This window comes from Saccostrea echinata, unplaced genomic scaffold, assembly GCF_033153115.1.
Source record: "Saccostrea echinata isolate AGI-Se365-2 ecotype Australia unplaced genomic scaffold, CSIRO_AGI_Sech_v1 ptg000007l, whole genome shotgun sequence".
NCBI classification, from domain to species: Eukaryota; Metazoa; Mollusca; class Bivalvia; order Ostreida; family Ostreidae; genus Saccostrea; species Saccostrea echinata.
Window position 1 is genome coordinate 4,033,979 of NW_026889756.1, and position 144,179 is coordinate 4,178,157.

General features: G+C 34.0%; 6 protein-coding genes and 1 pseudogene across 7 annotated transcripts; 4 read left to right on the forward strand and 3 right to left on the reverse strand.

Annotated features, from left to right (window-relative positions):
* Window positions 1-1,757: 1,757 nt before the first annotated feature.
* LOC133180651 (death-associated inhibitor of apoptosis 1-like) lies at window positions 1,758-2,300 on the forward strand. The gene has a single exon (XM_061315123.1). The coding sequence runs from the start codon at window positions 1,758-1,760 to the stop codon at window positions 2,298-2,300; it is 543 nt and encodes a 180-aa protein (XP_061171107.1).
* Window positions 2,301-10,720: 8,420 nt separating this feature from the next.
* On the forward strand, window positions 10,721-12,142 carry LOC133180652 (uncharacterized protein F54H12.2-like). The gene has a single exon (XM_061315124.1). The coding sequence runs from the start codon at window positions 10,721-10,723 to the stop codon at window positions 12,140-12,142; it is 1,422 nt and encodes a 473-aa protein (XP_061171108.1).
* Window positions 12,143-24,942: 12,800 nt separating this feature from the next.
* Window positions 24,943-51,566, reverse strand: LOC133180740 (transient receptor potential cation channel subfamily A member 1 homolog). 2 transcript variants are annotated; one of them, XM_061315208.1, is made up of 25 exons: window positions 51,468-51,566; window positions 50,714-50,951; window positions 48,082-48,250; window positions 47,686-47,792; window positions 45,193-45,387; window positions 44,685-44,903; window positions 44,138-44,304; window positions 43,854-43,976; window positions 43,387-43,570; window positions 39,545-39,652; window positions 36,702-36,790; window positions 36,319-36,465; window positions 35,465-35,576; window positions 35,179-35,315; window positions 33,103-33,224; window positions 32,535-32,684; window positions 29,938-30,035; window positions 29,314-29,483; window positions 28,374-28,551; window positions 27,835-27,966; window positions 27,441-27,641; window positions 26,730-26,903; window positions 26,317-26,385; window positions 26,012-26,191; window positions 24,943-25,661 (listed from the first exon to the last, which is right to left on the reverse strand). In XM_061315208.1, exons 2-25 carry the CDS (start codon window positions 50,897-50,899, stop codon window positions 25,482-25,484), a joined length of 3,597 nt encoding a protein of 1,198 aa, XP_061171192.1. In that variant the 5' UTR covers window positions 50,900-50,951; window positions 51,468-51,566; the 3' UTR covers window positions 24,943-25,481. The 2 variants fall into 2 exon arrangements, with proteins under 2 accessions (XP_061171192.1, XP_061171193.1); XM_061315209.1 differs by lacking the exons at window positions 50,714-50,951; window positions 51,468-51,566 and adding an exon at window positions 50,529-50,570.
* A 2,515-nt stretch (window positions 51,567-54,081) lies between these two features.
* On the reverse strand, window positions 54,082-63,564 carry LOC133180869 (spindle and kinetochore-associated protein 3-like). The gene is made up of 10 exons (XM_061315317.1): window positions 63,383-63,564; window positions 62,472-62,622; window positions 61,921-62,020; window positions 61,074-61,205; window positions 60,608-60,778; window positions 59,848-59,948; window positions 58,770-58,825; window positions 57,188-57,262; window positions 56,543-56,815; window positions 54,082-54,331 (listed from the first exon to the last, which is right to left on the reverse strand). The coding sequence occupies exons 1-10, from the start codon at window positions 63,545-63,547 to the stop codon at window positions 54,182-54,184; spliced, it is 1,374 nt and encodes a 457-aa protein (XP_061171301.1). The 5' UTR covers window positions 63,548-63,564; the 3' UTR covers window positions 54,082-54,181.
* A 407-nt stretch (window positions 63,565-63,971) lies between these two features.
* On the forward strand, window positions 63,972-75,079 carry LOC133180870 (stress-induced-phosphoprotein 1-like). The gene is made up of 8 exons (XM_061315318.1): window positions 63,972-64,031; window positions 66,029-66,238; window positions 66,402-66,470; window positions 66,796-66,880; window positions 67,518-67,618; window positions 71,832-71,902; window positions 73,514-73,572; window positions 73,772-75,079. Exons 1-8 carry the CDS (start codon window positions 64,017-64,019, stop codon window positions 73,897-73,899), a joined length of 738 nt encoding a protein of 245 aa, XP_061171302.1. The 5' UTR covers window positions 63,972-64,016; the 3' UTR covers window positions 73,900-75,079.
* A 2,610-nt stretch (window positions 75,080-77,689) lies between these two features.
* On the forward strand, window positions 77,690-88,227 carry LOC133180741 (tumor susceptibility gene 101 protein-like). The gene is made up of 11 exons (XM_061315210.1): window positions 77,690-77,869; window positions 79,156-79,240; window positions 79,456-79,521; window positions 81,312-81,475; window positions 81,818-81,974; window positions 82,295-82,561; window positions 83,133-83,254; window positions 83,522-83,614; window positions 85,263-85,396; window positions 87,018-87,120; window positions 87,286-88,227. Exons 1-11 carry the CDS (start codon window positions 77,828-77,830, stop codon window positions 87,373-87,375), a joined length of 1,323 nt encoding a protein of 440 aa, XP_061171194.1. The 5' UTR covers window positions 77,690-77,827; the 3' UTR covers window positions 87,376-88,227.
* A 10,153-nt stretch (window positions 88,228-98,380) lies between these two features.
* LOC133180653 (uncharacterized) lies at window positions 98,381-101,837 on the reverse strand (annotated as a pseudogene).
* Between the last annotated feature and the right edge of the window lie 42,342 nt (window positions 101,838-144,179).

The following is a 144,179-nucleotide window of genomic DNA, read 5'->3' on the forward strand; positions in this document are numbered from 1 at the left end:
AACAGTCTATACTTCGTGGTATAGGGGATATAATTTTATTTTAACCAAACAAGGGTCCGGTATGTATAAAAAAAAAAATGCAGTGTCAAACTTCATATTTCAGCGGTTCTAATCCTTTTAATTTTCTCGAGGTTGGGTACATGTTATTATGCATTCTACATTTAAGGCAGAAAAAAAGGGGGGGGGGATAAAATAAGCAGATTCTTAACATGAATATTATTACAGGGTGACATTTTTTCGGTTTTAAAATACTTATCAAATGATATAATTTAACATTACATCTGAGAAATGTTCTATTATTTAGATATATTTACTTAAAATCAAGGTATAGACTCAATGAAGAAGTAGTTTAAGAATAATGCCGGGACCAGCACACATCTGTTGCATGTTAATGGACTACATGTAATTGCAAGGAAATTTTAGAATTCTATTTTGAAAACAATTTACATCAGGCACCGATGTGATTAGTGAAAATAAATACTGATCATTTGTATATATTAATTTTCTAAGTCTTGCAAGTAGTCTTGAATATTTTCAAAATGAAAAAAAAAATAGATCGGGATATTGTCTTTTCTCTAAATTTATTTCTGTAATCATAGTTCTTTCAATAGTAAGCTTTAGATATAAATAACATCATCTGTTCTTTGTTGTTTGAATTTAAATTAAAAAATTGTTTAACACGCCCTTGGAAAGCGAGAAAGAGGGAGTGGCGTCCAAATAATTTTACTGCAATACTTCCGTCAGGTTCATTTATACAGTAATGTGTGTGTCTCAAAAATGTCCTGTTATTTTTTTTTTCTTTGTATTTATTGTTTTGCTTTTTTTTTAAATTAAGTAATCCTTTATTTATTTCATTTGTGTGTGTGTGTGTGGGGGGGGGGGTGTTCTCAAGAAGTTCTGACACCGCTTTCAACAGAACTTTTTTATGTACAACTACTGTCAGTATTGAAAAAAAAATGAGTAAAAGCTTTAAAGGATTATTTTTTAATTAGATGTATAGCCATTATTGAAACAGCTTGAGTTTAAAAAGTCTTTATAAAGTTTCATATACCAGGTTTTTTTTCCTCTAAAATCATGTTTTAAAATAAGAACGATTCCTAACGGATTTTCTTTCCCTATTCTTCCTTTCAACCAATTCCCCTCCCTTTCCAGTCAGTGTTAGGCTTGTTTTTAAATCTTCTGGGTTCAGAAAAAATATTCTCAGTAATTATCAGCAATTCTCAGTACCAACAGTAACTCTCAGCAAATATCAGTAATTATCAGAACCCACAGTAAAAACGACAGTAAATATCAGTAATTATCAGAACCAACAGCAATTATCAGTACCAACAGTAAAAATATCAGCAAATATCAGAAATTCTCAGTACCAACAGTATAATATCAGTAAATATCAGAAATTATCAGTAAAAGTGGCACTATCAGTAATTATTTGGGCCAGTAGTGTTAATTATCGGGCTTCCAATATCGTGTCACCAGAGACATTAGAAAAAATGCTCAAGAAAGAAATGGATGAAATCCAAGTCTCGTATCCCTACAAAATACAGAGGACTCGTCAACATGAAGTCAAGACAGTACCTTTAGAAAAACAATATAGAATTGTCTATGATAAGAGACAATTAATGAATGATTATAATACTTTACCTTATGGTTATTAAAAACATACTGTATTTCAAAATGTGTTATTATTTTATGGGGAAAACCCCTAAAATATGAAGGGGGTTATAAAAAGGGGGCAAACATATTTGAACACTTCAGTCATGGCTAATCATTCTAGGGAGCCAGAGGGGGTTCCTGTTTACCCTAACTATGCTCTGCTCTTAAAGAGAGAAGCTACCTTTAAAGAGGGATGGCCCGAGTCTTTAAAAGGATTATTACCCAACCTAGCCAAAGCCGGATTTTATTACAGGGGAGTGAGTGATAAGACCATCTGTTTTCATTGTGGTATGACTTTAAACTGCTGGAAACCTACAGACGATCCTTATGTAGAACATGCTTATTGGAACCCTAATTGTCCTTACATCAATACCTATAAAGGACGTGAGTGGGTGATGATCGTATTCATTAACCATTTACTCCGGGTGGGATACAAAGTTTCACCTGAAATTAAACCTCTACTAGAGCAAACCTCTACAGAGATTCAGGCCACAGGAAAATGTCACATTTGTTTAGAGGGAGAATTACAAATGGCTTTACTCCCTTGTGGACACGTATGTTGCTGTTCATTATGTGCTCCCACCTTCCGGTATTGCCCCATCTGTCAATCCGATGTGAAGAGAACTCAACGTATATTTCTGTGTTGAATAAAAAGGATTGAAACCCTATTTTTCTCTTCATTTATCATCATGCAACCTGACGAGACACTCCGTCTTTTCAATTAAAACACGAACTTACCATGGTGGTAGCAGGACCTTCTAAATCGGGGAAAACGGAATTTGTTAAGAAATTAGTGGAGAATTTACATTGGATTACCCCCATGCCACAAAAAATTGTCTGGTGTTATCGGGAATGGCAACCTGCTTACACTTCTTTAACAGATCAGGTCTCCTTCATTCGAAATATTCCCGAAGACGATGAGAAATTAGTGGCCAATTTAAGTATTCCTCACTTACTCATTTTTGACGACATGATGGGAGGAAAAGCCATCGAATCGATCGTGGATTGGTTTACCCGTAAAGCGCATCATCGGAATACCAGTGTGATTTACATCACTCAGAATTTATTTGATCGGGCACCACAGCATCGCACTATTAGTTTGAATGCTCATTATTTAGTGTTGTTTAAAAATCCCAGAGACAAATCTCAAATCAGTGTCTTGAGTCGACAGTTAGCCTTACCTCATTTGATGTCAGCTTATCAAGAAGCCACCAGTGTTCCTCACGGGTATCTCCTGGTGGACTTGAATCCACAGACCCCAGACGAATACAGATTGAGAAGTCGATTGTTTGAATTGTTAACTATACACATGCCACAAGAGTATAAATAAAAATGTACCAACATTAAACTTGTCATTTATCATTATACAGTCGTCATGGGTCGACCTCTCTCAGCCAAGAGTAAATTAGTGAAAACGTTACGACGTTTACAGCGGGAGCGAGATCCTGCCAAGCGAGCCCATTTAATCGAATTAGGGCGTAAAGCCTTATTGAATTGGTTTGCTATGGGAGCTCGAAATTTGATACGTGGGGTCTTACCTATCAATAAACAGACTCAAAAGTTTATTAATAATCATCGTCAAGATTTAAGTATCATAGCCGATAAGTCGGGGAGTGATCAAGACAGAAAAAATGCCATTTTAAAACGCGGAGGAGCCGGATTTCTAGGCGGAGTCATCATTCGTCATTTATTTAAATGGAATGCACCTAAGAAACGACGTATTCGTCGTTTAAAAAGTGTGGTAGTGCGAGTCAATAATAAGAAACAAAGAGTATTTCCAGATTGGATGGTCCGAGTAGGAGGAGCAGCTCAAAAGACCAGAAAGAAGAGAAAACCTCCTAAGAGAAAACCTCCTAAGAGAAAACCTCAAAAGAGAAAACCTGCTGCTCAAAGAAAAGGTGGTAGAAAGAAAAAAACGACTCCCAAAACTCCAGCTCAACGAAAAGCCATGCCTGAAAGTTTAAAAAAACGAAATCAATCAGTATTATAAAGAACAAAGACAAAAAACTTTTGGGGAATTATTAAAAAAACAAGCTGAAATGAGAATGGATCGTCCTATGGGACCCATAGGCAGTCAAAGAGCTCCCGATTTAGAAATGTTTCCTCAAGTCAATGTGGGAATTCCCTCTCCTAGAATTAAAGTATCCATTCACACTCCTAGAATTAAAGTACCCATTCACACTCCTAAAATAGCACGCTTTCAACCTCTGACCGCTTCTACACCTCAACTTCCTAAAGGAATGAGATATAAATGCCGATATTGTTCTAAAATTTACGTCACCCAGAAAAATAGAGACAAACACGAGAAGGCCAAACACGACATGTATGCTCCTCCTCCTTGAGAGTATAAAAAGGGGAGAAACCTGGGCCATGTCCTCATTTTAACCCCAGGATGGCTAAGAAGAAGAAGAAGAGAAGAGGCTGTTCTACTCGATTAAAACCTCATTGGCCTCTTTTAAGAGTGTTATCGGACCCTCACTATTCCTCTCCATTAAAGACGGGTATTTTAAAACATTGTTCTGGAGATTGTATTCTCAAAATCTGCGAGATCGTGTATAACCTATTAAAAGGAGTGTTACCTCTCAGTTCGGCTCATAAACGAAAACTAGCTCCTAAGAAACACATCTTCAGGAGACTGGTCAAACCTCAATCTGTCCAGAAACGACGAGCTTTATTACTTCAACAAAAAGGAGGAAACATTTTACCCCTATTAATCTCAGCAGCACCTTTATTGTTGGATGCCGGTCAATCCGTCTATAAAGTCCTCAAGAAGAAGAAGAAGAAAAAAATATGAGTCGTAAAATGGTGTTAGTTCCCGAAGTCTTATTAAATGATCTCGAGGCCAAATTACCCAAACCTCCGGAATTTCAATCCACCATCAGTTTAGGTCAGGAATTGGACGAGATTACAAGACGTGAAGATTTAACCCCAGAAGAAAAAGTCGCTTTATATGGCCAGGAACTTCATCGATATAGGAATTATTTACAACAAGCTAGACAGGAACCTATTTCTAAACTGAAAATTCCAGCAGCAGCAGCTCCAGCAGCAGCAGGAGCAGCAGCTCCAGCCCCAGCAGCAGCAGCATTACCAGCAGCTGAAATTGACGATGAAATCCTTGAAACAGTGAATAAAAACATGAAAAGAAAAGCTGGATTATTATTAAATCATTTAAAGAAAAACACTAAAGTGTTAACTTGGAATAAAGAAGGTGAAATTAGTTATCGAGGTCAAAAAATTCCCGATTCTAACATTGTGGATTTAATGGCTGATAGTATGAGATCTCAGTCTCGTAAAACTCATCCGGTTCCTACAGGATTAGAACAATTTGCTCAAGCTTTAAAAGAAACGCGTACTCCTCTAGAATACGTGAGCAATGGAAACCTTATAAAAGCCATGCAGAGACCTAGAAAAATCAGTACTCCTAAAAGTCACGAAATAGACGATAGTGGATTTTCTTCCTTTTTTGACACTCCAGTGAGTAGACCTGTAGGGGATAGAGGAACCGTCATTAAAAAACCCATTTCAACCCCTGTAGGGACAAGAGTAGGATCCAAATATAGCCCCTTTAGAGCTAAAAAGGAATTAAAAGCCAAACTCGAAGAAGAAAAGAAATTAGGACAAATTGATGAAAATTGGCTTTCATTGCCTAAAATATGAAAAAGAAACAAGTGGAAGATATTTTAAAAGAGATTTATTATGATCCTAAAAGAGGGTACGGAGGAATACAAGCTTTGTATCGTCAGGTCAAACCTTTAGGAATTTCCCTGAAAAAGATTCGAGAATGGTTAAAAGAGCAAGATACTTATACTTTACATAAACCCATTCAAAGAAAATTCCGGAGACAACAGACTAGAGTGACCGATATAGACGAACAATGGCAATTAGATTTAGCAGATGTGTCCAGTTTAAAGAAACATAATGATGGATATACGTTTTTATTATGTGCCATTGACGTCTTATCTAAATATGCCTGGGTAGTGCCTTTAAAACAGAAAACAGGAAAAGAAATGATTCGAGGATTACAAGAGATTTTTCAACAAGACGGTTGACGTCCCGTCCGCATTCAATCAGATCAAGGAAAAGAATTTACCAATCGAGAATTCTTACAAGCTTTTAAATCCATTCATTTTTTTACTACTCGTAATACGGACACTAAAGCCAGTATCGTGGAACGATTTCAGCGTACACTCAAAGCACGCATGTGGCGTTATTTCACTCGTCATAAAACCAGACGGTATGTAGAAGTTTTACCGGATTTAGTGTATGCTTACAATCATACCTATCATAGGAGTATCAAAAGAGCCCCAGTTCAAGTGAATGCTTCTAATGTGTTAAAAGTCTGGAAAACTTTATATGGGACATCGAATCGAAAACAGTTTCTTAAACCTCAGTTTAAAGAAGGAGATCAGGTCCGCATCAGTAAAGCCAAACGCACATTTGAAAAAGGATATTTACCTAACTGGACCACAGAACTGTTTACCATCTCTAAAAGAGTTCCTGGAAGGTATCCTTACGTGTATAGAGTGCAAGATTATAACGGAGAGGAATTAGAAGGGACTTTTTACGAAAAAGAATTACAAAAGATCATTAAAAAAGACGACGTGTACGAAGTGGAGGAAATCTTGGGGTATAAAAAGCGACGCGTCGGGAAAAAAATCATTCAAGAAGTCAAAGTTCGGTGGAAAGGATATCCCCCTAGTTTTGATTCATGGATTCCCCAAACGGATCTCATCAAATAACGCCTCATTGGAAATTTTGTGGAGAGAATATTCCTCGCGAAGAAATCGTTTATTTCGCCCAATTATATATCTGTGTCTCTCTTATCATTACCAGTGTGGTCATGTTAGCTTTACATGATCCTAATCGAGAATATTGGATGGTATGTGTCAGTTCTTCAGTGGGTTATATCATGCCTAGTCCTACGATGATGCATCATACCCCTAAGAAGACCACGAATGCACAGGGGTAATGTCTTAAAAAAATAGATACATCACAGAGTATATATAAAATGGGGAAACAAAAAAAAAGATTCATTTCTGATCTGACTGAGGATAGAGCAACATGGATTTTTTAAGCTCAGAGTATCGTTGGAAAATGCAAGAACATACAGGTTCCACTAAAAAAGTAGAATGGATGAAAAATAAAGATGAATGTATCCAAGATTTCATGGATAAGAATCCGGGAGAAACAGGAGTCAATGATGTGTACCTGTATAAGAGAATCAAATTACCGGACCATGAATGTGGACAACTTATAATAGTATTATTAGGACCATGGCGACCCCAGTATCAGGAATTCAAATGGAAAGTAAAATATGTTTTCGCTCACAAACCAGAGGGACCAGCAAGGACTTGGATTCAAGGGAAATGGATGGAAGAAATCCGAGATTGTATCAAAGATTATGTAAATAAAGTGCTCAAAGAAGGATACGACATCATGGACTGTGCTTGTGAAACAGAATATTTGTACATGAGGAGAACTTTTCCTATTCAAAAAGAACTATGTCAAAGTATTCCATGTTTGTTACTTTAATGTTATTGTGAATTAAAAACCTAGAAAAAAAAATGTCTTATTTTTCTCTCTCTCTCTTCAACTATAACATTTTTTGTGACACATGACGTCACAATGCATAGCGAGCTGTGACTTGAATCTCTGCCAAGATTTTGTGTGTATTGCTTATGCCTGACTCAGCATAACGTCAATAAAACGTCCACAGTAGTATCTCAGTAAAAAAACGTAAGTCCAACACATTTTTTTTTGCACACCACCCCCTATAAATAAAAGGTATATAAAGCTTAGCTTTGAGTACACTGCGCTCAATCATGATTTTTTCGTGGAGACTGATTTATTTGATTGACGTAGAAAAGTATTACTGCCATTACTGTGATAGGAAAATAAACCAATGGCGTACATTTACGGTGTATGATTATCTCGGATGGCATCACAGAACTTATCGAATTTGTGAGCATTGTGAAATGCCTTTTCCTCACTGGTTTGTGGATGATCCCCCTTCTATGGAGACCTGTGGATGTAACTGGTGTGTGAAATATTTCACATGGAAGTACGGGGCAGAGAATATGGTACCCTTATGGGTCAAAGTAACGAGAAAGAGAGCTTTAAAGAAATGCCTGACCTGCAGGGAGGAAAATACGGAGGGGAGATGGAAGTGTCAACAATGTCGACAGTATCCTTGCTGTGGGAAATGTGTTGAGAACTTTGTCAAGACTTGCTACAGACTTTGTCCCTTATGTAGATATGAAGGAAATAAATCATAAATAAATGTTGTTGGGGTTTTTTTTGAGATACTAAAAATAGATTGGATAAGGTTATATAAAGAGGTATGACCCAAAAATTATTCATTCTGAAAAAGTCAAGTTTAAAAGTCAGACGCCAAAAAAAATCATGCAGTATCGTTGGTATTGTGAGAGTTTATTTGGATGTATTTACATGCAGGGACCCTGGATGAAAACTAAAATAGGAGCCATCCTAGATTATTTTGAAAATCATCCAGGAACATCGACTCAAGATGTGTGGTTGGAAAAAAGACAGAAATTCTTGCATCCTAAAGGATCTAAGGTGAGGGTAAAAATATACCATCATTATCAACAGTACAAATGGTTGATCCTAGGTCGTTGTAAATTCCAGACTCGTGTGGTTCTGGCTGAAGGTGAATGGTGTTGGAATAAAGAACATTGTCTTCGTGATTTGTTCTGGAACCAGCAAAAAGATGGACTGAGAATTCCTAGCTATTACTGTCCTACAGAGTACCTGTATTGTCGTATTCCTTTTTCCCAGATTAAAGATAGCTTGGAAAACGAAGAGGGCCAATGTTTTGAGACCGTGATTCCTTACAGATCCGAAGAAGAAGAAGAAGAAGTAGTGTAATAATATGTCCAATTAAATTTTAAAAAACAAAAAAAATTTGTTGTTATAAATAGAAGGGTCCTAAGTTATTTTGTCTCAGTATCTCACTGAACATGGCCGAGAGCAGTAGTTTTTACATGACTTTACCCAGTGATGGGTCCATGCAATCTTTTCCGAGTAATACGACGGCTCAATTTAAAACCTTATTACCACAAACAGTAGATTTAACAGATGGACAATGGGAAGTGGCTTTAACAGAATTGATGTATCCCATTGCATTGAAAAACATCACAGAAGAGGAAGCTTATTTTGACATCCTGCTTCCTCAGTTTTATAATCGAAAAGTCGAAGAACCTAATGTGTTTAAATGGGGCAGATTTAAAATGAAAACCAAAAAGGCGATGCCATTAAGTCAATGTCCTGTACTGTTAGATTGGGACCATACTGAATTTGGTGATCTCATAAGCAAAGATTGGAAAGACCAAAAGATGGAAATTAGGCGAATTCACTTTAGACCGGGGCCTTACATTCATCCCATGGCTTAAACAAATGAAATCAGTCTTGGACTGGAAAGAACTTTGAAAAAATTATGGAAGTTTTTAGGTGATTCTAAAAAAGAGAATGCCATGAAATTATCCTATCATGACAAATATGATAAAGTGATGTATCAGTTTATCGGGAAAGAACTTAGAAAATATCCCTTAGGCATTCGTTTCCCCATAGCTTTAGCTTATAAGTTAGGAATAGAAAGTAAGAAGGTGATGCCTCAGAACGATACAAAAATCATGACCAAATGGATCAACGTGAGTTACATGGGGAACAATACCGTAGATTTATATGAAAATCTGAAATCCATGTACGTGTATTGTGACTTGGTTGAACCCCAGACGGTAGGATCCAATGCCTTGAAATTATTAAGAGTGGTTCCTTGTACACTCAATCTGGAAGATAAAAAACAAGCTAGATGGGAACCCATTAGAGCGGAATATTTGAAACTGAGTAAAAAACATTTCGATAGCATTGAGATTCATATCATGACTCCTTTAGGGACTCCCATGCCTTTTTTAAATGGAAAATCAGTCGTGAAACTTCATTTCAGAAAAGTGTACTGAGATGAGTGTACATCTTTTTTGTTACATCTTATTGGGAGTGATCACTTGTCTGGTATGCTGTCTGTATTGTATTCAACCTTAAGACAGGGAGGTATAAAAGGAGTCCCTGGAGTGCATTTAAGTCAGTCTGACACGAGTCATGAAACATGCAGTATCATCCCGGATTATTAAGACAAAGAGGACACGGACAATTTGTCTATCATAGAGGTTTATTACGTCAAAAAGGACACGGTGTTGTAGGTGGAATTCTCCCTGGATTGGCTGGAGCCCTTACCCCTAATCCTACTGGATTACCATTCCTAAATCTTATTCCACGCAGTTTGCTTCCACCGCTATTTGTATCTCAAAGAGGAGGAAATTATATAGAATTCCTGTCGGGAATGATACCGAACTTACCTATAATATCCCCGAGTTATAAAAAATCTCAAAGAGGAGGAAATTTTATAAACTTTCTTTCGGGAATGGTACCGAACTTACCTATAGGGATGACTTTAAAAGAAGCTGTCCAATTAGGCTCAGGCCGGCGGCGACAAAGAGGTCGAGGATTTCTTAAAGATCTAGTCAAAATGGGTCGTAATCAAGCCTTGATTGCCGGAGCTAAAGTAGGAGCAGATGTGATTAAAAAAAGGAAAAATATCAAAAATGCTCTTTTAACTCATGGACTCAATGCTGTTAAAAATACAGGCTTATTTGCTCTCAATAGAGGAGGAAGTTTAGCTTTTAAAAAGATGAATAAGAAAGGTCAAAAAGGTAAAGGGAGAAGAAAAAGAAGAAGACGGCAGAGAGGGAGAGGAGTTTTGAGAAATTTATTGAAAACGGGAGCTAAACATGCCTTGACTGCTGCTGCTAGAACGGGGTTAGATGTGTTAGAAAATAAGAGATCTTTAAAAGATGCTGTTAAAACACACGGAGTACAAGCCCTGAGATTGAATCTAGGTAAGAAAAGAAGAAAAAAGACACCTGTGTTAGCCCGAGGAGGTCCTAAGAAGAGAAAAAGGGGTTTAGATATCTTTGATTGACACACTATAAATAGAGGAGTCGAGTGAGATTGACCTTCATTTGTGAAAAATCCATCCTAGTAGACAGACATCATGTTGCAACCAGATTTCTGTGCGTGTGGGATGAACAATTTAGAATTGTTCCAAGTCCCCCCGACTAATATTGCTTTAGAAGACTCCAAATGGGAAGAATATTACCCCATTTCCAGTACTTTAGATTCGGATACGGCTCCTATTGAATTTGAAATTAATGGACAAGGAGATCAATATCTGGATTTATCTCAAACGTATGTTCAAATAGTATGTAAATTTACCAAAGAGGATGGGACTAATCTGACTGGAGCTGGTAGTACTTGCGCCCCGGTGAATAATATCTTCCATTCTTTGTTTACGGAAATCGATCTCAGTGTCAATGGAAAAATAGTGACTCCTGGCACCGATACTTATCCTTACAAAGCTTATCTGGAGAAATTACTTTCTTACAAACCCAGAACTTTAATGACCCAGATGAGAGCTTGTAGTCTGTGGGAAAAAGATACAGCAGGACACATGGGCGAAGTAGGGGTAGCAGACCTTGGAGTGGCTCAAAATAAGACATTTGATGTAACCCCAAGTGGAAATGGTGGTGCCGATACTGTGACCATTAACCAACCTATCGTCCCAGAGTTACCGGCCAATTCTAAAAACGAAGGATTTAGAAAACGTCACCAGGCTATTAAAGATAGTAAGAAAATAACCTTGTATGATCGTTTACATCTGGATTTATTTCAACAAGACCGATTTCTACCGAATGGAGTAGATATCCGTTTGAGATTTAATCGAGCTAAACCTCAGTTCTATATGATGATCAAAGATGGAAGTACGGGAAAAGTCAAAATATTGAGCATGATCTTGTGGGTAAGAAAAGTCAAACCCACAGCCGTCATGATGAATGGTATTAATCAAAGTTTGAACACTCACAGAGCTAAATATCCATTGAGAAGAGTCGAAGTGAAAACCTTTACCATACTCACAGGAACACAATCTAAAATCACGGATCATCTGTTTCAAGGCCAGATGCCTAAACGCATCATTTTAGGTTTTGTGGACAATGCGGCATTCAACGGAGATAAAACTAAAAATCCGTTTCATTTTCAAAACGTGGGAATTAAGAAATTAGATGTCAGTATTAACGGAGAGACCATGAGTACTCGTTGTTTCGAACCTAATTTCAATGAAGATTTATATCTGAGATCTTATCTGAGTTTATATCAAGCACTGGGAAAATTAGGAGAAGATTGGGCCCCGGACATCACCCTAGAAGAGTATAAAAACGGATACACTTTATGGGGCTGGGATTTCACGAAAGATCAAGAAGCGCAATCGGATAAATTCCACATCATAGAAACCGGAAATCTGAGAGTAGAAGTCCAATTTACGAACAATACGGTGAACACCTTAAATTGTGTGGTGTATGCAGAATTCGATAATCTGTTAGAAATCAACAAACAGAGAGAAGTCAGTATTGATTATTAATGGATACAGGACAGTTAAAAGAAGTCTTATCCAGAGAATTAAAGAGTTCTTTTGGTGGTGTGTACCCTTTAGATTTATTACCGGATCAATTAAGACCTCAAGAAAAAGCCATTGTGGTGAATACGGATCCTCAAGATAAACCTGGAGAACATTGGGTATGTTTGTATTTGTCCAGTCCAGTCATCGAATATTTTGACTCTTATGGATTTCCTCCCTTACAAAAAGAAATTCAAGATTTTATCCATCGTCATGCTAACCAATGGATTTATAATCCGTACCGATATCAAGCTTGGAATACAGATGTATGTGGACAATATTGCGTGTATTATTTACATCAAAGACACAAGAAGACAAAAACCGCAGATGAGTGGTTATTCCCCTTGGACCATAGTACAGCATTACAAAGAGATCATTATGTAGCTGAATGGTTTAAAGACACTTATCATAAAAGACCTACGGGTCATGGACAAACTTGTCAATGTTTCTATCAAAATGTATTGTAATTGTTGTTGTTCTTGTTATCAATAAAGAAAAAAAAATCTGTTCTTGTTTTTTTTTTTATAAAAAGGGGTTTCCCCATGATACTAAATAGAAAAAAAAAGGTATAAATACAAGGTGTAAAATGAAAAATATATCAGTTATTGATGTATCTTAATCAAGGGTAACACGTCTAGTCAAGAAAAGAGTAAAATTCAATTTGGAAAGAGAATTCTGAGAGAGGAAGATGTGGATAGAGGTATACCAATTCAAATACAGGAGGATGGAACTATTGAGATCCTTTCTCGTGAAAAATATAATCAATTATGTCCAGAAAAGGATAATGATGGGAGAGATTACATTGAAAGACCCTTGACTGCAGAAGAAGAAGAAGAATATACCCATTTATTACCAAAAACAGATTATCCTGAAAGACCTAAAAGAAGCTGTGTCCAAAAAAAAAAGTATTTTGAGAAAAAAAGATTGACACAGGATTGTAAGAGAAAGAATCATGGTAGAATCTGAATAAATCATTTAAAATTATCTTTGAATTGTTATCTATATAAAAAAGAAGTGTCAACAAAAAAATTTCATTGTTTCAAACATGAGTCTGACAGAAGGATGTATCATGGAAATCAGAACTCAATTGTTGAAAGACATTAAAACTCATTATGAGAACCAACATAAAGAAGATCCAGGCAATCATTATATTGCTAAATTTAAAAAGGAGAGATTTAGAAGAGCTGCTAATTGGATATTTAATTTAACTGGAGGTCACCAGGAAGATATAGATCAAATCATTAGAAGTGATTATCAATACTTGATCTTACAAAAAGAAATGCATCCAGAAACAGGAAAACTTCATCATGTGAGAGGATTCCTTCAAATGAAACACTGGACCCATGAGAGAAACATGTACAAAATCATTCATGGGTTAACCTGTTTTGATATGTCTCACAGCACACCAGAATTAGAAAGAACATTTTATAAGCAAGGTGACAACTATGAAGAATATGGGACTTTAAAACCTGAAATGAGAAACAAAGAATTAATTCCAAGAGATTGTAGATTTACTTGAATAAATAACATAGAGCTTTTGTGTGTGTAAGGTTTTTTTTGCCTAGACTGTGAATCAGTATGACGTCATAATATAAGGTTTTGTGTAGTGTCTGACTCAGCATAACGTAAACAAAACGTACACAGTAGTATCTCAGTAAAAAAACGTAGGTCCAACATTTATTTTTTGCACACCACCACCTCTGAGGGTATAAATACAAGGTGTGTAGATGATCATGATCAGTTGACCCTTACCATGAGTCAAAGTCAGTTTGGAAAAAAACAGAGACTATGGATATAGATGAGGAGAAACAACAGTTATTAGAAAAAATAGAGAGTATGAATATAGATGAGGAGAAACAACAGTTATTAGAAAAAATATTGATCATGCATATGGAAGAAGAACATTACAGTCCTCAAAGAAGAATGGAAGTGAAAACTCTGGAGGATGAAGTGAAAACTCTGGAGGAGGATGAAGAACCTTGTAATGTTTACAAGAAGTATGATGAGATCCATGACCCAAAGGACTCATACAGAAGTTACAGAGTAGCCACTAATTGGACATTTGTCATCCAAGATGTGAGGGAAGAAGAAGACATAGATATGTTCATGAGCTGTGAAGATCAATTTCAATACCTGATCCTAGAAAAGGAAATTCATCCCTGGACAGGAAAAGTGCATCAAACCAGGGGATTCATTCAAATGAAAAAAACCTGTAGGAGGACTGAATGTGGCTAGAATTCACTGGTTTGCAGATTTTTGTATGTCTCACAGTACACCAGAATTAGAAAGATTGTTTTACAGGCAAGGTGACAACTATGAAGAATATGGAATTCTGAAACCTGAGAAGAGAAACAAAGAATTAGAGTCCAGAGATGAATTCGGGAAATGGGAAATTGGTGCCTGGAGAGGTTTCCTGGAAAGAAAGAGAGAGAAATGATTGAGTATCTGGAAAATTCAGATTAAAAATTTGTTAACAGTTTTATTATTGTTGTTATTTATTTTGTTCAGGTTATATATAAAAAGGTGTGACAATGAAAAAAAAAATTATTCCCAAACATGAGTTTACAGGAGATACCAGGAGATTTATTAAACTTTCCTGTAGAAGCTATTGTACATCAATGTAATTGTTTGACTGTAAAAGCTCATGGATTGAGTCAAAGTATAGCTATGAAATACCCCAGAGCTAATCTCTATGCGACCCGCAGACCTTTAAGGTCTAGAAATTTAGCCCTAGAAGAAGATAGAGGAATTCCAGGCACCCTTCAAGTGTTTTCTTTACAAAAACCTGTAGTCATTTGTCTGTTAGCTCAATGGGATTATGGCACAGGACATTATAATCGCCTACCTTATTATCAAGATACACCAGAAAATAGAGAAAAATGGTTTCAAGCTTGTTTACAAGAATTGGGCACTTTACCTTACCAGACTTATGCCTTTCCTTATAAAATAGGATGTGGTTTAGCAGGAGGAAATTGGACACATTATAGACAATATATTGAACAATTTGTACACACTTATCAAAAACAAGTGTACATTCTTCATAAACATTGATTGTGTGTGTGATATAAAGATTGTGTTATATAAAAAATAAAAAAAAAAATAAAATAAAAATGTGTTTATGTTATTTCATTTTAAAAAAAAAAAAGATTCATGTTTTACAAAAAAAAAAAAAAAAAGAAAAAAAAAAAAAAAAGAAAAAAAATAGTGACCTGGTGTTGATAAGTTTTCTATAACCTTGAATGTTCTTAAAAAGGTATCTATTCAAATCATTAAAGTCCCCCTTAAAAGGGCCGTTGATACGTTTCTATAACCTTGAATGTTTTTAGGTATCTTTTCGTATAGGTATCTATTCAAATAAGTGGCCCTTAAAAGGGCCGTTTCTATAATCTTGAATGTTTTTTTTAGGTATCTTTTCGTATAGGTATCTATTCAAAATAAGTGGCCCTTAAAAGGGCCGTTGATACGTTTCTATAACCTTGAATGTATTAGAGGTATCTTTTCGAATCATTAAAGTGGCCCTTAAAAGGGCCGTTGGTTGATTTTTTTTTTATCAAGGGTTTACTCCCTGAGAGGCCTGCCTCTACCTCTGCCTCTGCCTCTGGCTCTGCCGCCGAACTCTGTTCGGTCTGAGAGGGGAGGTCGTTGGTTACCGGTCAACGGCTCCATAAAGTCTGGTCTTCCGGGTCGGGGTGGAGATGGCTGTCTTGGAGGAGGGGGTCTCAATCCTCGCCCGCGAGCTGCATATCTCGAAAGCCTGCGTCTACACAGGGGGCAACATTGGTTCATCTGTACCAGCACAGCTGAACACTCGAGACAAGCCGGTCGACGGCGACACTGACAGCAGATGTAATTGGACATGCGATCCTCCTCCAAGCAAACTGCACAGGAATCCAGCCTGGCTGCTGCGACTTGAATCCCCCATCTAGGAATAGGCCCCGTAGTACTCACACCTGGTGACATCTCCAGGGTCGGGGGTGGTGGTGGTCTAGCCAGCTCCGGGGAAGGTGGTGGTGGTGGTCTAGCCAGTTCCGGGGAAGGTGCCCAGTCATCGTTGACGGGAGGGGACCAATCCGAATCAACGGATGACGAAGCCCCCTGTCCAGCCCAATCGTTGTTAACGGGAGGGGTCCAATCCGAATCTACGGAGGAATCCCACTGTCCAGCAGATGCTCCCGGGGGATGACTGGGTGACCAGCTAGGAGTTGGTGGTCTTCTTGGAGGGGACGGGCTTCTCGGGACGTCCTCGAGTAGTTCCGGACTACTCAGAGGGGCCGAATAGGAAGCAGCAGGTGGTGCTGAATCTGTCCTCCTCCTTCTCCTTGGCTGGTCATCTTCACTGGTAGACGGCGATCTTCGTCTTCTTCTTCTGTGTCTTTGTCGTCGCCGTCTACTTCTTCCCATCCCGTTCAACAGGTCACTGGCTAGGCCCAGAGTAGCTATCGGCCAGCGAGCTAACTCCGTCCCGGTGTTGATGTCCCGCACAATCCAGACATTTACGACCTCAACGCCATCAACTAAAAAGTAGTTAGGAACGTCTTCCTCAGCCATACTGATACGGTGACTGGAAACCAGCTACTAACAGAATGACACCGAGCTCTGGCAAGCTGCCGTATTTATGCACACATCACGAGCGTAAAAGAGAGCACCCCTAAACCGAGAGCCAAAAAAATCATGGCGACGTCAAATTGTGTTATTTTGTGCTTCATAATCTATACATTGGAGTAAATAACTTATTATGGGCATAGAAATACATTAAAACATCTTACCCATCAGATGAAGGTAAGTTTCAGGCATGATTTCATAGTATTTTTGATGCATGACATTTATCTGTCGTCTAGAAAAGAAGCATTGATGTTGAACCGAAGGGCTAAAATCGGGCCACCTGAATACATCAAATAAGTATTTTAACCTTTTTTAAAGTGTGATACAAGGAAAACTTAATCTATACAATGAGATTAAACCTAGAGAAAAGTGTTGATGCTGTTTTTAAATCAAAGGAATGGTTTCAAGTGTAAAAATATACCCAGAGTCGGTTTAGGTATAGACACAAGAAGGCGAAGGTCGGCCATTTTTTGTAGAAAATCACTGTAATGACTTGTATAGAGAATATAGGATTTTTTTAAATCGTGACCTTTTCTGACTGGAATTTTTAAATAAATCAAATCAGTTTAGTTAAAAAACAATTTGAATCCACTTTATTTCCAGTGGGAAGGTCTAGATGTTTTATAAATAACAATATTGAAAACACACAGCGTCTTAATACAAGGCACGGCATTCTATACACATAAGCATGATTTTTTAGGAATCCTGAAAGATTTTGAGATAAAACAGAGTAGTTTTAAAATCAATTTGTATCTACTTTAATGGAAATGGGAATAGTTTTTTTTTTCTGACTAAACAAAAAAATCTCAGCGTCTAAAAAATCTCAGCGTCTAAACCAGGGCACAAGATGGCGTCATATTTGTATAGAAATCATAACAAAAGACTTATTGTGGTTGACATCCTTTTATTTTTTATTTAATAATTGTTCAAATTGTCGAATTCTCCTCTGAAATCGTAATCGATCTGCTACTATAGCCATCCATGGACTTTTTCGATCTTCGGGTGGTAAATGATAAATTTCATTCAGGCTGGTATCAAAAGTTACACATTTCTTAACATGTCTGAAATTTCTACATATTTCATCCCGTATTGGATGCATATTTTCTCTACCGCTTCTATTTCCTTCCAGAGTAGACATACTTTGCTCCCTTCGGGATGACATAGGAAACTGTAAGGTTTTCCTAAATAGTCGCTCATTTTCATCCCGTACATTTTTTCCGGTAGAGTCTTTTTGATCCGTTGACAAAGGAAATGTATAATGGCTAGTCTCCCCAGTGTCGGATGATGTAATAAAGCCAGGCATTGTAACCACAAGTCCTGAGTATTTTCTATGATGGTCGTCGCTCTCTGGAACACTGGTTCCGCCTCCGGGGGTAAAGCTGCTGGATTTTTCTCGATACATCGCATTAAAAAATCATACCCTTCCAACACTAAAGAGTGAGTGTGTTTATGTGTTGACATGATAATCAATTGTGAAGAAATGACCAGAAATGTTTTCTTATTTATACCCCTGTTATCTATACAAGACGTACACAGAACGTACAATGTACTGACTCAGCAATGTACTGAGTCAGCAAAACGTAGGTAAAACGAGAGGGGTAGTAAGCGCGAGGGTCTAAAACGTAAGTCAAACCTATTTTTGCACACGAAATTCAAAAGGGTATATAAACCAGAACTGGAAATTTAGGATCATTCTTACTGGGCACTTGGTACTTGACAGACGTAGAAATATGGCACAAGCAATGATGAATTCCGTGGAAATCGTAATTATATTCCAGCTACCAATGAAGGGTTAGGATATGCTCTACCGACAATGCCTGACACGCAGGATCCCATCGGATTTGATCTGGGACTTTATAATATGCCTGAACCCATGACAAAGGAAGACATGGGCATCTTAACCACCACTTTGGATGGCATTGTCAACATGCTGACTCAACTGAAAGAGTACAACACCAGTGAATTTTGTTTGATTCGTGGGAAATTGTCCCGATTAGAAGTTAAAGTCGCTAGAATGGAAGAAAAAATGAGAGGATACGAGAAAAATGAAAACACAGGAGCTGCCAAGAAAAATGAAGATACAGGAGCTGCCAAGAAAAGTAAACAGACAGACCCATGTTTCATATGTAAAGAATTAGGACATTGGGCTCCGGACTGTCCCAGAAAAAAACAGAACTTATGCTACAAGTGTGGAAATTTTGGACATTGGGCCCATCAGTGTACAGATGACAGTATGGAATTACTCAAAGAAGTGGAAAAACTGGAGAAAAAGGCACAAGAAAACAAGACCACCCAACATAAGACCAGTCAACAGGATCAAAAGCAGGCTAACAACAAGAGGAAACTTCCTACTACCCAGACGGAGAAGACCCTGAAACTCCAGAAGAAAAAGTAAATATTATGTACACATTACTTTGAATAAATCATCTTACACACTTTTGACTGTGTTATTGTTTTTTCCGTTTTCAGAAAATAGAGCTCTGTGTGAATGACATGACGTCACAATGGTATACTTGAATCGATGCCAAGATTGTGTGTGTATTGCCTAGGCCTGACTCAGCACAAACGTAGATTAAACGTAGACCCCTTTTTTTTTACTTGGGTTTTTCCAGGGTGTATACTAGATTGAACCGGTCATCTGGGGCCCAAAAAAAGTGCACTCAGTTGACCCGCCTATCCAGGATCTGGGGGGACAAAAAGTGCACTCAGTTGACCCGCCTATCCAGGATCTGGGGGGACAAAAAGAGCACTCAGTTGACCCGCCCATCCAGGATCTGGGGGGACAAAAAGTGCACTCAGTTGACCCGCCTATCCAGGATCTGGGGGGACAAAAAGTGCACTCAGTTGACCCGCCCATCCAGACCCCTTATACTACTTATTATAACTTTGTTATGAAGAAACTGGAAGGTCATACTTGGTACAAAGATTACTAATGATCCGAAGGTGTGTCATGGTTTTGATCCAACATCATTCCAGCAAGTTCAAGGTCATTGGAAAAATAGCAAGTATCATACTTGATACAGAAATTGCTTATGACAAAATTAAAGGGTTTGACACGACTTTCATCCAAGGTTATTCCTGTTAGTTCAAGGTCACTGACAGAAAACTGTAAGATTACTGTATGTGTTATAACTTTTGAAGCTCATACTTGGAACAAAGATATCTTATGATCCACCGGTTTGAGATAACATAGTACTAGACTGGCAGAAGAAGTGGCAAAATTCGTGCCTGGATTATAAATTTATAAGGGGTGGGAGGAACACAGGAAACTTTTTCTCAGATTGCTTGAGATGGGTTTTCCTGACCTTGAACAAAGGTTTTTTTCGGCAAGTTCAAGGTCACTGGCAGATTTTTTTTTTTCCACATGCTATAACTTTGTTATATAAAATCACTGGAAGCTTTTACTTGATACAGAGATTGCTTATGATCCAAGAATGTGTTTTGACCTTGATCCAAGGTCTTTCTGGCAAGTTCAAGGTCACTGACAGAAAAGTGCAATATTCTTTTTCAGGTATATCTTTGTCATTGGGTATCACTGGAAGCTCATAATTTGTTCAAAGGTTGTTTTTGACCTTAACATAGGTCATTAAGGCAAGTTCAAGGTCACTGATATAATAAGTGTAAAATTCAAAAAGGACTAGTCGCCCAAGTGGCGCAGTGGTAAGAGTGTCTGCTCTAGAGTCGTGGATTATGGAGTTGATCCTTACGTCGCAGGTTCGAATCCCACTGTGGGACGCAGAGACTGATCCTTCGGATGAGACCATACAAACTGAGGTCCCGTCTGGCAGTAGGTGCTGGCACGAAAAAGATCCCTCACTGCTAAATGGCCATGTGTGCCGAGTATAGGTCAAAATTTGCAGATCTCCATCGGCAAATGGTGGCGTCTCCATATGATTGAAAAATTCTCGAAAGGAACGTTAAACAACATACAAACAAATAAACAAAAAGGTCTATACTTTTGTAATAGAAAAAATTGCATGCATTTGCATTTCACTGAAAAGATGATAAATATATCATCCAGAGTGTGTAATGGCCTTGACTTAAATTCGAGGTCACTTAGAATATGATGTTTTGGATGAATAGTCTGAAAGAATACGTGACTGTGATTTTTTTTTATGTCGGTGACATAAAGATGGTGTTTGCTCTTAACAAGCTGCAGAATGTGTCATGGCTTGACGCAAAGTTATTTGGACAAGTTCAAGTTCACTGACAGGGGAATTTTACATTCCTTTACTGTCTTTCTACTGTTGAAACATTTAAAGTTGATGCCCCTTACAGGATTGTTTATAACCTTAAAATGTTGCATGAACTTGACTCAAGGTCGCTCTGTCCTGTCCGGAGCTCCGACGGAAGACCTATCCGTTGCATTGCAACGAGCTCGGCTCTAGTTTAACCTCATATTGTTTCGGTATATAAACAATTATTGCATGAATATTTTGGAGATATGAAGAATTCTATTCGCTCAAGAGGGCAAAATAGGGGATCAATATGATTTTTATTAGATGAATAGATCTTCTCTGTTTATCATGCAATGAATATATACCATTCAATGACGTTTAGCACAAAACTCTACAATAACATTTTACATTTAATTTGATTATTTTGAAAGGGGAGGGATGTTTCTCTTGGACACATGCATAACACATTCGAGGTTAATTTTCGCTTCACCGAGATAGTCCGGACAAGGAATAATTAATGTAAGCAGCTAGTAACAACCGTTATAGCTATTCACTTTCGTCCCCTGAAGTCGCCGAAAAATGGTAAAATATTGCCGACTCAGCGAAATTAAATGATCAACAGTTATTTTCTCTCACAAGCTATGTTGCTGAGAACATCATTGTCTTTGCTAAAACGTTGGAGGCATGTTGAATCCAAAGGAAATTTTAATAATTTTTTTTTTTTTAAAATAAGAAAGAATATGTCGCCTTTTATAACTTCTGGGAATTAGCTTTAATTGTCATTCTCTGTTTATAAAACATATGTACAGGTACAAGATATATGTAAGGAATGCTATTCAACGACAAAAAAATCAACTGATGAAAATAGATTCATAACCCCCCCCCCCCCCCCCCCTCCGAAAAAATATACGCGTTATATTAGTTTTTGCCGTAATTTGAAACATTTTAACCATTAAATAGTTAATACATTTTGTAATGAATTATTTTTATGCACAAGATGAATGTTAAAGCAATTAATGACGCATAAATAAATACGATAGAAAACCCTCTGTTTAAATGTCAAATTATTTTGTGTGTGAAATGTGTTTCCGTATAAATTGAATTATTTACAAAATGTTCATGTTTGTCGTATTGATGTGGAAATATTATAAATTCCAGACTTCTGATATTTAATAGTTCTGTTGTGTTGGGTATGAACATGAAGAAGATGCAAATACATTATATAAAATATAAAAGCAGAACGAACGTTTGTTTGGGTGCAGATCATGAAATGTACTAAGCTCCACGGGTATTTGTTGTCCTATGCGCATTAATTCAGACTTCCAAATTGTTATATTTGGCTAGTGATACCTTTAGATAGCATTTGTCTCTAGGTGAAAGTTGACTCGGCAAAATGCGCCATCCCATTGTTTAAGTTTTATAAGGTGATTACATCACCTATACCCGATTTCGCGGATACAACGATACCCCGATTTCGGGGACTATACGCGATTTCACGGATAATACCCGATTTCGAGTATTCTCTCCAACCTGTTTAATTCGGTTTGCAATTATCGAAAATCAACTCCGGTTGGAGAAGGCGAAAGAGCTAGGTTCACCTACTCCATAAAATGGACCTGTCGATATACTAATTAACTGACCAAGTCCCAATGTCCCGTTTCGAGCATCAATATAAAGTGGAGACCCAGTGCTTTCATTTCGTATAAAAAAAAGTTTCCTCTCGGAATCCAGGTATTGAAAAAGTGGCTTTGTGAAACTGTAATGTTCTTGAATTTTGACGAAAATGGGTGTATTTGAGCACCTTCAGCAAAGGATTAAAATACGAGCCCACCCTCCGACCCAAAAAATTAATTATGGATTATAATCTTCTGAAACAGTACTTTCATAATATAATTCAACATTTTAGATCAGAGATTGGGGTCTATGCAAAACATTGAAAAACAACTTAAATTTTTGGCCATATTTGAAGATTTTTTCAGGATTTGGGGATAATGACGCAATTCATGACGTCATTAAGCATGAACTAGCGAGAAAATTACGTCAGTTTTAATAGTTATGCAGTTAGCAAGGATCAAAGTAAAATTTAATGTATTTTCAACTAAAACTGAGCATTTTTTTCAGAAATTCACAGTGCCAAAAAAGGTCCTAAGTGAACCTTGTTCTTTCCAGTTTTCTTAATGGTGCCGGTTCTGACGTCTTCCTGGCACGTAAAATATCAAAATTGTGAAAAAAAAAAAGCCTAGAAAAATTCAGATATTCGGACTATATACCGGTACGTTTTGAATGGAGAGAGAGAAGTTTGAATAAAACAGAGATAAGGAAACTGCCAGAAACGCCTGAAATTAGGAATATACTGACATAATCTCACTAGCTTGACGACAATGCCCATCCTCATGTCTTACTGTGTATCGTATTGTATTACTCTGAATTTCCTTTTTTAACAACAACAGATTTGTATGTTTTAATACAGTTTATTAACTACCTCATTTTACAATGTATACAAAGAATTATGAAAATATTTCATAACATTAGTATAAATATATAAATAAAAGATAGATCCTGACGATAAAGGCTAAGGTATAATCAAACAGAACAATTATTTTAAGTAAACAGGCACCAATTACTCACAGAGTAGGAAATTCAGTAAAAATGGCTCGATTCTCCACATGGAGAGACAAGAATTAAGTTATTCACTTGGTCTTACAATAGAGAAAATATGCACATGAATGAAAATCTTTTCTAGTATGTAAAAACTGTTCACATAAAGGACTTCCTTGTTACTTGAAACATGAAATTACGTATACAGGTCAGGTGTGGAGATTTTATGAAGAAAATTTTCATGACATCAACAATCAGGATATGCTATACGTCTAAGAAAAATACCCTATAAATTAGAGGGGAAAATGTTCTGAAATGAAGCATAATGCATAAAATCAATGCCAAATAGAAATAAACAATAAAAAATAGATGTATATTACTGGTCCTGTTCTTGTGTAACACACTATTTGAGTAAACCAAAAAGCCAGACAAAACATCACAATTGTAACATGCACGTGTAAAGTTTTAATTGGTAGAAGTTTTCTAAAACTAAATAAAATAATCAAAGCAAATAAAGTATATTAGAGCAAAGTCTGAATAAATACATGTATTTTAACAAAATGCAAAAAAGTAAAAAAAAAAAAAAATAATTTACTAACAATAAATCACTCTGTACATTTTCAAACAATAATTTCTGATTTTTTTTTCAAATTTAGAACTGCATATTTCAGTGAATCAAGTTTCACACTCAATAGTAACAATCATTGTTGAGCAAAATTTATACAAAATGTATTAACATTTCATACATGTATTAACTAATGCACTGCTGAAATATATGTCTGTCACAACAATTTACAGAGAGTAAAGTACTTGATGATTATTCATAATGCAGATTGTCTTTATACTCAAGGCTTTGAAGGCAGTTTGTAGAAAATAAATTCTTGAGGTTTGCATATTCAAGGGTCACTTGACATCGTCAATTTGTAAAATACAGAGAGAGAGAGAGAAAGACCTTAATATCTGAGGTATTTATAACCAGCTGATTGCCACAGGGGCTGTATATTTCAGAAATACATGTGGATGAAATGATAGAGAAGTTACAACAAATTAAAAAAAAAAATCTTTAAAAAAAAAATATATATTATTGTGTCATGATAAGGGAGATATTCTTGCCCTTGGGATTCGATGTTTTGCCATAAAAATACGGCAATATAAATAATTCTCTTGTAAATCAACAACCATCTTATTCACAGTTTGTTTTTGTGGGGGTACGAGAAATAAACCTTTAGTTACATCACTAATGTAGAACAGAATATTATTAATCCTGTGTTACACAAATAAACACCTACTCACAATAATGCTTAGAGCATTAAAATCTACATTGCTTTGTATAACACTAACAACTCTCCAGATACAAATGAAAAATATTACGTTTATTTAGAATACATAGTGAAATAAGAAAACCTATTTCAAATATGCTGTTATCACAATAAATACAAAACAATGATTACACTTTAATAACAACTGCATGTACATAGGACAATTATATTCTACTTACCTTAATATAGAATGTATGAGCAAAAAAAAAGATAATTAATTAAAGTCAAAAAATAGCATCTGGTTACATTAATACTTTTACCCTTTAATATTCTATTTACACGAATAACTGTTTCAGAATATCAAATATTGCATTGATTTCACTCCTCCCTAAAAACATGAATCTGATTCTCACAGCAAGAGTTCCACTGTGTAATTATAATCACTTGCCTGGCTTTACTGAGAGAAGGGATGCAACTCTGGGTTTAGTCTTGACAGAGTTATATTTCCTTTAGATAGGATACTAATGAGTGGTAAATATCAAACTTAGCTATAGAGCCATAATAATAACACATTAATGTACAACAATAACAAAACAATAAAGAGATTTGGAGATGCCCCCTTTTGAGCTCCTTTGTAAGTTTTTTCCCTTTGAGATGGTCCCCCTCTCAGTCTCTGTCCTGGAAGTCCTCCTCGTTGAAGTCTGTGACCCCCGAGTGCTCCAGGAGAACTCTGAGCATGCCCTCCAGTCGGGCGCTCTGTTCACGGATATTTTTAACTCCACCCTTCAGCTTACTCATGTCTTTCTGTAACTTTTCTTGGGTCTCCATGACCTTCTCTATCTCATCCTAAACAAAGGTCAAGGTCACAGGATTAGACAAAAACTCTAATAATGGCAAAGGTTTTAAGACACCAGAAATGCATATAATTCAAATTTAACATATGGTTGTAAATAGAATCTCAGAAAATCTTTACAGCAAAGAAATGCAACTGTAGCTTTCTCATCTGTTTAATCAGAGTTTTAACTGCTACGGAGTTTTGATATATGTACAAGGCCAACACTTGTGTTGTTAGCTTTGGAACCTCCAATTGTCAGAAGTATAATCTCCAAGCCTAAACTCTTCTTTCTACTTTACTCCAATTTGTACATTAAGAAATTTTGCCTAGATAAAAGAGATTAACAGAATACTATACTGACCAGATCTGGGTCCAGGGCTTTAGAGATCGCCTGTGAGGACAGATCCCCTGCCTCGGCTCGAGCCAGAAGCTTCAGGGGGTTCAAAGTCTTCCTGTTTGGTCGGTAAGTGTCACACTTTGCCACGAACCGTCGCCTTATAAATTCTGGTACCACCCTCTCTACATCCAAGGCTAAATCAACCTGGAAAACAAACCTGAAGTCTTAACAAACATGGAAATTATTTAACATTACTTATTAATTACATTTTCCAAAACTTTTATTTCTGAACTTTATTTCTCTTTTTTTTCATGTTTTGGTTGACTTACCTGCATAGCCATCCTCTTAAGGGCCGCCTGTTCCTGTACGGCTTTAATGTCGTCTACAGCCAAACCAACCTGGGATGAAAGAAAAGTTATATATAGCAAATACCTTTAATCCCTGTCCAGTTAGAAAGCTAATATAGAGACAAACCTGAATTCTACAATACTTTCATGTACAATTTTTTTTTAAAAAAATTTCAAGAACCTTATTTTTAACTTTGAAAGTGAACAACATGCAGAATGGAACCAAAACAGACATGACACAGAAATACTTTAATGAAATGACAAATAACATAAGAATATAACCAATGAAATGAAACATGATGCAAGAATTGAACCAATGAAAAGATGGCATCATAGAAAAATGAACCAATGAAAAGACGCATGACTTAAGAATGAACCAATGAAAAGACACGTACCAGTAAGTTCATGATTATGATGGACATGAGGATCATGAACACGACAAACATGATGTATGTAATCTCTGGGTAGTAGTCCAGCTGTGTCCCGTAGAAGATATTCTCATACTCATACTCTCCTATCATCATCACAGTAGTCTTAATCAGAGACTCCCAGACCGTCGCAAAAGCATCCTAAAAATAGAAAAGTTACAGCTATTTTGTCGATTCAAATTTTATTTAATTTATTCCACTGTAAGAGAAAATTCAAAATCAGTGAATAGAGTGATCTGAGCCTATTTGATGTGCCTGCAGTCAAAAAATTGTCTTTTTTTTTACAGAATCAGAATTTACTTATCTGGCAGTGCTAAGAATATATAATTATGTAACAGAATCTGAGTTATATAACCTGGCTTTGTACGATAATTAGAGTTCTAAATACACCTGGCTCTATAAGAGAAATAATCTGGCATTTGCAACAAAACTGCAATTATCTAACCTGGCTTTTTATAACAATGGCAGTTATCTAACTGGCTTTTTAAGAGAAACATACTTATTTAAGCTGGCTTCGTAAAAGGATTACAGTTATGAAATATGTGGAGATAACGAACAGTATTCAAGCTCAAAAGTCCATTAAACAATACAAAATAGGAGCAGAGCAAACACAGACCTCTAAAACATCAGAGGTGGGATCATCTACCTGACTTTGTAAGACAATCAGAGTTATCTAACCTGGCTTTGCAGTAGACAGTAGAATCCCAAACCAAAGGCCACGATAAACAGAAAGAAGACAATGGCGAACTGCATGAAGGTGTTAAGGATGTCCTTAAACATGACAACGTAGATTCCAAATCGGGGGAACTTCTGGAGGAAAAGAACCAGATTAATCCAACAGAGGAAGATCGCCACGGCCCCCACCGACCACTGCCAGGTCTGTAAATAATGAAGATGTGTACTGTGTATATATACATACATTTACATACATGGTGACCCACATATAATAGACCACTGCCAAAATATATATAAATTTTTTTTAATGGTTTCTATTTCATAGATACTGTCTGACATATATTTCAGCATATGACTACCGGTATTTCCTTGCAATACCTACAAAATATACACTTACAAATCTGAATCCTGTGGACTTCTGACAACTCTCAAAGTCAATAACGAGGAGTAAGGCACACACATAGGTCACCCACTCTATCAGGTTCTCAAAGCCCAGGTACTGGAGCTTGGCCTGGTAGATTTGTAACAGCTGAAATCAACATAAAATATTTAAAGTCATACTGTATGCTAGGTAGCAATTTCTATTCTAATGTCTTGGTTCGTTAGGATTCTGCATGGACTGTCACTTTTTTTCCATCAGTTTTTATGTCTTGAGAGAATTTGTAACCTTCTGTAATAATCAACTGTCTCTTTATAATTTTTGTTTTTAACTGTATTTCCTTGAGAAAAAAAATTTTCCCTAAAATCTTCAATTATTCTCATCATAAATTTCAGGGTACCTGTTGCAATCTCTTTATTTGCTGTTTTGTTTTCCAATCCAGGTACCATTTAAAATCATTCAAATCTATGTATATTTTATTTATAAATACTCAAACCAAATAAAACTACATGTATTTTTCCTAATTAAATATTGGACTCTGATGTCAAATCACCCACCTCTCTGAGCAAATTCCAGGCAGCCAAACCCATGATGACATATTTTCCAATTGTAGCAAAAAGTGGTTGGTCAAACATATCTTTGCTGGGGTCATGGAGAGTTAGAGCTTTTTCACATGCAGTCTTTTCTGGAGTACTTGATGTTATGCTTGAGTCATTTTTCTTTAATTCTTCATATCTGGAAAATAGATACAAAAGATAAGGTGACTAAAAATAAAGACATATGGGGTACATAATTGGTCTCCGATCAATTCTAGTGGCAACTTTTTTTACAGTGTCTACAGTAAAAGCCACCTTTATGGCACACACAAACCATTACAGACAATCTAAGGCCTATACAAAAGTTTCATATTTTTTCAAACACACTCTGATCAAATCCAAATTTCCAGACAGATTGTAATCTCTCTGTTAAATATGAACTTATCAGGTTTCTCTGTTACTATCTTAAGGCCCAAAAAGGTTTTTTCTCTATTAGTGATCTTTCTTTTCCAAATGACCAAAGAGAGTTCAATGAAGTGGAATAATTGAGGAAATATGCAATTGAACGAATACCTTTGAAGAATTAAAAGGTAAAAGAATGTAAATAAAATCTTAATACCGTGTAAGTGGAAATTTTAGAAAGACGCCAATTTAGCAATTTATCTTTAGATAATGGTAAATATTTTAAAAGAATCAATTTTAGCAATTTTAAAGTGCCTACTAAAGAAGCTGTTACAAATGAAACGCAATTTATTTTTAGCGATATTTAATTTTAGCAATCTCAACACCCTCGCTAATAATGCCAAAATTAAATCCTCGCTAAAAAATTCTGCTTATACAGTAATTTTTTTTAATTTTTAATTCATTTGGCTGTAACTGCTACAGAGTGAACAATTAGATTTTTGTGAAAAAGTTAACAAAATTATTAAGTATATATTTTTGCCCATAATTTTAAACCTACACTTCAAATGGAGGGTCAGTCTGCACGACATAGCCCGTGAGAAAGACCAGAAAGATGGCGTAGATAAGAAAGTTGATGTAGTAGAATGTCCGCCCAAAGCTGTTCCACTTGTGACGAAGTAAAGCATTCACCAATGGATGAGCCAAGAGGTCTTCTCGCTTTGAGTTCACCTACAGCAACACAAAGATATTTAAATGTAACAGTACTCAATAAACTTTAGTCAAAATCTTGAGGTTTTTTTTAATTTGCCGATCAGATGAACTTATATTATTTGCAGTTTTCAGAAAGTGGAATAGAAATATGAACTTAATAAGTGGCAATAGCAAAGGCTAGAAATACAGTTGAACGCGGTTATCTTGACACCGATATCTGGAATATCATGGTTATCTGATTTTGAAGATTTTTTCTCGGTCCCATTGAGTTCAAGATAACGAGGTTTGACTCTTAGTATTTGATTTTTCACTGGTAAGTAAAGCCACTGTAACTCAAATTTCTTTGACCAAATCAATGAAGCCATGTATTTATGAATCAATTCTTCAATAATTTCATAATTTACATTCCAGTAAATTTCACATTATTCTATTGACCTACAATTATTCTGAATTACTAGTCATGTTGACCTACCATTATTATGAGTGGATGGTTGTTCTTTAATTCACTGGAGTCGGATGTGTAGGGTCGGGCAGACACGTTCAGAGTGAAGTCCTCGTTATACACACTCCCTGTACAAAATATTACAGATTCAGTTAAAAGCATCTCTAACTCCTTGTACACTAAGGAAAGCATTAATGTCTAAAAGCTGTTCAAAAAGTCTTTCTGAACATAATAAACACAGATGAAGTATCATCATATCACCCCTTGGACAGTGTCGAGATTTTATACATTTACTACAAGAAAGGATGACATCAAATATACATCAAACATACAACAGGAAGACTGTCACAACATATAAAATTGAGCATTCTTTAGAATAAGTCACTCTTAAAAGTTATCAACTTAAAACAAGAGGCCCATGGGCCACATCGCTCACCTGAGTAACTTTGGCCATGCTGTTCATTACAGACTTCCCCCTTGTAATACCTATTGTGGCCCCGCCCTACCCCCGGGGGCCATGATTTGAACAATTTAGAATCTACACTCCCCCAGGATGCTTCCACATAAGTTTCAGTTTTTCTGGTCCAGTGGTTCTTGAGAAGATTTTTCCTATATATTTCAAAGTTTCCCTATTGTGGCCCGCCCTACCCCCGGGGTCATGATTTGAACAATTTAGAATCTACACTACCCCAGGATGCTTCCACATAAGTTTCAGCTTTTCTGGCTCAGTGGTTCTTGAGAAGAAGATTTTTAAAGATTTTTCCTATATATTTCAATGTAAAACTTGGATTCCCTATTGTGGCCCCGCCCTACCCCCGGGGGTCATGATTTTAACAATTTAGAATCTACACTATCCCAGGATGCTTCCACATAAGTTTCAGCTTTTCTGGCTCAGTGGTTCTTGAGAAGAAGATTTTTAAAGATTTTTCCTATATATTTCAATGTAAAACTTGGATTCCCTATTGTGGCCCCGCCCTACCCCCGGGGGTCATGATTTTAACAATTTAGAATCTACACTATCCCAGGATGCTTCCATATAAGTTTCAGCTTTTCTGGCCCAGTGGTTCTTGAGAAGAAGATTTTTTAATGACCCCACCCTATTTTTGTCTTTTCTTGATTATCTCCCCTTGTAAGGGGACTTGGCCCTTTATTTTAACAATTTTAACTCCCCTTCACCCAAGGATACTTTGTACCAAGTTTGGTTAAAATTGGCCCAGTGGTTCTTGAGAAGAAGTTGAAAATGTGAAAAGTTTACAGACGGACGGACGGACAGACGGACGACGGACAATGGGTGATCAGAAAAGCTCACTTGAGCTTTTAGCTCAGGTGAGCTAAAAAGTTTTTTAAACCAGAGAAATGTTTATGCCCATAGTAGAAAGGAATAAATCTAAAAAGAAATGTTTTTGGTAGTTACATTCTTTTTTTAATATTTCTTTGAATTTGCTATTTTTGACCAAAACCCTAGTTTTCTTTAACATAACTAAACTCTACAAAACTTCATCTTTTTTATATTAACAAATTGCCTTCTCTCAATGTTTAAAGAAACAAGCTCATAAATATGGTCTAAGTCTTAATAACAATAAAAAGTTCCTAAACTTTCTTTTCTTCCTCACATTCCTTGAAGTATTTATCCTACAGTACTACTAAAATCAACAGTGGATAATAAGTGCAGGAACAGGACTAGTAGCACTAATGCAAGTGTACACTTAAACTCAAAATCTGAAACAAAGACTACCAAATAGAACATTAAATAAATATAGAATCTCCCATGGATTGTAGTTGGATATGAATTTTTATCCAACAAATTGTGTGTTTTGATCCCCTCGCCAAGGGCGAGGGAATAAAAACACACAAGTTGGATAAAAAATCATATCTAACAACAAACCATGGGAGATTCTTTTTATCACACGCTTTACACATAGTCCTCAATGTTTTACACTGTTTTATGTATATAAATCCACAATATTTGACTTGATCAAATTCACGCGAAACCCATTGTGACGTCACAACCGTGGATATGATATTCTATGAGCTGTATCCACTGTATAAAGGAATAAACATGTGATAAATTCCTATACAAATCTCACCTGTCACTCTTCCCCGTTCTGTAGGCATGCAAAATCCGCAAAACATGCATAGCAAAATCAGGCAAGAAATTAAATAGCTACTATCACTTAGCATGCTAATAAACATGTCTCACTGAGCAAAGTTATTTTTCTACTAACTCCATATTAAAATTTTGCCCAACAAATCAAATTCTAAAATGAGAACCAATGGTTTATTCAAATGAATAGTGATGACTTTCAACAACCCCCAGTCATTGTTCTACATAAAACCAGATCAATATTTAGTATAAGCAATTTTATAAATATTTCTAAAATACTTTATCCTCTGAATATTTCTAAAATATTTTGCCCTCACAAACACACCCCAATGCTGACCCCTCATTTGTTTCTCTCCCCCACTAACCCATCCCCTTATCTTTGGTACATTTACCTAATCCTGACCCCTCGATTGTCCCTCTCTCCCATTACCGTCACCCCCTTCTCTCTCTTACACACACCTAATTCAAATCCTTCGATTGTCCCTCTTTCCCACTACCCCTAACCCCTCTTTCATACACTCACCTGATCCTGACCCCTCACTTGTCCCTCCCTCGGTCCAGTTAGAGTAGGTATCATCCAGGAACTCGTAATTAAATGTACATTTGTAGTCCGGGTGTTCTGGGTTTTTATTGTTTGTTGTCATACAACGTAGAAACGCTTCCTCTGCCACATCTGTAATAACAAAGATCTAGTCCCTGATTTGGGTCAAACAAGTTTTTATTTCCTTCTTAATAAAATAAAATTATCTAACCTCAAACATGTACCTAAAATTTTTTGTGAACCTAGAGAAAACTGTTCACAAATAATTATGTTTTCGTTACTATAAATACTGACCTGGCATTTTCTGTTTATGTTTTCGTTACTAAAGATACTGATCTTGCATTTTCTGTTTATGTTTTCATTACTATAGATACTGACCTGGCATTTTCTGTTTATGTTTTCGTTACTATAGATACTGATCTTGCATTTTCTGTTTATGTTTACATTCGTTACTATAGATACTGACCTGGCATTTTCTGTTTATGTTTTCGTTACTATAGATACTGACCTGGCATTTTCTGTTTATGTTTTCGCTTCTATAGATACTGACCTGGCATTTTCTTGATGAGTTTCCTCATGGGTGTGGTACGTAACCCCGTCGCTATGTCAGGGGTCTCGTTCCTCATTGCCTCCTCCCATTTATCACTGTTTATGATAACCGACGCAACATCACTAGAAAAACAAAGATATATGTGTGAGAATACAGCCATTCAACAATACAACAAAATGTTGTCAATGGACTGGTGTTTTTTTATGGATTGATGTCTAATTCTTCATGACCTATAGTTTATTGTGAGTGATGACCTATGGTTTTTTGGATGACTAACGGTTTATTATTGTGACTTTCAGTTAATTGTTTTTACTTGTGGTTTATTGTTGTGAGTTATTGTTCCAGACTTACTGTTCATTGTCATGACTTGTTGTGTTTTGACTTATGGTTTATTGTTTTGACTTGTGGTTTACAGTGCAGGAAACTAATTTTGTTACAGCATCGATGCTGATTTGAATGCTTCCTTTGCTTGCTGATTTAATGCTAGTTATCCTTATCCTGATGCTGTTTTATAATTAGGTCAATGCTACCGGAAGTAGCATCATGCTACCGGAAGTAGATAACTGGATTTCAGCATTGCCGTTTAAAGCAATAAAAGTGCCTTTTACAATTATTTGATCATAATATCTCACTATGTATCAATAATGTGAATACTCTAACCAATATTCTTTCTTTCTTTATTAATTTTTTACTGAATTAAAACTCATTGATTTTCTGATGCTAGTAGGATAATGCTGATTTTATGTAGGTCAATGCTGGTTTTATCCTTTGCTTGCTGATGCTGATCCTGGTAATGCTGTTTTTTTAATGCTGATGCTATCTCGATCCTGATGCTACTAATGCTTATGCTGATGCTGGTTTATGTAACAAAATTAGTTCCCTGCACTGTATTGTTGTGACTTATGGTTTATTGTTTTGACTTATGGTTTATTATTGTGACTTATGGTTTATTGTTGTGACTTATGGTTTATTGTTGTGACTTACGGTTTATTGTTTTGACTTATGGTTTATTGTTGAAACTTATGGTTTATTGTTTTGACTTGTGGTTTATTGTTTTGACTTGTGGTTTATTGTTGTGACTTACAGTTTATTGTTGTGACTTATGGTTAATTGTCATGACTTATGTTTTGTCAATGTGACTTACAGTTCTTTGTAATTTACGGTTTGTTGTGACTTATGGTTAATTGTCATGACTTATGTTTTGTCAATGTGACTTACAGTTCTTTGTAATTTACGGTTTGTTGTGACTTATGGTTAATTGTCATGACTTATGTTTTGTCAATGTGACTTACAGTTCTTTGTAATTTACGATTTGTTGTGACTTATGGTTAATTGTCATGACTTATGTTTTGTCAATGTGACTTACAGTTCTTTGTAATTTACGGTTTGTTTTGACTTATGGTTAATTGTCATGACTTATGTTTTGTCAATGTGACTTACAGTTCTTTGTAATTTACGGTTTGTTGTGACTTATGGTTAATTGTCATGACTTATGTTTTGTCAATGTGACTTACAGTTCTTTGTAATTTACGGTTTGTTGTGACTTATGGTTAATTGTCATGACTTATGTTTTGTCAATGTGACTTACAGTTCTTTGTAATTTACGGTTTGTTTTGACTTATGGTTAATTGTCATGACTTATGTTTTGTCAATGTGACTTACAGTTCTTTGTAATTTACGGTTTGCTGTGACTTATGGTTAATTGTCATGACTTATGTTTTGTCAATGTGACTTACAGTTCTTTGTAATTTACGGTTTGTTGTGACTTATGGTTAATTGTCATGACTTATGTTTTGTCAATGTGACTTACAGTTCTTTGTAATTTACGGTTTGTTTTGACTTATGGTTAATTGTCATGATTTATGTTTTGTCAATGTGACTTAAGTTCTTTGTAATTTACGGTTTGTTGTGACTTATGGTTAATTGTCATGACTTACGTTTTATTGTTGTGACTTACGTTTATTGTTGTGACTTATGGTTTATTGTCGTGACTTACATTTTATTGTCGTGAGGTACGGTTTATTGTCATGACTTATGGTTTATTATTGTGACTTACGTCTTATTGTCATGACTTACGTCTTATTGTTGTCGATAGCCAGGTCCAGACAGTTGTTCCCGTCCGTGTCTCTTTGTGATACGTTAGCGTTGTGTTCTAGCAAACACTTCACTACATCAGCATGTCCGTATCGAGACGCCAAATGAAGGGGGGTGGTCTGTATGATAATATCTGTGTATCAAACTCATGAAAAACTTAAAATTATTCAACTTACATGTATATTACTACATCATTTTGAAAATTAACACTTTGTCTACAAATTGGAATGTGAAAATTCAGACAGCTGATCAATGTGAAGAGACTTACCTTCGTTTTATCCATAGGGTCCACCTGGGCATCAGCGTCCAACAAACATTTGACTGTTTTTAACCAACCCTTAGCAGCTGCACAATCAAGGGGAGTCCATAACACAGAGTTTCTAAAGTTATAACCAAGGTCAAATGTAACAATATCAAACTACTTAATTGAGATTTATTGGAAAAATTGTCATGCGGCCAAAATAAAATTATTGTTTGTTTGAAATTGCTTCCCTCGTCATTGAAATGACCTCCTGAAAAAAATTTGACTAAAAATAAGAAAATCTGTTTTTATTTAATCAATTCTTGGCCTATTGTCACATGCACCACCAAAACATTTTATCAGTGTCGGTTCTAGGCAAAGACAGGGTTCTTAGTTGATGGAAGGTACTTTTTACATAAAGTCAGAAAATAATGTGTTCACTTTTAGTGATATTTTTATCAACAATTTTAAATTTAACTTCAATTCTGAAAAGAAAATAAGTTGCCCCCTCCTCCCTCCCTCCTGGGTCTGAAACCCCAAGGTCACAATTCTAAACAAACAATTTTATAAAGAAGGTCTTACTAAATATTATGCTGTCCTTTAAAAGAAAATTTTATCTGCTCCAAGAATATAAAGTAGGCCACAGTACAAGTTTGTGGCATGAATCTAGTAGATATCACTTAGATACTCTATTGTTTATAGGATATTCAATGTTGGAATTTATTTCAAAAGTGAGACAGGATTTATTTTTTGCGAGGATGAAGCAATACTTCACTGTTGAAAATTTAGTAAATGTGTCAACTACCTTGACCAACTTTTCTTTGAACAAGTGATGAATAAAATGAAGCCACACAACATAAATTAACGAGATCTGAGCTCACCTGGCAGCGACGTCCGCCCCGTTTTTGATGAGGATCATCGCGACTTTAGTGTGACCATGAAGCGTGGCGAGATGTAGAGCTGTGTTAGAGTCCTCGTCTTCATCATTCACAGATGAGTGATCACGAATCACCATCTCTCGCACAACACTGCGAAACAACAGAATTAAAAACATGGTCCTAAAGCATAAAGAATGGCATGGGCCTTCATTTGAATAAACATGGAACTCCTTTCTTCTTTAAAAACAAACTTTAAAAGAAAATCTTTGTAAAGTGAGATGGACCAAAAATTCACCTCACACACCAAGCAAATAGGGGGTTAGGAAAGTGAAGTACTCACTAAGCTATTGTTAAGATGTTGTACACTTGAACTTGGAGCCACTTACTTGGTTCTACCATTTTTAGCTGCCAGATGTAATGGAGTTTGTTCTTCTTCATTTTTACAATCTAAGTCAGCGCCGTTTTCAATCAGACACTGTAAACATGGTAATGGTAAATTACCAATCAAATGCATACTACAGTCCCTGAAACGTTCTACTTTCCCATTTTTCCGTTCGCTCACCGTTCGTTCACCGTTCGTTCAGCGTGCGTTTACCGTTCGCTCACCGTGCGTTCACCGTTCGCTCTCCGTTCACAGTTTTGCGTTCAGCGTTCACCGTGCGCTCGCGTTCACCGTTCATAAAGCGTTCACCGTTCGCTCTTCGTTCGTTCACTTAGCGTTCACCTTGCGTTCAGCGTTCACTTATCGTTCAGTCTTCAGTGTCATTCGGAACTCCGAAGTGAAAGGACTTATCTTTTTTTAAGTAAGGATTTACAGGTTTTGAATTTAATAAATAACATACCGTGTTTAAAGAAACATTATTTCATGGGGGAAAAAATTATCTACAATATTTATTTTTATTATTCTAACTTAGCTGTTAGGTTATTTATTAAATTTAAATACGGGCAAAATACTGATACTTCAAGCACTGCAACATTTTGTTGTTATGTTAAAGACGACAAATCGTTAATGGATAGATAATAATCGAAGTCAATTAATTTACCAACTGCAGCAAAAATACGAAAATATTTATTTCTATCACATTTTTTTCCTTCAAATAATACAGAAATACATGTTAGAACTTGTTCTGAGAATGATAAACAGTACTGCGGATATCCAGTTAATTAAATATCTTTAGAGCGAATTAAATTAATAGTGTGGTTTAAAAAAAATATATGTTTAAAATGTACTACATTAAAGAATTTTTTTCTACTTTACATATATAAAGTCTTTAATTAGAGAGAGAGAGAAATGCCTTTATAACATGATTATCATTTATGTAACCAAGGTGATTCTCCAGTAATGATATTTTTCACCGTAACTTTATATGTTTTGTCATTCGATATTATTAAGAGCCCCCCCCCCCCCTTCCCCTAAATCGGTTACTTAGTTAATTTTTCCAGTATATTTTAATTAACATTTTAAAAGAAGTTAATATGTTTGTAGCACAAAAATTTCAGTCTCAAAACAAACATGCATCTAAACAAAGTCATTATACAATATTAGTTCAAAATATACATGTGCAGGCGGTGATATTTTAAATTGGCAGGGAGCATGTTTCAAATTCAAGCGGCTTAATTATTCCAAGTATTTATTCCCAATGTATTTTATTCATTTATTTATTTATTATTTTTTTTTTTTTTTAGAAATGTTGGAATCAGATCTAGAAATGATAAGAAAACATGTTAAAACTTCTTGGAAATACTAACACTTTGCCTTCGGTGTGACGAGACTTTCACACCTGCACAGTGTCGAATGATTTTGATTGACAGGTCAAGCACGTGGACTTCGTGTGAACTTGAAGCAGGAAAATAAAAACCGATTATGACTGTAAAACAAATTGATTTGTTGATTTAAAAAAATGGTTACTTTCACTGCCTGATATAGTTAGAAAAAAATTAGAATTTTTGTTTGATATAGGTACAAACATTTGAGGAAGGGAGGGGGGGGGCAAAACCGAATCTCTCTCTCTCTCTCTCTCTCTCTCTCTCTCATTTGTCTGTTTAATAAAAACTATGACAGCATATTACTTAAATATCAAGTTGTGAAAATTAAATATATAACAAATAATATGATTGCCTCTTTGTATCATCTTGTCCGAGTATAATCACGGCCGGGAAATGTCTACAGATACATGTAGAAGTCTGCTCAATAAATCATCATAAAAAATAAAACTGACACATAAATATATTATTGCATTAAAATGTTAAAATACGAGTGTATTTATGCAATACGTCCACATACCTTTGTAAAAAAAATTTTCTCTTTTTTTTTTTTACACGGAATCGCCTTGTATGGTTGTTACAACCGTTGTAATTCATTCTATAAGTCCGTAGTTTTCTCTTCTAAAATCCGTGTTATCATAAAGTTGAATTTAAACATCGTACATATTTGCAGAAAATATTGTAAGAAACTTAAATTAATAATTTTACTTAATGTGCATGTATCGTCTCTCTTAGGACAATTTTCATTGATTTGTTTATTTATTTATTTATTATTATTTTTTTAGCACCAGGCATTAGAATACAATAGAATAGTTTCAATGCAAGGAAAAGATCAGAGGCATTCCGAATAAATCGTTCATCTTGCGTTCACCGTTCACTTTGCGCTCGCGTTTGCGCTCCGTTCGCGTTCTGCGTTCGCTCACCGTTCACCGTTCACACATCGTTCACCAAGTTGCGTTCAGCGTTCACACATCGTTCACTCACCGTTCGCTCTGCGTTCGTTCACCGTTCGTTCACCGTTCGTTCAGCGTTCGCTCACCGTTCAAGTGGGAAAGTAGAACGTTTCAGGGACTGTATCATTCAACTATGATAACCATTAATTATTCTCAACAAATTGTAACAAAAGAAGATAAGGATTGCCTACAATTCAGATTTCAGTAAATTTGTTATGTACTAGGTACTTCATGTACATTGTGTCCTGTTTCTTACATACAGAGTCATCAAAACTTTCTGAATGCAGTACGACATCTGACAAAGTTCAAAGGTTAGCCAGTCTATACAAAATTCTGTCAGTCCGACTATTTCATTTTGATTGTTTAACATGTTTAATGTTTAAGTTAATCAGTCACCTGGACTGACATGTCAAATAACTGCTTGACTTCAGGCAATTTTTTTTATCAATTTTGCTGAAAGAACCAATATGGTAAATGTATCTTGTGTAGTGGAGTGTATATATAAAACATACCCTAACAATACCCAGATAGCCTTCCTGAGCTGCAATGTGTAGAGGGTGGTTGTCATAGCGATCTCCAACGTCCACAAGTCGCCTGACGTCAGGGTAGGCCAGCATCGTCTGGAAGTAAAACATAGGAAATCAGAGATTACAGAGCTCACCTCAACGAATGTTGTCTTTAACTAAGGCAAAGTCCCACACTAAACTGATAATCTAGTAGACTTAGTGTGCATCCCTAGATGCAACATTTATGCAATTTTGGTCTGATATGGCTTGCTGCTTGGGAATGGACTTATCTAAAAACTTAAAACTAGTCACTCATCCAGAAAATGCAAGTCAAATCCAGCATCTGAAGCAAGTTTGAGAGTGTTCGTCCCTTGATGCATCATCCATGCAAGTTTGGTTCTGATAGGCCTTATAGTTACTTGGAAATGAGATCTGCTCCAAAAACTTTAACCTGCACCAAAAACCTTAACCTGCTCCAAAAACATTAACCTGGTCATTCTTTAGCTGAAATTGCATCTGAAACCTTGACTGGTACAATGAAACACACTAGAAGCATCCTCCATGCATCTCTGAATGATATAGGGCATAGAAGTACTTGAAAAGAAACTGCTCCAAAAACTTTAACCTGGGATGCCGACGCCGAGGGTATTACATAAGCTCCTCTAACTTCGTTGAGGTGAGCTAAAAACTATGGAGGGTAATCGTGTTCAAAAATCCAGACTTGTAAGTTTGTAAATCCAAACTTGTACGTTCGTAAATCCAAACATGTAATCGTATCAGTTTCACAGTCTACATATGTAAGTAGGTAATTCCGACATCCTAGCATGTAGTTCCGAACATACAACTGTGTTGACTTTGAGTTTATACTATTAATGTGTGTATTTTTGATGTTGTAAACTTTGTTTTCCGGAATTTATATTTCCGCTCTCTGAATAAAACACAAAGACAATTGACAAGTCTACAAATGTAAAGTCTATATGATTGTCGAATTTTGATTATGAGAACCTATGGAGGGTCGTCAGTGCCACAATTATTTTTAATGGTCTTATTTTCTTTTTATTCTAACTTTCTGTTTTCCAAATTAAATTCTTTATTTTTTATTTCTTATTTTAATTCTTACTTCTTGAAGGCGCGGATCTAGAAGGGGGTCCGGACCCCCCACTCCCACCCCTCCCCCTGAAATTTGTAGACTTAGTAAATGTTTATACTAAACGAATTAAAAGTGACCTTGGATCCCCCTCGAAAATGCTGATCTGTGTTAAGTTGACGACTACCCCCCCCCCCCCCCCCCCCATACACACGAGCGAAATAGGGTTTTCATGCTTGGGAAAGGAGTTTATTTTTTTTTTTTTGCTTGTCAAGAAATTTCTGGGTTGGATTTTTTTGGACAGGGATGTACTCCCCCCCCCCCCCCTTGGATCAGTGCCTGTTCTTGTTTATATTTTCCAGTTTTATTCTATTTTATTTATTTTATTATGGCAATTTTGATTCCTTTCGTATTCTGATTCTTTCTTAAAATTTCAATTATGTTTCACTTCACCTAAGTTAACACTTCATTTTTTTTTTTTGGTAACAACTATAAGCAAAATCGAAAGTTTGTTTAAGAAACTAGAACTTACGGAGTTAAACTAAGAAATCCGAGTAAAATTTAAACGAAAAGGGAAGCTACGGCCTTTTATGTACAGGTACACGGAGATTTTGGCAAACAGTCTACCTACAAAACGTACAACGTAGAAACATTTCCATGGAACATATTTTTTTTTCATTTTAAAAACCATTTGATGTCGTTCTTGCGTGTTTTCTCTCGTTTTCAGGTCCGTAGGAAGCATTTTCATTGGGTGGGGGTGGGGTGGAGCAGTGGGCACAAAACAAAAATTTCTTGTTAAGCTCCCCCCTCCCCCCCCCCAAAATGAAACATTCCTGTTGAGGGGGTACAATGATGAATTAGCCTTATTTCTTTTCTTATGTATTTACCGACAAAATTATTGAGGGGGCACAATCAAAAATTGCTTTTTTTTATTGGTATAGTATATACTGGCACCCTCACCCCACTTGCTACCTACGGACCTGATTCGGGGCCATAAAACTTAGATGTGCTCACTTTTGATCCCAGTCTCTCTTTTCTACATACTATTAATTCCTTTGTTAAATGTGAGACTGTGATCAAAAATGAGCCAGTCTAAGTTCTATGGCCCTGGTGCAAGATGTTTCAAATATGATAAATATGAACACCATTTTTGATTGCCCGCTTATGGTACACAAATATCAGGTATCTTTAAATTGATATTGTCATCACGTTATTTTTTTAAAGTAGGACAGAGAAAATTTTTTACTAACAAATCTCAGGTCCGAAGTAGGAGGGATCGAAAGGTTGGGCTCCCAACTTTTTTGTGTGGAGAATAATCTTTTGCAGCTGTTTTAATATGAAAATTCATTTATAGGCTGTGTGCCCAACCATCCCCACCCCCCATCCCCCTTATTTTGCAGTATCATTAAACTCGGGATAATTCTTGCTTTGAAAAAAAAAGTTACTGAAAAGTTAAAGATATCCTAAACCGCGCCTCCCACAAAGGAAGAGTTTAATTGTGCATTATATTTATTTTATTTTTCATCGTCAATTTTTGGAGCCCCCCCTCCATTGATACGGATCTTCATCTACTGAGTGGTTGTTTTTTTTTTAAATATAATATCATTGCAGTTACATTGGTTCTTAATAAACTGACGCACTGATCACAGTAGCCTAGTGGTTGGGAGCTAGCTTCGTAGGCCATTGGAGGGTAAGAGTTCACTTGTCCTAAGTTCCTAGTGCCGGCCTGCAAAATGTAAGACGTTTAACATACGTGTTGGTAATGACTATTCCTTTGGCATTGAAAGTCAAATTGAATAATTTTTCGATTGAGACCTTAAAAACCGAAGCCCCTCTAGATCCGCGCAAGCCGTGAATAAGCGGGTAATGATTCATGTCACATCGTCAAATTAAAAAAAATTAAGAAGATAAAATAAAATTGGAATATATAAAAAAAAAAGTTAGAATTAAAATTAAATAACAAATTCAAGTGAAAATATTAACATAGAATTGGAAGTAAGAATTAAAAAAAGAAATAAAATCTAAATAAATTATTTCAGTTGGAAAAAGAAGAAATTAAAATAAAAAAAGAGAAAAAATGTGGCACTGATGCCCCTCCATAGTTTCTCATAATCAAAATTCGACAATCATGTAGACTTTACATATGTAGACTTGTCAATTGTCTTTGTGTTTTATTCAGAGCGCGGAAATATAAATTCCGGAAAACAAAGTTTACAACATCAAAAATACACACATTAATAGTATAAACTCAAAGTCAACACAGTTGTATGTTCGGAACTACATGCTAGGATGTCGGAATTACCTACTTACATATGTAGACTATGAAACTGATACGATCACAAGTTTGGATTTACAAACTTACAAGTCTGGATTTTTGAACACGATTACCCTCCATAAAAAACCACTGATGAGACACAGCCACAGATGACAAAGGAAATCTGTTTCTGATTAACTGATGACTGTTTGTATAATCATAATAACTTGGCCAGAAGGAGGCGGATATGGTATTCAAACCCACTTCGTTAAGGGTCCTGAAGGAAATGTCTGATTAACTGTGATTCTCTCTATCATCATTTCTAACTAAGGAATGGTAAAAGCATCTCTAACGTTCAAAATTAATTCCTCATTTCTTTTTATCATGAAAAAACCTTATTCTAAATTCTACCATATGTATATAAAGGGCATTTGTTTTCTTTTAATTTTCCTTTTAATATTTTGAAACAGCACATCCACTTTCTGGATATAGAAAGTAATTGTTCACCTTGAGTGCCTCGAGTTTGTCTTCCTCTGCTGCAAGGTACACAGCCGTCTTGTCGTTTTTATCCACCGCTTCATAATCTGCGCCTTTCTTCAGAAGAGCGTCCAGCGACTCGGCGTGACCTGAATATGCTGCCATCAGAAGTGGGGTGTAGTTGTCTCTGTCTCGCTTCTCCATAGGAGCTTTCCTGATTAAGACAATGTACCATTTTTATCCTTCTTTGTAAAACAATTGTTAACATCTGAGCAAAATAATGTAAATACTCTTCAATCTACATATAAATTAATACTCCTTTGAAAGATACTCATGTATTTTAAGATGAATTTTTTAAAACTTCCATCTGCTTAAAAATCTTTTAATTTGCTTAAATTCTCAAATAAAACTGGTATTTAAGTATAATTTTGCTTCTTATACTACAGTTTACAGGGAGATCACTGTATATGTATAAACCTATACGTTGGTTGACCTACATTTCAATGAGGAACTCGACTACATCCTTGTGGTTGAAGCCTGCAGCAATGTGAAGGGGCGTGGCCATCTCGTCGTTCAGGGCGTCTATTCTGGCGTGGTTACGTACCAGCAACTTCACACACCTGTTCAATAACAAAATTTGTAGATGTATTTTTTTCATCCTTTTTGATCCAAGTGTCATCAAAAAATTCTTACCAGGTTAAAAAAACACCTCTGCAGGTGTTCCTAACATTACCAGATGGAGGGGTATATTTAGTTATCATGGGGGTGTAATAAATATTACCTGATATCCCCTGCTTTGGCTGCCAGGTGGAGGGGGTACATATAGTTACTACTGGGGGTGTTGACATCTGACCGCTTCTCCAGACAGAGTTTAACCACATCGTAATGTCCGTTCTCTACCGCCAGGTGTAAACAGGTGTTCTGATCGCAGTCCCTGTCCGTCACCATCTGGTGTCAGAAATCAGAGTAGAATTTCATTATATAGGGTATAAATAAGAAATAAATAAAGTTAATCAAGTTTAATAATAAAGTTATACAATTCCTGCTCATACATTTCACTCATTTCAGAAATGTCCAGGTAAATGCACCAAAGTTTCAAAATCCCAGAATTTTATTTCATTATCTTTGTTTTAAATCTTTCAAATAGAATAAACCAGAAAATATTTCCATGCACCATATCCAACATTTTTTTCCACACAACAAACATGTACTTTCACAAGTTTTGCATGGACAATAAAATTGTGAATATTTGTAGACAGGAAAGACACATTACTGTAGTGTTTTTAACAGTAATTATTTATGAAAACAGAGAGTTGTTGAATCCTTACATTTGAGATGGTGACCCAGCCATCTTGTTTAGCCCCGGCCTGGAACAAGAGCTGTACGATCTCAATGTTTCCCTCCGACGCCGCACAATGGAGGGGGGTAAGGTCCTCATTATCTTTACATCTAAGCTGGGCTCCAGCATTAATCAACATCCTGGCTATCTCTACATGGTTATGGGTGGCAGCCATGTGTAACGCCGTCATGCCCTGCTTGTCTTCAGCCTATTTAATTAATTATAACCTGTTCAGTGATTTTACTGCCTACAGAATGGCAGTTATAAATGTCTACACCAGTATCTGCTTATTTCTTGTTTTGAATGAATCGTAACATCCTTCTTTATGATCCTCTTAAACATTTTTACAGCTTTGTTCAAACTTACACATTTCATACATGTAATGATCATTGTTAGAAAATACTTAATAAGATTTCCTGAATTGAAAATACTATTAAATTTTCAAATATTGCAGATGTTTATACATGGATTATAATCCCCTATACAGTGTCCCTTACCTCAATGTTGATGCCTTCAAACTGCAGTAGTTCCTTTGTGGCGAGCTCGTTCCCTCTCATCGCTGCGTAATGTAGGGGAGTTAATCCATACTTATCTCCCCTGTTCATGTCCGCTCCGTTCTTTATGAGGTATATGACCACAACATCCTGTTTGGCCAGCTCACCCTCCGATTGGCTGCTAGGTATTGCATTCATCTAAATAAACCAATCAAATTATCTCAGTCAGTGTTTGTAATCAAAGCCCAAGGTGATTACATTTACCTAAAATTAAACGACATGTTGTGCAAGATTCTACACTTCTAAACTTGTTCTTGAATTTTAATTGAACTTATTTCTTTAATGTTTATCTTTGGAAGAATATTAAGCTTATTTTTGCATGATAAACCCATGCTACATGCACAAATTATAGTGACTGCTTCAAGAGAAAACAAGATGTGTTTGTGAAACACTGATGCCCCCGTATGGCAGCTTATGGCTAAGGTTAAAGTTTCTCAAATGGAAGTCAAAATCCAGGCCAAAAGATAACAAAAAATGTTGATACCCAAAGAAAAGTCTTGTCTTGAGGAATATACCTGTGAAATTTGAAAGACCTAGCTGCAACTGTTCAAAAGTTATGGCGAAGGTTAAAGTTTTTTAAATAAAAGTCAAACGTCAAGGTCAAAGTGGTTGGTATCCAAAGGAAGATCTTGTCACAAGGATTACATATGTGAAGTATGAAAGCCCTATCACCAACCACTCAAAAGTTATGACCAAGGTTAAAGTTTTTCGAAAGTAGGTCAAACTCCTATGTCAAGGTCAAAGGGTCAGAGTGGTTGGTATCCAAAGGAAGGTCGTGTCACAAGGATTACATATGTGAAGAATGAAAGCCCTAGCACCAACCATTCAAAAGTTATGGCCAAGGTTAAAGTTTTTCAAAAGTAGGTCAAACTCCTAGGTCAAGGTCAAAGGGTCAAAGGGGTTGATATCCAGAGGAAGGTCTTGTCAGAAGGAATACACATGTGAAGTTTGAAACCCCAAGCCCCAACTGTTCAAAAGTTATGGCCAAGGTTAAAGTTTTTCAAAAGTGGGTCAAACTCCAAGGTCAAGGTCAAAAGGTCAAAGTTTTTGGTATCCAAAGGAAGGTCTTGTCACAAAGAATACACATGTGAAGTTTGAAACCCCAAGGACCAACTGTTCAGAAGTTATGGCCAAGGTTAAAGTCTCATAAAATTTTGCAAAAGTGGGTCAAACTCCAAGGTCAAAAGGTCAAATATGATGGTAACCAAAGAAAGGTCTTGTCACAAGGAATACACAAGTGAAATATGAAAGCCATAGCTCCAACCAATCAAAAGTTATGGGCAAGGTTAAAGTTGACAACAGACAGACAGACAAACAGACAAACGGACAGACAAACAGATAAACAGACAAACAGACAGACAGGACAAAAACAATATACCCCTGGGATCTTTCGATCCGGGGGCATAAAAATGTTTATGTTTGAAGTGTGTGCAGTATAATCTTTCAAATTGACAAAAACCTCACTATCTTGTTAATTAAAATGTTGTGGTGTAAAGTTATCCCAGTGCTGCACATTTGACTTGTAATGGAGTTCACGCTTGTCAGGATGTATATTTATATTAAACAGTGAAGTTGTATTGAGGAAGAGATAGGGACCACACTGGAAAACGGTGAATTCCATGTGATAACTAATGATTCAACTCAATAAAACTGGTGAATTCCACATAACTAACAGTGAACTCCACAGGATAACTAACGATTAAACTCGATAACGTTGATTTCGGTCGTCGCTTTACTGACTTGGGTCTCGCTCCCTAGAAAATGTTTCACAAACGTACAATCAAACAGGCATTAGAAATAAGAAAGTAAGAGAATCATGCTAAAAATTCTGTATAAAAAAGAAAGTATATAAGCCCTCTCTCCTCAGTGCATGGTCATCTCACTTCACAAGAGCAGGAATTTAGCCATATGTCCAATAGAGAAATTTTATGATAAAATAGGTCACATGCTGTCCTGACAAATTGAGACATATCCAAAAAACAATAAACTGGTATGCATGCCGCGCCTGATAATGGAGCATAGAACGTACTGTCAAAATAGAAATAACGCAGTCAAAATAAATATAGCGCATACTGTTGAGGTCATACCTCCCAAGGAGTTATCTCCCCCTCCTCCTCCTGAAACACAAAAGCCTTTATTTCATGTGCTACATAACTAATTACAAATTCATCTGCCACATGGTTTATAAAGACTTTTTTTCTTTATATTTCAAGAGTTTTCAAAGACTTTTTTAAAGACCTTTTTATTGATATTCCAAACACCATATAGGTATAAATTGTTATCGTTCCAGCACAGAGGTGCATGTGTGAACCATGTTCCAGAGATATACTATGAGAGTCATCTATATCAACAGGTAAGTACAGGTTTATTCAAATATTTTCCATACAAATTATGTTTTTAAATATGTAGTAAAGTAAGAAATTGTTAGATCCCCACCTCTCGATCCTCCAGCACGAGCTCGGATCCTCTCCTCTGTTTCTCTCTCTTGTAACGAGCTGCATAGTGCAATGGAGTTAAAGCCTCCTCATCGAGGGAATTTATATCTGTAAATGAAACAATTTTCCTCTTTGTATAATGGCATTCCATTCCTAATCTCTATGTGCCTACTAAATTAATCTACAGACAAAATGCATCTGATAGCTTTTGATGAAATTTATATGTCAGCTGTGTTACCAAGTACTATTAAAAAACTTTTAAACCCATATACTCTGACTGTAAACTTTGTCAGAATCTACATACATTTTCATCACTGCCTCTTTAATATTACCTGCAGTGTATTAGGATTTAGATGAATACTGTTACTATTTGTAAGAGAATGCCAGAATTATTTACCTGCCCCGAAGTTGTGTAGGAGTTTGACGATTTCGTACTGATTGTAGCGAGCGGCGTAATGCATAGCCGTCACGCCCTCCTCATCCCGCATGTTTATTTTCTTCCTGACGTTTCCTGTAATGGACTTCAGCAGAATCTCCATGCTGCGGGTGTCTCCATTACGGGCACACTGGTGAAATAACACATATAAAGAGTTAGCTGTAGCACATTATTACCTCCAACATTGGAGAATTATACAAGGGATGTAACTCTAGCAATAGTCTTGCGTCTTTTTGAGATATCATTTTTACTGTGTAATTCAATAAATCTGATTGATTTTCTTGATATTATGTGCAAAATTATATTTTACAACAATAATGACTTTAGTTACTAAAAATAACTTAAGGAAAACCCAAAGGTATCTTTATAATAGTGAAAATTCTTTAAAGTTAGAAAATCTAATAATGAATTTGTTTGTTTCTTTTTTGTTACAAAAGAAAATAAATAATATAACAAATATTGCCCTTTGATTCGGTCAATCCATATAATTATACCAACTTCATATTCACACTTCGTGCTCAGTCGACATGCTTTTCTGTGAAGTCAATATATCTATGGATCCACCTCATAAAAGGGCTATATTTATTTATTTATTTATTTTTTCACCTCATAAAAGGGTTATATTTATTTATTTATTTATTTATTTTTTTTTATTTCTTAAATTTGTTTTATCTGCCATGCGTGTGTATATATGTACATGTGTTTTTTGCATGTTAATTTATGTTGTAAATGTTTAAACATCTTCTTGTCATCAGATATCTAAATACTTCCTACCATTATCATTGCTAGAGTTACATACATGTACTAATAAATTATATATAAGTCCTTAAAAAAAATTATGTTTGTTTCCTGTAACCTGATGGATCCATTCAAATTACAGCCGGGTGGAAATGTCTTTTTTCCTTCCAAATCTATGTTTGCTCAAGTATAGCTGATGGGTTTTTTTTTTTTTTTTGTTTTTTTTTTAATAAAATAATTGTAGCTTTACTTGAGAAATAAAATTATGTCAACTAAGTCAACATTCACATTTAATTTATAATGACTAATGATCATTTATATATCATATAGCATTTTCCCCAGGACTTTTGAATTTGTTTTATGCTGCAAATCACAACTTCTCGGGCCTTTCTGGCAAGAGGAAAAACAACCTCAAATGTGTTAACTATACGTGTTCTGAACAATCCCTCTTCACAAACATTAAAATAAATGGAGACCTATTATCTTTGGAGTATGGAGCTTAACTTCATTGAATGTAAAGATACTACCTAAAATATACCACAGAAGTGTCTATTGTCTCTGTCTATCCAATACTATAAAAAACGATAAATAGGAAGTGACTCAATTTTGTTTAATATATAAAGTTAAACATCCAGTGATTCAGATATAAATGCATTGAATTTTGTGTTTTTCCAGCTTGCAGGAATTAAGACCCAAATGCACATCTGGCTATTTCAGCCCAGGGATTTTTAGGTGTGTTCCCGTTTTGCACACATTTGATAATTAGGTATAGAACAATAGGTGTGAAATATGTTTTGATAGCAATTATAGTCTGATCTCCGTCTAGGATTTACCTGGAACTACCTGTATTTTACCAGTGCATTATAATATAAATTTAAAAGAATAAATTTTGACTGAAGATGAAGTTAATAATTTAGACAAATATCCTTACTGCAGTTCACCCTGTTTACATTTTTTTTTACTTCATAAAAATAAAAATGAAGGAGTAAATAAATCCATTCTTAATTAATTAAAAAGAAAGAGAGTGAGAGACAGAGATTAACCATATGAAAATAATTATAGTTTTGATTAATATTTATGATATTTTTTTGTTTTAAAAAAGTTTTTTCGTAATTATGATATCACAGAAATAAATCAATTAAAATAAATACAAAATTAATCTTTTTTCTTCCTATTCTTTCCATAGATTCTCTTTCTCCAAATTCACAACTATGATATAGATCATAGCAATTAAGTAATTATCTTATCTGGACGAATTCCCGTTTTGCACACATTTTTTCAATACCTGAAATTCAAATGTGCAAAATGGGAACAAACCGATTTTTAACCCTATTAATTGCTTTAAATTTTTCATGGCATGTAGGCATTTAGGGAAAGCAAAAATGAATCTTTTAAACAGGAAACTTCATTATGTGTCTCCATACATCATACATATACATACTGTGACAATCCTACATTAATTTAGCAAAATAAAAAAATCCCTCTACTTTTTGGGAATGTTACAGGAAACAAACATAAATTTTTTGCCTAATTCTTCAGGAAGTTGGCTGTATCACTGTGTTTTATCTCACTGACTAGAGGAGGTTGGCTCTCTCGTTATGCCTTATCTCAATGAGACTTTTCTGGTGTAACATTAGATTCAGGAAGTTGGCTATCTCAGTGAGACTTACCTAATGTGTTATGAGATTAAGGAGGTCTGCCCTATCTCTGCTTTATCTCAGAGAGACTTTCCTGGTGTAATGTAAGATTAAGGAGGTTGACCCATCTCTGTGCTTTATCTCAGAGAGACTTACCTGGTGTAATGTAAGATTAAGGAGGTTGACCCATCTCTGTGCTTTATCTCAGAGAGACTTACCTGGTGTAAAGTGAGATTGAGGAGGTCGGCCGTATCGCTGCGTTTCATTCCACTGGGAACGACCTGCGGCTCCTCCTCATCATCCAGGAGGTTCTTCATCTCGACGCCATTAGCTTTCTTCTCGTCTTCATCATCCGGCCCGGTCACACTGACCGTCGTCCGGTACGATCCCTGGACATCGTCCATGTCTGAGCTGGGGCTAACTCTTGTCAGGGCGATGTGTGGCTGTCAATCAAATCTACAACAAACATTACTGTTAACAGAAACTCACTTTGTTACTCGCAGTTATGGATGCATAATGGTAATTTAAGCAATAAAGACAACTGCCCGTCGTGTTAAAGTTAGTCATCCAAAGAGATCATTATTGTCATACCTTCACAGTTAAAATTTCTTCTCAGGAGGGTTTATTAATCCAACCTTCATATGAATGAATGTTTTCTTAAAAAAAAAATTTAATGTCCGAAACAAATTTCACACAATGCTGGCCTAGTTAGAAAATATTGGTGGGTTAATAATGAGCTAATGACTTCTCTCGTCCCTAATGTTTCACAATAAACAGTCTGATATATTATAGGTAAAAATCACTTTGTAACTGATTACGTATTTTTAACTCAGTTTGTTGTTCATTTCCAAAATGATCGCGGTCTATTTAACTTGGAGAAAATTCGGTGTGTCTACATTGCGCAATGCATGCTAAAAAACTGATGCTTGCAAAATCGGATAAACATGCAATATGAGAATATTGAACTCTTACCTTGCACTTATATTTATCTTATTGTGAATTTCCCACAGTCTTAATCAGAATCCAGAAAACACCGCCGTTTTATCATTATTTCAAAGGCTCATTCATCCGTCAACATATTTTCGTAGTCATCGCTGCAATGCTTTTTTTGTTTATAGTCACGTGACACAATACTTGCCGGACTAGCTATTTTTAGATACTTTTGCTGAAAAAAATGTCAATTCTTCGTTATAGACCTAGCTGGTCTGCACCTGAGAGTATATGGCTTAAAGGGTTTTTAGATTCACTTCTGTGTCAATGTGACCATAAACCATGATCCTATAGAATATGAGGTTAACTTGATCCTCAAAAGCCAAGATCACTTGTCAATACGGTGCATATATGTCAGTGGCGGATTTAAAGGGGCGCACCTGCCTTAAAGTCTTTCTTTCTATATTCTTACTTGCAATATCGGATTCAAAATTTATATTAAAATAATTTATTTTATTCAAACCAATGACAAAATTTTTACGCTTTGTGATGGACATGAATTGTGTGTCTGCATACCATGAAAAAGGAAAATTAAATCGGGAATGTCATTACTCATGGAAAAGCTAGGCCAGAAAAGGGGATTCTTTTGAAATGAAGGGCCGTGCCCCCTTCCAAGGGGAGACAATCAAGAAAAGGCAAACGTTAGGTGTGTTATTTTACTCTCAAGAACAACTGGAGCAGAAAAGATGAAACTGATAATTTGAAAGCTTAATTACTTCCTGGTAAAGTGTAGGTTCAAGTTTTTTTTTTTTCAAATCATGACCCCCAGAGGTAGGGTCTGGGTCACAAGAGGATCACCTGGAAATAAATTACTACAAATTGCACTCTTTATACAAGTGCCAAAAGTTTGAATCTACACAATCTGACTATATCACTAATCATGCATGACACATTAATTGTTCTGAGAAAAGCTTTTTAAGACTTTCCTTTATTTAATCCCATATTATAACTTGAAACCTTGACTCCTATTATGGTGCCACCTAACTATGGGGGTCATGATTTGAACAATATAAATTATCGCAACTTGAGAATCCTTCTGGAGAAATATGACTAATCAAGACTCTGTTGTTCTTCACAAGAATTTATTTTAAGATTTTTTTATATATTTCAATGTAAAACTTTGATACCCTATTGTGGCCCCACCCCTTTCTCTAAGGGCCATGTTTTGTCTGTCACACTTGAGGTCATGCTTGCATATTGATTAAAACTATATCATACATGCATCCTCAGATTGTAACGTTCGAAAATCATGGAGAGATATAACCCAGAGATAGCAATTTTTTTTTTTTTTTTTTTTTTAGAAAAAGTGTTAAAAAATGTGACATTGTGTACCAAATGAGTCACGTAGCCTATTTTCAAGTTATTTTTACCAAATCAAAACACAATATCAGGAAAATATTTCCCTTTCCTATTTCACAGGAACCCGATACATCAAAAGAATGCTAAAACTTAACATGCTTAATGTGACAAAACAATGACATTTTCACTTTTCAAATGTGCCAGATTCCTGCCTAATGCCAATCAAAAGCACCCTGGTTCTTTATAAATACAAGAGGCCAAGGGGCCACATCGCTCACCTGAGCACTATGGCTAGGAAAAAGCAGAAATCAGTTCAGTCTTGAAAGGTTGAAAAGTTTAAATATAAAAGTGGTTCGGGGGGGGGGGGGGGGGGGGGGGGGGGTCATGAATTGAACAAATTTGAATCTACATTATCTGAGGATGCTTCATCTTAAATATGACCAATCATGGCTTTGCTGTTCTTGAGTAGAAGATTTTTAAATATTTAACCTAGTATGTATTCCTATGTAAAACTTTGATCACTCATTGTGGCCCCACGCAACCCCCAGGGGTCATGTTTGAACAAACTTGAATGTACACTATCTAAGAATGCTTCCATATAAATATGACCAATCATGGCTTTGCTGTTCTTAAGAAATAGTTTTTTTTAAAAAGATTTTTCCTACATATTCCTATGTAAAACTTTGATCGCCCATTGTGGCCCCACCCTACCCCCGGGGGTCATGATTTGAACAAATTTGAATGTACACTATCTGAGGATGCTTCCACGTAAATATGACCAATCATGGCTTTGCTGTTTTTGAGAAGAAGATTTTTAAAGATTTTTCCTATATATTCCTATGTAAAACTTTGATCGCCCATTGTGGCCCCACCCTACCCCTGGGGTCATGATTTGAACAAATTTGAATCTACACTACCTGAGGATGCTTCCACATAAGTTTCATATTTTCAAGCACAGTGGTTCTTGAGAAGAAGATTTTTTAATGATGCCATTAATTTTTCATGAATTCATAATTATCTCCCCTTGGAAGAAGACATGGCCCTTTATTTGAACAAACTTGAATCCCCTTTACCCAAAGATACTTTGTGGCAAGTTTGGTTGAAATTGGCCCAGTGGTTCTGGAGAAGAGGTCGAAAATGTGAAAAGTTTACAGACGGACTACAGACAAAATGTGATCAGAAAAGACCACTTGAGCCTTCGGCTCAGGTGAGCTAAAAACCGCATTCTTTTCAATGCTTTTATTGAGCATTCATACACTCTCCATTGAAAGAAAATAAAAATAACTTCATTCAGTCATATATACTTAAATAAAATCCTACAAATCAATTAATGACAAAAAAGAAAATATCAATAACTTCCTAATCAGTCGTAAATACACAAAATAACATCGTATTCATCAATTAACATTGGAGAGATAGCTGTATAGTCCCTTTAGTTTTGGCATCTGTGGCATTTCCTTCAAAGCTTCTGTGTGACTCTGATTTTGCGGTTCCTGAGGCATTATGGGAGGTTTCCATGCACCACTAGTATGACTATCCTCTGTTGCCTTCAGTATAAAAAACAAGAGGCCCATGGGCCACATCGCTCACCTGAGTAACTTTGGCCATGCTGTTCTTTACCAGATTTCCCCCTTTTATAATATACCTATTGTGGCCCCGCCCTACCACCGGGGGTCAAAATTTGAACAATTTAGAATCTACACTACCTCAGGATGCATCCAAATATGTCTCAGCTTTATTGGTCCAGTGGTTCTTGAAAAGAAGATTTTTAAAGATTTTTCTTTAAGTTATATATTTCAATGTAAAACTTGGATTCCCTATTGTGTCCCGCCCTACCTTCTGGGGTCAAGATTTGAACAATTTAGAATCTACACTACCCCAGGATGCTTCCATATAAGTTTCAGCTTTTCTGGCCCAGTGGTTCTTGAGAAGAAGATTTTTTAAAGATTTTTCCTATATATTTCAATGTAAAACTTGGATTCCCTATTGTGGCCCCGCCCTACCCCCAGGGGTCATGATTTGTACAATTTAGAATCTACACTACCCAAGGATGCTTCCATATAAGTTTCAGCTTTTCTGGCCCAGTGGTTCTTGAGAAGAAGATTTGTAAAGATTTTTCCTATATATTTCAATGTAAAACTTGGATTCCCTACTGTGGCCCTGCCCTATCCCCGGGGGTCATGATTTGAGCAGTTTAGAATCTACACTACCCCAGGATGCTTCCATATAAGTTTCAGTATTTCTGGCCCAGTGGTTCTTGAGAAGAAGATTTTTAAAGATTTTTCCTATATATTTCAATGTAAAACTTGGATTCCCTATTGTGGCCCTGCCCTACCCCCGGGGGTCATGATTTGAACAGTTTAGAATCTACACTACCCCAGGATGCTTCCATATAAGTTTCAGTTTTTCTGGCCCAGTGGTTCTTGAAGAAGAAGATTTTTTAAGATTTTTCCTATATATTTCAATGTAAAACTTGGATTCCCTATTGTGGCCCCGCCCTACCCCCAGGGGTCATGATTTGAACAATTTAGAATCTACACTATCCCAGGATGCTTCCATATAAGTTTCAGTATTTCTGGTCCAGTGGTTCTTGAGAAGAAGATTTGTAAAGATTTTTCCTATATATTTCAATGTAAAACTTGGATTCCCTATTGTGGCCCCGCCCTACCCCCGGGGATCATGATTTGAACAATTTAGATTCTACACTACCCCAGGATGCTTTATATAAGTTTTAGTGTTTCTGGCCCAGTGGATCTTGAGAAGAAGATTTGTAAAGATTTTTCCTATATATTTCAATGTAAAACTTGGATTCCCTATTGTGGCCCTGCCCTACCCCCGGGGGTCATGATTTGAAGAATTTAGAATCTACACTACCCCAGGATGCTTCCATATAAGTTTCAGCTTTTCTGGCCCAGTGGTTCTTGAGAAGAAGATTTTTAAAGATTTTTCTTATGTATTTCAATGTAAAACTTGGATTCCCTATTGTGGCCCCGCCCTACCCCCGGGGGTCATGATTTGAACAATTTAGAATCTACACTACCCCAGGATGCTTTCATATAAGTTTCAGTGTTTCTGGCCCAGTGGTTCTTGAGAAGAAGATTTTTAAAGATTTTTCTTATGTATTTCAATGTAAAACTTGGATTCCCTATTGTGGCCCCGCCCTATCCCCGGGGGTCATGATTTTAACAATTTAGAATCTACACTACCCCAGGATGCTTCCATATAAGTTTCAGTATTTCTGGCCCAGTGGTTCTTGAGAAGAAGATTTTTTAATGATCCCACCCTATTTTTGTCTTTTCTTGATTATCTCCCCTTGTAAGGGGACTTGGCCCTTTATTTTAACAATTTACACTCCCCTTCACCCAAGGATACTTTGTACCAAGTTTGGTTAAAATTGGTCCAGTGGTTCTTGAGAAGAAGATGAAAATGTGAAAAGTTTACAGACGGACGGACAGACGGACGGACGGACGGACAGACGGACGGACGACGGACAATGGGTGATCAGAAAAGCTCACTTGAGCTTTCAGCTCAGGTGAGCTAAAAAGTAAAAAAAATATTTTCAAAATCTGTTAAGTTAACATATAATACGCATATGTACCTTCATCGACTTTCATCTTAAAGTATTGCATGTAAGAAGTTCTTTTTAACATATAATACACATATGTACCTTCATCGACTTTCATCTTAAAGTATTGCATGTAAGAAGTTCTTTAAACCTGAAATGATTTTCAAATCAACCGTTTTAAAATGCAACCCACCTTGTACTTTTTGAGGAAGACTGGTGTCTCAGGGGTGTGATTAGATGCATTGGTTGAGGCCAGTTCGGGGGTATCTGGTAGAGGGCGACTGCGAAAGTGTGTATTGGTTGATGCCAGTTCAGGGGTGTCTGGTAGAGGACGACTGTTCAGTTGTGTCTTGGTTGAGGCCAATTCAGGGGTGTCTGGTGGGGGACGAAAAGCTGAGTAATTCCTTGGTAAAGTCAGCTCTGGAGTGTTGGGGAGTCTATGTATTCCCGTTATATCACTCAATTCCTAAAGGTAAGAAAAGCTTGCTTGATTAACCTTGACCTTAGATATAAAATTGATCTTGTTCTTCAATTCAACCAAAGAAAAAGATTTTGATCGAGGTATCCAACTATGGTCAAATATAGGATATTTCATAATTTTTTTTTAAATATATTTACATGTCTGTACTTATATTTCTTTAAAATTTAGAATGCTAAATTATTACTAGGTCTTTTTTTTTTTTTACCTAACTCTGAAATTTTATAGATTTAATGTTACAGGCAAATGAACAGATAAAGTCAGAACGTCTTTAATTGGGTAATAATTCAATCAAATCAAGATGGTACATCAATAAGGAGAGGAGTTTTTTTTCTGAGATGTCTTTTTGTGATTTCCTACCTTTCCAATTCTTACATTCATTGTACCAAATCGAGGGGCAGGGCTGTTACTCTGGTCAAAATTCTCTTTTCCCCTCTACAAAAGATTATTGAATGTCATAATTGAATGCTTGGATTTTGGACATGGGCCCTTGGAATTGAGAATGTAATGACATTTTACATGTATGACTACTGTAACCATGGAAATAATACATGTTATAGATGTTTTAAATTTTTTTGGTTTCTATTTTCCAAACCAGCATGGAGATTTTTTCCCAAATATATGGAAAACAAATTGTTTATATAAAATTTTGTGCAGCATATTTAAAAAAAAAAATTGCTTGGGGGTTTATTGTGCCAAAGTTTTAACCCTGCTGCAGTGACAGTTCCAATTTCCAGTAAAATGATGTATTGAAATGTAATTGGATTTATACTAAGTTATGGTTATGTTCAATAATTAAAGGATGACTGCACTTAACGCCGGTTTTTGGGTCTTTTTCGGTTGCTTCTGTTGCTTTTATATTTAAACCTTATTTCACTTTTGTATGTTTATGAAAGAATCCTGTCAATTTGGAACTAAATTTAAATCTTAAAATGATTTTAGACTGTGATACAATAAAATGATTCAATGTTTTTTTGTCCTTACTGCTTTCCAAATATAGTGAATTTACACTTACCTGCCCTTGATTGAACATACGATATGCATGAGAGGTGGAGCTAACATTGTAAGAATGGGTCTAAATTTAGACTTGATAAATAACAATGACTTGTTTGAAAAAAAGAACGCGATCACTCTTTCCAATCTCCCTCTCCATTCTGTATGGCACAAATACACTACCGACAAATGTTTCAAAACGAAATTAACAATAGCAGCACGTCAAGGTAATTAAAGCAGATTTTATATCAATGCCAGATGACTTAACTATTCGAACACAATGTCTTATAGTTAGCACAACACATGCTACCTTACAAGTCACGTGACGGAATTAAGTACCCCCGGTATTCACAAAGTTACCTGAGGTACGAAATCACGTGGTGAATTATAATATTCAACATGTCACAACCCTTGGTTACAACACAGAGAGCGAATGTACGAAGAAGCAGTTTTTTCTCTTTTTAACCATGAGCGCATGTTTGTCTATTAATCTCCTCTTGACACATTATTATTTATGTAAATATACAACTACTGTTAAACGTAGAACAATAGAGAAAACATGCGCTGACTATGAATGATGTCAGTAAAAAAGTGGGCGTCCTCATTATAGAACGGAAATTCAAGAAATAGTGATGACCCCTGCCTTTGAAAACAGATTCGAACTTCGTAAATACACACTTTTATTAAACGTAATTACATAAAGTTGTTAGGTTGGATGTTGACCATTCTTGCAATGAAAAGAAAAATGCTTGTTTTGAAAGTTTATTTTGACGCAAATTTCGCATGTCCTTAAGTGCAGTCATCCTTTGATATTAACAAACAATTAGTATATTTATAGTAAGTCTAGGACAGACTATGTATATACAAATTACCATCCTGTTAAATTTGATATTAACAAACCATCAGTATATTTATAGTAAGTCTAGGACAGACTATGTATACAAATTACCATCCTGAGTGCCCCATCCTTGACTTTTGGGACCAGAAACTTTTTATCTGCAAAATCTGGAAGTAAAGATAACATTGTGGAGAACAGGAAACATAAACATCTTTTTTTTTTTGTTAACTAGAAATATGTTCATTGACATGAATGCCTCGCTCAGGGTTCATTAGTAATGTAACATGAAAATTTGTATTAGTGTTTGAAGTTCGATGAAAATATCTTGTAAGTTGAATAGTTTCTCTAAAACTGAGTTTTATACACAATAAATTCATAGGTCATTGAGAGGATCAGGGCAAACAAAAAAAAAAAAAGAACATGTTAACTTTTTAATTTTTCACCAAATTAAGTATCTAACCTTACACAAAACTATCTTGAATAGTTTCATTTAAACTGAGTTAAATGCAAATTTAAGGCAAGTGAGGTCAAGGTAAAGAAAATCTAATGCAGTTGAATAGCACTCACCAAATTGTATCAGCAAATGAAGTTTGATTAAAAAAATATATATATACATATCAATTTGTTTCTTAAAACTGACCTAAACACAAAATTGAGAAAAGTGAAGTCAAGGGAATAAGAAAGGTCAGGTTAAAAAATGTTGATGCAATTGATTAGCTTTCATCAATATGTATTTAAAGCATATGTAATTTGATAAAAATATCTTGAATAATTTCTTTGAAACTTAGCTAAACACAAATTTGAGGAAAGTGAGGCCAAGGTCAAAGGAAAGGTCACAAAGTCCAAAAATGTTGATGAAGTTGAATATCTCTCACCAGTATGTACATGTATAAGCATAAAAGGTTTGATAAAAATATCTTGGTTTCTTTGAAACAGAGCTAAACATAAAGTGTGATGGAAGGACAGACGGAAGGAAGACAGACATGATAAACACTATATGCCCCAGCCACACTCATTGCGGGGCATAAAAATTAAAATGTACTAAAAAATGAAGTCCATGGTTACTGTACATGATAAATACATATTACAGTCAATAATAACTGGTCATTCACTTGATTTCCTATTAAAACCTGGTGAACTAGTAACAAAGATGTCAATAATTCCTGATATCGACCTGATGACCACTCACCTTGTTTCCATCCTGGGCTGGCATGCTTCCCTCCAAGAAAACTTGGTGTTACTTGGATACCATCATGTTGAAAGATGTCTGGAACAGAGTCCAACTTACTCCTAAAAAAAGATTACGTACACCTTAAAAGATGTCTGGAACAGAGTCCAACTTACTCCTAAAAAAAGATTACACCTTATAATGAATAGATCAATGAAAGATGTCTGGAACAGAGTCCAACTTACTCCTAAAAAAAATAATTACACTTTAAACTGAAGAGATCAATGAATCAAAATATTAATCACAATCTGGTTTATTTCTGTAAACAGAACCAAGCTTTACTCATATAAACCGAATCAAGTTTTCTCAATACAAATGGAATCAAGCTTACTCACACATTTCAATCAGAATCCAGTAAAGGCATATGTCAGAGTGTTATCCAGAGAATTAAGACAAACTTCTTTTTGTCATACATTACTTTGGCCCAAGAAGGAGCCCTGTTCAGGATAAGCACTAGTCCTGTTTATTTACACAATTTTTTGGGTAGATTTTACATGTAGTCCTGCTTACCTGTGACAGGTAACTGATGGTTAGATTTAACCTGTTTACTTGTGACAGGTTTTTTTTTTTTTTGATAGATGTAAGTTCTATTGTTACCTGATGTTATATTAGTTTTGTTTACCTCTGATAGGTAATTTTAGTTCTGTTAAGTACACCTGTGAGGTGTTACTGTAGAGGTAGATAATTGTTTTGTTTACCTGTGAGATATTTCTTTTTTTACCTTTGAGAGGTAGTATCTGGATAACTAAACACCTGTCCTTTGTCTTGACGTTTACAAGCACTCAGCACAAGGCTACTCAGTCCAAAGTCCTCTGGTTTGGGTGTGCGGGGTCCAGGGAGGGGTTCCTCCTGGGGGGCTCCAGCAGGAACATTTTCTTTCTTTGGTGTTTTTCTGCAAGACCAAATGTACAGATAAACTAACATGTTATTCCTCTGTACATTTATTTGATTACTGTAAACCAACTTTTATTCGTGTACAAGAAATATTCGCAAGTTTTGCAAAGTACTCTAACTCGTGAATATTTATGGCTGCGAGAACCATTTATTTTGCTTTGTATTTGGTGAGAATGTTTCCTCAGTCGCGAAAAATTAATCGTCGCGGACTGATTTCAATTGGATGAATCGCAAATAAAAGATGACGCGAATATTAGTTGGTTTACAGTGTCTTGTGTTGAAGCTCTCCTTACCTGTGAGAGGTTAGCACCTGTGTTTTCTCGGGACGTTTACAAGCACTCAGTGTTAGACTACTTAGTCCAAAATCCTCCGGTTTGGGGGTCCGGGGTCCTTCTGAAGGGGACTTCTCTTTCTTTGGTGTTTTCCTGCAATCATTTACACATTAGATATATCCATAGCATTGCATCCTACCTGCAATTTTAATATGCCTCATTTTTCTCTTAAAAAAAAAAAAATGCTTTGAGTTGAAGACAAAAAAAAAGCTAATTTATAAAAGCTAATTTAGGTACTGTTGCATCAGGTCAAGCACTTCTGCATTAATCAATTTTATTGACGTATTAAAAAAGAAATAATTTCTCATTTTTCCAAGTTGAAAAGAAAATTGAGTTATGTCCCTTTTCATACATGGCTAATAGAAAGAACTTTAGTAGATACACAATATATATCCTGTAAAAATGGTATAATTTATGAATTACCTTTTATAAAAATATTTGAAATAATTATTTTAAGTTGAGTACATATTGTAATTAATATAAGTGCACAAAAATGTAAGAATCAATTGACATCATCATTTTGTTGAGTGGCAAAAAACCCCACCTGCTTCAACCCCTCCCCCCCCCCCCCCCCCCAAAAAAAAAAAAAAAAAACGAAAAGAAAAAACGCTGGCCAAATTTGGCCTGAGAAACTAAAGATTAATTTTTTATGGCCTGTCTGATAACATTTTTTTTTTTTTACAGTAAACAAGATTACAAAAACAGTCATATGATTGATATGGATATACTAATTTCATTCATGTTAACGCACATAATTAAAACAACAGCACAAACACTGATTTATAAATTACAAAGTATAAAGATTCACCTTTTTTCAGCTGCTGTTATCTGGTCCTCGTTTGACTGGTTCTCTTCCTCTTCAACTGGTGTCTCCACTTTCTCTTCTTCCGTGGGTTTTACTTCTAAAACTAAAAAATACAACATAAAACATAATATGCTTCTTAAAAACACAGAAATTTATCACTAAACTGGATAAAAATTTATCTGAATAGTAAAGCAAATGTATGACTGAATAATTTTTTTTCTTCAAATTTTCTTTTCTTTTTTCTTTTACACCCCTGACTTGTGACAGTGAAACATCTTCTTAGTACTTACTATGCTACCAAGCATACATAAATCTTACTAAGGAAATTACTGAATTGTAATCTTTATTTTATGATGGGGCTTTGAGTCAGCAGAGAATACAACATTTTTTTTTCACATCTGGAGAACCAAAATTTTGTTTAAAGTTGTCCTACTCCCTCTTAAAGTTAGGAAAGAATCGTTGATGTGAATTCTGATGCGGACTCTCTCTACTAAAGTAAGGACAGGGACTTTGATGTAAATTCTGATAGATCTGTACATATTCTGTTAAGTTACCTTTCTTTTGGTATCCATATTTAGCAAAATACTCCTCTGTTTTCTTAATTTTCTGCCTGTGGATCTCAAGATACTGAGTGGAAATTTTCAAAATCTTGTCAAACTCTTTTCCTTCACTCTCCAATGTGTACAAGAGTTCTTCCCCTTTACACTTAAAACACAGAGATTTAGAACATGTAAAACAAAACTTTGGTATTAAGCTCATCTCAATGAATGTAAAGTATCACAGACTATTAACATGATTATTGAAGCAAAATCTCTTACCAAATGTGCAATATATTCAATTGTATTGAAATTAAATTTCATTACAACTTTACTTTACATCACACATCTGATATGAAAACAACTGATAGCAAGACAGCAATAGTGAGCATTATCTCAGTCTATCCCAAAAGCACCGCTCCATTCACTATGATAAATCCGATGAAAATCGATTTGATCCAAGGGATTTATCAACCTATTTTGGGAAACATCATTTTTAGGGAATTGGGAAAAAATTATCGGCTATTTAAAGAAATTGGGAAAATTAAAAAAATCTTGCTATCGTCATGCATTCAGTTGTGATTCATTTAACGTTTCAGCATGAACTCTAAGTTGGACAACCTCCAAGATCAATTATGAATAATAGTCTACTCTAGACTAATAAAACTAAATTTTAATAAAACCAACTTAGGGTAGTACATGTATGTATCATCCGATAATAAAGTTACAGTATTTGTTCCAAATGTCTTAATTCCTCTCAATTGCCGGGCACATGTAGATATGATCGATAACTAATTGTAACTTAGACATAATGAAGCAACTTTTTACGTCCCAGGGGCTTTGTTTTAGAGGTCCTTTACTTATCATTGATCAAACACATGTAAAGCATGGAGAAGTTTGAAGAAAGTTTATAAAGTGTATATATGTACCTTCATTTCTTTTACATCTGACTTAAGATCAACAACTTTTTTCACTGCTGCAGCAGGACCCCGCTTGGAGTAGTTATTTTCTACTTCATCTGTGACGTCATGTAAACCACGGTCCACCATCCGTGCTAGCTGTTTCAGCTGCTTGAAGAAGGAATCACCATTCATATTTGTATCTGGACTCTCCAGTGCTTCCTTGTGCTTGAGAGACAGACCTACAATTTACAATTTCTTTTTGATTGCTTTTTCTGCTCGTTTTCAATCATAAATTGATTAGCAGGAATTAATGATCTTTTATGAATTCCTTAATGTTACCTAAATATCCGTCTGAATATGGCTATAATTTCAATGAACTTATTTTACTTTTTGCTTTGTTTACTTACTGTTTAGCAAATGAAAATTTAAAATCGGCGCGCTTACTTTCATTAACTCGTACGAGTTTTATTCTTATGATCATGATATTTATTTCAATTCAATTTCATCAACATAAAATTTAGGATTATAAAAAATCGAATGCATAACAATTTATATCATTGATCTATGACAAATTAACTACATTGATATCTATATTAAAAAAAAATGTATATAGTTCGGGCTCGGGGTCCTCCTGTTCTAAAAATGAAAGTAGAGTTTCACAATGACAGCAGAAGAGGTATGTTACAAAAAGTGATGCATTTTTCATCACATTCAATGTTTTAACTACAATTTGTCATGGAATAGACAACAGTTAGCTACTTTCTTCAAATAACGAATACTTTACAACATTAAGGAACTAATTTTGTGCGTCTGACCAAGTTTCATGATACCTTAAATATATTTGTTACAAGCTGACAATGCATTGTTGTCTATGCATCAACCAGAAACCATACTGTGATCGTGTATTGATTGCAGCACCTGTATGTTCGAACACACTAACAATTATGCTTGTTAAACAATAAATCATCAAATCTGGTACAATCACTAATTTAGCTACGTAGCTTGAATTACCGACATAACTTTATAGATACCTGAAATAGCTTTATTTAGCTACTTAATCATACTTATTTCTTAAATAAGCATTTTTCAGGATGTGTAGAAAATCACACTTTGATGCAGTGATTGTTTTCAACTTTGATCTGATCTGAAAACAATTCGTAAAAAAAATAACTCTTAAACATGTTGAAGATGTGTTTCTTTCAGCACAATTGCAATCAAAGTTCTAAAAGTTTTGAGGCTATATACAACAATTCATTTGTGACCAACAGTTACTTCTTGAATGAAATAACACAGACCAGTTCTGGTTAAGATGATAATTGACAGGTAATAATTCAGAAAATGTGATGTACGTAATCATGAAAATAAACAGCACAACATTAAATATGTTTATTTCAGATATAAAGTATCACTTTTAAAAGTCGGGTAAAAAACACCTAAGACAGGTGTTGGTCACATACCAACCCAAATCTATATCCCACTAGCAATAGATTGGTGTTCAAAATTGATGCCTTAATATTATGACTTATATTTACATATACATTTTTTTTTGCTGTATTACAATATATATTTGCAAGGTTACAATCTTTATCCCATGAAATGTATATTTTTTTTCAAAATTCAGTCATTGTAGTATATACACTGAATCTGTTTAACGCACTTTGGTCCTTTATGATGTCGGGGACAAATTACATCAACCGCGTTTACAACTTTTCAATGAAAATGTGGTCTTCTGACGAACCTGTATTAATTTATAAAGATATAGATATGTAACTTGAGAGGAGAAAAATGTGACGGACCAGACCAGGATTTGAACCCAGGCCCCCTGAATCTCAATCCATGTGCTCTACCAACTGAGCTAGCTGGCCACCAGCGATCAAATCCGTTTGACCACCAGATATATATGCATTGCTCAATAGTGTTATATAAAGGAAAAATATTTTTAATAAATTATATTTTATAATCATTATGGTGTTCATAAATGTGTTTGATTTACAATAATGGACTTTTTAGAAGGGAGACATCACAAGTTTTGAGGTCAGAGTAGGGTTGTCACCAGAGAGTGCTTGTGCCTGAGGGTGACAACCCTACTCAGACCTGATAATTTATGATGTCTCCCTTCTAAACAGTCCATAATCATGATAATGTTTTATTATCCTGAAGAATTTGATAATGTTTTATTATCCTAAAGAATTTAAATTTAATAAAACAAGAGTATAAAATGTCAGTCAAACCTCTTGTTTCTCCTACCTACTGCTAGGATTCCATATTTTCAAGACAACTGACGTCACTGTTAGAATTTATTGATCCAGCATATTATGTATCAATTATGTAAAATATTATAAATATGAGTTATCTCGATTACGACTCTTATTTTCATCTAAAGGGAGACAACACATGCAGTGTTGTCCCCCTGCATGCTTGCTTGCTTATTTCATTGTCATCTGAAGGAGGACAACACAGTTGTCACCCTGCACATGAGGGAGACATCAGGAATTGTCTCCCCGCATGCTTTAAACCAATCAGATTGACTGTTTTATTCTGAAGGATAATAATGTTATTTAATTTTCATGTTTTATGCATAGTGTTTTAATCTTTTAACTTAAGTTAAAGTTCAAATTATAAACCTTTTGGATTCAATTGCGATACTGCAAACATTTTGTTGACCTCCTGCAGGTTGAATCACTGAAGAACCAGGGCAATGAGTGTGTCCGGAAAGGTAATTTTGCGGAAGCCATCATCCATTACACCCACGCTGTCCAGAAAGATGCAAAGAACCACGTATTGTACAGTAACAGGTCACTAGCATTCTTAAAGATGCAGCAGTTTTACTATGCACTGGAGGATGCTAAAGAAACAATCAAACTTCAGCCATACTGGGCCAAGGTAATCAAAAGAGGGGTTGTAAGAAATTTTTTGTATTATTGCAACAAAACTACAAGAGAAAAAGAAACCCTAAGGTCCCTTTCAATGCTTGAATGGTAAAAACTTAAATTTCAGAGTTTCAGTTGGAATGTATAATTGGCTTTACCTGATTTTTTTTTTTCAGGGGTACTTTAGGAAGGGAGAAGTGTTGTTTGCTGTTGGGAATCATGAGGCAGCCTTGTTGTCTTATGAGGTAAATTTATCTCCTAAAGCATACCGTATATACTCGCCTATAAGCCGGTTTTTTGGGAGTTAAACTTTGGTCCAAAAATCCCTGTCCGACTTATAGGCGAGTTATAAAAATATTGGTATTATAGCGGGTCAATCCCTTTAATGTAAGCTTAAAAAATAAAACTGACTTATAGGCGGACCGACTTATAGGCGAGTATATACGGTAATTCAGATTTCTACCCAGGGATGATGTGGATTAGTTAAATGTGTATGTATATATATAATTATATATATATGTACATTTAATTGTTCCCAACATACAACTTTTTTTTCAATTGATTTTGTAGCAAGCATTTAAAATTGAACCTAATGACAAAGGGATTACGGAGGCAATCAGTAAAACAAGGAGAGAGATGACAAAGGCAAGGAAAGGTATAGATTCTTTGTGTCTGATCTTAACACATTTTCTTTATTCTAAATTTTTTAATTCAGATGAGATTATTTCTTATACTGTAAAGCTGGAAACTTTTGTGTTGAAAGAAATTTTTGGACTTTTGTGATCAGATATACTTCAGTAGCCAAATTTTTTTTAATTTGCGAATATTCTTTATTAATAAATCTCAATAATGTGTTTGGCAGATATATTATTAATCTGTTTTCCTTATTTTTGCAAAATTAATCACAACACAGAAGGTTTTATAAACAGAACTTGCAAACTCCAAGATTAAATTTCCATATTTACAGCAAATTGAATTTATACTTTTTATCACAAATATTTTAATTGTCGTAGATATTTAATTTGTTTGATTATTTCTTTTATGTCCCTTTAAAATTCACTTGCGATTCCACTAATTGCTGGAGGAAGGCTGCAAATTTTAGACCTGTACTTGACAATTATGTGCCATTGAGCAGTGAAGGATCTTTTGAGTACCAGCATCTACTGAGACTCGATACGTTCGCTCTAACCATTATGTGTATAGGCCTACTTTTTATGAAAAAAAAAAGTGTACAGAGAAATGATGTGCAGTACATGTCAAATAATACAGACTTATCTTTTTTCTGGTTGCAGAGAATGCGAGACGTCCGTGGATCTGGGGAGGAGGGGGAGTCTTACTGGGGGTGATAGTTGTATTCTGTGACCAGTGGCTGGCAGAGAAACCTGTTCTACAGGTATAAAACATGATTATAAATATTAAAAATACACTTAGACATACAAAACGTGCTTATAAATATTAAAAATACACTTAGACATACAAAACATGCTAGGACATAGTCTGGTATGAATGTTTAAAAAATATGTTGACTTCATTGATGAACATTCTACTAGAAGAAAACAAGGAATTTAATATGTGATGAGAATAAAATCATGCTCTTTAATATGGTTATCTTTTTAATTATGACTGACACAATTTTTGACCAAAAGATGAAAATTTTAAAAAATTCAAACAAAGAGCTAGGTTCAGTTTATGCATAAAATGGCCCTGTCCTTATATCAATTAACTGACTATCACCCTCTGTCCCATTTCATATATCATAATAAAGTAGAGACCTAGTACTTTCATTTCCTATAACAAAATTTCTTTTTGAGAATCCAGGTATTGGAAAACAATCTTTGAGTAAATACAATGTTCTTGAATTTTGCAGAAAACATGCGTATTTGACTACGTTCAGCAAAGAATTAAAATATGAGCACAGCCCACGATCCAAAAATTAAAACATGTTTTGTGATCTTCTGAAAAAAAATCTCTCATTATGTAATTGCATATTTTGGATCAGAGGTTGTGCTCTATATGAAATATTGAAAAAAAAATACCTCAACTTTTGGCCATTTCTAAGGGAATTTACAGGATTTGGGGAAAATGAAGTCATAATGCATTGACTAGAGAGAAAATTATGTCAACTCATTTTCAATAGATACACAGTCACCAAGGGTCCAAGTTATAAATACTGCATTTTCAACCAAAACTGAGCAGTTTTGATTTTTCAGAAATTCACAGGGCCAAAAAAGGCCTTAAGTGGCTCTTGCTCTTTAGTACATTAATAGCACACAGGGGGCTTACTTACAACATGCAAATATTATACTATTCTATTATGTATATTTTCAAGTATTTTCTTTTTACATGTATCACTTAATGCTGTGCTCTTTCTCTTTTCTACCAAATGTATTTAAATTTTGTGTTTAAAGTGGCATATAGATCCAATGGGTCAAGGTTTTGTTTTTAACTGCTTAAAGTTTAATGCACACTTAATTATCACTCTAAATAGATAAATTACCTTCTTACATACTGACCTCCTATAGTGTAGATCAAAATTTATGACAATTCATTAATTGAAGGAAATTTTGATATGAAAATGCAGTAATTTGTCAATTTTGAGTTGGGTGTATCTACCTTACCTTTTTATCTTCTTTTATCTATTTTTTTTTACTGTACCTGATACTACAGATTTTATTAGTAGCTGTGTTATTTTATTTGACAGTACCTGATACTACAGATTTTATTAGTAGCTGTGTTATTATTTTTTGACAGTACCTGATACTACAGATTTTATTAGTAGCTGTTTTATTATTTTTTGACAGTACCTGATACTACAGTTTAATTAGTAGCTGTGTTATTATTTTTGACAGTACCTGATACTACAGATTTTATTAGTAACTGTGTTATTATTTTTTGACAGTACCTGATACTACAGATTTTATTAGTAGCCGTGTTATTATTTTTTGACAGTACCTGATACTACAGATTTTATTAGTAGCTGTGTTTTTATTTTTGACAGTACCTGATACTACAGATTTTGTTAGTAGCTGTGTTATTATTTTTTGACAGTACCTGATACTACAGATTTTGATAATAGCTGTATTATTATTTTTGACAGTACCTGATACTACAGATTTTGTTAGTTGCTATGTTATTATTTTTTGACAGTACCTGATACTACAGATTTTATTAGTAGCTGTTTTATTATTTTTGACAGTACCTGATAATACAGTTTAATTAGTAGCTGTATTATTATTTTTGACAGTACCTGATACTACAGATTTTGATAATAGCTGTATTATTATTTTTGACAGTACCTGATACTACAGATTTTATTAGTAGCTGTGTTATTATTTTTGACAGTACCTGATACTACAGTTTAATTAGTAGCTGTTTTATTATTTTTGACAGTACCTGATACTACAGATTTTATTAGTAGTTGTGTTATTATTTTTGACAGTATCTGATACTACAGATTTTTTTAGTCACTGTTTTATTATTTTTTGACAGTACCTGATACTACAGTTTAATTAGTAGCTGTATTATTATTTTTGACAGTACCTGATACTACAGGTTTTGTTAGTATCTGTGTTATTATTTTTTGACAGTACCTGATACTACAGGTTTTATTAGTAGCTGTGTGTTATTATTTTTGACAGTGCCTGATACTACAGGTTTTATTAGTAGCTGTGTGTTATTATTTTTGACAGTACCTGATACTACAGGTTTTATTAGTAGCTGTGTGTTATTATTTTTGACAGTACCTGATACTACAGGTTTTATTAGTAGCTGTGTTATTATTTTTGACAGTACCTGATACTATAGATTTTATTAGTAACTGTTTTATTATTTTTGACAGTACCTGATACTACAGATTTTGTTAGTAGTTGTGTTATTATATTTGACAGTACCTGATACTACAGATTTTGTTAGTAGCTGTTTTATTATTTTTCACAGTACCTGATACTACAGATTTTGTTAGTAGCTGTGTTATTATTTTTGACAGTACCTGATACTACAGATTTTATTAGTAGCTGTGTTTTTATTTTTTGACAGTACCTGATACTACAGATTTTATTAGTAGCTGTGTTATTATTTTTGACAGTACCTGATATAACAGTTTAATTAGTAGCTGTGTGTTATTATTTTTGACAGTACCTGATACTACAGATTTTATTAGTAGCTGTGTTATTTTATTTGACAGTACCTGATACTACAGATTTTATTAGTAGTTGTGTTATTATTTTTGACAGTACCAGATACTACAGATTTTATTAGTAGCTGTGTTATTTTATTTGACAGTACCTGATACTACAGATTTTATTAGTAGTTGTGTTATTATTTTATGACAGTACCTGATACTACAGATTTTATTAGTAGCTGTGTTATTTTATTTGACAGTACCTGATACTACAGATTTTATTAGTAGTTGTGTTATTATTTTTTGACAGTACCTGATACTACAGATTTTATTAGTAGCTGTGTTATTTTATTTGACAGTACCTGATACTACAGATTTTGTTAGTAGCTGTGTTATTATTTTATGACAAGCTGTGTTATTTTATTTGACAGTACCTGATACTACAGATTTTATTAGTAGTTGTGTTATTATTTTTGACAGTACCAGATACTACAGATTTTATTAGTAGCTGTGTTATTTTATTTGACAGTACCTGATACTACAGATTTTATTAGTAGTTGTGTTATTATTTTTTGACAGTACCTGATACTACAGATTTTATTAGTAGCTGTGATATTTTATTTGACAGTACCTGATACTACAGATTTTATTAGTAGTTGTGTTATTATTTTTTGACAGTACCTGATACTACAGATTTTATTAGTGGCTGTGTTATTATTTTTGACAGTACCTGATACTACAGATTTTATTAGTAGTTGTGTTATTTTATTTGACAGTACCTGATACTACAGTTTAATTAGTAGCTGTATTATTATTTTTGACAGTACCTGATACTACAGATTTTGTTAGTAGCTGTGTTATTATTTTATGACAAGCTGTGTTATTTTATTTGACAGTACCTGATACTACAGATTTTGTTAGTAGCTGTGTTATTATTTTTGACAGTACCTGATACTACAGATTTTGTTAGTAGCTGTGTTATTATTTTTGACAGTACCTGATACTACAGATTTTATTAGTAGTTGTGTTATTATTTTTTGACAGTACCTGATACTACAGATTTTATTAGTAGCTGTGTTATTTTATTTGACAGTACCTGATACTACAGATTTTATTAGTAGTTGTGTTATTATTTTTTGACAGTACCTGATACTACAGTTTAATTAGTAGCTGTGTTATTATTTTTGACAGTACCTGATACTACAGATTTTATTAGTAGTTGTGTTATTTTATTTGACAGTACCTAATACTACAGTTTAATTAGTAGCTGTATTATTATTTTTGACAGTACCTGATACTACAGATTTTGTTAGTAGCTGTGTTATTATTTTATGACAGTACCTGATACTACAGATTTTATTAGTAGCTGTGTTTTTATTTTTTGACAGTACCTGATACTACAGATTTTATTAGTAGCTGTGTTATTATTTTTTGACAGTACCTGATACTACAGTTTAATTAGTAACTGTTTTATTATTTTTGACAGTACCTGATACTACAGGTTTTGTTAGTAGCTGTGTTTGGTGGCCTGTCCCTCCTTGGATCCTATGCTTTCAAGTGAGTCAATGAAAGGAACTTAAATGCTATCTAATGATTTAAATCATATTTTTTTTAATTTCATAATTGAATCCTATAAACCATTCAGAACAAAGGTCTGAAGTTTTAGATATTATTTTTTGAATGCAGGTTATAAGACATTAACAGAACAAAATTTAACTTGTCTATGGGAATTAATCAGTGTTACATTGATACTCAACTATTATGTTTATTGACCATAAAGATTAGTAGTTATCCAAGTTCAATCAAGGGTGTACGGAGATTTACCCCGGGTTGTATTCCATACACCCTAAGGCCGAAGGGTGTATGGAATACAACCCAGGGTAATATTAGTTACATGGTTTTGTAGTGACAGGGTACGGGATGATACCTGGTTAGTAAATTTCATACCTGGCGAGGCGAAGCCGAGCCAGGTATGAAATTTACTAACCAGGTATCATCCCGTACCCTGTCACTACAAAACTATGTAACGAATTTACCCCACCGATGAAATATTTATGTATTGTCTGTGACTTGTAAAATTGTTTTTCTCCGCTATATGTTTCATCACTCATACAATGCCTATTATGACGTCACGTTGTTTTACGTAATGTTGTTTTGCGAGTGTTTCATAACGTACTGACAGTACTGTTTCGAAGACTTTCAGTAAAGTGAGAAAAAGGTTATATCTCGTTACTTACGTTGATTAACTTTTTACTTATCAACAGATACCCGCGAACCTCGTGCATTTGAGTTGCTCGAAGTGTTACAAAAGAACGATAACTCCGCATCAACCATGTATTGATTTTCAAGCGACTAGGTATAAGTAATACACCCGCTTCACGTGACAGACTTCAACCAATCGTAAGCCAGGATTTCATCGAAAAATCATCAGAGGTGGGGTAAATCCACGTACACCCTTTATTGGACCTGGATAACGAATTTATTTCCTATGTACCCAAATAAATTCTTTGTTAACAAGTCAATCAACTATCGATAAGATCCTACAATGCATTGTGTCGTCATGTTATTTGCTTTTTATCATAGAGAAACTATGCTTGTGACGTCATGTTTTTTACCCCCGGCTCAAGTCTGGTGTACGGAAATTTACACCCGACTTTGTAACCAATCAAAGCTTGGGTTACAATAGATTGGGAAATAAGAGTACACCTTCTCCCCCATACTGCTGTAGGGACTTTATAACTATCTATTATACACAGATTAACACATAATACTGTGAAATCACTAATTTTCATGGGGGGGGGGTAATTTTCGTTGTTTTCAAGGTATGAAGAGACCCACAAATTCATGTCCTCCACAAACTGTTAAAATTATTACCAAGACAATGCTACACGTCTTCAACCATGAAATCAAATCCCCATGAACCAATATTTTTTCCTCAAACCACAAAAAGTTGACTTCCATGAAAATTAGTGATTTTATAGTACTGGAAATCACATTTCATTTATCTTAGCATAATTTAAGTTTGCCACTTTCTCTCCTTTTTTAAAGAAAGTTTTCATTAATGGTTAAGTATCAGTTTATCATCAGGAAGTGAACTCATTCAAAATATCTACAAATTTAAGAAACAATCTGTTCTCTTCTGATGGCAGTATTTTCCATGATTTTCAGATTCATACACAACAATGACAGATCTAGTCTATTGGAGCCTCCTCTTGATTTGTTTGGTGGTAAGTAAAACATGATATATCTAGTCTATTAGAGCCTCCTCTTGATTTGTTAGGTGGTAAGTACTTTGCCTTGAAATTCCAGTGACCTTTGCTAACCATTTTTTCTGAAAGAAAAAATATTTATCATCAAAAGGTCACAGAAGGGCATTCATTTTCCATTGACTGATTTATAGGTGATCAATGTTTTTTTTTTTCTCAGATTCAGGTAAAACACAAAGTGAAGGAGGGAGTAAAAATGCAGACCCAGGTCAAACATCAGAGAAACACGCACATCGGCGGGGAGGGGCAGGGACAGGGAGACAGAGATACAGAATGGGGAAGTCATGACAATTTCATCATTATAGAGATAGGGGTGCAGAACGGGGAAGTCATCGGTACTTGGTAACCATGGAGACAGTTTTCTCTGTGTTAGCTTAGGTTTAAGAAATACTTTCCCTTCTAAGATGTAATATGATGTAAATGAATGTTCTGTATGACAATGAATGTAAAATATGTGAGTGACAATATTTATTGAATTACTCCATGTGTACGGGAGACTAGGGAAAACACTCTCTGTATGATTCATTTTATTGTTCTGAGTAGGAGAAAAATGGTACATTTGATGTACAATGATTTATATGGCCATGCTTCCCTGCAATATAACAGTCATATGTGGTAGACATAAGCAAAGGCAATATACACATCACACACATTCAGTTTTATAATCTCAAAAAAAATCTTTGTTTAAAAATCTGCTTTTTATATCTTCATTACGAATGAGAATCTGCATCTTTTTTTTTTTACCTAAATAGATTATTATACATGCTTAATTTTTCTGATGACAACCATTTGCCATTTTCTGTCAACAAAATAAATTTTCTTATGCATTCTCACAATGTGCTGGTGATCTGTCTTAGTTTATAACTTTTGATCCAGACCCTATTGAATACTGCAAGGTATCACTCGTTAGAATCATATGTGTTGGTCTCCAGATTTGACTTTGTTAAGAGATTGTTAAAGATGGAAGCTTGTTCGGATGTGGAAATATAAAATTCTTCAAGTGCTAAAGCATTATGAATTTTAACATGGTGAATATCTAGTATCTAAATTATTTCAATATCATTAGTATGACAAGTGAACTATAGATTTTTGAATACTTTTTTGTTGAATTTAATTCAGGCATTTTAGCAAATAAATCTTACTGGAACATGTCATGTTATCATTTTGTATTTTTTCGTAAGCATATACAGATATATAATGCATTATGAATTGAAAGCACCGACAATGTGTATGATGATAATAAAGAATTAATTAGATGTATTTATTACATTATACCTTGTGTTATGTAATTTGAGACATGCATCGTCAAGAGTGAATCCAATTACATGTTTTTGCAAAGTTTTCTACCCGTAGTGTTCAGTTTCATTTCTAGGGTTCATTTCTCTTGCTGTTTTTATTTGCAACTAAATTTCTTATGCCTGTTCTGGATGATTCAGTTGTATTTAATTTTAATAATGACATTTTATTTTCGCACAAAATTGAATAAAAAAGTCGAAATATGAGTTTTATTATTTTAAATATATACATGTATTTTGTTTGTCAGGAAGTGTATTGTCCAAATACACAATGGAAGAATAGAGGGAGTAGTTAGCATATTACCCCGGTAAAATTAATATTAATAAATTAACATATTCAAAAGTCAGAGGAAAAGTGTTGTTATAATCATTGATTATAATCCGAAATCAGTGGATTCATGTACATGTATAAATCAATTTAATTATACTTTTAAACAATTATTTGAATCATTTTTAGCTCACCTGAGCTGAAAGCTCAAGTGAGCTTTTCTGATCACATTTTGTCCAGCGTCCGTCTGTCTGTAAACTTTTCACATTTTCGACTTCTTCTCCAGAACCACTGGGCCAATTTCAACCAAACTTGCCACAAAGTATCCTTGGGTAAAGGGGATTCAAGTTTGTTCAAATGAAGGGCCACGCCCTCTTTCAAGGGGAGATAATTAGGAATTAGTGAAAAAATAATGGCATCATTTAAAAATCTTCTTCTCAAGAACCATAGGGCCAGGAAAGATGAAACTCATGTTGAAACATCCTCAGGTAATGTAGATTCAAGTTTGATCAAATCATGACCCCCAGGGGTAGGGTGGGGCCGCAATGGGGGATCAAAATTTTACATAGAAATATATAGGAAAAATCTTTAAATATCTTCTTCTCAAGAACAGCAAAGCCATGATGAGTCATATTTATCTGGGAGCATCATCAGGTAGTGTAGATTTGAGTTTGTTCAAACCATGACCCCCGGGGTTAGGGCGGGGCCACAATGGAGGATCAAAGTTTTACATAGAAATATATAGGAAAAATCTTTAAAAATCTTCTTCTTAAGAACAACAAAGTCATGGTGAGTCATATTTATATGGGAGCATCATCAGGTAGTGTAGATTCAAGTTTGTTCAAACCATGACCCCCGGGGGTAGGGCGGGGCCACAATGGAGGATCAAAGTTTTACATAGAAATATATAGGAAAAATCTTCTTCTGAAGAACAGCAAAGCCATGATGAGTCATATTTATATTGAAGCATCCTCAGGTAGTGTAGATTCAAGTTTGTTCAAACCATGACCCCCGGGGGTAGGGCTAGGCCACAATGGAGGATCAAAGTTGTACATAGAAATATATAGGAAAAATCTTTAAAAATCTTCTTCTCAAGAACAACAAAGTCATGATGAGTCATATTTATATAGAAGCATCCTCAGGTAGTGTAGATTCAAGTTTGTTCAAATCATGACCACCGGGGGTAGGGCGGGGCTGCAATGGACTATCAAAGTTGTACATAGAAATATATAGGAAAAATCTTTTTCTCAGGAACAGCAAAGCCCAGATTGTTTATATTTATATGGAAGCATCCACAGGTAGTGTAGATTTAAATTTATTCAAATCATGACCCCCTGGGTTAGGGTGGGGCCACAATGGAGGATCAAAGTTTTACATAGAAATGTATAGGAAAAATTTTAAAAATCTTCTTCTCAGGAACAGCAAAGCCCTGATTGATCATATTTATGTGGAAGCATCCTCAGGTAGTGTAGATTCTATTTTGTTCAAATCATGACCCCCATGGGTAGGATGGGGCCACAATGGAGGATCAAAGTCTTAAATAGAAATGTATAGGAAAATATCTTCTTCTGAAGAACTGCAAACCATGATTAGTCATTTTGATATGGAAGCATCCTCAGGTAGTGTAAATTCAATTTTTGTTCAAATGATGACCCCCAGGGGTTGGGTTGGGCCCATTGGGGGATCGAAAGTTTTACATAAGAACATATAGAAAAAATATGTCTTCTCAAGAACAGGAAAGCTATGTTTAGTCATATTGGTATGGAAGCATCCTCAGGCAGTGTAGATTCAAGTTCAAATGATGACCCCTGGGATAGGGAGGAGCCACAATGGGGGATCAAATTTTACAAAGGAATATATGGGAAATTTTTTTAAAAATCTTCTCAAGTACAACAAAGCCATTTGTTATATTGACATGGAAGCATCATCAGGTAGTTTAAAATTCAAGTCCCCCCCCCCCCCCCGGGTAATCTTTTCAATACTGAACTGATTTGTGCTTTTGCCTAGCCAGTGTGCTCAGGTGAGCGATGTGGCCCATGGGCCTCTTGTTTTTTTTTCATCAACAAGGTATATTTTTAGAATGCAGGATTCCAGTCAGAGATATTTAATTCTAGTACTCTAAAAAGGTACTCTGATAAGCCACATCTTTTTTAACTATACTAGGGGTACACTTAATAATAATTATTCCCACACATATGAAAGCCTTTATTCATACATGTTTTAATTATTTTTCTCAGGTTAAACTTATTTGAGCAAGAGATAAATCTCTCTGCTTAGAATTTTAAATTAATATACAAATAATTTGTCAATTTTCTTCTTCAAAGAATTCTCTCTTACTCCTTCCAAATAGAATATAAGTACTGGAAATTTACAACAAATATGCACAAAACGTAGATCCACCACTTGATTCAACAAATTCCATTTATATCCGTGTCGGAATATTTACACTATGATTGCAGTCTTATGAACGCTTGCTAGTGATATCAGTATACTCGGGACTGTCAAGCGTAATTTTAAACAAGATTATCTGTCAAGATTTTCCTTTTCGATGACAATGAGTCAAGTTTATTGAAAGAAACAACATAAAAAAACATCGATTTCCCCAAAAATGAGAATTTAAAAATTAGTGGATTAGATTAAGCTATTTACAGAGATGGCAGGTGTTGAACAAGTTTTGAAGCAGGCATTGAGCAAGGTAGGTTCTGAAGGATGTAGATCTATCCCCGTTTTCCCTATTTACTGATAAAAATTCAGGTGTCTGTGGACTAATGGTATAGCAGGTGGGGAACAGTGTTGGCCAGACTGGGAATGGAACCCAGCGCCTCCAACTATCCATGCTGTTGCTGGATTAAACAACTATTCAGCAACTGGGACATAGTACTCAATCCCCTTTACTCTCTTCCCAAATTTTCCTTGAGGTTTTTCCACCCTGGAAACTCGCCGAGACTCCTCTACTAGGACCATAAGTAAGTCAATAGATATAGTTTAGAAGACTTAGTTAATAATAACAACAATGACAAATTACAAACGTTGGCTAATCATAATTTTTTCCAAATTCTTTCTAAAAATAGGTCAAGATGGTGACAATTTAACATGAAACGGTAGGCTATTCCATAGATATACACCTGAATATTGAAGAGAATTTGTAAATAGAACTGTTCAATGATTTGGTAATTGAAGATTATAATTTATTTGTGAAAGCAATGAACAGGAATCAGAGGTATGAAAAATAAAAAGATCCTGGAGATATTCACGGCTCATACCATAAAAAGTTTTATACAATGAAATACACTTATGAAACATAAATAACTCAAATACATTTAAACATTCTAGTTTTTCAAACAAGGGCTTTGACGGTTGGTCAGGTGCTGCATCAAGAATAATTCTAGCAGCCTAATTGTTTCTGAAGTTTATGAATTCTTTCAATGTTAGATTTAGACGCATTACCCCAAACCTCAAGAATAGTTTATTGGAGGCAAAATTTATGCATTATAGAACATCAAACTCTGGTTCATTTAGACACACAAGTCCTTCAAGGTAATGATCCCTGAAGTGTTGGAATATATGACTTATCTATGGGCCAACCTGTCTTATGTCTTGGGCCGACCTGTTCTTGAGTTTTGGGCTGACCTGTCTTATATCTTGGGCCGACCTGTCTTATATCTTGGGCTGACCTGTCTTATATCTCGTGCCAACCTGTCTGAGACTTTTTTGTCATTGGGCCTAAATGTTTGCGGGCCGAGGTGTCGTTTTGCTGAGGTGTCTGACATTCTGTGCTCTACCTCTGAGTAGATGATCAGATGCCCTACTATTGACAGATCTATGAACCTAATCCCCACAATAATTACATTCAAGGTTTTCCTCTAACAACTTTGGACCAAGAAAAATTCATTTTTATTGTAGTTATATATAGATAGACATGATAGAATTCTCATGCAGCATAGTTTGTAATACATTGTTTATTACTGGTCTTATCCACAGTACAAGTATGCGGACATTGCAAAGAGAGATGTAACCAACGCCATAAATCAGTTTAAAGATCTCCGCCCAACACATGACTGTTTTAGTAAGTCAAAGTTCCATTCTATTTGTCAAATGATTTTACAGTATTAATGTACAGGATTGTAAAACACTTAATTAATGTATTCCTTTTTTTCTAATGGTTGGATACAGCATATATATAAAAATAAAGGAGGCAGTTTTCAGTAAATAATTAGAAACTTTTTTTCTTTGTTTGATCATGTTGATGGTAATTTTGATTATTTATTAATTAATTTGCAGCTTTCAATGATGGCACAAGAAAAGATCTGCTCAATTTGGATGGAACAATACCTGTCCAATATAAAGGTATCAGGGGTAGACAAATAGAATTTTTCAGTACTTGCCCTCGGACAGGTTACCATCGTAAAATTACTTGTCCTACCAAAAAATATGCTTGTCCCACTTTTTCTTAATTAACATAAAATTAAAGCATTATCGTTAAACATTAAATATTTCTCAACTGATACACTACATGGGGACCAAACTAGACATAAAATTACTTAATTTTTTGCACGGAAAAATTTAGGGGTATGTCTTGTTCCAGGGAGATTTCTTGTGCAGTGCGCATAATTTAAACTTTTCTCTGTATTACTTTAACATCCCAAAAATACTGAAAGATAGAAAAAATTTTTTTTGAATATTATAAAGTATTTGATTATGAAAACCACCACTGCATGTCGATTGTGACTTTCAGTGATCGCCAGTCAACAGCTCCAATTTTAATATCAGTATAACACGTTTGTACTCACGGCATGAATTTTTACATTATTTTTTACAATACCTAAAAAGGTCTAAAAATCCACTTCAACTTTTTTAATGGAATCGATAGCTGCTATGTTTTACGTCCTGTGTGTATTTTGACTACACATAAATGGGTAAATTCTAGAGGAGTTCCGACCGAGTATTCGATGTAGTAATGAACAGCAGCGAAAAACAGGTGCTCTACTGTGATTCATTACATTTCAACAGCGATAAAACAAACAACATTTGATTTTTTGTTAAATGGAGAAGCACTTGTCCGCGGGCAGGTACCACTTATCAAATAACTTGACCGCCAAACAAAATTGGTTGTCCCGGGCGTCGGGCAATGCTATTTGTCTAGCCCTGGGTATATGTTAACCCATACTTATCCTATATATACATGTTATAGGTACATGTATCTAGTACGTATTTTATGTTAACAACAATATACCTGTCCATATAAACTAAAAGGTATAATGCAGTGAAACTCTTGCCTAATCCAGATGTTGTATTCTAATAGGATGTAAACTTTAAGTCCCCTGTAGTAAATTCAGTTGTTTAAAATGTTTTGTAAATGGGATTGTTGTCTAATCTGCCTAATTTCTTTGGAACCAGTGGATTATACAAGTTTTACTGTATATAAATATTAACACTGTATTATAACTATGTATGTCAAATATAAATGTGCTATTATCATTTATTATAGATACATGTAGTGGCTTTAGGTAGTAATTTTATCATTCTGAGCCTTTCTAGGGGTGAAACGATATGCCTTCTTCACGGTTCGATACGTATCGTAAAATTTGGTCTCGGTTCGGTTATTTTCGATACGATACATTTTGATAGAAGGAAACAAGTTCAACTGTTGTTTTACATGTTTTATGCTTCCTTTTACTTGATCTAGTCAAATAATTTATGTGCAAAATGGATAGAAGAAATCAATTTAATTGATTTGACTTAAAAATTATTTTACAAACTGTAAGTCTACAAATTTACGTTTTTTAACTAATTATACTGAGAAGCATGTTTATACCTTATGCCAAACCCGACTGAATGACGATCCCGACCGCCAAACGAACCGAACCGAAAATAGAGATTTTGTACCGTGTTTCAAACCGAGAAAAAATACCGCGGTGAATCGATACCGCGGTGAACCGTTTCACTCCTAATGCAAAGAAATTAACAATGTTTTCTAGAATTAGAACTACAATGGAGACATGTCAACTCTGAACATGTGCAGTTGGCTGTAATCATGGAAGATTATCCTACAAAACAATATTTTTGAGGGCCCTTCTCAGAATAAACTTATGCCCCTCATATGTTGTTCATATTATATGATTTTGGTTTTTTTTTAGGTAGTGTATACAACATTCCGATCGGGATTTGGATTCTTGACACTCATCCGTACAATCCACCCATGGTGTTTGTGAAACCCACCAACACAATGCAGATAAAACCTGGAAGAAATGTGGACTCTAACGGGAAAGTGGATCTACCATATCTACGTGACTGGAGATATGTGAGCATTATAAGATTTTCTACTCCAGGACCATCAGACTTTCTCTAAATCTGAGAGATAAATTGAGCATTGCTTGTCCTGGTTACAATGACAGTGATAAACTTCTACCATAACAAGCACCTGTTAAAATATTTCAAGTTTATAAAATAATAATACAAAATAAGTGGATATGTATATTAAGTCAGATTATCAGAAATGAAGTTGAATCTTTCTGTGGTTGTACAAGTTAGTGTAGAGAGACCTCAGACCTATGCTTGTTTCTTTGTCTCAATAAGGATGAGATATCTGTAGAGCTTACTATGGATTTCCAGGGTTCCAGAATGATTTATATTTTGTTTTCAGCCCCAGTCAGACCTGTTGGGACTGATCCAGATTCTTGTTATTGTGTTTGGAGAAGAACCCCCTGTATTTTCCCGAGCTGCTCCTGCAGCACAGTCCAGACCCCCCTACCCTGGGGCGGGTCCACCTTATCAAGCTCAGACACCCTACCCAATGCAAGGTCAGAAAACTGGAATCAAGAATTACAATAAAAAGCAAATAGATATGAAACTATACTATCACAGGTTCTAAGAATGTCTTGATGATTTTTATTAACTGAAATGCTAAATACAAATTAAACTTTGCCAATATTTTTTATATTTGTTAAGTTTTGAAAAAGGAGTGTTTCTGTTCTGTTCTTTCATTTTTTTAGTACAGTACATAAACCAAGTGTCTACAGACTTTATTTTCCATTTCGTATTGTAGAGGAAATGGTGAAATGAAAGCCTCAGCAGAAATATAAAGAATACCAACTAACTTTTCTAATTTTTTTATCCACAGGGAGTGGCTTCCCCATGCCCATGCCTAACAGTGTGAGCCAGTCCTCGGGGTACCCCCAGTATCCAGCATCAAGTACACAGTACCCTGCCTCTGGGTTCTCTGGCTACCCAGGGGCCGGGTCCACAGGGTATCCTGGTTACCCCGCCTCCTCTGGATATCCGACCTCTTCTGGTTACCCCACACAGTACCCCAGCAGTACCAACCCTTATGGAGCCCCATCATCAAATCTACCATACCCACAATACACCAGTCCAGAGACTAACACAAGTAAGTTATACACATACAAGTACATACATATTAATTCTCAAATTATCCCCACTCCATTCATGGCCATTTTTACAGTAATGCTATATTTTTTAGAAACATTTTTCTTGCTATTCTTGCATGCTTTCAAATTCTTTTTATAACCCAAATTAGCACACCATTATCTGCTACCCTGTTTTCATAACATGACTCAATTCTAAGTGTAAATTTCCTCTAAGTACCACCACAGGTGAATGTGGACAGGGTGGGGCTAATAATCCACAGAGTGCAGAGAAACATAGTAATTTGGAAATTAAAAAAGACGAGATTTTTTTATTTACTATGACCTGTTGTTCCATTTTCTGATCAGAAAAAAATTATTATAAAGTTAATTCATGGCTTCACTCCAGAAGCTGATGTTAATTAAGTCCAGTGATGATGATAATGACTTGATAATCTCTGCTTGTGGATACAATGTGAGCTTTAACACATCTTTTGTTACTCTGTATTTAGTTGGATGATGTAATGTTGAATTGATTATTATAACTTTGAATTTGACTGGTCATTACTAACTTGACATTTGAATGGTTGACAGTGACATCAAGTGCCCGGCCGGGGACCAGCACAGTAACTGAGGAACATCTCCGCATGTCCTTGTTATCAGCTGTAGAGGACAAAATGAAAAGGAGGCTACGTGAAATGTTTGAACAAGCACAGGTATATTAACTTCTATCTGAATTCAATTATTTGATAGGACAATGAAATTTGATTTCACATACTGTATTAAAATTTGCTCTACAGAATAGAGAATACTACTGGTAATGTGTACAGGAATGAAATATGACAAGGCAACTGCAGTGTTTTTTCTCCTTTAATTAATGAAATAACAGCTGACTGTTAGTATTCCTCCTGATTGCACTGTTTAATGTTTACCAAGGATTACACTGCAAGCAGTTAATTTCTTTGATTTTGATTTCTTGACAGGCGGAGATGAATGTTCTTCATAAAACACAGACTGACCTGATAAAGGGAAAAGAGAAACTAGAGACAATGGTCAAAGATTTGGAGAATGAAAAGGTATGCAGCGAGACCATGTTAAAAGATTCTCAAGACATCAATTTAAAGTACTGGAAAATCAATAATTTTCTTGAAGTCAAATTTTGGTAGCTTGAGGAGAAAACATTGGTTATGGGGACAGTGGATCCTCATTTATCCAAACGCTTTGGTTCCCAGTCAATTTGTCCGGATATGTGAAGCATCAGGATACCTGAATTGCCTTGATTTTAGTTATATTGCCTTTCATACCATTTCAGTTTCAATAGTAAAGAATGTTGCTTTACATCAATATGTTTTATTGTTTAAATACTTTAATATAAGTTAGTACTACTCAATACTTGTTTAAATAAATAAAAAAGGTACATGTGTCATTGGAAAAACGTGTTTATATGGTCACATTAATAATTTTTTCTTCCCAGTGTCTAATAAATCAACTTCTCCTAGTAGCCATGCCAGTACCGTCGGTAGAGTCTTATTTAATATGAATGCCCATCAATGCTAAATGTGACATAATCTGCACATGTATACAAACGCTAATCGTAATCATCCAAAGCGAGATTGTATAAACGATTGTGTAATTTTGAAAGTGATTTTATAAATGTCATCAAATCATAGAATCTGTTTTCTGCACAAAATAATGTACATAGGAAAAACTCTGATGTCATGTCTATAAATACATAAAACCATTATACATGTACGACTGTATTCTAACAGTAAAAGAAATATATTTGCAGACTACGAAAAAATATCGTAGACTTATAGAATCATTTCCCTTAATTAATACGTATCAAAACCATGTTAGAGAAGCGAGAGTCTTGACGTGCGTACCTATCGACCTACAATTAACCTTGCCATTGATAACAGGTCGCAGGTGATCATCTTTTAAAACAAACAGCCAGACCAGTGTTTTTACAACAATTAACACCCAGATCAAGAAATTTGAGCAGACTTGACAGACCAGTTAAAAATTATCATCCGGATAAATGAACCAAAATATAATGTAAAAATTCATTTTGTGGTGAAAAAAGACCGTCTGGATACGGAACCTGGAATTCCGGTTAAACGAGACAAAATAACGTTAAATAATTTCGTTCCCATGAATAATCGTATGGAAACTGAAGCGTCCGGATATCTGGCGTCCGGATATCTGAAGGTCCACTGGATATGATTTCAGATAATTTCCTTGTTAAGTGGTGATGTAATAGTAGTACTTACCTAGTAATTTTTACAATTTGTGTGGGTCATACTTGCATGGGTCTCTTTTCACCGCAAAAATAACGAAAATTAAACCCCAAGGAAATTTAGTGATTTCCCAGTAGATGGACTATTTGGAAGTATTTGGATCATTTATAATGAAAGGATAAACAGGTAACTTAAATGATAAAGGTACATGTTCTATAAAGTTATTAAAAAAATCAGAAATAAAGTAGATATGATGAGTATTTTGTTACAGATATGTAGAGAATATGCCTTTTGTGAATATTATTTTCCCTATCTTTAAAAATTGATGAAAAATGAAATAAATTTGTTTAAAAATTAGATTAAATAAATAAGTGTGAAAAGTTTAGAAACCCGTATGGATGGGGCAGATTCTTATATGGTCTGATTTAAGTAGGATTGATACAGGGCTCCAAGTTTTCAGATTTCTAAGACTTTTTTTTGTCTGTAGATGGAGATAGAAAACAACATTTCACTGTTAGAAGAAAAGGATAAAGAGGTTAAAGAAGTCTTGAGAAAACTGGACAATCAGGACAAACTGGACATTGATGAGGCAGTGGTCACCACAACTCCACTGTATAGACAGTATGTAATGTTATCTCCCCTCTCACCTCAATAGTTAAGACCACATGGTTTTTAAACCCCAATGTACAGACATTTTATATTGTTATCAGTGCACTGTGCTGTAGGATTGTACAGTTATCAGCCACTTCCACATCAGTATTGAAAACCACGTGGTTTCTACCTCCCTCTGTATTTATATGTAGATTATAATATTGCCATCTCTGATGGTTACATATACAACCCTCTGCTCACTGAATTTCTTTCAATTGTCTATTTATAGGCTGTTGAATTCCTTTGTTTATAGGCTGTTAAATTCCTTTGTTTATAAGCTGTTAAATTCCTTTGTTTATAAGTGTTAAATTCCTTTGTTTATAAGCTGTTAAATTCCTTTGTTAATAAGCTGTTAAACTCCTTCGTTTATAAGCTGTTAAATCCCTTTGTTTATAGGCTGCTGAATTCTTTTGTTTATAAGCTGTTAAATTCCTTTGTTTATAAGCTGTTAAATTCCTTTGTTAATAAGCTGTTAAATTCCTTTGTTTATAATCTGTTAAATTCCTTTTTTATAAGCTGTTAAATTCTTTTGTTTATAAGCTGTTAAATTCCTTTGTTTATAAGCTGTTAAATTCCTTTGTTTATAAGTGTTAAATTCCTTTGTTTATAAGCTGTTAAATTCCTTTGTTAATAAGCTGTTAAACTCCTTCGTTTATAAGCTGTTAAATCCCTTTGTTTATAGGCTGCTGAATTCTTTTGTTTATAAGCTGTAAAATTCTTTTGTTTATAAGCTGTTAAATTCCTTTGTTTATAAGCTGTTAAATTCCTTTGTTTATAAGTGTTAAATTCCTTTGTTTATAAGCTGTTAAATTCCTTTGTTAATAAGCTGTTAAACTCCTTCATTTATAAGCTGTTAAATCCCTTTGTTTATAGGCTGCTGAATTCTTTTGTTTATAAGCTGTTAAATTCTTTCGTTTATAAGCTGTTAAATTCCTTTGTTTATAAGCTGTTAAATTCCTTTGTTTATAAGTGTTAAATTCCTTTGTTTATAAGCTGTTAAATTCCTTTGTTAATGAGCTGTTAAACTCCTTCATTTATAAGCTGTTAAATCCCTTTGTTTATAGGCTGCTGAATTCTTTTGTTTATAAGCTGTTAAACTCCTTTGTTTATAAGCTGTTAAATTCCTTTGTTTATAAGCTGTTAAATTCCTTTGTTTATAAGTGTTAAATTCCTTTGTTTATAAGCTGTTAAATTCCTTTGTTAATAAGCTGTTAAATTCCTTCGTTTATAAGCTATTAAATCCCTTTGTTTATAGGCTGCTGAATTCTTTTGTTTATAAGCTGTTAAATTCCTTTGTTTATAAGCTGTTAAATTCCTTTGTTTATAAGCTGTTAAATTCCTTAGTTTATAAGCTGTTAAATTCCTTTGTTTATAAGCTGTTAAATTTCTTCATTTATAAGCTGTTAAATTCCTTCGTTTATAAGCTGTTAAACTCCTTCGTTTATAAGCTGTTTAATTCCTTTGTTTATAGGCTGCTGATTTCTTTTGTGTATAGGTTGTTGAATGCCTTTGTTTATAGGTTGTTGAATGCCTTTGTTTATAGGTTGTTGAATGCCTTTGTTTATAGGCTATTGAATTTCTTTGTTTACAGGCTGCTGAATTCCTTCGCTGAGGAGCAGGCGATAGAGGATGCTATTTATTATCTGGGAGAGGCCCTGCGTAAAGACGTCATCGATCTCGATGTATTTCTCAAAGTCAGTACAAATAGCAAATATTTATTAAATGTCATCGCGTACTTGTGTTAAATCCAATCATATTACAAAATTTATTGTATATGTTGAATAAGAAAAAAAAAGTATCAATTTCTTTTTTATCAAATTTATGAATTAAAAATGACGATTTTTTTTTTAAACCTGCAGCAAGTACGAGAGTTATCAAGGAGGCAGTTTTTCTTACGAGCGATAATACAGAAATGTCGAGAGAAGGCGGGACTTCCTCCAATGGCGTGAACAATTTTATATTTATGGACTGATCGTGTGACATTACTGTGGAAAATTCTTCTCATGTGATACTTATGACAACATGGCAATTGCATACCAGCTTCACCAAATGTGTGGGACTGTTTTAGAAAATTTTATTATATAGATAATGCACTATCAACATCCCCTGCAAAAAATAAAGGGAACTCAATACTGATTTGAAATGGGCTTTGATGTCAGTTAGATTTTATTTAAATTAATTTCTGTAGATTCTTTTTTCCAATGTTATCATAAGGGGATACACCATGTATCTCTCATACAAATACTGATGTATAAAGAAAGAGTCTTTTATACAAGTTAGAAAAAATTATGTTATGCAGACTAACGCAGAAAGATAGGGACATCCAACAAAAGGAATTCTTACAATTAAATGTCTTCATGGACAATGGTTCACAGTTGAAATCTCTGTATGGAACAGAAACACCATAAGCTAAAAAAACAATGTATATATGTGAATGTCAGTAAACAGATATTCCCATGGATTTGTAAATCAGTCTTCAAAGTTATGTGCTCACTATAAATTCATCTACATTTCATGTACATGTGTACATCTACCCAAATCAAGGACTATTCATATAAAATGTTGGCTTTTTTGGACGTTGGGAAGTGAATTTGATGACGATAGCGACTGTTTAGGCAATAGAATAGTTTTGTACTCTTGTAAATGAGGAAGTAATTTGATTTTTGGAAATGAGGATCATAACAAATTATTGACAAAGAAAATTTGTTTTATTGACTGATATTTAGTACTGAACACACAGTCATGTAATACCAGACAGATTATATCTGTATATAATGGAAATTAAATGTGTCATATTGAAATATTTGTTTTGAATATTCTTCTACCCAATTCTGTGTTGCTCTTCTTTCAGTGGAGTCTTGCAAACTATCTGACATGTAATGTTGACCAAGTCCTATTCAGTATTTACCTGCTTGTTAAGGGTTTTCTGTGGGGAGTATTGTGATTTATATTTGTATAGTAGGTGGATTATATTTCTTTAAGAAATGTCAATTCTATCAATTTTAGATGTACCAAATTATTATCATAATTAAAAGTGGAAGTAAAAGGATACAAGGTTTTTTTTCTTGCGTGTAATATTTTTTTTCTTTCTTTTACGACACAAGAATATCATTCAGGTAAATTTGATATCTTAGTTTTCAGTGGTTTTAATTGGGAAAATGCTACACATGCAGTCATATACAATTGTCTGTAAATTTTTCACATTTTTGTCTTCTTCTGCAGAACCACTGGGGCAATTTTAACCAAACTTGTCACAACGCATTTTTGAGTGTAGAGCATGCAGATTTGTTATTTGTTTTGCCATGTCCTCTTTTAAGAGAGAAAATAAAGAAGTAGTTAAGATTTTGTAGCATCATTCAAAAATCTCAAGATTAAGTGAATACTGTATTATACTATGGTAGATTCAAATTAAGTTTGTTCTTTTTAGGCCGCTTGCATGTTTATGGGGTAGTGGATCAAATTTTTTCATTGGAATATGTAGAGAAAAATCTTTGAAAATCTTTTTCTCAAGAACAGCACTGTCAGCAGGGCCATGATTAGTGATATAAACAGGTAGTAATAAGTGCAGATTCAAGTTTGTTCATATCATGGCTTTTGGGGTTAGGATGGAGCAACAATAAGGATTCAGAATTTTACATGTGAATATTAATATATTATGCAGTAAAACACGCGTATAGCGAACACGTTCAGAATGACGCTTACAGCGAACTAATTTCCATTCTCCGTGGCTTTAAAATATATTGATAACGTAACAGATATAACGAACTACGTTTATAATGAAGCAAAATGGTCCGTCCCTGGCACTTCGTTATAAGCGTGTTTTACTGTATATAATATGGAATTTATGTCCCATGCTTAAGTTGGTAGAATATCTAACCAGAAGTCTCTGATGAGACTGTAGCTCTACTGGTCTGTTTGTACAACAAAAGAAAAGTAGCACTTGGATTTGAAACATTGCAACATGCAACAATAAATAGAATTATGTATCTTAATGTAGTCTACTTCTGTGCCAAGTTATATTGAAATCAAATGAAAACTGTAGGAGGAGTAGCATTTTGAAAGTATTTCACAGAAATTTCTATATTTAGTAACCATGACAACACCATTCACCCAAATAAAAAAAAACAGAAATACATATTATGTATCGTAGTGTATTCTAACTGTGTGCCAAATTAGATTGAAATCAGACCAAAATTGTAGGAGGAGTAACGTTTAATGGGAATTTCACAAAAATTTCTATTTTAAGTAACCATGGCAACACTGTTCATCGAATTCAAAAACCAATGCAATAAATTTTGTATCTTAGTTTAGTCTTCTTGTATGCCTAATTATATTAGAAGCAGACTAAAACTGTAGCAGGAGTAGTGTTTTAAAGGAATTTCACAGAAATTTCTATTTTTAGTAACCATGGCAACACCATCCATTGAATTCAAAAACCGATGCAATAAATTATGTATCTTAGTGTAGTCTACTTGTGTGCCAAGTTATATTGAAATCGGACCAAAACTGTAGGAGGAGTAGCGTTTTAAAGGAATTTCACAGAAATTTCTATTTTTAGTAACCATGGCAACACCGTCCATCGAAATCAAAAACTGATGCACTAAGTTATGTATCTTAGTGTAGTCTACTTGTGTGCCAAGTTCTATAGAAATCGGACCAAAACTGTAGGAGAAGTAGCGTTTTAAAGGAATTTCACAGAAATTTCTATTTTTAGTAACCATGGCAACACCGTCCATCGAAATCAAAAATCGATGCACTAAATTATGTATCTTAGTGTAATCTACTTGTGTGCCAAGTTATATTGAAATCGGATCAAAACTGTAGGAGGAGTAGCGTTTTAAAGGAATTTCACAGAAATTTCTATTTTTAGTAACCATGGCAACACCGTCCATCGAAATCAAAAACCGATGCACTAACTTATGTATCTTAGTGTAGTCTACTTGTGTGCCAAGTTATATTGAAATCGGACCAAAACTGTAGGAGAAGTAGCGTTTTAAAGGAATTTCACAGAAATTTCTATTTTTAGTAACCATGGCAACACCGTCCGTCGAAATCAAAAACCGATGCACTAACTTATGTATCTTAGTGTAGTCTACTTGTGTGCCAAGTTATATTGAAATCGGACAAAAACTGTAGGAGGAGTAGCGTTTTGAAAAATTGTTTACAGACAGACGGACAGACAGCTAGACAGACGGACGGACGAACGACGGACACCTTACTATCGCATTAGCTCTTCTGGTCTCTGACCAGTAGAGCTAAAAATGAAGAAGTAGAAAAAGAACGATTGACCTCTACCTTTTATCTTCTTGCCTAAAAATCAATAGGGGTTTTTCCTCAGTTAGAGAAATTCATCCCCTTAATTTTCATTGCAAAAGTTTAAGAAGAATTATCTTTATCGTCCTAAAAATAGTTTATGCAATACATAAATTTCTGACCTGGGCCTTTTGATTGCAATCTAATTAAAATTAGAGGTTCCGTATCCGCTACCGCTTCTTCTCAAACATCGAACAACATCCCATTCTGGGTCACGTCAGAGCGACCTTTCGATTAGCCAATGAAATAGCCTCCGAAATCTTGGCTTATAGTTGGATGCGTTTCTTTTTTCACTGGTAAACTTAATTAAACGCCCGAGGAGTTTCGTAGTAAACAAAATATGGCAAGGAGCTTGCTATGTATGAATGTGACGTGGGGGATATTTTGCATAGTTTGTGCATTTTCGTTTGTGTTATTCAGGTAAGAATGCCAGATTGGCGGACTATTCATTCAATTTATACCAAAATTACTTTAATTCAACGTTAGACGGACTACTGAGCATCAATAATGTTAACAGTTAAGATGTAGCTGTTGAACTAATTTTAGAATCGTATTCAGAAGCTTGAATCTGATTGGTCAAAATTTTCATGTTTATTCATAATCGAAAGGTCGCTCTGACGTGACCCCGAATGGGATGTTATTAGATGTTTGAGAAGCGGTAGCGGATTCGAAACATCTAATTTTAATTAGATTGTTTTGATCGCAAAATCAATAAGGGTCTTCTTTAGGAAGTTGTGATATAAATAAATAGAATTAAAGTTACATGTATCACCATTTTATGCATTATACAAAATTATGATCATTGACATTTTGATCACAGGCGCTTGACGTTTTTAACCTTTCTTTTCATAAATAAAAAATCCCCCATACTATAATAATAGTATGGGGGATTTTTTATTTATGAAAAGAAAGGTTAAAACCGTCAAGCGCCTGTGATTTTGACCTCAAAATCAAGAGTGGTCTTCTTTAAGTTACAGAAAGTTATAGTATAAAGTTTCACTGAAAGAACAAAGATTTTATTGAGGTATCATCCGGAAACTTAAGTGTTGCACATAGACAAAATGATAGATTAATATTCCACGCTTTTAGTGGAAGCATGGGACAGAAAATCTTCTTAACAGTGGGTCCATAAAAAGTGATAATAACCAAGCATTATAAGGTTGTGTAAATCAAGAGGATAGAATCAGACCCCTAAAAGTTTAAGCTAAAATTCTTGAATACTAATCATGCTAATAGACCTACGATCACCGTTGCAAACATTGTGAATTGCATGCGTTGTGGTGCCTTGCAATGTGTTGACCTAACAGGTGGTCACAATGACCTTCCTTTTCAATACTCTGGTAGCCTATAAAGTTTTGAAATATTTAAACACATGTGTTTTTAACACTATGAAATGTAGAGTTACCAAACCTAAAGAGCTGATGCGATTTAGGACCCATTTTATTAACTTTTAATTATTACCTTTTATTTTAAATTCAAGCCTAAATAATTCCAATCTTAATTTTTAGCTCTAATGGTCAGAGACCAGAAGAGCTTATGCGATATTAAGGTGTCCGTCGTCCGTCCGTCTGTAAACAATTTTTCAAAACGCTACTCCTCCTACAGTTTTGGTCTGATTTCAATATAACTTGGCACACAAGTAGACTACACTAAGATATCATCATATTAATCCTAAAATATACCAGAAATAAGCGATATTGTTAAAAAGATGTTAAAATATGGAAACGTAAACAGATGAACAACTGAACGATAACTAAACTGAGCCCAAGGTTTAACAAGGGGTATTTCCTCCTTCATGTGTGCTACAGTAACTGTAAAGTTACATGAATTAGCGATCTCAAAATATAGAGTAATATTCCTCTATTTATCTGACTAGAGCATTCATAGATTAGCGCACTTGAGATTGAAAAAGAGAATTTAAGTTTTAATCATATTAGTTTGTATGAACATGAATAAGCGGACAATAAGCAACACTGAAGACACTATAAATATCACTACTGAGATAGGTATGTTTACACTAAGTATTATTAAGGCTTAGGTTTAATATGTTTGTACCATAGTTAGCTGTTTTTTCTTTTGTTAAAAGTGTAGGTTATCTGTACATAACCCGAACTTTTCTATAAACCACACCCACGAACTCAGGAGAAAAAAAAAACGAAAAAACGAGCTGAAAATTTTTAATCAAATGATCATCTGTACTAACTGTACCAAATTAGAAGAAAAACTTCCTTCTTCATTATGTCGACACACATTACATTAATGTAATTGTAATTACAAATGGTTTGTTCCCATTTCGCCTTAACTGTGAAATTTGGTATTCCCATTTCGCCTTAGTACGCTCTGAGGTGAATTAAGGCGAAATGGGAACTTGTATAAACACCTCATTAAGTCTAAATATTGTTTGTGTAGCAGTATTATTATGAATTTTGAATTAAGGTATTAGTAATTTTGTGAAATTCTTGTGGAGGTAGAGTTGACATAAAAATTATAAAGTTTTATTTTAAGTATTACTTATTATCATTTTATATTTGTTTATTTTTACAGATGTTAAGAGTGATATTTTTACAGGTGTTAAGAGTGATAAACAGTGATATATACATTTTACAATAAAATTCAAGGAGCACATTGTGAAAGAGAACATTAATGGAAATCATTATTTTTAACAAATATATATAAAAAATAATATTATTTCTTTCACAGTATTCATAAATTAGTTCCCATTTTAAGTTGAATCTACATTTTTATCTTCAAATGTACAAAGACTAAAGAATCATTTTAAATCCCAAATACTGTGTAATTAACGAGTCGTCATAAAACACCTCATCGATTTTCAAGGATTGTTTTTACAATACTATTATTAAGAAATTTCCAGTTCGCCTTAGTACTTTTTTACTTTTGCTTAGCTCTATTTCACAATTAAGGCGAAATGGGAACACACCTTACAAATTAATAGTACAGTAATTGCATGTAAAATTGACTTCCAGCTTTCCACTTTGTTGCTCCCCCTCGGTTTTAATCTTTTTACAAGTTATTTTGTCCATCTCATCTCACGACGCCGATGGAATTTCCGCTTCTAACGCACCTGAAACTTCACGGAGCATTTCCGAGGAAGGTCTTTTGTATATCCGGACGCTTTCTATCGATGTGTCCAGTTCTAGTCATGATCTCTTGTTCCGGAATTCCGACTTGATACAGGGAGCTGGCACATACGTTTACCTGAGTGGTTCGTGAAGAATCCTGGAATATTAGCATCTGTGCACATATTCTTTAAAAGCCCAGATAATTTGTTGACTCCTATCGGTTGCGAACTAAATTTTACTTTCCCATTTTCTCCGTTATATAGTGGTCGAAGATAAAAACGCTCTGAACCCTTTTCTTTCACACAATCTATGTACAGCTTGTAGATCAAATAGAGACGATCGTTGGCGAAGTGATGTTTCAGTTCTTTGCTTGTAATGTGACGTGTCATCTTGCATGAGAAGACTTCCTCCACTGAGTGAATTATGTATAAAGTTCAATGATTAAACATTAATTAATTAAGCAGTTATAGAAATATATTCCTGTTAATTTTTGTCGTCTTATTATAATAATAATAACTTCTCAAAAAAAAAATTAATTCATCAGAACTTTATCAAAATTATCAACTTCTTAAAAGAAATTAATTCGTTTAAACTTTCTATCAAAATTATCAACTTCTTAAAAGAAATTTATTCATTTCAACTTTCTATCAAAATGATCAACTTCTTAAAAGAAATTAATTCATTTAAACTTTCTATCAAAATGATCAACTTCTTAAAAGAAATTAATTCATTTAAACTTTCTATCAAAATTATCAATCAGAAAGTGCAAAATTTTACACTTTACATTGAATAAAACAAAGCTTTAATGGATTTTTTTTTCTTCAAAAATTTAAATGATATACGTGTACATCAATTACCACGTGCTTGCTGGCGATCAAGATAGGCGTCAAAAAATGTAGGCGTGTCTTATATTTTGTTGGATTGGCTGAATTGTTCAGTGAACAGCCAATGAAAAAAATTACTTTCACACCAGTCAAATGAACAAAATGTATAAATTTGTATAGAATAAAGCCTGACACGCACAGCACGTGATGTTTGCGTAAATGAGAATTTTACCAGCACATGTGAATTTTTACTCCGTAATTTTAAAGTAAAAAATACACTATACCTTTACAAGTCTTGTTGGTCCTCCCAGAAAATTTGATAAACTTTCCTTCCTGGTCAGTTCCCAATTCAAATTGATCCACTGACAGCTGCCTGTGCTCGTCCACCGCATGCCGTCCAAATAATTTACAATTGCAAAGAAAACTGTGTTTATGATAGCTTTTGCAGTTTCGTTCCCTAGCAGTCCCAACTCCCACAGTTTATTTTCTGTTTCTAAGGTGATCGGCTCTGCCTGTTTAATATTTGACCCAACACCCTCAGCCGTCAACTGTGCCATCCTTACACTTAACTGTTTACGAAATTCATAAAAGTCGAAGTTCTTTTCGTCCAAAAAATTCAGATGGTTACCATTTTCACGCATGTGCCGGAGAAGACCAATGTTCAGTTATCATGTATAAAGACCGAGGACAGTACGGTGATCCATCTTTCTTCCGGGCTTCTATGACAAATTTTCCTAGCAAAGAGTTAATGTTTTCGGCAGTAAAAAGTGCAAGTTCCGGAATATCTGTTCCTTTTAAAGTCATTCTTGCTTTTCTCCATTCCATAAATACGGAAAGTGCCCTTTTGGTATTTTTTTCTCGTATTTTTGCTCCCTGTTGAAGTAATGAGTTCAGACACTTCGGAGTCCTCGACGAAAGCAAACCTTGCCGTCTCCTCTTTCTCACATTGGAATTTTTCCTCTAACTCGTCCATTACATTGTCAATTGTAAGAGGTTAATTCAGATCAAAATTGCCCATATCAAACACTGATAACTGACTCAAACTGAGTTCGCCAAATAAATATTCACATTCAATTTATTTATTAAATAATATAAAAATAGTATTTTTCCAAGCGTTACAAAATCATCAATTAAATTAAAATCCCTACATTTTAAATTCGGAATGTAACATTTTTTAAAGAAGGGGAAAGGGGCGTTACATTTAAAAACAAAAAAAAATTGACTCATGAAAACTTTGACAAGCAAATAAAAAAAATAAACTTCTTTAACTCGAAAATCATAAACTACTGGGGGTTGGGGGTTCCCCTCCTTAAACAGAAAAGGTGTGGAGTGGCATATCCGGCCTTTAAAACAAAATTTCCATAAAATCAATGAAAAATATACTATTTTACAAAAAGAGGGGTCACATAAATATACTATTTTACAAAAAATGGGGGTTGCATATTATTCTTACTTTTTTCAATAGCCGAGAACTTCCGAATTTAACAAAAAAAAAAAAAAAAAAAAAAAAAAAAAAAAAACAGAAAAAAAAAACAGAAAAAAAAAAAAAAAAAAAAAAAACCAAAACCAAAAAAAAAAAAAACAAAAACAAAAACAAAACAAAACAAAACCAAAAAAAAAAAGTAGAAATGAAGAAAAAAGAAAAAGAAAATTGAAATAAAAATGAATAATTCAGTTCTAATATAAATTATCTTTTATTTTTATTTTTTAAAAAAAGTGTTTAAACTTAAATGCATTTTATGAATTCCGTATAGATTTCTTTTTTTGTGAAATGAAAATGAATTTCTGAAAAAAAAGCTCGTATATTTTTCTTGAGTTTAATTACAGAAAATAATTTAAAAAGATTGAAAATTAAGGTTTTGAATATAAATTTTCGAAAATACTTCATCTCAACACGGCATCATATATTATATTATTATAATTTTTTTTTATTTTGACCATCTGCCTCCGTTAGCAAATGAAATGCAGAAAAAACAAGATTTAAAATGATCTCCAATTTTTACACTTATTCTGATGTTTAAATATTAAATGCATCTTGACTTAAAAATTTATTCTGATAATGAGATTGTTGGTATCGATCTCGATCTCATATGATTTCAAAATCAAGCTTCAGAAAACTTGAAATATAATAATAATGATTTTAAAACAAATAGCCAAAATTCTCAAATAATTTTTAAGATTAATTCCTTGTTGAATCCACAGTATTCTAGATGCACAAACTCCTTTATTATTTTTTTTATATAAATTATTTCTTATACAATTGTATAAAAAAAATGATTGAAATATGATCAGGTTTCAAATTCATTTATATTGTTTTCACATTTTCAACTATTCAAAGAATTAAATTAAAACAAAATAATCTGTCTCTTTAAAATGCCTTTTCAGTGATCCAACGGTCATTTAAGTTAACTATGGTACAAGTCATTTACCCCATATAACATTGTTGATTATGTACAGATACCCAATGGGCGTGGTCATAATGACACGAGGGAGTTACGGTCATTATGACCACGCCCATTGGGTATCTGCACATAATCAACAATATTATATGGGGTAACTACTACTTACAGTATAATATCATTACCGCTTAGATAGGTATGTTTAAAGTGACTTACTATTATTACAGCTGAGTTAGGTATGTTTACAGTTATTGGGGCGTTCCCATTAAAAATCACAAAGTCAGAGACTGTCATATGTATTTGTATGGTATAAATACTGAAAATCACTTTTTATTAACGACTTTATTTTCGCGTTATTACTCGAGACTGTCTGCTCGCGAAAATTAAATTCTCGCGTTTATTTGAATCACTAAAGAATATATATTACAGTATCCAAATTTCACGAAAATTAGGTCTCGCGAAAATCTTGTGATCTACAGTTATTATGGAAGGAAACACACTCACACCATACCCATTTTCCTTTAATCAATAACACATACACATCTTATTTACATTTCATATAGCTGACAAGACAGTGATCTCTGTTTTACTGAATGTTCTAGTTGTTATGTAGTTTAAATGTCACTTTGTAATTGTTTTATAAATGTATATAGTTGTAAAATACTGTCTTAATAGATACATGCTGCTTTTATTGACACTAATCATACGAGTTTCTTTAACCCGCTTTTAAAATTTGCTTGTCTCTACATGTTGCTTTCCTTTTAGTTTCAGTATTGAGGTTATATAAGTCTTATTTTGTTGTCTGTTATACGAGGAATTATCAAAAAAAGTTCGTGGACTGATGCCATAAAATTAAAACCACTTTATTATATGTTCTCTGTATGGTAATATGACAGAGAAATACCGCTGCTGTATATATATTTGTGAGTACAAAAATTTTCATCGTTTGAAGTGTTTCGCCGACACTCTGTTACTCTTGGCACTGTTATCATTATGATCTACGGAGGTTTTAGAAATAGTTAGAGATCTATATTTGGGCTTTCTAGATAGTAATAATACTTCACGAAAACTGTGTAATTTAGGTTTTGACCCGATGTCGATTCCTTCGGAGAAGAAATTGCTGTCAAACGTCATAAAACTCGAAGGCAACATCGCCGGGTGATCTTATAATGCCTTTTGTACTTAAAGAAAAATTGACAAACTATTAACGTATCAAGCTAAGATTTTCAAAACTTCTAAAACTTTTGTTGTTTAATGTTCGTTATTTTTTTTTAAAGCACAGCCTACATAGTATTAATTTTATCGCATCAGTCCACGAACCTTTTGATACGTTATCCACTATTGGTAAATTTCACAGATATAGGATGCGTTCTCTGCCCCGTCCACTGCGTTCAAGAGATTCGTTCCCTGGTTGGTGCGGATCTTAAGATCTGAGGCGCCTGTTGACGGCTCGTTCTGATCCCACTTAAAGTAAGGAATCGGGGTGTTATCATCATACAGAAATTGAGAACTAGCGTCTGCTCTCTGACCTTGTAAGTAAACAGTTTGTAATGTATTGGACGCTGAAATTATAAATCAAAATTCAATTTAAGATTAAGTAGATCAATCAAAAGAATAAAGGATTACATTTCTTCTAATCTAACGACGTACAGATTTGATTGACAAGAAAGCTATATCTATCATCGTTGTCCACTTTCAGCAGATGTCCGCTGTCAGCTTTACAGGCAGCGTCCGCTGCTGTCCACGTGTCTGGAGTAGTCACAACTTTATAGCAAACAGCTGCCGTCGAATCATATGTGTATCCAGAGGTTGTGCACCAGGCTCCTTTAACAAAACAAAGATTTTATTCCATTCAAACTGAAGAAATTTCGTTAAAGTTGCCAAGACAATGTAGCCCCACCTGGAATTACGGTTGTCGTAGCAATGACACTAGTTCCGGTTGTTGTTGCGGTTATTGTTACGGTTCCGGTCCCTGTCCCAGTTCCAGTCCCTGTTCCGGTTCCCGTTCCTCCAAGTGTGTACGCGGAAGCACTTGCTGCTTGAGACGCAGACGAAGACGACGACGACGACGAGGAAGAGAAAGGAGGAAATGAATCTGAGTTGACGGCGTAGGCCGCTACAGCAAGGATCCCTAACTGCCCCGGGGTCAGGTTGACTCCTCCAGCTGTGTGGGAAAGGAAAATCAAGAATATTCTAATGGATAATTTGTCAACATTATTTACATATATGTGTTCTTTCTTTAAAGCTCATAAGGGATAAGTTAGAATATTTTGAAGGTGAAAATGAGAAGAGAAACATACATAGCTTATATGAAGGAATGCAGCTTTCAATTTAAAGAAGTGCGTGCAGATGTGACCGCCTTTAGAAAATAGTCAGACAGATGAAGGCTACTGATATATAATCAGATTAATCTAAACATTGAAAAGGATGATCGTATTCTATTCAAAGGATGTGGTTTAATAAACCAGATGTAAAATGAGGTGATATCAGTGTTGAATGATGAACAGACGCTTTTCTTGAGAGTGAGGAGTCATAGATGAGGGCAATGATTGGGGCTTAAAGGTTGATAGCTAGAAAGCAATCAAAGAGACTTAAAGGTTGAAGAAAATGATTGTGGCTTAGACCGCGAAAGTAACAGTTATAGCTTAGAGGTTGGAGGAAACGAATGTGCAAAGATTTTGAAAGCAATGACTGTGGCTAAGAGGTCAAAGACATTGATTGTGGCTTTGAGATTGAAGGCAAAGATTGTGGTTTTCAGATCGAAGGCAACAATTTTGGCTCAAAGTACGAAGGGAATGATTATGTCCGGTACACTGAGGGCAGGTATTGCAGATAAGAGATTGGAGGCTTGGAGGATAAAGACAACGATTGTATCTTAAAGGTTAAGGACACTGATTTTGGCATAGGGATGACGACAATGTTGGTAGCTTGAAGGTTTAGGACAATGATTTTGGCATAGGGATGAAGACAATGGTGGTAGCTTGAAGGTTTAGGACAATGATTTTGCTTTCTAGGGTGAAGACAATGTTTGTAGCTTGAAGGATGAAGATAATTGCGGTAGCATAGAGGACGAAGACATCGATTGTGTAGCTTGGAGATAGATGAAATCATGGATTGTAGCTTGGAGACAAATGAAGACAATGGTTGTAGCTTGGAGATTGATGAGCATGCTCTTGAGTATCAAATCAACTGAGAAAAATAAACCCCATATGCAGGTGATAAGTGTATATTGCAACAAAAGTAAGGGAAGATGACGATTGAAAAGTTGATGTCATCAAGTTTATCATAAAGCTTTGTTGTTTGGTTACCATTAACGTCTTTTTCGAGTAAAATATCCAAATATGAAAACAGAAGTGTCAGGCGCTGTGGTATCTATTATCTCAGGCTCACTGGGGTATATCGAGTCGACATATGAATGGAGTAATTATTGTTAATTGATAATACGTCGTTAATATATCTACATATCGAGCTGAAGGCAACAGCAAGTGTTCTCTTCTTCCCGTGTATAAGATTTTGAATAAATTCTGCTTCATATGAATACAAAAAAGTCTACTAATAACAGAGCGCAATTGGTTCCCGTGGGAATTCCGGCAGATTGTTGGAAGACCTGGTCTCTAAAAAAAACAACATTTCGTTTCTCCATGTGCAATTTCTAACACAACTACAAATAGATAGGCGATATGGAATTTTTAAGTATTCAAAGCTGATTTATACCACTTCTCAAATATCTAGCTGTACCATACTCCTGAGGTTTCTCCTTCACTGCTGTTAATATTTTAGTGAGGAGTAAAGAAAGAGGCTTGGTGGAACTTTACTGGAACCCGCTATGTATTTTTGTTTGTAAGGATTTTATGAAGTTTAGGAATTCAGTATAGGTATGGTAATTCAAATTCATTTTGATTGTTGGGAATATTTAAAATATTCAAAACTGACGTATGATTTTGAAGAATTTCCCCCTTAGAAAGGAAAGATGAAGACAGTGATGACTTTGAGGATGAAAACAACAGCGGTGGCTTGGAGTATGAAGTCTCGTTATTATTTCATAGACGCCGAAAGTGTTTATCAATAAAATTATGACGTTAGCAAACTGTTTGATCCTAATAACCCCGCCCCCCATCCCCCATATATAGATATAGAGACAGATAAATAAATAAAAAAATTAAAAAAAATATAAAATCCAGGCAGTTATTCCTCAGGTCGCGTCCAGTGTACTGCTAAATCACAAAAAGCGAGAAGGCAGTTCTGTCACCTGAGAAAATGGCTGTATGAAAATATACACCTTTTCCTTATTTGTAGTTTTATCTCTGACAAAAACATTTGAAAATGTAGATATTTACAAATGAAGGCTACAATCCAGGAATTCACACAAATGTTAAAGGCTATGATATGAAAAGTGTATGTTCGATTTTGTGTATTTAGACAAAAGCATTAATATTCATAGATGAAGGTGTAATGTAGACATTGAACACTTACCATTCGGGCAATGATTAAGATGATAAAGAAAGTGGTATATCGGGTCAGAAAATACCCACAGATGAAGCTAATGATATGCATAATATATACTTACCGGTACCAAGAGGACCGCGGCAAAGAGAGCCTGTAAGGAGTCGTTAGTGTTTTCTAGAGGTGATAGATGAAGCCTATATGATGTGTACATAGTATACTTACCGAAAAAAGCAAAGACTGGTACAAAAAGAGCAGCGGCCAAAAGAGCTTGGAGAGAGTCATTAGATTCAGCCAGAGGTAACAGCAAAAGAAGGATCCCCCAGTATAGCTGTAAGTACCCCACCCTCATGTCACGTCGTTACAGGGGGGCTGTAAAAATGTAAAATAGATAATTAAATATCTGTAATAAACTGTTTATAGAATTAGCAAGCGAGGGGTGGAGGTGGAGTGGGGGTGGGGGGTTACCCCTGTATTTTTTTCAGTTAATATTATTCCAGGCTCTAACCGAAGCTAGAGATAAACCACACGAAATGATTTAACGTAGTCTTTTGTATATCTTTAAGCTATGACTCCTCAAAGAGACGCAACATTTTCCATGTATGTGATAATGATTGCGATAAATAACTGTTCTTATACACGCCCTCCCCCTCAATGATAATTTTTGATCTGCTTTCATACGAACATTGTTATTAAACTAGCATACTTCGTGTGCCATATAAGCATTTTGCTTAAAAATTTTTACTATGGGCGTTCACGCAACGATCTTTTTTTTATAGAGCATAGACTCTGAGGTTTTTATAAGATGCTCGGAAAACCAGTAGGATTATATTTATAGAACAACAAGATTAAGCTTTCTTATTAAATGAACCTTGCATTAATAAGTGAATGATGATATTTAAACAAGAAGATGTACACTTTTTTGGCAAAAATCAAATTTGCACTAACTGCGCATGCCTTATGATAACCAAGCTTATAACTATAAAAAAAGTTCATGAAGCAAACAACATCTATTTAAATCGTTAGCCACATGTTTGGAAAATGGATGCTTATTTTTTAGCTTTCGTTATTTAATTTCTTTGTTTTAAAATTCTGCATGGTTGTAACAGACTGATACCAACACCAGTAAATGATATGAAAAATTAAAAAAAATATCTTTTTTTTCTTCCCTTATTTATTCTAATCGTTAATATATATAAATATATATGAATATTAATCAAGCAAAGTCAAATGCAAGTCTCATAAGGAATTGTAGCAATCGAAAAACCTCATTTAGTTTTATTGGCACAATTCTTTTAATTGTTTATTTTTTTTACTCGACAAGGTGCATTTTTTTTACAGCTTGCATTGTGTTGTGTGTGATTAACGCTTATTTTCTATTAAAGTTATTTTTTTCTGCATGATTTTGGGAGGAACATGATTTTTGTTAATCATAAATAAATTTACTGTGTGTTTTTCACCAGAAGCTATAGAAATAATAAGATCGTATTTTTTTCGCTATTTTCTTATTTCTCCTTTTTTTGTTTTTGAGGGTGATGGTTGTGTCAATGGTGCATGATGGAGAATAAAATAAAATACAAGTAAATGATTAATTTCAAATAAAAGTGTAGGACACATCCTTGTTGATTGTTAACAATTCAGTAATTTAAGCTAAAAACTTCAGTTTTCTTTTAATATTTTCTAATGGTCATTGAATATCATTTAAACAGGGAAAATATTAGATGAAATACAAGTGATAATTTATACTTACCAATAATAATAATGAGTAATATGGTGTTCCTTTAAAGTAATTCAACACCATATACATTCACTTGAACACCCTCTTTAGCAGGGGGCGCTACTCTTGTCTCTCACATGTGCGTTATACCCGGTGACATCACTCATCAATCATTTAGCGGGTAATTATAATATGATGTATGATAATTGGATGATCATAAAAATATCACAGATCACATGACATCAGATGCATTACAAGGGTATTACAGGTATTTGATTCTTCTTTTCATAGCGATTGGAAAAATTAATACATATACCTGAATGGAATATACCATATTCTTACAGTTGAAATATACGACGTGTAACTTAATTCCTAGAAAAAAAAAATATATCTTACCTATAGGTAATAATGTATAAGTAATATATTTATATAAAAAAAATATTCTAGCCTAATAATGTTTCAACATTATTTTTTTTCTTTTGATTTATTTTCTTGTACTTTTTTCTCTTGTTTTAACCATGTCCTGAATTCTTTTTCTTTAGCATTTAATTTCTACATTTTTATTATGCATTTTTAATCTGTAATTTGGTCTTATGTTTTACCTCTGACTTTTTCTCTTTTTTTTCTAAATCAAATTAAACTTTGTTTTAATGAGTAGATTTTTATACCTTATATTTATGTTAATATCCTTTACTTTATATTTATTTTAATATTATCCTTCACTTTATATTTGTGTTAATGTTATCCTTTACTTTATATTCCTGCATTCGGTATAATGTACCTTGAAATGTTGTTATTTGTATCTAATAAGGGTTTATCAAATAGAAATGATAAGGAGACGAGAGTATTAGATACATGTATACAACGTCTTAATTTTTAATGTAAAACACAAATTTATGAAAATTTTAATCTTAGTATGATATCAAGACTGAATTGAAATATAACGGGGAAAACCTAATACATGTATTACCAAAATCTAAAAATAGTAACCAAATTTTAAAATTGATATTTGATATAATTATATTTTTTAAACAAAAATCTATAAATACGTATATATCATAAATTCTTTAGTGAAACTACTTTTTTAATATGATTACTAGATTTATTTAACAATATGATAATGTCATAATTTGATTTTTGTATACTAGTAATTGATATATAAATGTGGTAACTAAATTTGTGTAACTGATATCTTAATTGTAAAAAAAAAAAAAAAAAGAAAAAAAAAAATTAATTTGCTCTCCTATATATCGGATACTTTTTAAAATTTTTCATATAATTGTTTTTCATACGTAAATATGAAAAAAAAAATGTTTAAATATGAAGTTAATTTTTTAAAGATACTTTACATCAATTTGATTAAATTTACAAATGAATGATAGGAAATAAATTAAAAACAAGGACAAGAATGCATGAATGAATAAATAAATATTTTCAACAGTAGTAAATTTTATATCAAAACTAGACATGAAGTATCATACCAATTGGTAAAATGCCAAATCGATTTTTCGTTTTGAAAAGCTGAAAAGCTGTAACTTTCTTGTTTAAAGCGTGCCTTTTTAAAAAGGTAAAAGTTTTGGAACTTGTGTCTAATCCCATTGACATATTGGCAATAAAAATGTTCTATACAGACAAACGAAGGTGCCAATTCGTCAAAAAATGTGGCCTATAAGGAAAACGAAAATATAATAAATGAAATTAATTTGGTAAAAATATACCAGACTATGTGGAAAGGTTTTCCATTAAAATATCACAAACACATCTTTTCACGCAAACACTTATTAATTTTCATATCTTAAAATTTTTATATTTTGGAAATCATACATAGTTTAAACTCAAATTAGGAATAACTAAAATTCTGCTTTTTAAGAAAAAAATATGATTGTTTTAATCATATTGGTAGGGAAGGTATAATTCTTTTTATATATTGACATTGAGCAGATTTGCGTTCAAATTCTTGGTCAGGGCGTTATACAATAATAATACTGATAAATATATTCAGCATTGAATTTTCTGCCAAAAAAACTGAAAGTATTATTGATTGCAATGTAATCTTTTTCTCTCTCAAGTGCATGACATATTAGAAATGTTAAAAATATGCATTGTTAGATATGTGTGTAACGGGGTCAGTTTGAAAACATATTCCCTAATTTTAACCTAGATGACAAGTTGACAAAGCATAAACATTTTGAAAGATGGGATGTCCTTAAAAATAAGATTACGGTTAAAAATATTCAAAGTTTGATATGCAGTTGCCATTTTATTTGAAAACCCATGCGGAATAATGCCTCTGTTACAGATAGATATATACTAGGGAACTTGTAGCCTTCTTTGTATGATTTTCAAAGTTATATTTACTCAAAGAAGCACCGATCATATTTTGAAGAAGTATTAAACAATTCATAATGTTGAAAATACTAGTACATATAAATAACATAGTCCCGTACATTTCACTATAATAAGTTACGCTAAGCTTTGTAAAAATGGCAAATCGAGAGTTTTTTTTCCCTTGTTTTTCGTTTTTCCCTAAACCTAACATTATTTTTTTAGTAGTGAGACTTTCTCAATTTTAAACAACTGGCGACTCTGACAATTGTAGTTCTGGACACACATTAACACCAAATTTGGACATTGTACACAATTTTTACAAAGTACTTCAAATGTTGCCGTTGTTGGCCCCACCTGAGCCACTCAGTCCATGGCACAGTCGATATACGTTATAAATAATTACACAATTATTGCGAAATTGAAGAATATTTTATCGCGACCGATCATTGGCCGGAACACTGACCGCATAGGACAGCAGGTTCTCTGGTGGTCTGGCATCCCGAGACTCATATAAAGTCACCAAGAATCAGAAATATACTTAGTGCACTTAATAATTCATCCTAACACTATGTAAATTGACAGACATTATATGGAAAAACTTATCAATGTTCGAGAGGCAAAAGTGTGGTATTCTGATAATGATAAAAATTTTACATATACACGGTTTGCTAGATTCGTTTCTTTATTCATGCGGATCATGTTTTTACTCCCAAAAATTTACGAAACACTTTGATAAATTTATCAATTTGCTTTTCAGATAGCAGATTTAAGTTCTCCTTTTGGCTTTACTCAGGTCAATAATAGGCATCTTTCTGGTTGATTTCCTTTGTTTAAAACCATATCAAATGTTCACATTTTTGGAATGTTAAACATCAACGTAGGCTTTTTTTTTCTGCATCTGATCATTAATAAACCTTAAATCATTGAAGATAATTCGCAATTGTGATCATCTATGACAATTGCTTGTTTGTTGATTTTACTAGATTTTTCACTCACGTAACAGATACCTGTGAAGTGCTTTACGCTGCACTTAAGGCTATTGGGCAGTGGGGGTTCTAAAACTTGACATAACACAAGGCTTCATGTTTCAATTAAGGACCACAACTTTCACTTCAATGGTAATGAGCGCTTACTTAGATGAGGAAACAGCTGCTAACTATTTTTTTTCGACTTCGGATTGTCGCATCTAAGGTGTGAATCCATGACCTTCTAAAAGCAGAGCGAGCACTCTACAGATAAGCTACCATGCCGGTCGTTGTATGTTGAGTTAAACTCCTATTTTGCTGTGCAGTATTGTTCAAGTGCTATATTACTATATGATATTCATTTCCTTCTGTCTTCAGACCAGAATTTTTTTTTTCGAAATTCCATTTAAGTATGCAAAAGATAAAGAAATGTTTTATCTCCAAATATTCTTGAAAATATATGCATGCGTATTTGGGTTTACTGCTCCTTTAATTTTATAATTAATTAGCATGCAAGCACATTTTCAAGATGTTGATTTCTCAGCATTTATAAGCCGCGTATGGTCTTATAAGCAAGCATGGATGGTTTATCTTTAAAATTTATCAATAAAATTCCATCAATTTTTTTGGCTGTATCAATTTTACATTTACAATCTAATTTGTTCATATGTTAAAAGGACCATAATTCATTACTACTCTAAATATAACAATACTCTTCTCTGGGCAAGATAGGTGGTTTCATTCTCCCTTTTATTTAAATACATCAAATACTAAAGATTGTTTAGTCTGAGCCCTGTTGTAAGTAGTGCCTAATAGTTGGATTTGAAATATTCACCAAGTTCTACTTTTACAATGACACAGAATATTGTATCGGTTATATTACTTAGTACCTGAATTTATACAAAAACTAAATTTAATCCTCTCACAAATAGAAACCAGCTAATATAAATATATAATAGGTCCAGAACATTCTACTAATATAACCGGACATATGGCAAAGTTAAGGCTGCTGTACAATGTGCACCTAACAATAGCATCTACGCAAAATCTATTGAATTATTTTGACCTTAGTTTTGAACAATTCCAGGCAACTGCAAGTCTTTTGTCCTTATTTATAGAGAGAATTCTATGGTAAAATTATAATATGATTTGAATGTATTTTTGAAAGATTATTTTATGGTGACATAATTTTGTAGGATTAACTGGTTAGTTATATCTAAATATATTTTGTTTTCAACTTGACTTTCTGGTACTTTTGTTTGAAACTTAATAGTTTTTTTTTTGGTAAGCCCCCCCCCCCCTTTCTTTAGAAAAAAAAAAAAAAACAGAAATAAATTCTACACCATAAGCTTGAAAGGTAACACTTTTTTAGAAGCAATATCTATACACTGTATAAGCAGTCTATTGCTTATATTTTGGTCTCATTCTACAATGGCAAAGATTAATCATGATACATGTACACATTCAACTGATTTATGTATTTCAAAGGTGGTGGATGTACTTGATGTATTGGATTGTGATGATACATATATTCAATGTCTGGTTTTCCAACTGGTTCACAGACTATTTGCGATTCTTTTCTTTGACTTATATTGGGGCCCATCCTCACTGTGTCCACAAAAAGGTCCGACCGAGTTTCCATATTGTTGTTCCCCTATTCTGGGTTTGCATTTTCCGATTTCGACGCAGTATGAAACAAAAAGACAATAATTAATGTTGATAACCAATATTTGATCATTTAATAACAATACAAAGGTAAATTAATTATTTTATGGCATAACCGCGTGTGCGTCGTCTGCTTCGTAAAAATTTGAATCCAACATCATCCGCCTTATTTAATAAACATCAACAGTAATAAAAGCTTTAAAATGGCTGAAAAACAATTCATAAATGGAAAATTATACGATTTTTTAAAATAAGATGTATTCTTTGCAAGCATTTGATATGCGTCTTTACTTTTGAAAGGTTCAGCAGAAAGGGATGTGAAGAACAAACCCAACCCTTTATATAGACAACACTTGCTGTGTCATCCAAGCCCGACTCTTAAAAGCCAACGTACAAGGGACCTATATACTAGTATATAGGTCCCTGCAAATATACTTTTCTCGTAAAATAAAGGCATCTATTTTGTATACACGAATAGATGCTAATAATGAAAAGGGAAGAAAACTATTTCTTTTGATTACAGATAACTTTCTATTTATATTTGTTCTATTTTAATTGTATCATGAAATTAACTATTTTAATTGTATCATGAAATTAACACCCTAAACCTATGAGTGTTCTTTTACATCTCTTCAACTCAATTTTTGTATGGGGACATTTTTGAAATTTATATTCTGCATTAAAATACAGACAGTTTAAATAATGTTTATCGGGTAAAAGAAACATAAAATTTTCTTACATGTTATACATTAGTCATACTTACGTCGACATGCTGAGTCAGGAAGTTATGTAACTTCCGTTGATAATTGTATCTTGCATTAAATTATGTGCTAAAAGTTTCGGATTTTTTTTTGAAAATTCTAATATTCCAAATTCGTCCTTCTTTCTTACTCTTATTGCCGAATCCAACAAATATTCTACCAAACCCCTATCTTTACCCCACAAAAATATTAACTGCTGTAAAGGAAGAACTTTAAATGTAGTTGTGCCACTTCATATTCTAAAAGCGATGTAAATCAAATGTTGATTCTCAAAAACTAAAAAAAAAAGAGACTCTTAGAAAATTTTAAGTCACATTTTTATTTTAAAGTCAGTGACATTAAAACGTATGACTTTTCTATACTTCATATAGCCATTCCTCACGATAGATAAAAAAACAGGGGTTTTGGTTTCATTGATAACTGCTTCTTCAATAAAAATGGAATACGGAAATTTTCGTATCTTGTGTGTTCAGTCATCAACATAATTACTTTGTTAAAATCACTCTGATTCTACACAAAAGTACTCTGAAGTTGATATTAAAAGGATGTTCTAATTGACAACATCTGTGTAGTCTTCGGAGACAAGGTCTTCCAATTATCTGTTGGAATTCTAATGGGGACTAATTGTGCTCCTTTATCAGGTTTAATTGCCGAACTGCTGTTTTTACATGTATATTCCCATGAAATAGAATTTATTGAAAAACTTCTATATGGGAGGAAAGCACTTGTTATGGCTTTCATCTCGACATTCAGACGTTGTATCAATTAACAATAGAACTTCAATTCATACATCAATTCGATATATCCCAGTGAACTTGAAATAATAGACACTACAGTGTCTGGTTCATATTAGGGTGATTCACAGACTATAGACAATAAGGGTCATCCAATAACTAAATTGTGTGACAAACGAGATGACTTCAGCTTTTCCATCGTTAACTTCCCATATTTATGCAGTGATATTCCACTTTCACCTGCATATGGGGTTTACATCTCTCAACCTATTGGATACTCAAGTACACGTTCTGAGTATGATCAACTTTTAAACCGAGGCACGCTACTGATAGATGAGCTATAGGGATTTCAACATCCTCGTTTAATTTCTGCATTTTGTAATTTTTATGGTCGTTATAATTAATGTCCTAGTTAATAATTATAACATATCATTGGGTGTATTTTGACTGACATATTTCATATTGTTAGGTATTTGATCTTATACTGAATTTTACTACGGAATTATTTTCCTATCTGATCAAAACATAGGGCTCTCGGCGGGTCAACAAGGGATGCCTACTCCTCCTAAGCATCTGATCCCTCCTCTAAAATATGTCCGGGGGTCCGTGTTTTATGCCCTGTCCACAGATTTGTATTGTTTGTAGGTTACCTAAGAGATTCATCATTGTTCTTTATTTTCACATATTTCATTTCTTAAAATGCAAATAATTTGATACTACTGAGTAAGTGTTAAAAAGCAGTCATTTGAAAAAAAAAATGAGCTGAAATATCACTCAGATGAGCTTAAAACTTCGAAAGTTTGACTTACTTTTGAAATTACTTTTGCTTTTCTTATGGCAAACTTTTATCAGAGAGCGATAGTTTCTTTTGTCCGGGAAATGTAAGGCAAATGCAGGATTCTGAGGAAAATTACCTTACTTTACATGTAACTTGTTTTTCTGTGCTAGATTGTGCTGATTTCTGTTACTATTAATTAATCTAATTATTTTACCCTATTCATGATTCGTTTTATCTACTGTATATTTGAGATTGATCACTGTTCGTTATGTGCACCTTTTACATCTCTTTCTTTTTCCTCTATAAGCCTTATTATGTTTTTCTGGATTAATGCACTTTTGAAATATATGCCCTTCCAATATATCGCTTTTAAACTATCAATTTGTTTTTATGTCATGAAGTTACAAATATTTTTGCATATTTTTTTCAGGTTCTACGATCAAAGTTTTCAAAACAGAGTACTAATTTTTTTTTCTAAAATTGATTTGCTAAAAAATAATTGATACAATATTAAAACTTGTGTTCTGTTATAGCAATTTAAATCTACCCGATGACCGACCTTATAGTTTGAAGATTTTATAGGGAATGCTTCAGCATTTTTGCATTATTAAATTTTTATACAACACTCAAAATGAGCAAATACGATGAGCTAGCATTCAGGATTAAAAAAAAAAAAGAAGACACAAATATAGGTGACCGCCTTAAATCGAACATAGTAGTATGCATATTCTATGATGCACAAAAATTACAAGTATGGGAGATATATATCGCAAATAACTTACAGGTAGAACAAAAGTAATGAAAAATTATAAAGAACTAAAGATACATTATTCAAATAAATTGAAATACATGTAAACATAGTATTGGTTTATATGCTGTACTTATTATCGGGCGCATAAGTGGCCGATCCATTTGTGGTTGTGTTAAAATGTGCACATGGGGAAATGAGACTTTATTTTTACATTGCTTTGATGGAATAATTCCCTATTGAAAACGTACATGTACATAATAAAAGTTATGAATATTTTTTTTTTTTTTTTGATTGATCAATGAAAATTTGAATATAAAAATGAACAGAAAAGTAAGGCAAGTGTAGAGTTTGGAATAAAAATGTACATGTATCATATACTTTTTCTACTTTAATTTTTTTTCTTTTGACTCTTTCTGGTGGAAATACTTGAATGCTAAATTAATTAGTTTTTGTGGTCGATTTGATGCTTTGCATCAATATAACTTGCTAATTTATAGTAACAGTTATACACAACTGTCAGTCTGCCCTATGATTGATTTCCGCTCTCTGGACGGTCTAGGCGTCACATTTGATATAACATTAAACAACTTCATTTTCTAGAGTAGACCGTTAATTTCCGTGGGTGATAAATGTGTGAATCCTTGTCAGTCTCTAAATGGGGATAGTTGTGTAATCTACTCGTTCTTTGAAGATTTGTGGTAACTACAGCAATCATTGATGTCTGGTGAATATAAATAAACTGTTTTAAAAAAGGATCACTCTAGATTGACGCACGTAATGTAGGTGTAAATGATGTAGGTGTATATGACGTACTTGACTGACACTGAATAGAAATATACTACAGTTATACACAACTGTCAGTCTGACCGATGATGGATTTTCTGGTCTCTTGGAGCCTGGTTTGATATAATCTTAAACAACTACTTTTTCGGAGCTTGGACAGCATGGATCGCACATGGGTGATAGCATATGTCAGTGTCTATAAGGGCAGTGTCTATAAGGCCTCTCGGAAAGATAAACAAAGACCACAGGAATACATTTTCTCCACTTTTTAAAAAAAAAAAACCTGATATACACTGTATATAGAAAAAAGATCAATCATAAGTATTTTATTTTTCTAGGGACAGATGCTGAAAAAAAAATTAAGAAATTATTGTTCAAATTTCGTTTTGCGATTACCCGTTTAAATCTATACAATTTATTTGACGTTATTGAGAAACTCTTCATGGCTGAACCAATTTTGTATACTTACATAAACTCAAATAAAGTTGTTATTCTCATGATTTATGAAAAATCTGTCTTCAAAAGTGTTTTGAAAATGAATTTGAAAGATGCAAGAAACCTGGGTTAAAATATAATGAAACTTTGTACTTTCTTTAAAAAACTATAAATTATGGAAATACACATTATTTATATAAGTATGGTAAACATTCTGTTTTTGTTTCAATATCCATTACTGTAAACCAACTTTTATTCGCGTGCAAGAAATATTCGCGAGTTTCGCGACCTCCTTTAACTCGCGAATATTAGTCGCCGCCAACCATTTATTATGCTTTGTTTTTGTAGAGAATGTTTCCTCAGTCGCGAAAATTAATCGTCGCGGATTGATTTCAAACTGACGAATCGCGAATAATAGTTGGTTTACAGTATTTCATGCAAGACGAATACTCAAGAAAGTAAGTTAATGTTTTTTTACCCTGAATTTTATAGATGCGCTTAAAAGAAGTATGGTCATAAAACTACATACTCGATTTTTTTTTATCATCTTCATAAAAGAAATAAACATTCCTGATGATCATGTTCAGAAAAAAAAATCATCAAACTCTGATAAAAAGGTAATGAAAAGTTGGAGTCAAAAATCTATAAACAGCGATTTTATATACATATATGATCATGTATGTACTTATTAAATTCAATCAAGGTAGTAGGAGACCAGATAGATCTATGTGTATCTATAGCTTTATTAATATATTGAACTATATCTATTTATACGAAGGGTTATCAAAAAGTTAGTGAAATAGCGACATAAAATGAAAACGCCTTTGGTACATCAATGAAATTTTACATATTTAGTTAGCATCTTCTTTTCTAACTGTACAATAAACTATGAATCAGACCATCTTTAAGAAATTGTTTGTTTGCCCTCTCCCGACCAACTGGCTAAAAATGGCCCGACTCAATTTTTTTTAACCTCCAGAAAGCAAATATTTTTTATGCATTCCGGAAAATAGATTTTGAAAATTCAGCATTTATTTTGAAATTTTCTAAGCACAAAAATTTTTCTCATCTACATACCGACCTAATCTTTTCATCCTGAGTCGGGAGAAGGCAAACAAACATTATTTTAAAGTTGGTCTCATTAATTTTTAAAAATATGTTTTAATGTTTTTGTAATGAATGGTATGTCCAGGCGGCGAAACCTCGGACATGACGTATTTTCTACCTGAGTGAAACTAAAAATACTTATTTGATATGAGCATTTGTCATCCAATAATCATGTTAATTCAATCACGTGGTATTACACAATTGTTCCGTAAAATGTACAATTTTTACCCCTTTTGTAAGTTCTATGAAATCTTATCGTAAAATTTATGTAGAATGTCCAAACAATTAAGGGGACAAAAATGACACCAGAAGGTAGGAGGGATCATATCATATCATGTCCTTTTTATTTAATAGTAATTTGTCAAATCATCAACCTATCAAGCTAAAATTTTCAATACTTCTTATTTTTTTGTTATTTAATGTTCCTTATAAATGCCGTAAGCACCGACTTCATAGTACATGCATTAATTTTATCGCATCGTCCACGGATTTCCATTACATAGTTCCTTCACTGCATTTATTAAAATAGGCTCCTTTTGACTAACAACCTGAAAACCATAGCACATAATTAATCAGATTGTTACAGAAATAACAACTGACAAACACAAAGTAATGCTAGTAGTTCACCTTGAAGTGAATCCCCCCTTCATCCACTTCTTTAACCATGAAATACTTTTCACATGGGGTGGATAGAAGCGGCTTTAGTTTTAAAATTCATTGCTTCTACAAATAAATAATAGGTATACCTGTACTCTCAGTGGGTCATTTAAGCTAGCCATTCAAATGGATGCAGTGACAGCTGTGACTTCGGTCTTGGCCAATTCTCTGATTATTTTCCTATACCAAGAAAAAAAAATCATTCATAAAAACAAAATGGCATTCTAATGACAAAATTCTCATCTATGTTCCATATAATGAAATATATGGAGATAACGAACAGTATTCAAGCTCAAAAGTCCATTAAACAATACAAAATAGGAGCAGAGCAAACACGGAACCTCTAAACATCAGAGGTGGGATCAGGTGCCATGGAGGAGTGAGCATCCCCTGCCGACCGGTCACACCCGCCGTGTGCTCCTTGTCATGATCGGGAAATAACGGAAAAATCCGTCGACAATTCAGTGTGTAAATTATGGCCTAACAATTAGTATGAAAAAACGTCAGTCAGCATTTGACTCACAAAACAGTAAAAAGTTCTTAACTACCCATCTTTACAAATTTATATAACAAAATAAATGGACGTTGCATATCACTTAATAAAACCATGAAGAGTGACAACAATGTTATAACTGAAGTATGAACCAGGTTTATCTAAAGTCGAATAGAACCCCTCTATAGTACCCTCGTTAATCACACTCTGATCTTGCCTATATAAGTACTTCTATTTATACCAATAATATACTAGTATTTCCTTCCTATGTTCCTGATTGTTAATTATGCAGGTTGGCACTTAATTTATAGGTTAAAACTGATGGCTCCCTTATTACTCTTGGAGATCTCCATGATGCCTGCACTCAGTTCTTTCTAAAGAACACTTGCACTCCAGCACCAATTAAAGATATAATAAGCAAACTGATTAAACGGATTTTTGATGTACAAACAACATCATGGTCCACCAAATTCATTCGTAGTGGGGAAGGACAATTATATTCAATAACATTGGAAATCGGACTGTGCGTTCTAGTTACATTGTCCAGCTACCGTCATTTGGTAAAGATCTAGAAACAAAGCCAGCCATTCTTCAACCTCAGTTGTCTTCTACCAGTTGTTATTGATGATGTGCAGCAAACCTGTACTGTTGGATTTGAACTCAATGATCTCTGGATAGAAATAAATGGAGTCAAATTGTCAGCTGGCGTCCACGTTCCAGTCACTAATTCTAAAATTGTGGGCATAATACAATTAATATCGTCCATGAAATTATGCACTTGGAATCTATGCCCAAGACATTTAAAGAAGAAAGAATACCATCAACTTTTGAAACCAGTGATAGATTTGTTATGAGGTCCAAACACTCATAAGAAGTGCGTTTGTCATGCAGCATTTCCAGGAGTCGAAAACATAATGAAAGGAAGAGAAAGCATTTGGAGGAAATCAAAAGCAGTTCTGGCCTTAACAAAGAGATGGAAAAGTCTGAAGTGAACTGTGAACAGATACTGGTAAAAATTTCAAGAACAGTTAAGGAAGGAGAATGACATTCCATCGTGTCCTTCTTCAAAGCATGGGGTCTTAAGAGAAACAAGTAGTAACAAACTATTAACACAATCTGACAAGATTTTGCTGAATGAAAATAATCAGAAAAATATGGAAGACATCATCCAGTTTGTCCTTAAGAATGATTTACCAGAGGAATTTGTGATTCTTCTAAAATCCCAGTTACAGACCTGTAGTAAGGATTTTGGACATACACCAGCGGAGATGGGACCCGGAAATAATAAGTCTGTGCCTCATGCTGTACATAAGGTCACCTCAAGCCTACGAAGATTAGAAGAAGTCAAACTTCTTGCAACTTCCATCAAAACGTCTCCAGCAATACTTTAAGAACTCTGTCAAGCAGATTCCAGGTTTTAACCATGCAAAATTAACATGGATAACCAAAGAAACACAGAAGCAGAATGTTTGAGTTTGGCAGGCATGGTGAAATTAAAATAGACAAGATGACTATACAGGATGATTTAATCATAACCAAATCAGGAGATACATGGAATCTAGTGGGTTTTGTAGATATGAACGCAACCAATAACAACATTGAAATAATCAGCAAAGGAAAGAAGGAAACCAACCTGGCCACCCATGCCTCGCAATTTATATTCCACGGCTTAACTGGTTTTAGGTATGTGTGAATGAAAATGTTACATATTATTTTATTACATGGCAACTTCCCTTTTGATTTTTTTTTGTTCCCAAGGTTGATTTTGTTAATTTTGGTGTATTTTGGGTGTAATCTTTCCACTTTTTTTATTACCAACTACAAACAACCAAGCTGCGAGCGCAGATCTAGAGGGGGTATTTGTGGCCGGAACCCCCCCCCCCCCCCGTTTTGGGATTTTCAGAGTTTTTAAATTTCTATGTAAAGAAACAGTGACCTTTACCTCCCTCCAGGTAACACTGACCCCATGTAATATGGTAAGGAGAATCATGTATCTAAAGAATGTTAACTCAGGAAGTTTTTTTTCTTCTGTTTTTTCCTTATGAAAAATTTTCCGAGTCCGACTTTTCTCTGAGTTTGTGTGGACGCTCCTGGAGAAAAATCCTGAACTCTATATCCAAACCCATTGTTTTATATAAATATACAGTCAGCACGTAACAGGAAATCCCTTTCCGCTTGAACGAACACAATACATAGGTAACAGTAAAGGGGGTGGTATAGTCCATGCAGCTTGTGATGAAACAAGGTTATAAACAAAAAACCCAGAGTTACGGCATTGTTTTGGTATTGCTTTAAAGTAATTGCAAGCACTTTTTCTTATAATTGTTCTTAATTTTATTGAACTACATGAATAAACTATGACTATTTTTAAAATTGAAATAATATTACAGTGTAATACAATATTTTCATAATTAGCATGATAATATTGGCTTTACTGTTGGGAAAGTAGACCCTCCAGATGCGAAGGTTTACCCTTGTGACCTTTAGCAATAGGGTAAGTTTACGGGGACGGTTTGTTCCCCAGATAATAAACATGATATTGCTTCCAAACAAATTTTAGGATTATTACCCTTACAGTATATATTTTAATTATATTAAAATTAATATTAATTATTATTCATTAAAATGAATATTCAAGTATAGAATGCCCAGCAAAACATATTTAGTTCATGTCTATACTGTTTAATTCCCCCCCCCCCCCAATTCATATTGTAGTTTTATTTGATAAGCCTTCATGGTGATGGTGATGGGGGGGGGGGGGATTATAATTTCTGACGAAGAAGTAAATCTTTGATTTTTTCCCCATATCGTCTTACCGGCTCGGTTTTTGGGAAGAAATTACTGGAAACAACTAATAATACAAAATAGTATTCTAGCATTTTTATTAAGCTACCTCATCCCTAGACCAGCAAAACCCTCACCATTAAAACTTATAAAATTTGATGAAAAAGTCAGTTTTTTTATGTATCTCCCTTTCTGAAAACTTAGATTTAGTTGTCAGAAATGCTTAAAATTTATAGACTTTCAGAAGCTTTGCCCCCATTCACAACAACCAGCTAAAAGGTGGTGCCAAATCTTCTGCTTTTTTCGCTTCAACATTAAGCACCCTCTAGGTACGCCCCTGCCCATTACCTCTTACCCAGATTTAGTTTTGATTAGTTGTAGAGTTTATTACAATGTCAGGAATCTATCTTTGTGAGTTAATCAATCATTAAGTAATAGCTAAACTTTCTCAACAACCTAAATGCTTACAGATTAAGAAATGGACGAACAGCTGTTTATATTAAACATTAACTTGACCATTTTATAATTGCCGATATGGGAATATATAATTTTGTTTGAATAAATTGCTGCTTTGCAAATGTAAATGCCTAACCAACCCCTGTTTTTATCCCCCCCCCCCCAAAAAAAAAATTATATAAAATGCTGTGAAGATATAACTATGGGTGTACTGTGCCACAGCATATTCAGGACATGTTGTAAATCATACTTAGATTCAGAAAAACTTCAGGGAAAATTTAGAAATTTCGGAATCACAATTTTTATTTCAAAAATCGATAAGATTAAATTTCTGAATTTTCAACACTTTGTACAACCATTCCTCAAGATAAATGGTCATGAAAGACCAGAATTTTTGATTTCATAGACACAAGCTCACTTTAACTATACAAATATACAGAACCAGTCATTGTGTATTTGTATAGTTAAAGTGAGTTTAGTCTGTTTCCCTAGAATTATGTAATATAAAAGTTACAATTTAAGTCACCAAGTTTTACTTTGGGGCAGATTGTATACATTTTTAGACAGAGACAAATTGGTTCTGGGTAGCAAAGCTTTTCGCCAATAAACATGGCGTTTGGAGATTTTCATATCTTGTGATCAGTCATCTACAAAATTTCATTCTGATTCAGCATGCAAGGACTTTGAAGTAGATATTACAAAAGCTGAAGTTCCAATACCTATGTCTTTGAAGACCTGCAGGTCAAATATATAAGCAGAATTTATAATAAAACATCTAAATGAAAAGAACAAAAGATTTTGTCGTAGCTTTCAACTCTGTATTGAGAAATATCGACGTTTTATTAATTAACAATTGTTCCTTTCATTTACGTATATGTGGATTCGATTTATCCAGGTAAACCTGACATAAAAGACACCACAGAGTTTGCAACATCGGTTTCATGTCTGAAACTTTATCTGACTGTAGACAAAAACTAATAAACTAATAACTAAGATGACAAAGTGGATGACCTCAACGTTTCCATTGTCACCTTCCCCTGTTTTATGCTTCTAAATTGATTTGATTCAGGAGATAATGTTCTGAAGATCAATTTTCAAACCAAGACAGACTACTGACAAATAAGCTGCTGTTACAGAACTTTCAAGTCAGCATTTTGCAAATTCTATGGTTGTTGTCATGACCTTTTTTAAATTTACAACTTATTCTTGTGTCTTATTTTGACTGACATGTTTCACACCAATTATTAGGCCTTTTTTTTTACTCTGTTTACTACGAATTCCTCCAAACATGAAAAATAGCCATAAATATAATAAGTGTAGAAATGCTTTTACTCTGTGGACATTTATTTAGTAGAAAAATAAATTATGAGACACTAGTTAATAAAGTTAATAGAAGAAGTTGAAAAATACTAGTAGCACGAAATATACTATATAAATTATTGCAATTTCCTGTAAAACCTTACCAGTATTTGTAATATCTGACACAGAAGTTGAAACTGTTGCATTGACATTTTCAGATTTCGAATGCAGAAAATACTTTGATTCAATTTGAAATAATCTTCCAATTGAAAAAAAAAGATCTCTACATTTATTATTCTGATATAAATGTAAAAGGAGGCCATAAGGATCACTTAAATAGCTTTTGCCCTTAAGTTCGTTAGAAGATTTTAAAAAGATTTTTCTCTTTTATATTCTCATGAAAATTTCGATCTAAAATGAGGAATAAGGTCTATGAATCTAAATATCATGAAGACGCATCAATATCAATATGATTAGCATTGATTGTGGTTATGAATAAGAACATTTTTTCCTGCATTATATAAACTTTGATGCCAGTTTAAGCCAACTGTAACCCAGGGTCTATAATTTGAAGAAAGTACAGTATGGATTCTACACAACCTGGAAATGTTTGCAAAAATAATGGCTCTATTGTGGTTCTTGCGAAGATATTTGAACATTTTTAATGTATAGTCCAATTAGAACTTTTATCCCCTATTGTTGTCCCAACCTACCCCGATGGGGAATGAAATAAGGAATTTAGAACTATATCAGGAAATTTCATATAAGTTTCAATTTTTCGGACCCAAGTGTTCACCCAAGTATTCTGAAGAAAAAAATATTAAAGACTTCTTCCAATATGACTTTGATCGTCAGGTCAGTATATTGTTATGAACATAATATTCCCATGTCGATTGAAATGCTGACAAGGTCCCAAGGTTAGTAAAATATTAATTCATTATTGATCACAAATTCAACATTATTACACATTGAAATTACTTCATCATTCTTTACTTCTTAGTGTCGTGTGCAACATTACGAAACAATGCCATATATATACATTTACCACTTATTTCAGGGTAGAGCGAAAATTCTAAAGAGTACAGGACTGTATAATCAGATATCAGCGACAACTCTTGAGAATATAGAAGGACTTGATTGTCAGATATCGGCTTCAGTGAAGTAAAGACTTTTTCTGTCAACTAACCTTATAAACATCATGCGTAAGTAAATTGAATCATTCACTTTAATTTCAATGTTAATATTTAAAGCTGAAGAGACCATATTCCATCAACAAGTTTTAGTTTGGTTGTTTGGAATGATAAACGTGAAGTGATAATATCAAAATATCATATTCTCTAACTGTTTCAAACATTGACACTTTTTGAAAATTGAAGAAAATCCATGCAATATGAATGCTCTTTTTTCATTATCTAACATTTATTAATATTTTTACCTGCATAAGGAGGCCAAATGTTTTTTTAATTGATAATGCGAGGAAAGTATTTGCTGTTACTCAAAACACAGAAAGATCCATTAGTCATCATTTATTAGCTAATGATTTAAGAATGACATGATTTTATAAGGTTTGGAATTGCAAGGATATTCACTTTTTGCTTCATGTATGTAGCAATTCTTCTTTTAGAAATTGCAGTTTTCCTTCTTTTGCTTTTAAATTTTCTGACAAAGAAAAACAAAGTCATAGAATACGAACATAACTAAATCAAAAATCATTCTATTGTCAACCCAAACGAACCATTGGAGAAATCAACACTATAGGCAAAACTATTTAAAACATAGCGACAAATTTCAAATTTCCATCATTTAATCTTTCTGTTTCCGTGGCGCCTGGAGCACTTTTTGTACCCCCGCTCCGAAGGAGAGGGGGGGTATACTGTTTTACCCTTGTGTGTCTGTCTGTCTGTCTGTCCGTCTGTGTGTCTGTCTGTCCGTAACAAATTTTGGTCGCAGTTTTCTCAGCAACTACTCATTGCAGAAGCTTGAAATTTTAGCACAATCTTTGTTTAGGCATGCCATATGGTGGGATTTATTTTTGTACGAATTCGATGTCAACTTCCTGTTTATCCGTGCGTCTGTCCATACCATACATAACAAATTTTGGTCGTAGTTTTCTCAGCAACTACTCATCGCAGATGCTTGAAATTTTAGCACAATCTTTGTTTAGGCATGCCATATGGTGGGATTCATCTTTGTACTAATCTGATGTCAACTTCCTGTTTATCCCTGCATCTGTCTGTACCATACATAACAAGTTTTGGTCGCAGTTTTCTCAGCAACTACTCATTGCAGGTGCTTGAAATCTTAACACAATGTTTGTTTAGGCATGCCATATGTTGGGATTCATTTTTTACTAATCCAATGTCAATTTCCTGATTATCACTGTGTTTGTCCATAACTGAACTTGTGTATTCACATCAGAGCGGGGGTATTATTATTGAGCATTGGCTCGCATACTTCTTGTTAAAACTATAATTACTATTAAGACCTAAAGAAATAGCCCCTATATTGTGCTTAGTTCGTTGTCTTCACCTTTTTATAATTGAAAATATTTTTGAGGAAAAGATCAAATCTACGCTGAATAATCCATTTTTTGTGGCAATATTGACAAAGTTCTATCAATTAAAAAAAAATCTCACATGTTGGTACTGTAAAATCATTAAAAGTTTCAAAGAAAAGTCATCAAAGATACTTAGAACAAATCAGTTAGATATAAAGTGCACATGCATTGAAACTTTATTACCTTGTTTTTTACTGATTTTTCATCAATTTCCCGTAAGGTAATACCAAATGCATGTTTAACTGAATAAAAATAATAAATATTTTATCTATAATGATGTTTTTAGAGGTCCGTGTTTGCTCTGCTCCCGATTTGTATTGCTTCAATGGACTTTTGAGCTTTAACTACAAAAATACAAATCTGTGAACAGGGCATAAAACACAGACCCCTGAAAATTCCAGAGGAGAGATCATGTGCCAAGGTATAGTATGTATTCCCTGAAGACACAACACACCCTCAATGAGACTTATATATTGATCAGGTATACGGAGTTTTCTGTAGTCAACTTCCCTTATTTATGTGGTTATATTCCAACATCACCTGTAAATGGTGATTAGGTCTCATGACTGATTTGATACGCAAGAGCATGTTCTGGGTATAAAAAATTAAAAAGAGGCAAACTACTGACAAATAACTTGATGTTACAAGGATTTCAACAATCCCTTTTAAAATTAGCTTTCTGCAGTTTCTACGGTCGTTATAGTGTTTGAAAATATAACCAGTCGTTGAATCGTATTTGTCTGACTTGTTTGACAACACATGTAAGGCCATTGCTTTTATAATAAATTTGACTAAGGAGTACACTACATCTGATCAATAAATAGGGCTCACGACAGGAGTGACCGGTCAACAAGGAATGCCAGCTCTTCCCAGGCGTCTGATCCCACCTCTGGTATTTTCAGGGGTCCGTGTTTTTGCCCTGTTAACGATTTGTTTTTTTTTTTTTACTGGATTTATGAGATTGATCCCTGTACATGTTCGTGAACTTCACATTTTGCATCATTCAAAGTAACAATGATACCATAAATTTTATTAATAATAAAGATATCAGGATACTGTGAATTTATTGAGAGGGCAAAATAATCACCTAATTACAATGATTTCCATTTCATTTAGAGAGCCACAAAAACCTCTTTACAATAATTACATTTGATTCGTATTACATTCTATTTTTTATCGTGCTTGTTAACACGAGCTTTCATTGGTAAGTTAGCCGGGTGTATATTTCCGTACACTCGGCTTAAGCCAGGGGTAACGTAAATCATATATGGTACCAATGTTGATGCAACATATGCGCATTTCGACAAATTATGTCTCGTCAGTGATGCTGATGCCGAAACTTCGAAATCCGAAATATCTAATTAAAAAAAAAAACCTCGGAAGAGCTGAAAAAGGGGTATCAATGACTGGAGCCAAATACGTCGAAGGATCAGAACTATGCATGAGAGAGATAATCCTTAATTTTGAAATAAATTTCTAATTTTTACCACAGCAATTAAACAATTATATATATCCGTATTTTACGCTAGTAACGAAGTACTTAGTTACATGGCTGTAAAGACTCTCGGGGACTAACAGTCGACGCAGGGGTCATAATGTAAATCATATACGGTACCAATTTTGATGGACCAGATGCGCATTTCGACAAATTATATTTCTTTAGTGATGCTCATGCCGAAACGTTGGTAAATAATATGTCTTCACAATGTAAAATTTCTCTATTACAAAATGCAGATAAGATGACATCACAATGTAACATTTCTCTAACACAAAATGCAGATAAGATGACATCACAATGCAATGTAGCACGTAGTGATATCATATCGATGGTTAGAAACACCATTGATAAGACTTCGATTTACAAACAATTTATTTGGTTACATAGGAAATAAATTCGCTATCCAGGTCCAATCTAGGATGTACGGAGATTTACCACGGGTTGTATTCCATACACCTTGGCCTCAGGTGTATGACATTAAACCCGAGTAAATAACACCCTTGATTAAACTTGGATAACTAATAGTGTCCAGGGCTGAATTTCTCCGTTTGCGATAAAAATGTGAAAACATCTTTCATCCAAAACATTTTTCCCATCAAAAGTTGATTACAGAAAACTACGGAAAATTGTTCCTTAATTATTAGGTATGAAATATTATGAACGTCTTTTCATGGTCATTGACACAACTAATAATGAATTTGGGCATATACATTGTAGATCACTTTTTATTTACGCGTAATTATTCGAACCGCCTACTTGTGAAAATTTAATTTTCATGTTTTTATAGAACAAAAATCAAAATTCGTGAAAATTGTGTCACCCTATAGCTAGAAAATACCAAATGACGCGAAAATTAGGTATCGCGAATTTTAGTGATCTACAGTAACAAACATATGAAATCTAAAAAAAACCCCAATTATTTCAATGAATAAAAAAAACTACTCACAAAAGCTAAAAAGGAGATATTGCAGATAGAACAATTAATTAAAATGGCACTTGGGCACTACGTTGTTTTTATGTCTGTACAAAAACATTGCAATGAATTCCATTTTTAGTGAAATACATATATTTACCTGTACTAACTCTCCTCCTGTCCTATTAGGTACAAAGTTGTGTGTTGATGTATTTGGTTGGTTAACACTTCCACTGTGTTTCCTAGCTTCGTGTACAACTGCAGTTGATTTAACTGAAGAATGGAAACGTATACTAAAGCAGTATTCTTACCTATGTGGCACGGAAAGTATTTGTGATAAAAATGTTTTTTCAAAGACAACCCAAGAAGAATATAAAAATATCAACATGTCGTGTCCTCGATGTAGCTGTAACGATTTCTGCTAGATAACTGGAAACTGCTGTATTGATATTGAAGTCAACACGTGCGTGCGAACGTCGTACGGTTCAGGGTGGCCAAATAGAATGTTTCACATGAAAAATTACTGTCCCCCAAATGCGGAGAAGCAACTTGTTAGTAGATGTCAAGTTACGAATACAAATGAAAATATGCTCAAGAGAAATCCAGTTACTTCAAGAACAACCGGTATTACTTATAGCAATATTTACTGTGCAAGATGTAACAATGATTTTAATGTTCTACCCTGGCACATCGTCACAAACTGCATTATCAAACTGGATGCTTTCACAGATCTGGATGAATTGTGGAATACTATTAAGGGCATGCAGCTTTCTTTTGCGTTCATTCCGACAGTGGAAATTCATACTCTTCAGAATTTCCACATTCCTAGACACTGTTATGTTAATCGTATCAACCGATGTAATGTTACAGGTGTGGCTCAAAAATTTGACTACAATATCGAAAAAGCATGTAGGACTTTATATCAACCGACCGGATTTTTTCAAAATCCTTTTTGTCTGTTATGTAACATTCAAGACGAGACCTTCAACCCTCCAATATCTAGGTGCAATGCAACGAGAAGGATGAAAAAAATCGACTATGATTTATGGAATTCATGTCAAAATGGAACAGTGAATGTTTTGAAGTATCCATATAAAAATGAGCACTGTGAAGAATGTAATATAATTAGAACAATAAACGGAGACATTCATTTGACTGACACTGAACTGTCAATTCATATCTACAATAGACCAGTTCAGAAGTTTTTGCGATTGAAGCCTTTAAACCAAGTTTATTTATCAGAAATAACAATAAGTGCAATCGATTACTCAGACAATTCCGTAATAGGCAAATATCTACCACCGCTTAAATTTGGGTCAATTAACAACCTTCAAATCCCAGTTCCAGAGAATGCCACTGAGTTTGGCTGGATAAAGAAGAAAAAATGGTGTAGAGAAGCAGAAAAGTATTTCTTTCCTGATAATGAAACACTAAATCCGCTAACATATGAACCTTCCTGTTCATGTAGTTCTAACTGTAGTGAATCAAACAGTTGTTGTGATGTTAAAGGCACCATTATGACGCCGGTCAAGAAGTGGAGATGTGTGCCGACGTCTTTGCCAGGATCCGAAAATTTTTACACAAATTACTTTTTTATGATTAGTGAATGTTCAAACAGATACAAGAATGATGTCATAAAGCGTCTATGTGAGTCAGACAACAATGAAGATTTAAGTTTCATCCCGGTGACAGATAGTCATACATTTAAAACCTATAAAAATTATTTCTGCTTTCTTTGTTTTACTTCAACTGCAAGCAGTATTACAGAACAAATGCATATAATTCCTTGGAAGATACGCATTGAATGTCAAAACATCTTCAACTTCAAGCATGAAGTACGGTTAAGATCTTTAATGCAAGGAGCCTTATCAAGAAACTGTCTTTTAAGTTTCCATCCGTATTTGCCGTTACCGCCACCAAACTGTGAATTTCCGGGAAGAGGAAATTTGTATTGTTCTTTATGTAAACGATCTGGAAAAACTGTAGAAAGCTGTCCCAAAACCAATGTTAAGGATCCGGACTACCGCTCAGTGTTCTCGATATTTAAAAACGTTGACAGAACTGATGAAATCCATCTAAAAAGGCAATGTTCAGCTGATGAAATATTTGATAATTTCACGGTAAGTTCAAATTAGTTTATATAATGGCTTAAATGTAATGAAAATAATCATTCCAGAACAAAGAAAAATTTGCTTTCGAAATCTTATTTAGTGGTATACGTTAAATTTTCCAATTTTAAGCTTTGTTAGAACATTTTTGCTGAATTTTTCATAGCTGTCATAACTTTTTTCAGGGAAAATGTCGCAGTCTCTTCTGTTCTTCTGGAAGAAAGCTTATGAATGGAAAATGTATTCATATATTTTTATCCTATACGTCTAAAATTTACAACGTTGCATTTACTGCAAGTTTTAACATTAGCGAAAGTCATAGAAGAATAGACGTTGATATTCTAATTAAATCAATAACTTTCTTTTTCACAAATGAATTATTTAATGATACCAATTTGATAATCAGGGTCTTAAATTATCATATTCGCTTCAACAGGGAATGTCAAAAGATAATGACGATATCAGAATTACATCCATTATTACTGACAATGTTTATAAAAATACACATTCAAAACAATAATTATGCCAAAGGAGATCATATAGATCGAAATTTAATTGAGTATCGACTTTTTGAAGCTGCGACGAGAAAAGGGTCAAGTGGAAAGATTTCCTTCGAATATTATCTAGATGTAAAAGGGTGGTTTCTGCATAACCTAGAGAAGGCTTTTCCATATCATTCATACTGTAATAAGAGATTTCAATCTCGAAACAAAGAGGTTGATGACCGTGGTCTTGACGTTACGAAGCTTTTATTTTGTCCTCAGATATCCTTATCAATAATGGAATTTACTTTTTCAAATGACGGACTGGAAATTTTTGTACCCATTTTGAAAAGAACATTCTATTACAATCAATTCGTAATAACTGAGGATAAATCAGTCCGGATATGCGCCAGTGATTATAAGTCTAATAATGTATCAGGAAGACATTTAAAGAATTATAATGTTTCTCTCCTTCATCGTACGACCTCATTCAATTTGCTTCATATACTAACAATTATTTCAACAAGTATTTCTCTTGTTTCGCTTGTAACAACATTTATTGTGTACTGCATTCTTAAGAACTTGCGTACAATGCCTGGTCAAAATTTGATGTGTTTTGTATGTTCTCTCTTTTTTGCACAACTGTTTACCCTTATCAAAGGCATTTTCATGCATGATAACATGGCGTGTGCAGCTGTTGGTATTTTAACGTATTACTTCTGGCTATCAGTATTTATGTGTGCTACTTCTTGTTGCTATCACATGTTCCGTGTGTTTGCTTGTAATGTCCAGTTTAACAATAAAACCCCCTGCAATCGTACCATATTAACTTACATCTTATACACATATCTGACCCCGCTGTTATTTATCACTATCACTGCTGGACTTTCGTCTTTCTCCTTTACTGGATTTGGGGGTAGTGCATGTTTTATGGACGGTATGAGAAATAAATTGTTCACTTTTATCATTCCAATCTCTGTGATTTGTTTAGTTAACGTCGTGTTGTTCACGGCAACATTATGTAAGATTTACAAATCTCCTGAAATTGAAAGTGGTCCAAGTCGAAATTATCTTTTTATATATTTTAAGTTGTTTCTGCTCACAGGAATATCGTGGATATTTCAGATAATTGATGGATTTTTTGATGTCTCCCCTTTCTCGTATTTAGTAGCTGTACTCAATGGATCACAGGGCCTCTATATCATGATTTCATTTGTATTTAATAGTAGAGTCAAATGTATGTTACAAGGAATTGGTCTGTCTGATAAACCGAGGTTTAATAAGCCAGATGGAAAGGATTCAAAATGCACAGGTGAGATACAGATGGAAACTTCTGCAAAGCCTTCTTGCAATGAATATTCGTGAATATATACCATGAATATTCATGAATATAACCAGTGATAGGATGATTATCTCAAATCTTATACCCAACTTAGTCTACATTGTTTTGTACAGAATTTCAATGTTATAACATTTACCTCTGATGCAGTATCATTCGCGCAAATTGCAAACAAATCGAAGAGAAAAACATCACAGTGTGCCCCATGTGATCGCCTCTACCACCTTCCAAACGATACTAGCATAAAATAAAATATGACTTGTTTATTAATAAAAAATATCACGAACATTACAGTTTCGTCATCACTAAAATCAGTTTTAGATACATGCAATTTGAAACAAACACGTATGGCACAATTTTTCTTAGTCTAAGTGAATATACAACATAAATATCGGCAATTGCTATCAAGGCATGCATCGCGGGTATTTTAGTTATTTCCAGCGATTATCTAAGAGTGAGGTTTCATTTGATTCTGAACGTGTACTACATCATTTTGTTAACGGCGGATAATGGAAAAGCACGAATAAAAAGTGAATGAATGGCAGCACTCTGCCATTCAGTCATTTTTCCATGCCTTGAAGTTACAATCCAGTGGCACAAATTTGATCCATTGAATGCGCGTCGACCCTTTATCACGTCACCGAGAAATTACGTCGAACATTTATGACGTGAGTAACCTATGTTTATATAAAATAGAGATAAAATAGTGTTATATATAAGTAGAAGATTTGCAAATGAAAATATAACAATCAAAATGGAATTGATAATAGTTTATGAAAGACATGTCCAAAAATATATGTATGGAGCAAACGGCTACATATTGTAACGTTAATACATAAAAAAGGAGTAGGCAATAGAAAATTGAAGTTATCTCGTTTGTAATACAATTTAGTTTCCAGTTGGTCCTTATCGTCTAGAGACAGTACAATATCCAAATATGAGACAGACGTGGTAGTCTCCCTTGGTGTCTTTTACTTCAAGTTCACTGGGATATATCGTGTCAACATATGGATGTATGGAAGTATGGTTAATTGATAAAACGTTGTCGATGCATCTGAATGTCAACTTGAAGGCCACAGAAAGTGTTTTCTTCTTCTCACGTAGAAGTTTTTGAATAAATTCAGCTTCATAGGAATATAAAAACATGTCGTCTAAAAAGGAGCACAATTAGTACCCATTGAAATTCCAACAGTATGTTGGAAGTCCAGGGGCCCGTTTTACAAAAGAACTTACGACTAAGACCAAAATTTAATTCTGCTGATAAATTTCTAGTTTATATAAAATAGAAAATGGTTTTAATATTTTCAAAAGGTATGTTGAAAGATACTTTTACGCTAGCAGTTTTAAACAGAATCAGTTATTTTGCAAAATTTTAAAATCAACTGAAGTTTTGGGTCTTAGTCGTAAGTTCTATTGTAAAACAGTCCCCTGGCCTCCGAGGACAACAAGAATGTTGTCAATGAGGAACTCCAGCATCCTTTTAATATCAACTTCAGAATATTTGTATCTAGAATCAGAGCGATTTTAAAATGTAATTTTGTTGATGACCAATCACAAGATAGAAAATTTCCGACTTACAATTTTTTTGGAAGAATCAGTTATGATATCAAGAAGTCTAGTTTTTAATATTTTGTGAGGAATGGTTGTATAAAATGTAGAAAAGTAGTATATTTTGATGTTATTGACTTTAGAAAAAAATTGGTGATTTTTAAAGAAGAGGTTTCCATAAGGCTGATTTTTGGCTAGAAAATTTCCTCTGTTATCTTTTATGATTTATTATCAAAATCAACGTAAAATAGTCACGTGACCAGAGAGTAACTAAAGGGTCCCTCTAAAAGCATCTAAGAGGGTTATGATGATTTATGACATGTAAGTGACTATTTATTGTGAAAAACCTAAGAAAGATTAACAGTAATTCATCAGGGAACAAAGATCAGGGCTGAAGTAACATAAAATGCTGATTGTTTCAATAGTTTTAAAAAAAAAACAAAAAAAAAAAACAAACAAACAAACAAAAAACTCTTTTTATTTTAGGCCATAAAATTTCAATGGAAGTGTGTACACTTTCTTGTAGGTATATTTGCTATTTATAAAAACATATAAAGACATGAAAAACAATCATATATGAAAACAAAAAATTTCGATATCAAGAAATACCATATATGGTGACATATTATATAACATTAACTTGGCTTGCAACCCCTTCAAGCGTTAACAAGTAGCAAAAAGACCAGTATGCATTATACGTTAGCACATCAATTTCAAAGTATTTGATTGAAACTTTTGTTTCAACACATAGAAAGTTTAAAAATCTCTAAAATTGTTTACACGCCTAATAATATTACTGTAATTAAAATTCATTGTGCATTCAGAATTGATGCTGAAAGTGTATACTATGCATGATATAATTATACATTATACAATTATGCATTATTTACAGGTATATTACGTATAAGGAATCAATAAAAAGAGCAATTCCCATGCACTTGTATTGTATATTTCATTTGTAGAAATTGGACGCAAAGTTTGACTATTATCAAACTTCATTTTTATATACAATGTTTATTCTCAATATGTATCATTTTAATCCAAGTCTGTTCCTAATGGACTTTTGCGAGCAGCACTGAGTTTTACAGTCGATGGCTTACTTTGACATTTAAACCACCTTATGTACGGAGGCACGGAATTGATAATAGACAAGAAAACCCTAATAGTAGTTATAGGTATGGTGGTAGGGGCATTTACATGATTTACTGGTATGCAATCAATGCAAGAGATGATGAGAGGCAGAATTACATACCTTAAATTACCTTATTCGTGAGGTTAGTCACCTATTCTCACATAATCCGTCCACATGCAGCCTAACTTTCATTAAAAAAATAAAGTCATTATTTGGGGGAGAAGTCGATGTTTTTTAGCAAACAAATCATGGGAGAATTATTTTTCAAAATATCAGAACTCAACCATGCATGATGACAAAAATATTCAATATGCAGTATAGGTAGTGTATTTACCTTCGTAATTTACGTTATTATCTTACGTCGAAATGAACCCGTCAAAAATCGTTTTATTGCCAAAATGAATATTCAGTTTCACTTGGATTTTTTAGCACTATGTCTGTACTAATAAAAATACTTCGAAAATTTTGTTTTTTGCCAGTGTTTTTCTCTTAATTTGTAATTAACAAATTTTATTTGCTTTAATCTTATTTTTCAACTGAAATAATTCTCTTCCTTCTCACTAGAAATGTTTAAGCTGAATTCCTGTGCGACTTACTTTTATGTTTATGAATCATAAGAGAAGAGGATTTTAAAATTTAATTTGGGAAGAGACTGTGAAAATTCTAAATTGGTTTTTCTTAAAGAAATATATTGATAACGTAAATTACAATTTTACTGGTATTCAAACCAAAAATTAATATTTTCTTGAACTTATTTTCATCCATCTAATGACATGCATTATTTTCAATTGCCCACAAAATGCCACAAACACTGATTATTTTTCATCCTTTTGAGAGATTCACAGTTAAATATAATGACAATGTAAGATCTGCTGTTGGTATGTATTTTTTCCTATCTTTCTCTAGTTATGCCTCTCCCTATATTTTCCTCTTTTATTCCCAATATGCTTTTTTAATTTCTGCTTTTGACTTTACAATCTCTGTTAAATGAAATGTATGAAATATAATTACGGAGAAAGGCAATTAAATTATATTTAATTTATGTTATTTTTACTGTAATTTACGTTATGAATGTTTTGCTTCATCAAGTAATCAATGAAGAGAGATTTATGCGTAAAATATTGCTACAAATAAATAGAAGTACACTTTGTTTGTAAAATCAACTGAAATTCACGCCAAAAATACATCTTTGAGGAATTATTTGAAAGTTGTTAAAGGTAACACGTAATTTACGTTATCTGATGGCGCTTCCTGCATCAGATCTACATCGGAAGTTCGGTGATGTTAAGATGCTTTCGAGAAGAAACCAATAACGTTTCCTGCATGGTTCCGTATTGTCCCGACGTCTTATTTGCAAGATAGGTACCATATATGTATTATACTGATAACGTAAATTACATAACGTAAATTACTTTCTATCAGATTAATTGGTGTAAAATGTGTAGTCGCACAGATCAATGTTCGTTTTAATATTTTACGTGTTTGGTAGGTCAGGAAGAAGAAATAAATTAATATGCAAAGACAATTTTACTTGTATTCTTTAAGTATCGTTGATAACGTAAAATACATCCTTAAAACGAACCACTCACCTCTGGTTAAAAGACCAATGTGTTTCTGTAAGTATTCTGTCATATAACTTTTCTTTGTTTCTGACTGCATTTTATGGACTTTGTTGGATATTCTAGTAGATATTTTATGTTTTTAGATACCCTTTTATGCTGTTTACACAAATACTAAGATTTTGATAACGTAAATTACAGAAATTTAGCGACAAAGTTATTTTATATTTTTTAAAAATTTCACTGTAGACAAATATCTAAAAGTGTGAAAAATCAATATATTCATGCATTGTTATATGTAAAAGTCGTGCTTTTTAGCATAAAATGTACTTGTTTTGTTTTATTCATTGGTCCAAACTTTGCCTTTTGCCTAAGCGACAGATCGAGAAGCCATTTATTAGACTATATACTTGGATCCCAGGGAAGTTTTAACCTGTGTATTAACACTTAACGATGTTGGTTTGGTAACTAGACGTATCACAAACGAAACACTACAAAATTTACCAATTATTTTAATAATAATGTAATTTAAATTGCTTGCGACATCCAAATAGCGCATATGGACGGATTATGTGAGAATAGGTGTAGTATCTCCTTTCAATCTAATTTTTCTGAAGGAATGAAATAAGGGAGAAAAAACATATCGGAAGAAAAACTAAGCAAGAATTGGTCAATGTGGGAATGGAGGGGGTTGAGGGTAGGGTGGATGTCGATCCCTTCCTAGACAACGTAATATTTGCTTTGAAATGTCCCATTAATATCGTTTAATTAACTGTTGAGCTTAATGTTTATATCGCAAAAGAGCTTCCGTATAATGCCTTAGTGTAAAAGTAAGTCGTCGCTTGTAAAAGTCGGCGCTTCTCGCAAAAGTCCATTATTGTGTGGAACTTACCTTCAAAATGTCATTGAAACCCCAGGTACCAAAATGTGCACATCAGCCAATAGTTCGATCTTGATCTTGTTTTGCACTGACAAAAATAAGCTGTGACTGGGGCAAATGGGAAGTGTCCCTGAAGGATACTACATGTAGTTTTGAGTACCACAACCATATTTCAGTCTTATTTTTCTGTACATATAAGTAATCGATTGTCACAGTATGGTTTTGGTACTCCGTGCAACACGCTGTATACTAGAAGATTAACCATCACAACCCCCCAACATTTTCCCATATACTCAATGTTAATGTGGTTGATGGTACCATACTTCCATCGTTTATTCCAATTTTTTCCTAATTTTTTCTCGACATAAAAATACCAATCACAAAATTAGAAATGTTGAAAATTATGAAAACAAGTTTAAAATTGTACACAATTCAATTTCATTTTTCGCAAAAAACAATGGCCAAGAATCAACCTTATGGAAACCTTTTCTTTTCGAGAAGTTTTTTGGAGTTTTTGAGAATCAACATTTGATTTACACCACTTCTAGGATATGCTGTGGCACAATGCGTCTGAACTTTCTCCTTTACAGCAGTTAATATTTTTGCAAGGAGTAAAGATAGGGGCTTGGTGCTGCATTTGCTGGATCTAGCAATGTGTCTTTGTTTGTAAGGATTTTTATTAAGTTTAGGAATCCAGGACAGGTAGATTAGAAATGATTAAAAATACATTTAATAAATTTACCTATTTTTCGCTTCAACAGAATTTCTTACTTACATTGCAAAGGTATCTGTTTTGCTATGCTTTCAATATTGAACTATATTACCAACTACCCATCTGTTCGATAAGTACTTGTAACTCATTTCCCCCCTACCAAACAGTGTATAAGTATTGAATGGCCACCTTTTCATTGTATATTTGTCATCTAATCCAAAAAGCTGATGACTTTTTGTTGTAATATTTTCTTAATGTTATCCCCCCCCCCCCATTGTGTTTATTGCATAAATTGTCTTAGTTTTATCTATTCATTATTTTATCGTCTTTATGTAAATAAATCAATTGATGCATTGTCTTATTTTTGCTCTTTCAAATGAATAAATCTTTATAATTGTCTATTATGTGATTTGCAGAGGACAAACTTGCAATTGATCCATGCTTATGTTTGTATTTTCATGTTGAAAGTACACATACAAGAGAGAGAGAGAGAGAGAGAGAGAGAGAGAGAGAGAGAGAGAGATTCTCTAGTGGGATATATGCAATAGTTGACGATAACAATTTCTGGGGGCCTTTTTTGTTTTGCTTGTCCCAGATTTATTGTGTTCGCTGGATTTATGAGATTGATCACTGTTTGTAGTCTTCACCGTTTACACTTACTGTAGTATACTTAGATTTAGTAATACTACACTGCTACTCTGGAACTTTGATTAAGTACGATACTTAAATTTAAGATTCTCTTGATATTTAGAGCATCTCTTAAATTCTGTATCAATGATGGTTATTCTAAAATAATACTCAACAGGTGATTTTTTCTCGTAGTTTCTAGAAAATCTTTTAGAAATTCTTATTAATGAAAAAACGAAAAATTGAATTTTATAGTAAAAATATTTTGATAAACTATGGCAAAAGTTTTGAAATAACCTTTGATAAAAGTTGATGTTTTCAATTAGTACAGTTACATGTAAATCTTTGATATACCATGAAAAAAAAATCATACTTAAATCTAAAAGATAGTCTTTGATACCATAGTGAAATATAGTTAACTATAAAAGTTTAATATATTTAACTAACGTTTAGTAAAGTACTCTTTAGTTTTCCATAAAATTCCACTAAATACAGAATTCGGACCTAAGGATTTAAAGTTTGATTACATTGAGCACAGTTTTTTCCTAGATGAAACATTGAGATAACGATGAGTATTCAAGCTCATAGTCCAATCAAACAATATGAATCGGGAGCAGAGCAAACATGGACATCCAAAAACATCAGAGGCGGGATCAAGTGCCATGGAGGAGTAAGCATCCCGCGTCGACCGGTCATACCCGCCTTGTGCTCCTTGTCATCGGGTAAACGGAAAAATCTGTAGAAATTTCAGTGTGTAAATAAGGGTCTAACAATAAGTATGAAAAACATCAGTCAGCATTTGACCTAATGATAGATTGTATTTGCCGATAAGGTCATTGTATCGACCATAGAACTCACAAATGATGCATTAGCCATTTCGAGCAAATATTTACAAGTTCAATATTGATTTTAGAAAGCCAGATTAAAACAAACCTTAGGTACACGTACATGTAAATTTATAATTTTATTCCGATCATTCAAAGTACTGACAAATCATAAATTTTCGTGGAGTCCAACTTTCGCTCTTAAAGGAAAATAATATTGGTTCTTTGGGATTTGATTTAGTGGTATAAAAAGTACTGAGTTGCTATATATTTTAATTGTACATGAATTCATGTTTTTTTTTTCATTATACGAAAGCAACAACAATTCAATCCACATATATTTTGGTATATAATTATATGTATTTTGTGAAATATCTTTGAAATAAAGATACTGAATTTAAAAATTCTATTGCTGCATGAGAATAATAATGATCAGAAATAGCTAAGTAAAGTACATGTACCAGAATGTATTTTAAATATGACATCGGGATTAGCAACGTAAGTAAACAATAAGGGTATATAGGGTATTATTGATAGGACGTTCTGCGTCGAGGAAGTCTCCGATATTAAATTAATCATTCATTATGATATGTTTGTGTACTTTTTAATGAGCTAGATGATCAGTGATCAAATAGTGAACATTAAGTTTTAATAAATAATGAAATAGGTGAAGATTACGAACAGTGATCGATCAAAAAAAAATCTACAAACGATACAAGTCTGTGAAATTCCTGAGGTGGGATTAAGTAGGTGCCTAGGAAGAGTGAGCATCCCCTGTCGACCGGTAAAACCTGCCGTGAGCCCTATGTATTGATGTGACAAACGGAACACTTCGTAGTCGAATTACGAATAAAATCAAAAGACTTACAATAGATATTAATCACGTCTACCAAAATTCGACACAATGATAGGTTATGTTTGCTAACAAGGTCATTATAACGATTATAGAATTTACAAAATGCTTACTTTAAACAAGCTTAAGGTTGTTGAAAACCCTTTTAAATCAACTTATCTGCTAGTAGTCTGCCTCGGTTTAAAAATTGATTCCACTCAAAGCATGCTCTTTAGTATCCAGTAGGCTGATAGCAAAATATTAATACATAAATAAGGAACGTTGACGATGGAAAAGCTGAAGCCATCTTGTTTGTCATACAATTTAGTTGTTGATTGGCTCTTATCTTCTAGAGACTGTAAAACATCCAAATATGAAACAGATGTGACAGACTATAACTTAGACGAAATCTTCGTGGAATGAAAAAAGGTAAAGATAACGAACAGTGATCGAACTTAAATCCCCCCTCCACCAATACCAAACTGTAAGCAGGACACAAAACACAGACCCCCTGACATTTCACAGGTAAGACAGGTGGCAAGGAGGAGTAAGTAAATCCTGTCGACCGGTCATACTCGCCGTGAGCCCTATGTATTGATCAGGTAGACGGAATATTTCTCGTTGAATTCGTGTTATCATAAAGGCGTGGCGTTCTAAAATACACTGAAGTTATGTTTGCCCAGCTTCTTAACAGGGAGAAAAATAACATTTAATTTTTGTATCATTAAAAATTAAGTTAATTCACCTAAACAATAGACACAGAAAACAACAAAGTGTATCTGTATGCAGGAGTGTGTTCTATGAATGATCAATTTTAAAAATTAAGGCATGTTGAAGAGAAATGAATTGATTGATTTTACAGGGATTTCAACAGTCTTGTCCAAAGTCAACATCTCGCAAATTCGACCGTCCAGCAAGTGATTCTTACTGATTTTAGCCACCTGCTCCCACCTATGATGTCTCCAAAGTTCTTTGCCATTGCCCTATTTTCCATTTGTATTTTTTATAGAATTTATGACATTGATAATCATATTTCGTTATCTTCACCTCTTTCAATCTGTTCCCTTCTCCCTTTTTCTTAATGAAAGTAAACCTAAAGAGCGTCACATCGTATGTAATAGAAACCAAAATATATTAATACGCCAACAATAAATAAACTAATTGTCATTACGAGTAAAAACATACTGTCGTTATTTTTTTCCTCTTTTATACATTTCTTGTCTCCAGTCAAGAGACTCCAAGATTCTACTTTAAATATGAATGAAAAGCACGAATGAACTTTTTAATTTAAACAATTTTTATTATGAAGGAAACATATAAGGATGGGACAGCGGGTACAGCCTATATTAGTCCTCTTCATATAAAGTGTTGTGCATGCCATTTATAATAAGCTGTAGCTCAACTTCAAAGTATATACATATTTCATAAAGTTATAAAATTCTCTGTTATCTTTGATAGTTCAAAGGATCTTTTAAATGTTAGGTCTCTTGAAAAGTGCAATAAACTTTGTATTCTGTCAACAATTCAAAAGTTAATGAGACCAATTTCAGGAAAGAGATATTATTATGGAAGATCAACATTAAGAAATAAAATGGTCATTAATTTGCCTTTGAAAACTCCTTAGAATCTTTTTAATGGGATTGCATTGATGCTCAATTTTTATATTAAAATTGAACAGGAAAACAAACATTCAATAATAAGGATGTATTTGAAATAATAAAGCATCAAAATGCTAGTATTTCTACAATTTTTATTTCACAAATGTTTCCTCAAATCCTGAGAAGTTACCATTCAATAACTCAGTATTCCAATGTGACTCAAGTGATAGTAATGTAAAGCTGTTTGAGAAATTCGTATTTCTTAGTTCGATCATCATTACTACATAGAGAGATGTATCGATAAAAATCAAAAATAAAAATTTATGTACCAGGTGTATAAAACACTTTCTAGATTATATACGCCAGCATAAACTAGTGAAAGGATAGTTCATAGATAGTTACAATATTATTAAATTGAGAATGGATATTATCGTTTTTAAGTAACATTCACCTTTACTTTATATTCCTGCATTCGATATAATGAACCTTGAAACGTTTTTATTTGTATCTAATAAGGGTTTATCACATACAAATGATCAGGAGACGAGAATAATAGATATATAACGTCCTAATTTTTAATGTAAAAAATTAAATTTGTGTAAATTCATATAGTAGTGTGTTATCAAAATTGAATAAACATAACGAAAAAACCCAATATTATCAAAATCTAAATATAATAACCAGCTTTGTAAAATTGATATTTGTTTGTTTGTATGTTGTTTAACGTCCCTCTCAAGAATTTTTCACTCATATGGAGACGCCACCACTTGCCGGTGGAGAGCTGCAAATTTTGTCCTATACTCGGCACTTACGGCCATTGAGCAGTGAGGTATCTTTTTCGTGCCAGCACCTACTGCGACACGGGACCTCGGTTTATACGGTCTCATCCGAAGGACCGGTCTCCACGTCCCACAGTGGGATTCGAATCCGCGACGTAAGGATTAACTCCTTACGCCGCGACTCTAGAGCAGACGCTCTAACTACTGTGCCACGCGGGCAACTGATAAAATTATATTTTTAAACAAATATCTAAATACGTATATAAAATAAATTCTTTAGTGAAACTACTACGTAATATAATAACTAGATTTGTTTACTATATAATAATTTGATTTTTGTATACTAGTGATTGATATGTAAATGTGGTAACTAAATTTGTATAATTAATGTCTTAATTGTAAACAAGTTAGATTTGCTCTCCTGTATATCCGATACTTTTTAAACTTTTTCATATAATTGTTTTTCATATGAAAAATTTAAAAATGTTTTAAATATGACGTTTAATTTTTTTAAAAGATATTTTTCATCAATTATTGACAAACAAGTTGATGAAACAAGAATATCAGCAGTCTCGTTTAAAGTCATCATTTCGTAAGTTCTATGGTCGATACAATGACCTTGTCAGCAAATACAATTTATCATTGAGTCAAACGCTTACTGACGTTTTTCATACTAATTGTTAGGCAATTATTTACACACTTAATTGTCGGCGGATTTTTCCGTAATTTTCTGATCATGACAAGGAGCACACGGCGAGTGTGACCGGTCGGCAGGGGATGCTCACTCTTCCATGGCACCTGATTCCACCTCTGATGTTTTGGGGGTCCGTGTTTGCACTGCTTCTTTTTTGTACTGTTTAATGGACTTCTGAGCTTGAATACTGTTCGTTATGTCCATATATTTCAATTCATTAAATTTACAAATGAATAATAGTAAATAAATTAAAAGCAAGGACAAGAATACCTGAATAGATAAATGAATATTTTCAACAGTAGTAAATTTATATTAAAATTATACATAATAAAGTTTCATGACATTTGCTAAAATGCCAAATCAATTTTTCATTTTGAAAAGCTGAAAAGCTGTAACTTTTTTGTTTAAAGCGTGCCTCCTTAGAAAGGTAACAATTTGGAACATCCAATCCCATTGACATATTGATAATAAAATATGTTCTAAACAGACAAACAAAGGTGCCAATTCGTCAAAAATTGTGACTCATAAAGAAAACGAAAACAAATTAATATTCAATTGGAAAAAAAATGCTAAAGCATGTGGACAGGTTTTCCATAAAATATCACAAACACATCTTTTCACGCAAACACTTTTTAATTTTCATATCTTAAGGATTTTTTTGGTTGAAGTCATACTTAATTTAAACCCAAAATTAGGAAAATTTAAAATTCTGCTTTTTTTAAAAAAAAAATGTGATTGCTTTAAATTATCTTTATTGGTAGGGAAGGTATAGTTGTTTTTATACACTGACATTGAGCAGATTTGCGTTCACGTTCTTGGTCAGGGCGTTATACAGTAACAACACTGATAAATATATTCAGCATTGAATTTTCTGCTTGAATTTTTTTATTGATTGCAATTTTATCTTCTTCTCTCTCAAGTGCATGAGATATTAAAAAAAATGTTAAAAATATGCATTGTTAGATATGTGTGTAACGGGGTTCATTTGAAAATATATTCCCTAATATTTAACTTAGATAAGATGTTGACAAAGTATAAACATTTTGAAAGTAGGGATGTCCTTGAAAATAAGATTACGGATAAAAATGTTCATGGATTGATATGCAGTTGCCATTTGATTTGAAAACCCATGCAGAATTATGCCTCTATTACAGATAAATATATACTAGGGAACTTGTAGCCTTATATAAATGACACGGTTGGTGTGACCGGTCGGCAGGAATGCTCACTCCTCCATGGCACCTGATCCCACCTCTGATGTTTTGGAGGTACGTGTTTGCTCTGCTCCTATTTTGTAATGTTTAATGGACTTTTAAGCTTGAATACTGTTCGTCACCTCCATATATTTCATTCAAAGTTATATTTGCTCAAAGAAGCACCGCTCCTATTTTGAAGAGGTATTGTAAATACAAATAGATTTAAATAATATTGACCTGTATATTTCACTATAATGAGTTACTCTAAGCCTTGTAAAAATGGTAAGTCGAAATTTTTTTCTGTTTTTCGTTTTTCCCTAAAGTTTATATTTTTTTTTTTATTTAGTGGACACTTTCTCAATTTTAAACAACTGGCGACTTTGGCAATTTTAGTTCTGGACACAACCATTAACACCAGATTTGGACATTGTATAAAATCTTTAAGAAGTCCTTCAAATGTGGACGTTGTTGATCACCTGAGCCACTCTGTCAGTATTTGGCACAGTCGATAAACATTAATAAAAATGACACAATAATTGCGCAGTTGAAGGATATTTTATCGCGACCAATCAGTGGCCGGAACAATGACCTCATATGACAGCAGGTTCTCTGGTGGTCTAGCATCCCGAGGCATATAAAATCACCAAGAATCAAAAATATACTTATTGCACTAAATAATTCAATCTGACACTAAGTAAACTGATCGTTGTTCGAGAGGCAAAAATGTGGTATTCTGATAATGATAAAGATTCACATATTTACAGTTTTTTAAAGATTCTTTTTTTATTCATTCGAATCAAGTTTATACTCCCAAAGATTTAGGAGAACACTTACTTGATTATTTTTCATTATATCAATTTGCTTTTTGGTTTGGCTTCACCTTGGTCAAGAATTATCACCTTTCTTGTTGATTTCTTTTGTTTAAAACTACATTAAAAGTTCACAATTTCGGAATATTAATCATATTGTAGAATTTTTTGTTGTTGTTCTGCATCTATTCGTTTAATACATCTTACATCATTGCATGATGATTCGCTATTGCGATCAAATTACTCAGAATTCTACAAGTATGTCATAGTATTTTGTTGTTTTAAGTCCCGTGCGAGATTTTTTACTCACGTAACAGATACCGGTGAAGTGCTTTACTCTGCACTTGGGGCCAGTGAGGGTTCCTTTGCTTTCTAAAGCTTGACACAGGGCTTCCTGTTTTTATGAATGCCCACTTCTTTACCTTCGTGACGAGCGCTTACTGAGGTGAAGAAACAGTTGCTAACTATTTTATATCAACTTCGTTTGTTTCGTCTACCTATCAGCTATCATGCCAGTCTTTGTTTATTGAGTTAAACCCTTATGTTGACATACTACTATATCATATGTATTCCCTCCTTTGTCTTCAGACCAGGATTGTCTTTTTTTCATTTTCACATATAAAACATGTTGCTTATGTTTCTTATTCTCATTGCCGGTTTCAGAAAATCCTCTACCAAGCTTCTAATCTTTACTCCTCACAAAAATGGTAACTTCTATCAAGCAGAACCTTCAGACATACCGTGCCACAGCATAAGTGGCGAAAATCAAATGTGGATTCTCACAAACTGCAAAGAACTTTCAGATATTTTAGAAAATGCAAAACCACACTTTTTTCAAGCGTCGGTAACATCATTATTCTTCGTAATAAATTAGAAACTAGGCTTTTTAATATCATAGACAAGTGTTTCTTGCCAAAAAATGTCTGACGTCGCTATTTTTAACAACATCTAACGGAACATATTTTGTACATATAACGAAATATATAATTGCTATTTAAGAACGTTAATTTAATGGGTTTTTTCCCAGATTTGTACTCCAGATCACACAGGTTTTATTGATGTAAATTTTGTCACATTATATTTTCATGCATTTTGGTAATACATGTAAGCAAAGCATCGATGGCAATGTCATTTCTAAGTGAAAAAAAAAATGATGCGCGCCGACGACCGATATTCAACACCATTTAGTTTTTTTTTAATTTTCCTATGATATTACAACTTAATGATATTAGGCCAAAATAACGACAATATTATTACTAAACAATGTTTAAAAAAATTAACAATATCGCGTTCTTGAGATATTTGAAAATTTCGCCTTATGTATCTGGTTTTCTGCTATTTTGATTTTAATAAATTAGTAATTAAGCACTTCCGTTATTGAGTATTAAAGTGTCATTTATTGCCCTTTCATTAGAGTTTGATGGTTTCTTGCTGAACATAATCATCGGAGTAAAAAAAAAAAATGATATATTACTTTTATGTACTACTTTTATATATTACTTTTATATATTACTTTGTTATATTACTTTTACTTAAAAAAAGATTGTTTATATTACTTTTTTCATGAAGATGTTGAAAATTGCAATGTAATTTGGTCATGTACATGTAGTTTTATGACCATATCTCTATAATATTCCAATATAATTCTATATAGTATTCAGGTTAAGACAATATTACTTGTACTTGATTACATATTACTTTACGTCTTGTATTAAATTATGGATAATATGAAGAAAAAAGGATTATTACCTTACTAATTTAAAAGAATGTGTGCTTGTAGTATCTGTCTTATAAAAGAAATACTAATAATTGATCGGTTTTTATTCTATATTTCTCGTTTTTTTTAAAAGTGGAAAAATTGTATTATTTTTGGTCTTTGAATATCTTTACTGGAGACCTGAACAAAACTACCCTTTTAGACACTGACAAGGGCTCCTCGGTTTGATATTCATGGGTATTAGCTGTCCACGCTCGAAGAAAGTTGTTTAACAATGTTTGACGTTGCATCAAATCTGGCGCCAAGACCTTTCAGAGAACAGAAATCCATCATAGGGCAGACTGACAGTTTAGCATAATTGAAATCTATTTCAGTGTGAGTAAGTACATCATAAACACCTATGTTATACATGTCAATCTTGAGTGTTACTTTTTAGAATAGTTTATTTATATTCACCAGACACCAATGGTTGCTCTAGTCATCATAAATCTCCAAGAAAGGAGTAGATAACACAGCATATCCCCATTTAGAGACTGACAAGGATTCACACATTTATCATCAATGGAAATTAACAGTCTACTCTAGAAAATGGAGTTGTTCAACGTTATATCAAATATGGCGCCTAGACCGTCCAGAGAACGGTCATCAATCATAGGACAGACTGACAGATTTGTATAACTGTAGCTATTTCAGTTCAATATAAGTCAACAAGTACAACATATACACCAATATTAAGTATATATTTCAATTTAAATCATGTATCATTTTTAGTGCTTTATTATTACCTTTGCTCCACTAATACATGTATAAAAGTTATTTACGATTCATATTTTCCTATATTTGCAACTTTATTATCAAATGTTTTTAAGCATCATAGAAATTCAATATGCATCCAACTATGTTATATCTGAAGAGGAATGCTACACATTTTTTAATGGATCTCTAAGACATTTCTATTGAAATATGGTTTCAGCATGGAAAGATTGATATGAGCACTTTAATTATTTGATTTTTTGGGGGTAAAAAATATTTTATATGCAAATAAGATGCTTTAGTGTTCAAAATTTGCCATTAATAAATCCACAATATAAATGTCTAATAAAACATGTCAAGAAGAGTCATATAGGCATATTAATTTTAGTTTTTAATATATCTTTTTATGAAAATACAATACATT

What these genes read in the sequence shown, in the direction of transcription:
- LOC133180741 (XM_061315210.1), top strand. Translation starts at nt 77,828, where the DNA reads ATGGCAGGTGTTGAACAAGTTTTGAAGCAGGCATTGAGCAAG. An exon ending in CCCAACACATGACTGTTTTA is followed by an intron (nt 79,241 to 79,455) that starts GTAAGTCAAAGT and finishes ATTAATTTGCAG; the next exon opens with CTTTCAATGATGGCACAAGA. An exon ending in AATACCTGTCCAATATAAAG is followed by an intron (nt 79,522 to 81,311) that starts GTATCAGGGGTA and finishes GTTTTTTTTTAG; the next exon opens with GTAGTGTATACAACATTCCG.
- LOC133180740 (XM_061315208.1), bottom strand. Translation starts at nt 50,899, where the DNA reads ATGGACGATGTCCAGGGATCGTACCGGACGACGGTCAGTGTGACCGGG. An exon ending in TTGAAGGCATCAACATTGAG is followed by an intron (nt 44,904 to 45,192) that starts GTAAGGGACACT and finishes TTAATTAAATAG; the next exon opens with GCTGAAGACAAGCAGGGCAT. An exon ending in ACTCATCAAGAAAATGCCAG is followed by an intron (nt 32,685 to 33,102) that starts GTCAGTATCTAT and finishes TTGTTATTACAG; the next exon opens with ATGTGGCAGAGGAAGCGTTT.
- LOC133180870 (XM_061315318.1), top strand. An exon ending in TTCAGCCATACTGGGCCAAG is followed by an intron (nt 66,239 to 66,401) that starts GTAATCAAAAGA and finishes TTTTTTTTTCAG; the next exon opens with GGGTACTTTAGGAAGGGAGA. An exon ending in GATGACAAAGGCAAGGAAAG is followed by an intron (nt 66,881 to 67,517) that starts GTATAGATTCTT and finishes TTCTGGTTGCAG; the next exon opens with AGAATGCGAGACGTCCGTGG.
- LOC133180869 (XM_061315317.1), bottom strand. Translation starts at nt 63,547, where the DNA reads ATGAATGGTGATTCCTTCTTCAAGCAGCTGAAACAGCTAGCACGGATG. An exon ending in ATATGGATACCAAAAGAAAG is followed by an intron (nt 62,021 to 62,471) that starts GTAACTTAACAG and finishes TGTATTTTTTAG; the next exon opens with TTTTAGAAGTAAAACCCACG. An exon ending in CAGCCCAGGATGGAAACAAG is followed by an intron (nt 58,826 to 59,847) that starts GTGAGTGGTCAT and finishes CTTTACTTCCAG; the next exon opens with ATTTTGCAGATAAAAAGTTT.
- LOC133180652 (XM_061315124.1), top strand. Translation starts at nt 10,721, where the DNA reads ATGTTGCAACCAGATTTCTGTGCGTGTGGGATGAACAATTTAGAATTG.
- LOC133180651 (XM_061315123.1), top strand. Translation starts at nt 1,758, where the DNA reads ATGGCTAATCATTCTAGGGAGCCAGAGGGGGTTCCTGTTTACCCTAAC.